This window comes from Gracilinanus agilis, chromosome 1, assembly GCF_016433145.1.
Source record: "Gracilinanus agilis isolate LMUSP501 chromosome 1, AgileGrace, whole genome shotgun sequence".
In the NCBI taxonomy this organism is placed as follows: Eukaryota; Metazoa; Chordata; class Mammalia; order Didelphimorphia; family Didelphidae; genus Gracilinanus; species Gracilinanus agilis.
In genome coordinates this window covers 151,372,967-151,517,145 of record NC_058130.1, presented here as the reverse complement: position 1 = coordinate 151,517,145, position 144,179 = coordinate 151,372,967, and the positions used below count along the sequence as shown (strand labels likewise).

At 36.8% G+C, this 144,179-nt stretch overlaps 1 protein-coding gene across 1 annotated transcript; it reads left to right on the top strand.

The window, feature by feature from the left end:
• The first annotated feature begins 53,722 nt into the window (after positions 1-53,722).
• On the top strand, positions 53,723-130,941 carry STX17 (syntaxin 17). Its single transcript, XM_044658312.1, has 7 exons — positions 53,723-53,845; positions 59,324-59,389; positions 86,498-86,723; positions 115,280-115,401; positions 115,479-115,529; positions 129,652-129,738; positions 130,501-130,941. Exons 1-7 carry the CDS (start codon positions 53,723-53,725, stop codon positions 130,732-130,734), a joined length of 909 nt encoding a protein of 302 aa, XP_044514247.1. The 3' UTR covers positions 130,735-130,941.
• Positions 130,942-144,179: the final 13,238 nt, after the last annotated feature.

Sequence of the window (144,179 nt, the reverse complement as noted above, 5' to 3'; positions counted from 1 at the left end):
ATGTATAAGAAAAACATGGACTGGTCATTTAAAAGATTTGAATCAGTGGAATAGACTTGGAGTAAGTGACGTCAGCAAGACAGTCTATGATAAACCCAAAGAGCCCAACTTTGGGGACAAAAATCCACTATTTGACAAAAACTGTTGGGATAATTGGAAAACAATATGGGAGATATTAGGTTTAGATCAACATCTCACACCCTACACCAAGATAAATTCAGAATGGGTGAATGACTTGAATATAAAGAAGGAAACTATAAGAAAATTAGGTGAACATAGAATAGTTAGTATATCTCTCACATCTATGGGAAAGGGAAAACTTTAAAACCAAGCAAGAGTTAGAAAAAAATTACAAAATGTAAAATAAATAATTTTGATTATATTACATTAAAAAGGTTTTGTACAAACAAAAATAATGCAACCAAAATCAGAAGGGAAACAACAAATTGGGAAAAAATCTTTATAACAAAAAATTCTGACAGAGGTCTAATTACTCAAATATACAAGGAGCTAAATCAATTGTATAAAAAATCAAGCCATTCCCCAATTGATAAATGGGCAAGGGACATGAATAGGCAATTTTCACATAAAGAAATCAAAATTATCAATAAGCACATGAGAAAGTGTTCTAAATCTCTAATAATTAGAGAAATGCAAATCAAAACAACTCTGAGGTACCACCTCACACCTAGCAGATTGGCTAAAATGATAGAAGGGGAAAGTAATGAATGTTGGAGGGGATGTGGCAAAATTGGGATATTAATGCATTGCTGGTGGAGTTGTGAACTGATCCAACCATTCTGGATGGTAATTTGGAACTATGCCCAAAGAGTTCTGAAAAGACTGCCAGCCCTTTGATCCAGCCATACCATTGCTGGGTTTGTACCCCAAAGAGATCATAGATAAACAGACTTGTACAAAAATATTTATAGCCGCGCTTTTTGTGGTGGCAAAAAACTGGAAAATGAGGGTATGCCCTTCAATTGGGGAATGGCTGAACAAATTGTGGTATATGCTGGTGATGGAATACTATTGTGCCCAAAGGAATAATAAACTGGAGGAGTTCCATGTGAACTGGAAAGACCTCCAGGAATTGATGCAGAGCGAAAGGAGCAGAGCCAGAAGAACATTGTACACAGAGACTGATACACTGTGGTAAAATTGAACATAATGGACTTCTGTACTGGCAGCAATGCAATGACCCAAGACAATTCTGAGGGATTTATGCAAAGGAACTCTACCCACATTCAGAGGAAGAACTGCAGGAGTGGAAACACAGAAGTAAAAACAACCGCTTGAACACATGGGTTGATGCAGACATGGTTGGGGATGTAGACACTAAATGACCACACCAATGCAACTATCAATAATATGTAAATAAGTCTTGACTGATCACACAGGTTAAAACCAGTGGAAAGGTGTGTTGGATATGGGGAGAGGGGTTGAAGGGGGATGAAGGAGAAAGTAAAAACAGGAATCATATAACCATGGAAAATTTTTCTAAAAAATAAAATATTTAAATCTAAAAAAAAAAAAAAAAGAAAGAAAAGAAAGAGATTAAAAAAAGATTTGAGAGAATAAAGCCATTTTATGAGCTTAAAGAGTTCACATAAACTGAGATTTGGGAAAGACTTATAAGAGATATGACAGTTTCTTTCAGTTGGTGAATAAAGATTTATTAAGCACCTACTCTGTGAAAGAGCAAATATCCTTAAGCAAGATAAGTCAAAATTACTTTGGAAAGAGTACCCTACATTTGCATGATTAAAATGAATTTATAAGGAAAAATAACAGTGTTCACAGCAGTAAAATCCTGAATGTTTTTTTAAACCCTTATCTTCTTTCCTAGAATCAATACTGTGTATTGGCTCCAAGGTGGAAGAGTGGTAAGGGCTAGGCAAGTGGGGGTTAAGTGACTTGCCCAGCTAAAAAGTGTCTGACATCAGTTTTGAATTCAGGACCTCCCATCTCTAGGCCTGACTCTCAATCCAATCCAATATCACCTACAGCTGCACCCCCCCCCAGAACCTGCTTATTTCTGACAGAACTGTGACTGAATAGACCAATTTCTGAATGACTATCTCAGAAGCAAATATTACTCATAATAATGATAATTTTTGTAAATTTCTGTAGTAGCTATGCCTTACTTTATAGTAACTTTTAAAAACATCTTAACATGTTCTTTCATTTTGAAACTAAAAGATCCAAAGTTTTGACCTGTGTTATCTTTGATTTAATGTATGCATTCCTAAGGTCACTAGGTTATTCAGTCATCCGCAGCAGGAACCACTTAGCACCAGGTGGCAGCAAAACCTGAGGGATGAGGTAAAATTCCTAGATGGGATGTTTATCTTAATTAACTTGAATCTCAGTTATAATAAATAGTGTCTGTCTGTCTGTCTGTCTGTCTGTCTGTCTCTCTCTCTCTCCTCCCAATCTTCTCAACTATATGTGCACCTGCAACAGCAACACTTCAATGTTATGCATAGGCTGGCCAATAATCTGAACATTGGAATCATCAGTTCGACTCCCTGAGGTAGACATGCAATGTAAACACTTGTAAGGTCAAATCTTCCAGGTAGGTAGGGGATGATGGCAGAGTCAAGGAGTGGAGCTATGACAGGAATCTGTAGTCCATAATTTGAATGGTAGTGGCAGGCTTTGTGGCTTTGTGCTAAGTATTGGGGCTTCAAAAAGCAGCAAAAGATAGTCCTTGCCCTCAAGAAATATAATCTGATGGAGGTGGGAGGAATATGCAAACAAATATGTAGAAAGCAAGATGAATATATGATAAATAGGAAATAATTATCAGAAGGAAAGCATTAGAATTAAAAGGGTTTGGGGAAGACTTCCAGTAAAAAATGGGATTTTAGTGAGAACTTAAAGGAAACAGAGGAAGTTGGCAGACAAAGAGGAAGAGGGAAAGCATTACAGACATTGAGGATAGCCAGCAAAAATGCCTAGAATCAAGAAATGGGAATATCATGGTCACGGAACAGCCAGGATCACTGAATTTAAAAGTACATGTCTAAGAATAAGGTATAATAAGACTGGGAAGGTCAGAGAAGGTTAAGTTATGAAGGACTTTGAATGCCACACAGAGCATTTTATATTTGATCCTGGAAGCAACAGGGAACCACTAGCATTTGGGTAGAAGAGTGACATGGCTGGACATGAGATTTAGGAAATCACTGTGGTGAAGATTATATTGTAACGTAAAGAAACTATAAAAAGCTTCAGAGAATACACAGAATTATGTTAATAAAGCTGAGGACAAAAAGGTAAGATGCCCACAATGAGAAAAAGGGAAATATTTCTAAATAAAAAAAATAAAAAAAAATTCTAAATAAATAAAAAATGAGACAACACTAATGACTCATCTTGTACAAATACATCAACTGAGGCAAAAATAAATAACTCATATTTTTATGTTGGCTGATTTCAAATATGAAGAAAAAGATATTCTTACCCAATTCTGTCTTCAAAGTATTGAGGAAGGTCATTTGCCAGGAAATTTGTGAATGCTTTAATCTATATCATGATTCATTTAGAGATAAAGTTGTAATGAATTAACTGTAACTTCAAGTGCTATTCTTTCCTCTGGAAATAAAAAATGAAATTACCTTCTTTGAAAAAAAGATGCAGACAACTCCTGACCCTCTTCTGTGAGGCCTCTCAATTATAAACCACTAAGAAAAATGTAAAGAGAGGAATTAAACATAGGCTGCAACACTTCTGAGTGCAGCCTGAACCAGATTTAAATTGGGAACCATTTGGCAAAACAATTAAAAACACAATATAACAGAGATATGTGGTTTCCTAAGTCAATGTGAGCCCTCAGGGATCCTTATGAATGGTTCAGTAGTTCCCATTTCTATTTGAGTTTGACACCACTGCTGTACAGCATCACTACTAATGGCTGCCACAAGTAGACCCTTACCCTAAAAGTTATGTGCATGTACAAGTTGTATAAGTGAACTTATATAAAATTCAGTTCTGCAAAGTCCTCTGCATGTATTTTAATATACCATAATTACTCTAGCATGACCCATGGCACAATTTCTCAAGGCATTAAAGATAAATCTTTTTTCTGTGTATTGTAACTACAAGAGAGATTCTCCTCCCTACCCCTATTCAGGAACCCTAAATAAGAGAGAGGAATGTCTGAAATTTCTTTGCTTGCTAGACTACTGTCTTCCTCCTGAAATTGTGCTTGGGAAGATGTAATAGATAAGAGGTCTAGCCAGACTAATGTTGCTATTCATGATAAAGGAGAAGTATTTGGGAAAACCATTTGTAAATTTTGGCTGGCCTGGTCATTTGCTTCCTCTAAGATCCTTGAAGCAAAATTCTTGAATTCAAGATGCCAATTATATATCATAAATAAGGTTTTTTTCTATATAAGAGCAAGGTCAAGTCCCAAGGTAAATTGTTGTCCATCTACAAACCTCACACATGCTAGAGTTTATGTTGGCTTGCTGATGGCTGGTGTAAACATTTTACAGAGTCAAACTGAATACACCCCAAAATGGAAAGTCAATGGGTCCCTAAAGCTGACACATTCCCTACTTTTGTGGTTTGTCCAAAATTCAGTTAAGATCAGACTTTGAATATAATCTTGAATAAAAACTCTTTGAATATAAACTTGAATAAAAACATGAGCTGTGCATTGGGTTTATATTTTCATTCTTGATGACATAGCAACAGGCCTTATCATATCATGCGTTGGTTTAAGGGGAAAGAACATTAGAAAAGGCTCATCTCATTGAACTTTCTTGATTCAGGCAGGTAGCAAGTTTCTTATCCTAAAATTACTCTCAAAAGAATTAAAACTTTGCATTATAGGATAATAATATAATCCCCCTGTTGACCAACACACAGATCCCCCAGGGATACATGGTTGATAGTATATGATAAGATAGTATATGAATTAATTGTCAAAAGAAAATCAAAAACATCAAAAAAAAACAAATAAAAGAGAAAAAGTAACTTCTGGATGAAACATAAAATATCAAAGTCTCATGTGTTCAAATTCTAATTAAGGAAAAAGAAACCTATAACAGGTCCTTGAATCAGGGCACAATTAAAATGATTTATGTCCCAGAACCCTGAAGTAGGAATTATAACAATGTAGCACTTACCCATTGGCAGCCAGGACTATAGAAAATTGCCATACCACGAAAGACAGAAAAAGGACTAGATTTTTGAAGAAAATGTGAAAATATTCCCTGGTCTGATTTTACCTTTGCTCTCAGAGACAGGGGAGCCAAAATGGCAGCCAAATTGATGTACTTGGTAGAGGTTTAGATCTGGCATGAAGGAATCCTGTGTCTGACTTTGCAAACAGCCACTTCCTCGAACCCCCAAAATAAGTTCAAGTCCTCTGACTTGGCACAGAAACTCATCAATCCCACCAAGATCGATTGGTCTCCTTGATCTTGTGCTCCTAGGCACTGTGATAATTAGATTAAGTTTACAGTGCCCATCTTTAGATTTAATCACCAAAGGTGAGAACACCTAATTCTGGGAGGTCCATAACCCACCTGTGCTAGAGTGGATGATGAATCAGAATCAACTGACTGCCCCCTAGGCAGTACTATGAGAATCATCTATTGTGATTGGACATGCAAATTAGGAGGTGGATGCAGGAAGTGACAAAAGATGCTCTTTTAAATATGATGGTAACTTCCTGTGGAGGCAGTTGGCATTTGGAACTTGGTGTTGAAGAATCTCTGGTGAGACTTCTGACTACTTCCCTTTGAATTGTCATGTGGGTAAGTTAGGCTGACTCTCTTCCCTTGGCGTTTCTGGAGGCTCTACCCTCATGGAGGCCTTTCTTGCCTCTCTAATTGTAAAAGGCCTTGTGGCTAGAAGCCTTGTTTAATTAACCTCTGTGCCCCTCTGCTGGGGCCTCTAAATTCTTACCTGGTCCGGGTCTCTGGTCTGGTACAGAGTTTCTCTCTCTCAATTTCCCTACCTTAAACCTTCCTAATTGTAAATAAATCACCATAAAAGTCAATTTTGACTTGAGATTATTCTTAATTGAGGGTTGATTATAGTTCAATCCTCTAGTGACCATCTCTTACTATATTGAACCCAAAAAAACCCTTTTTCACCCTTACAGCACTATGCAGGTTAACTTTGTGCTCCTTGGCACTGTGTAGTGGCTCTTTTGTGATCCCTCTCCTGGAATCAGAAAGAATCATTAATTGAAGTCCCATATTATTGAACAATCAATGGTAGGTTTCCATAGTCTAAAGTTTTTGGGTATGCACTGACATTATGGTTAATGGATATTGTAAACTTACCCTAGTACAAAATCAAAAAACCATTAATATTGTTAACATGTTCTTCAAGTACAAAAAATAAGAGAAAAAAGAAAACTCAAATATTCTATTGCACATACAAGCAAAAACAATAATAATTTTTTTAAATGAAAAATATATAGTTCACAATCAGTGACACACTGTGTTACCCAAAGAGAGGCACAATACAAAGGTTTCTCACACAAAAATGAGATCCATTTCCTTTTAAACTTGGCCATGATCCACAGTATGAGTGCATATAATTTTCACTAAGTAACAGCTTTTTAAAAGAGTACTACAATAACCAATGCACATTCAAAGAAGTTCCAAAATCCTCCAAATCACAAGAGCCCATTTAATGACAATAGCAAACAACCCCACTGTCATTAGGATTCACATGAGTCTCTATAGCCACTGAAGCTCATGGATACTTGTCAAAAGTTCTCCAGATCTAATCAATCTTTCAACCTTGGCAGAGATATTTTTAACAAAGTCTATTACTACCATCATTCCAAAATTTGGCAGGAGAGCCCAGGAAAAAACCTATGTACTGCTGATGAAAACTTTTTGGGTCTAAAATGTCACCAAGAATCTAGATCATTCTGGTGGAAGGGTAAGGTAAGTTGAAAAGTTACAAATATAAAAACCCATCCAGAAACCTCCCTCCTCTGGTATGAGATTGTAATAGCTATAAAAGGCATGTTTTTATATGTCCCATCCATTGCAATGGGGAGGTGAGGACTACAATAATGAAAATTACTTCGGATGTCTCATCCATTACATTTGTATAAATGTGGGGGTGGGGAATACAATAGGGCTATTGCACTTCACTTCAACTACTATATCCTTAACTCTTGTTACAAACAACTCAAAGGTATGTAAATGATCAGTCAGAGGTAGTGGTGCTACTAGATATCTGAAAATCATTTCTGAAGACCCCTTAAAATCAATTGAGATTTTTAGTTCATCAAATTCTCCAGAAGTTGTATACAAGTTGTAGCCAGTTCGATGGAGTCCATCCATCATCATCTATGTGACAAATAACAAAGGCAAAAAGGAACAAAAGGCTGTTAAAGCAACATATGACCCTGATGGATCTGGTGACAAACCCAGCATCCATAAGGAACTGTGGTTTTGTCATGGAAAAGGATTTGTCCAAGTTGTTTATGGACTTTTATAATGGTATTTTCTCCAGTCCAGTCATAGGGGAGGTACAAATAAGGACAATGTAACAGAATATATAGCTAAATGGCCAAAACACAAGCTGAAAATGACTTAGTGTAACAGAAGATATTAGATTAGATCAATATGTCAACTTAAAAAACAAAATTAAAACTTAAACAATCAGCAAATACAATATATGTGACAGGATACAGGCACTGAATTCAAAAGTCCTTTTCTCCAATTCTGATAGTTGCGTTATAGAGACTTCTTCACTATTTGGAGGGGAACAAACTGAAACAGTTAACATCGATAAGGCAATGGAATCTAAAATTCACCTGCAGACTCTTTAAGTTTCCTTTCTCTCCCTAGTATCATCATCCATTTAGATTCCTTTGGTCACACTTCTGGGGTTCCCCATATCTGCACTGAGCATAGTGTGGACATACCCCATATTCGATGTGTTACAGAGACTGGGCAGGCCAAAATGGCAATGGGGTGTAGAGAGATTAATCTCACCTCTGAATATTGAGATTACTAAAGCTAACAGCAAGGGCAAGTGCACCCAGGAATGGCAGGAAAAAGAGACATTCTAAGACTTTGGTAATGCACTGCTTTTTCATAGAGTGGGCCATACTTGCAATTCTACTTATTAAACTTGTTGCAAATCTACTTCCTGTCTGTAAGTGGTGCTACTCTAGTTATGTACTGGCTAGGAATAAAGGTAAGAGGTTTAGAAAAGTAAGCTTCCTTCCCCTTCCCCCAGGGGCAAAAAATTCAGGGAAAACAAAAGGGTATTTGAATAGAGAATACAGGTTCCACCTGATGTTTGGGTCAGGAAACCCCAGAGATTAATTACCAAAATTCTGGCTTCAAATCCACTGACCTGCTACCTGGCCCCTCTGTTATGCTGGGCTTTAAGGTATAGAGCAGTGGTTCCCAAACTTTTTTGGCCTACCACCCCCTTTCCAGAAAAAATATTACTTAGCCCCCTGGAAATTAATTATTTTTAAATTTTAATAGCAATTAATAGGAAAGATAAAATGCACCTGTGGCCATCACTGCTGTAATACAGAGTTGCAGCAAAAGCTCTTGCTTTTGCAAACCAACTGTAGCAGGTCGGTCAGTTGAAAAGGTTTAGAATGTTGAACCAGCCAGGAGGGGGGGGGGGGCTGGGCTCACAGGAAAACCATTAGAGCTGGTCTATAAATATCCCAGGAGTACCAACTGAAGGGCCTTTTGCCTTTGGGGCATTTTGGACCTTGCCTGATTTCTCTGGACCTCTCCCTGACCTCTCCATTTACATCCTGCTATTTCCCTGGATTTCCCCATTGGGCCCTGGGAGGAAGGGTGGTTTGGTGAGTGGAAATCATGGGATTTAGCTTCTGTAGGCAGGAAGGACAATCTAAATCGAGACACCCCCTAATCTAGCAATCTGATAAATCCTCATTACCTCAGGGCAGTGAAACTATCCCTGACTGAGGGAGCCGGCCTCCCTCAGTCTGACTCCCTCCTCTGTGACCCTCTCCCAACATTAGCTTCTCCTAGCAGCAGTTACAAAACCCTTAAACCCCTTTCCCTCAGCTTACCCCTGGTATCAATAAATCCCCTTTGATATCTACACAAAAGCCTCTGGTGAATCATTGTACTGAATACTAGGACAAAGGCTGAAGAGGGAAGGAATAACTTTCCTTTTATTTTTTGAGGGCAAATCTAGGCATCCATCTTGGGCAGGAAGTAGCCAGCTGAGACTTCCTGTAGATTTCAGTTTGTCAAAGAAGCTTTTTGACTCCTTCCTCAAAGGACCTTAGAAATTAACATCAAAACCTTTCAGCTAAGCCACTTCCCAGCTGTGTGACCCTGGGCAAGTCACTTGACCCCCATTGCCCACCCTTACCAATCTTCCACCTATGAGACAATACACCGAAGTACAAGGGTTTAAAAAAAAAAAAAGGAAAAAAAAAAAAAAAAACCTTTCAGCTAGTCCCATATCATTTCTGGCTGACTCTATTCTTATATCATAGAGATAGCCTGCCTGCCTGAAGGACCCAGCCTGCTTCCTCCCAGTATGTCTCTAGCCTCTGTGATTAGCCTGATTGAGCAGCCCTTCCTATATTCCCCATTCATCCCTTACCTTCTTATATTCCCCATTTATACCAACATCATCCTATCCCCTTACTTTCTATAACATATCTGCTTTCCAGAACACTGTCCCCCCTGGATTGCTGCAGCACCCACCAGGGGGTGGTAGCACCCACTTTGGGAATCACTGGTACAGAGGGTGGTATGGGAGACCCCCATGCAGGCTAACCCCTCAGTTTCCACCCTTTCATCCAGGAATATGAAAACCCCCAGGTTCAGCTTAAAAATCAGCTTGGAAGTTAGGAGGGGATGTGGAATGGGCAGCTTGTAAAGGACTGCTCTCCTAATTACTGAACTGTTGGTCTAAAAGCCTCCTCAGCTGCAAGCTGGAACTTCAAGCAGCTACCCTGTGCTTGAGATCCATGTGGGGGTGGGGAGAGGTGTAGCAGAGACTGGATGCAGGGGGGGCCAGTGCCAGCCACTCAACTGTTAGTAATGTAAGGAAAAAATATACTTTATCTTTCATGCAAGAGACTTGGGGAATCAGCCATGGGAGGCAGCAGCCAGGGAGCAGCAGCTCTCATAGTGGGCAGGTACCTACCACCAGGAAAACTCCTATCTTTACTCAAAGGCTATCTTTTTTTTTTAAACCCTTGTACTTTGGTGTATTGTCTCATAGGTGGAAGATTGGTAAGGGTGGGCAATGGGGGTCAAGTGACTTGCCCAGGGTCACACAGCTGGGAAGTGGCTGAGGCCGGGTTTGAACCTAGGACCTCCTGTCTCTAGGCCTGACTCTCACTCCACTGAGCTACCCAGCTGCCCTCAAAGGCTATCTTAAAAGAAAATCAAAGATTATGTCTTCTGTAGTGGCTCACCAAAAAATGTAAGATTGAAATTAATATCTAATAACTCCAAGTATTACGTTTTATAAGATTTATTAATAATCACTTGAAGTAGAAAAAAATACAAGAACAAAAGTAAAAACCTGAATAAAAGCAAGCTTACCCAACAACGTTTGTGGGAAAAGAGTGAGGGGTGGGTCACACACAAATTTTATCTCCAAAACGTAAGGATGTAACATGAGAAAGAACATGGGAAGCTAGGATTTAGAGTCCTGACTCTAAATCTAGTTATGTCACCTACCATAGGTTACATGACACTGAACCTGATCCAGACATGACTGTAAACTTGAACTGGATGTGAAAGGAGAGGTTAAAAGATTTGAACAAAGTCAGAGGACTTGTTTTGGGGTTTGAGGAATCAGCTGTTTGGCAAATTCAGATGTTGGACTTCCTTGTGCCAGGTTCTACAAGTACCTTTGTTTGGTTTTCATTTTGGCTCCCATCTCCCTGATAGTGAAGGTAAAATCAGACCAGGGAATCATACTTGCCTTTTGCCTCAGACTTTTGTCTTCTTTTCTCTTTTATAGTATGGCAAATTTCGGTAGTCCTGGCTGCCAATGGCTAAGTGCAATATTGCTGCAATTGTCCTGCATGCTTGTAGGACATAAGCCATTTTAATTGGGCCTTGCTAGTGATTCAAGGATCTGCCATGATTTTATTTTTACTTGTAATTTTATACACATAAGATTTTGATACATATTTTTATCTAGAATTTTTTTTCTCTTCTATTTGGATTTTGGGTTTTTTGTTTTTTGTTTTGTTTTGGTTTTTTTGAGAATTGATTCATATACCTCAGAGTTCTGCCATGCATCCTGGGGTGATTCTAGTGTTGGTCAACATCCTTCTAAGGGAAGACTGTGTAATTATCCTAAAATCCAAGGTTTAAATACTTTTTTTTAAAGTAATTTTAGGAAAAGAAAATTGCCAATACCCTGAATCAATAAAGTGGATATTCTGGAGAAGATGTCATAAGGAAGCCTAAAGAAATCACACACTATGTAGAGATCCAGAGTGAATTTTGTATATAATGAACTGAACTGAAGGGGGTTGAATCTATCATTTATTCTGCATGTAAACTCTTATGCCAAAGGGGAGTGCCCCCTGATTGGCTTTTTGTATGCATCTTATCAATTATTTTTTGTTTTCTTTCTCCTTTTTCTTAATTTCTCTCTTATTCCCCAAACTGTTATAATTCCCTCTATGAAAGGTACAATATTTTATATACCTCTAGTACACATGTGGAATGATTCATTGGGGAGACCTCACACATTAATCTTCTAGAGCAGTGGTTTCCAAACTTTTTTGGCCTACTGCCCCCTTTCCAGAAAAAATATTACTTAGCTCCCTGGAAATTAATTTTTTTTAATTTTAATAGCAATTAATAAGAAAGATAAATGCACCTGTGGCCATCACCGCCTACCTGGATTGCTGCAGCACCCACCAGGAGGCAGTAGCGCCCACTTTGGGAATCATTGTTCTAGAGAAACCAAGTGAGATTTAACATTCTGGTCTCCCAAAGAATCAAAGGGAGGACTGTGTGAAGGGAATCCTCTCTTAGGATCACACTTCGGATGTTGTCCTGCCTGCATCTCTGCATTCCTGGAGCTATGCCACTTACATCACCTAGGCTGCTCACCTAGACTGGTCACCTAGTTATGTCACCTAGCATTGGTTACGTGACTCTGAACCTGATCTGGACATGACTCTGAATTTGAACCATATGTGAAAGGAGAGGTTAAAAATATTTGAACAAGGAAGTGTTCACTCTCTGTTCCTGGAGTCTGGCCAAGAGAGCTGCTGCTAGAGGTCATGTTCAGAGCATGCACATGGGAGCTAGATTTGGCCCATTTACTCTTATCTTTATACCTATTTCTCATCTTTTACCTATCCAAGTGATTCTAATAAACTTTATTAAATTATAAGGATTAGAGTCTTAATTTTACTATTTAGTCTCAAGTAATATGTAGTATTATCTTTGATTTGTTTTTTAAAAACAACTAATTATTCATAAAATAGAGGAATAGAAAAAAAAATGGGGAGGTGGGGTAGATCCACCTCTACCCAAATCCCCTCAAAGAACTATAATCACCCTTGCAATTGCTACAAATTTTTACTAATCTACAGAAAAGGAGGTTACTACAACCAATGTTGTGGTTGCTTGCTCTATCTCTCTCTATTGCCAGCAAAGTGGAAAAGGAAACTAGGCAGGAAAAGCAAATGGGGGGAAAAAAACTATTTTAACCATCAGTGGTTAACCACCACAGCCCTGATCCTATTCAACTGGAAGAATCCAGAGCAGAGTATTCTCTTGCTTACCTTAGTAGTTATATACATGCCACCTGTTGGGTCAAAGTATTGAGGAAGTGCTGAGCTCATTAAGAACTATTTCCTAAGTCCCAGTCAATCAACTCTGACTTAATAAAATTAACCCTTCCCCTCTATGTGAACAGACACAACACACTTAATTTTTCTTGTCATAGCTATTAATAATCATATTTGGTATTTACATAGCCCTATAAGGTTTGCAAATACTATACAAGTTATCTCATTTGATTCTCCCAACAATCCTGGGAGATAGCTGCTATTATTCTCCCCCATTTTACAGTTGAGGAAACTCAGACAGAGGTTTAGTGACTTGCTCATGGCTGTACAGTAATTAAAGTGTTTACAGTGGGATTTAAACTTAGTTCTTCTTAAAGTTCAACACTCCATCCACTGTGCCATCTAGCTGCCCCTATTTTACTAAATAAAATAATAAAACATATCTCAAATATACAATGTATAATAAAACAGCTACCACTCAACTATACCCCTACATTTCCCCAACCCCCATATCCTAGAAGTATCCAGGCATAAGCCACCTCAAACCCAAGTATTCAAGGAAATGCATTGAGTTCATTTCTACATCCTGTGATTCCCACTTGATTTTCAACTCACATTTCCTGAAGGACCAGTTTTTATCTTAAGTTTCAAAAACCAAAAATTTAAGAACTTGACTCCTCCTCCAATACCGGCTAGGGACCCAGAGGATTCTAGAGAAGATAGAGGTTCCCATGATCAGGGCTTTTCTCAGTCTCAGCTAAGGTTGACAGCTCAGTCTAGTTAATAGCAGGGACTTTGGACCTCTTTTTGCTATACCCACTTCAGTGCTTATGGAGCTCAAGGAATAGACCCCAGCTGGATGAAGCTTGTTGCTGTCATCTTACTCTTACATCTTTCACCCAAAGCACCCCTCCCCTGTAGCTTCATCAGACCACTTCCTCTTTTTCTCTAACCAAAGTCTTACAGAAGGGGGGGTGGGAAGGAGAAGTAGATTACATGAGAGGGCTGCTACAAATTTTTAGTAATCTATAAAAGAGGAGGTCACTCCAAACAATGCTGTGGTTGGAACTACATTGTTATGATGTCCTGGAATTTCAGAGTTTGACTGATCTTACCACCACCAACTCTAATACATTATCCCCTTTCACAGTCCATTTAGGGACATTCACCATTCCCTTCAGCCTCTTGCCTGGACTGGCCAGGGGCATCAAGTTGGTGAGGATTCACCCGAGCCATATACCTAGGTATACTTGGCCTAGTGACACTCAGAGAGTGATTACTATAAATGGTGCAGATGCCTGTTTTCTATACTACCGTCTCATCCACCAGAACCTTAAGAAGTCCTTCCATCTCTATCTTCCCCAAACCCAGCACAGGTTAAGGGAAGGTCAGGTTGCTCCAGCCATTTGAAACACCTGGGGATTTGGTGGGTTCTAGGTTCTACTTCCATCCCAGAAATAGAATGTAACTAGTGTGACTTTCTTGTCGGAAGTTTTTATTGGTGTTTGGGGAGTCCCTCTGGGTCTCTTTCTTCAGAAATGAGCTTGGATAAGGGAAATGTCCCTCTACTACTGCTATAGCCAGATGAAATCTAGAACATCATAATAACAGAGAACAACATAATAAAACACATAATCTATCTTGGCAAGATTACCAAAATAAACAAAATTCTCTTTTCCTCCATCTAGTAACAGGGGCACCCCTCCAAAACATTCCTGAACTAAAGCCTTAAAAAACTGCCTATACCAACTGCTAAAGACAAAGGGGATTTCCCTTGCACTCCTCCCACAAGCCCTCAACACTTCTCTACCTCCCCACTCTCCACTATAGAGAGCAGAGGGGAATTTCCTTTGCTCATGTCTAAAGCCCCAGGGGGTTACCTGCTCCTTGCCACTGGAGAGCATATAGTTTATTTCACTTATCAGTCCTAAAGACTTGGAAGTTCCCTTCTTCTGGTAGTCAAAAAAAAAAAAAGGAGAAGAAAAAGAAAAGGAAGAAAAGGAGGAGGAGGAGGAGGAGGAGGAGGAGGAGGAGGAGGAGGAGAGGGGATACACATGCAGGCACACTAAAGTCCCTAGAAATCATATCTCACTCCTAGCACACTCCATCAGCAGCAACAGCAGCAACAGCAGCCCCAGCTCAAGCTAAAATCTTGCCTGCTTCATTTACCAATCTCATTCCCAAATACAATGAGTACATAAGTTCAAAAGAAGTTGACACTATAAAAATGTAATATGTGTGTGGTCATTTAGGTTATGTTTATGTCTACATGTATATATCTCAGTGTAGCTCCCAAGGTGCCCTAAATATCTCTGGAGTCTCTTCTAAACATATTTACCAAAGGAAATAAATTTTGTTTCCTGCCAGGAGGGGAGCAAGAGACTAGAGACAGAAGGAGGCTGCTCTGCTTTCCTCAGAGATGGGATACAAGACTAGAATTATATATTTCTGCCCCTCTAAATATTAGTAGTTTGGGGAAAATAATATTTGGGTTCCAGTTGTGCTTCTAGTCACTATCCCTTTATTTGAAAGAAGTGTCCTGAGATATATTAAAAAGCTTAATTCTCTATCAAATGTCAGTTACACAAAGATCATATTTATCAAATGAAAGGAAGGCAACTAGAAATCAAAGAAGTCATATAAATAGAATATATCATACAGGCATATTCCATTTTATTGAATTTCACTTTATTGTGCTTTACGGATATTGGGCTTTTTTTTTTTGGAATACAAATTTAAGGTTTGTGGTAACCCTACATAGAACACGTCTATCAGCATCATTTTCCCAATAGCATATGCTCATATTGTATCTCTATGTTAACATTTTAGTAATTCTAATATTATTTCAAACATTTTCATTATAATTATATGTGATAATGATCTATGATCAATGATCTTTAATGTTATCATTATTTTGCGGTGCCACAAACCTTGTCCATATAAGAAAATAAACTTAATCAATAAGTATTGCGTGTGTTCTGACTATTCCACCTACTGGCCATTCCCCATGTTCTCCCTTTCCTTTAACCTCCCTATTTCCTGAGACACCATATTGAAATTAGACCAATTTATAATCCTTTAAAAAGCCTTTAAAAAGTTCAAGTGAAAGGAAAAGTCATTGAGGCAATCTTCATTGTCTTATTTTAAGAAATTGGCACAATCACCACAACCTTTAGCATCTACCACCCTGATCAGTCAATAGCCATCCACACTGAGGGAAGATATTCTACCAGCAAAAAGACTGCAACTCAGTGAAGGCTCAGATGACAGCAATTTTAAGCAATAAAGTATTTTTAATTAAGGTATATACATTTTTAAGACATAATATTATTGCACACTTTTTTAAAAAAAAACCTTACCTTATATCTTAGAATCAATATTGTGTATTGGTTCCAGTGCAAAAGAGTGTTAGGACTAGTTATTGAGGTTAAATGATTTATCCAGGGTCATATAACTAGGATGTGCTGAAGGTCATATTTGAACCCAGGATCTCTAATCTTTAGGCCTGGTTCTCAATCCACTAAGCCACCTTGCTGACCTCTACTATTACACAATTAAAAGACAACAGTATGGTATAAACATAACTTTTATATGCACTGGAAAGTCAAAAATTTCATGTGACTTCCTTAATTGGGATGTTTGATTCATTTTGGGTTTCTGAAAGCAAACCCATAATATCTCCAAGATATACCTGTATAATACATGGAGTAGATGAGCTCTCCTCTTCAAAGAAAGATATCATAGTTCAACTATAAGAGATATGAGTACCTCTTCTCACCCAAAAGGAAATTCCCTGAAGTCTCTAGTGTGATAAACTGAGAACAAGGGCATGATCAAGGTACTTGCTCCTCTATATGTTAGCTTCTTCCCAAATTTATCCTCCAAGGACTTCTCCCAGAAGAGAACCTGTATCCAATTATGCCCTCTCCCAAAGTTTGAAGCTAAAAATATCTAGGATCTTTCTTTTCTAATGCTCTAATTTTACCCTTCATACAAACACAGAACATTGAGTAATCATTCTCAATCAAGTAGAGCTTGCTTATGCAAAGAGACTTGAGACAATGGTTACGAAGAAATTCTGTAACATAAAAGACCCAAAAAAAAATATTTCCTCAGAAACACATGTTGAAATCCTGATGGACACCCTTTAAGGAAGGACAATACTCTATCCCTGGTTTCCTGTCCAGATCCTGAAGTTATTATTCACATATTGAAATAACCCTGGCAATGATCTCCAAAGATATTGCAATTCTCACTCCCCTTACCCAGCAGCCATTGCCACTAAAGAAGCAGAAAAAAATGTTCTCACCATCAAAATCTTGGCATTGTTAAATAGTTCATCAGAAATAGGCATGGTTTTATCATTGTAAATGACACCAAAGATGAAATGTCACTGCACCCTAAAGACCATTGGTTCTATCCATCTGCTTTGCAGCTAAAGTCATCCTATATGTATTATGTGTCAGGATCTGTGAGTTCATTGAGGGTAAAGTCTGTTTTGCTTTTCTCTTAGAATCACCTGTGGAAAGCTTGAAGTCACAAGATTAGGGCTCAGGATAAAGTACCTTCTGCAGTGCCACTCACTTGTAGCATGAAATGTGGCAAGTCTAGGAAATACTCTCAAAGATGCAAGTACCATGTGGACAATACTAGCCAACCATAGTTTGCTGCCCCAGATACTTTCCCATGTCTTCTCAAACTGATTCACAATTCTTTCTGAGGATTGTTTCCGAGATTTCTACTTACTATTTGCTCAGAGCTAAAGCTCTAATTCCCAAAATAAATGTATATATGGAACACATTTTCACTATTCCTTTCCTAAATGTGTTAACCCTCACTAAATGTTTTAATTTTATTTCCAATTTTATTTATACTTTTAACTTTCATATTACCTTCACTTCCAAATATAAACCCTTTCTTTCTCCTATACAAGCCATAGTAAAAATTTTAAAAGAAGAAAAAAATCCAATGTAACAAAAATTGCCTTCCTTTCTTAAAATGCATGTTCCTGACTAATATGGAAATAAGTTTTGCATTATATCAAATTGTTTATTGTTTGAGGGAGAGGAGAGGAAACGAAGGAAGGAAGAAAATTTGGAACTCAAAATTTTCAAAAACTGGTATTAAAAATTATATTTATATTCAATTGGGAAAAAATTAAATATTGAAGAAGAAATTTTAAAATGCATGTTCCTTGTCAAGATACAAACTGAGTTCAAATGATTTTAAAGGTTCCCAGACAAGCTGGGATGTCAAAATGACATAGATGTATAGCCCAATATATGATACTTTGAACCTAGTAGTTTGTATGAATTCAGAGTTGAATAGAACACAAGGCATCACAGTAACTATTTCCAATAATGTTTAGCAAAGAGTTAAGATATCACCTCAAGAGGACTATCAGCAATATAGAGAGGAAAAGTCATTCCAAAATTTAGAGCTGGCTCTCTTGTCAGTGCAGTGTTATCACTGTGCCACTAGCTGTGCCAAAAGAAATGATAGTCATTTTGGATGTCATTTTCATTATGCCCACATTTTAAGAAGCAGAGTTTCATCCACTGAAGATTTTATCTGACCAGATACAGTATACTTAAGTTGTCAACACGGAGATAGATGCATATTTTTTTAAACACAAATACAAAACCACTTAAAATCCATTAAACAGATTTTAGTTACAGCATAAGATGAGTACAAACCTTTTTTTCCTGACATTTCCCTACCTAGGCTATAGTTCAAAATAGCATATTTCAATAATTATATTTTCCAAGCATTTTTCTTAACAGGAGCTAACATTGGGGCTTTTAGGTATTTTGAATTCTTTTTCTTATTTTAAAAAGGCAAATAGTATCACAGAGTGCCTGGGAATTATTGGGCCCATCTGGAAATTACATCAGTGCAGCAACAGTGGATAGAGTGGCAGATAATCTCCTATCTCAGATAGAGCAGCTCCTGCATCACACCTAGTTACAAAACAAAAAAGGATTCAGTCAAGCATCAACAAGGTACAGAGCCATGGCATTGTCTAGTAACCCCCTGCACCCCTTTGGTTCATTTTCCAGTGTTGGGCCCAGGTCAGCCTAGCAACAAGGTCCCCTCTACCTCCTGATCCCAAAACCTTTACCAAAATAAGCCAAGGAACTTAGTCTCCTGACAGGTTTCTCATATCTCTGCCTGCTCTTGTCTTTATGAAATGTGTCCACAGGAGCCTCACAGAACACAGCTTCACCTCTTGCCATGAGGTTGGACCTTGAGGGAGGTCCTCAAGTAGTCTAATCATGCACCTTCCTCAGCATCATTGGTTCTCTGCCTTCTCAGTATTCAATGGTTAGTATACTCTCCTACATCCTCCTTATCCCCATGATTCTAAATATTTCACCACAGATAGATAAATATACTGTTTTTCATCCCCAACTGCCCTCTCCCTTTTTGCCTTCTCAACATTTTCCCCCAAATATGTCTCATTCCAAATCAACCCAACTCTTCTACTATGCCCTCTGGAATGCCTGCTACATAATTATCAAACTTCTTTTCTTCTTAAACTATTTTCTTTTTCATTTTTTCCATCTTTTGGCCCTGAGACTTGGCTCCCTCTTAATGATACTACTTGCCATCTTTTTTTTTTTTTAATTCTGGTTGCAATTTCATATCCTCCAACTCAATGGCTGAAGTGGGAAGAGTCAGAATACTCCATTCTCCCCACTGTCACTTCTAGACTCTCTATCATCATTTCTCACTAATCTCTCTTCATTTGATGTTTACAATATCCATAATTATCACCCAGTCCAGATCCTAGAGGCTGTTATCTATCAACTCCAAGGATATTCTCCTTCTGTCCTCAATGTATTCAATGCATGGCTTACAGTCTCTCCACCCCAATTCCTGCCTTTATATTTAGGGCATATTGAGGCTTCCTCAAATGCTCTGACTTCCAAGTTCCTAAATCTACTTAATTCCCAAAGCATACTCCTCCATTCCACCTCAGCTACACACATAGATGGTCACCAGTGGTCTTATCATCACCCACAAATGTTCTAATCCCATGTGCAGGATCTCTAAAATTCCTTTATTGGATCACTTTATTATTCCATCTTCCCCTAAGACTTTTGACCTCTAATTGTTATTTATCCTCATTACAACCTCCATTTCCTCTGTCCTTAAGTTCTTTCCCAGGCCATTACTCCTCCTTTAGAAACTGTCTCTACCCTTCCCTTTCTTGACACCCCTTGGTGAAATAAGTTAATTCTATGCTATCTCCCTGTCCTCATGTCCTTTTGCCTGTTATCTCAAAGCTCCCTCCTTTCCTCTTCTCATTTCACATCAGACATAATTTGACTGTCTCCTCACTAGTTTCAGTCTCTATATTATTAAGGCATGTAATATATATGTATATATGTATATATACCCCTCTACTCTCTCATATTCAAATTCTAAATACTGCTTCCTTCCCTGTTGCATAAGAACGTGATATGCTCACCCCATTCTTTTAAATTCTTAAAAAAAATCTGGATGCCCAGAATTATAAAACTGAATATACCCTTAGACACAGTAATACCATTGTTGGGTCTGTTTCCCAAGGAGATCAAGGGAAAAGGAAAAGAATCTATATGTTCTAAAATATTTATAGCAGCTATCCTTGTGCTGGCAAAGAACTGGATATTGAGGGGATGTCCATCAATTGGGGAATGACTGAACAAATTATGTCATGATTGTTATAAAATACTATATCCATAAGAATGATAAGCAGAGTAATTTAAAAAACATGAAAAAACCTACATGGTATTATGAAAAGCAAAAGAAGCAGAACCAAGAGAACATTATATATAGCTACAGAACTAATGTATAAAGAATAACTTGTGAATATCTACCTCTAGAGAAAGAACTAATAAATAGAAATACAAAAGACATAGTTTAGGGGCAACTAGGTGGCTCAGTGAATAAAGAGCCAGGCCTGGAGATGGGAAGTCCTGTGTTTAAATCTGGTCTCAGGTACTTCCTAGCTATTTGATCCTGGGCAAATCACTTGACCTCAGTTGCCTAGCCCTATTCCTCTGCCAATATTTAGTATCAATTATAAGTCAAAAAGGTAAGAGTTAAAAAAAAAAAAAGCTTATAAATACATTTTATTTTGTCAAGTGATACAATCTCTGGTGCAGGGAGGGGAGGCAGGGAGATACTTGAGAATTTTGAAGTAGCTAACAAACAAATTAATTAATAATAATAAAAGACTGAAAAGTTAGAAACATTTAATGTTTTGTTTATTAATAAGAAAAGAATTGTTGAAAAAAGTTATCTGTTGTCTTATCTTTGAAAATAAACTCTTCTAAATCTCACCATTCAATTGAAATTGCTTCCTACATTTACCAAATTATCCCTTTTTGCCCCAAAATGTTAAATATGATAGCATTTCCTTAATACTCATCCAATTTGAATTCTCTGCAACACTATATACTATTGATCACCTTCTTTTCTTGGATGCTTTCTCCTCGGTAGGTTTTCATGACACTGCTATCTCCTATTTCTGTTATAGCTGAGAGCTCCTCAGAGTCTTTTGCTTTGTTCTTCATGAAATGTCATACCTAGTAACCATAAGTATTCTTCAAAGTTCCCTTTTCTCTATATATTCTTATTTGATGATTTTATTAGATCCTAATTATCATCTTTATGCAAATGATTCCTAAATTTATATAACTACATCCCCACTATCTAAATATATTCTCCTTTGAGTAATATAGTCCCACAACACACTAATTGCTTTTGGAATCTCAAACTGAATGTCCCATAGGCAGCTCAAATTCAGTTATGTTCAAGGGATCTCATTATCTTTTCTCCAAAATCCATCCCATTGTTGAGTTCTTCCCAGAAACTTCATTTTGAGGAAAGACCAGATCAGCCATCCTTCATTCTTCAGAGTTCACTGCCATTCCCCAGCTGCCTTTTCTTTCTACCATCTTTGACTAATGGTCAGTTCTTCCTAGAGTATCCATTCTGAATAAGGACCCGCGCCAGACATTCTTCATTTTCTAGATTTTGCTACCATTTGTGAGCACCTATATCTATACCTTAGCTCCCTTTTTATGTGTTGTTCCTCCCCCCCCCATTAGAATGTAAACTCCTTGAGGGTCAGGATCATTCTTTTTTCTGCTTATATTTGTATCCCTAGGGTTTAATACAGTGGCTAACACAAGCTTGTTGACTTCATTTGACTTTGAAAATTATGTGTAGGAAATTAATTCAAGAGTTTGGTGTAGGACACAGGGAATTTGTAATAGACTTTATATGGAAAGGCAGCAAATGTCAGCAAACGGTTTCCCTCAATTCCAACTATAATTCTGATTCCACTGACCCTGAGTTGCTGAATTATATGCCATGTCTGCTCCAGCCTGAATTTGGTCAGCTGCATTCCCTTACTTATTGCCTAGGGATCTTCATAACTTTCTATAATACATACCTAGAAGAAAGCTAAAAAGGAACTACTCCAATTATTATCTTGGAAACCTCCATCTGGATCAGGCCAAGTGATCCCTCTAAGTTCCCCATATAGGCACCCATTTTATAAGGTCTTCCCTGATGCTAGAAAATTGATTTACCCATTTAATAACATTTATTTTGCTACTACATCATGGTCCTAGTATTAAGATTCAAACTCAAAAAAAACCAACAACAAACAAAAAACAAGCAAAAAAAAAAAAAAAAAAAGGGCACACCTAGGTAGCTCAGTGGATTGACAGCCAGGTCTAGGGACGGGAGGTCCTAGTTCAAATCTGGTCTCAGACACTTACCAACTGTGTGACCCTGGGCAAGTCACTTAACCCCCATTGCCTACCCTTATCACTCTTCTGCCTTGGAACCAATACACAGTATTGACTCCAAGTCGGAAGGTTAAGGTTTAAAAAAAAAAAAAAGATTCAAACTCAGACCCTTTTTGGACCACATTTTAGGAGACAAATATTATTTCCATTTCTTCTAATTAACTTTGGAATAGAAAAGATTGGGGTTTCACTGGCTGTCTAGAAGATTTTTTTAAAGCTACATATAACTTAACACGTTTAGAGCTAAAAGGGACTCTATCATTGGAAACACACAACATATGATGAGGAATGGGTAAAGGAAGTAATAACATTTGGCCTGAAGAACAGAAGGCTTAGGCAGTTACATGTCCATTTTATGCAAGTGATCACTTCCTCCCAAACTCCCACTTTATAGATCAGAATATTGAGGCCTAGAATGGGGAACTGTTTGGCATAAGTAACTGCTAATACATATCAGATACAAGACTTAAATTCTGGTCTTAGGACTCTAATTTTAATTGAGATCAAACCTACAAAAATGTACTATTTCCAGTACTTATTTTTCATATGTAGACTATATATGTAAATATCTATATAAAACACTGATATGTAATGGAAAATTTCAATTATTCCACAAATAAACATAGGAGGGATGTATATGCCTCTGCAAGTTCAGTTATTCATTTGCCTTTCTTTGGCCTTGTTTCAAAATGTGTCTTTCTCACAATCTCCCAACCAATTCCCCATGTCAGTGGACACACATATCAGTTAGTTCAGTGATATGATGATAAAATTCAAATGAAGAACAACAACCTAGTGTTTTACAGCAAACTATTACAAACTACAAAATACATTTTATAATTTTGTGTGGATTTTTAAAAAAATATTATTAGAGAAGCATATCAAGATTTAGAGCTACAGATCACCTAGTCTAACACCTTCACTTTATAGATGAAGTAAAATCCAGTTAAGTATCTTGCCCTAGGTCACACAGATGGCAAATGTTAGGTCAGAATTCAAATTCAAGTTATTAAACTCAAAATCCTGTTTCTACTGTATTGTTACAGATGATATAACTATCCACCAAATGCTGCAAAACCATGAAACTGTATTAAGACAAAAGTTCTCTGCCCAACTCCCTAGGTCAATCTAGGGTTCCCTTCTCATTCTTCCTTGGTCAGAGTCATCTTTTACAGCTGTTGTGTCACCATCCATAACACACTTCAGACTTATGTCACTGTAGCAACTGGTTCCCATTTTGCTTCCACTACTTATGATACCAATGTCCTACCATAAGGAAATTGAATATCTATATTGATGACTTATTTAAGTCCCTGACCTCAACGTTTCTCAGCATCCTCAATTCCAGTGACCTTTAGATCTACCCCACTTGAATCATCCATCACAGAAATCACCTAATATTTTGTTGATTTTCAGCATCCGGCATAATGCTTTGAAAACAGTGCTAGCTCTATTAACATTTATTGATTTGGGGTTTGGATATAGAAGATGCTGAAGTAGAGAAAAACAATTAAAGAACTCACACTAATTGCTTTTGTTTCCTCAGTCAAATAAAGGGGGAAAAATACCTCCTTACAAGTGAACAAAGACGGTAATTTATTTTCTGGTCTCACTCCCTCCTCAACCTTATTTCCAATTACTTCCCCAAACTTTCAAGTTCCTTCATAATTCCACAACTTTACAGTGATCAGTAACTGTTCTTCCTCACCTCTCACATATCCAGTCCACTGTCAGATTTTGTCATCTATCTCTACAACACAATTACTTACATATCATCTTCCTCATTAGAATGAAAGATCCTTGGATTTTGTCTGTTTGTTTTTCTTTCTTTAGGACCCTACTGCTTAGCAGGGTAGGTAGGCCCTTAACAAATGTTTGTTGACTTGACAACACCTTTCATGTATATTCCCTTCTCTCTACTTATAAAGCCACCAACCTAGTTAAGGTCCTCATTACCTGTCATATAGTGTTGCAATAGCCTACTATTTGGTCTCCCTGAATCCAGCCTCTTTCTTCTCCAATTTAATCTTTCAAGCAGCTTTCAAATTTATATTGCCAAAACACAAATCTGACTATGTCACTCTTGGGCTCAAGTGCTTCCATGAAACTTTATCATCTCTAGGATCAAATACAAATTCCTGTTTGGCATTTAGAATTCTTCTCAATCTGGTTTGCAATTTACCTTTCCAAACTGATTTCACATCGCACACTTTCATGTACACTACATTCCAGCCAAAAGCCTATTTGCTGCTCCATTTATGTAATCCCATCTCCTTTTTTTAGTGCTTTTGCACAGATCTGGAATGCTCTCCCTTTTCACTCTTATCAAAGCTCTAGGTTCCCTCTTCAAGCCTCAGATTAAATGCCTTCCCCAAAAGGGACTTTTCTTGATTCTTCCAGCTGTTAGTGCTCCCTTAAAATTACTTATATGTGTCTGTTGTACCTACTACTGTTTCCTGCCAAGAAAATATAAGCTCCTAAAAGGGTTGGACTAGTACTTTTGCCTTTGCATTCCTATATTTCGCCCAGTCTGGCTCATATTAGGCACTTAATAAATATTTATTGAATTGAATCAAATTGAAGCAAATATATATCCTTTCTTTTGGAGAGTTAAATCCCTCAATATTATCTATATACCATGATTATTTCTCTGTCTGTTCATTGTTTCCCTTCTCTACAATGTCTTCCTTATACTCCTGAACTTATCCAAAACTTTCCATACTTTCAGGGCCCCCTTGAGTCCCACCTATAATCTTATAAGGTCAATAGGAAATTAGTATTTAATTTTTTAAATTCCATTTATACACTAGGTTTCAGGTTAGTGTCTCCAGAATGAACAAATGAATGGAAAAAGTATTTATTAAGCATATTACTATGTGCTAAGAACTACTGTGCAAAGTGAAATACCCTCTACTGATAAAAAGAAATCCTGACATTTATGTTGTTTCTATAGAATGTCATTATTTTGTAAAGCTATGGAATTTATTCAATATTTTAAAACTCCTTAAAATCATCTAGTTTTTAAATTTTAAAAATTGAAGACAGATTATGTGTGGAGATAGTAGGCTCCTTGTAGGAGCCAAAAGATATATCATCCTTCCTCATAGACCTGCACTGTAATACATACATTCCAACTATCTTTTATTAATAGAACAAATTACATTCCAGCTTTTAATACAACTTTAATAAAATAATATTTTTGAGCTGAATAAGTAACAGATTTTATCTCTTAATGTAGTAATAGGCTGTAGTTCCTTGCTCTACTATTTGAACTTTCATGGAGTTTTTAAAACACTCAAGAATAAAAACAGATTATATCCTTTTATAAACCCTTTTGAAAACATAATTCACCTTCTAACTCATCTTAACTAATGCAGTCTGAAATGTCTGGGCAAAAGTGTTTTGTTACTAGTTTATATGTTGTAGTAGCAAATTATTTTTAAGAGTTATACTATATATGATTTCAACAATATTTTAAAAGTTATAAGATTAGAACCAGAATCAAATATTTAACTGACTGAAACATTACTGATATTCCATATTCATGCAAATTTCCCCAGAAGGCATTTCAAAATAAGTGTCAATAGTGGCTAATTGAGTAATAAATAAAAAGTGTGAGGATTCAACAAGGTCTCTGAATCTCACTCTAGGTTGAAACTGTGACTTTTTGTCAACTGGATTAACTCTCAGTAATTTACTTTTACCTTGGTCTGTGCATGAGTAGGCTAATTTTACAAAAAGCTGATCTGAGATCTGATGAAAGGAAGGCCCTAACAGCTTGGAGGACAGAAAAGGTCCTTCTTCTTGAAGAAGGTGGCACATAAATTGAGTTTTTTAAGGAAAACAGAGGCAGAGATGAGGGAGACCCAGGCATAAGGGATTACCAGTAAAAAAGCTTGGAGGCAGGTAATGAAGTCTTTTATGAGGATCAGTAAATAGTCCTAGAGCACATGACAGAGGCTCAAGGTAAAGAATGAGCCATAGATTATATATAAAAAATAGTAATGAACAGCTAATATTTACATACTACTTTAAGGTTTGCAAAGAAATATATATATATATAATCCCATTTGATCTTTACAACAATACAATGAGGTTGGTGATATTATTATCTCCATTTTACAGATAAGGAAACAAACTGGGAGAAGTTAAGTGATTTGTCCAATCACTTACCTGGTAAATGTCTAAAGTAGAATTTAAATCAGGTCCTCCTGAATCCAAGTCCAGCAATTTATTCATTAGCATTTTCTCACACAGCCAATAGAGGATTTTTTTTCTCCTTGACTATTCATACATCTTACAAGAGTTTTTGCTTTTCTGTCTTTTTTGCACTTGGGACAGGAGTGAGAGAAAGAATATAGATTGCCCCTTCCAAAAAAACCCACAAAAAACAAATGGTATGGTTGTAATACAATATTGCTGCACTCTATGAAATGATTAATATGATAGATTCAGAGAAACCTGGAAATATATGTATGAAATAATGAGTTAAATGAACAGACCTTACAGAACAATTCTTGAACTGAGTGGCACTCATTTTAATTCTACTTCTTTGATATAGCAAAAGTGTTGCTATAAGTATCTTTCTACAAGTGTTTCTGCATTTTAACTTTAGAGAATATATGTCTAGTTATGCACATTTTACTGTATGCAGTATTAAGGGAGGATTAGCATCTCTAGTGTGAAGACTAGCCAAGCCCATGTCAGGGATGCTCAATTACCTCTGGTGTTCACCTTTCACTCAGTTCTCGATTATGGCTTCAAGAAGCTGCAAGCATGCCCAGCAGCCATACCCTAGAAACCATCCTGGCAAATGGGCCAAGTTAGACCAAGGGTAACTGACAGGTCTCAAATCCCTCAGGGAATTCGGGGGCAAACACATGAAGATTTCCCCTGGCAGAATGGCTGGATGAGAAAAATTTGTTTCAAGGACTATGAAGGAGGCTGAAGCAGGTGCTGTGGAGAGCTTACAGCTTGGTTAGATAATAAAGATGTCAAGGTCATCCACTGCATCTCAGGTATTTCCAGTTGTTTTGACTTACATCTTGCCACTGGACTTCAATGACTCTGGAAAAGAAAGTGAAGCTGATGATTGCAAACTTTGCCTCACCAGTCATCTTTGAAAATTTAGGACAAACAACAAATTCTATATAGCCAGAACAAAAAAAACCTGTGTAAAGGAGCAATGTGTTAGAACAATAGAAAGACAGAAAAACTTTAAACATCAAGACACTGAAAGGAAGGAGGAAGAGGAGACAAGGAGGCATTGGCAGCTTTTGAGCATATGAATCTTTGAATTATGTCCCTGATATTATACCCTTTCATCCTTTCCTATCCTATTGACTGATCCCTCAAATTGGGATATTACTTTATTGATCTATGATCCTAAAAGTAATAGGATAGATTTGGAATTTGTTGAATAGAGGATGAGTCAGATGAGTCAGAAAATCAACTGGATTTCAGCTAAGTGTCAAACACATGGCCCAAAGCATGTGGCTCACAACACTCAAATGTGACAAACTAGAATAAATTGTAGTTCCTATCTGATTTCAACATGTTGATTAATAAAAATAAAATATATAAAAAAGTGGTTTTCTAAGTTCTAGCTTAACAAGCAGTCTACTGGGATATTTATGTATGGTTTAGTGGTTCCATTCAATTTGAGTTTAATACCACTAATGAAGAGAACTGAAGGAGGTAGAAATTTGAAACAGGGAAGATCAATTAGAAAATTACTACAATAGTTCAGAGGAGAGGGTAGAGAAGGGAAGTATACACAGGTTGTTGTGCAGATAGAAACAAAATTTTCATAACAGGACCACTTGCTATTACCCATATTCATTATTCCATCCCCAGCCTCTAGGCTGTATACCCCATGCCTGGAATGCTTTTCTTAGCTTTGACTTTTGGAATATTTCCCTTTCTTCAAGGAACAAATCAAGTTTTATCTCCTACATGATCTTTCCTGATCCCTGAAGTTGTCAGTATTCTGCTCTCATTCTAAAAGATTATTTGTATTTATTTTGCACACATTTCGTATTTACTTACCAGTGTATGTGTTGTCTTCCATCACCACAAAATAGAAAGTAAGCTCTTTTAAGACAAGAGCTATTTTGTTTATACACATCCATTCTTCAAAGACCTGTGATTTTCTGGTTTGGGTACTCCCCACTCCAAAACATATTATAACTTCGTCTTAGAAAAAAATTCTATAAATCATTAATAATTAGAGCAGTGCAAATTAAATAACTCAAGTTCTATCTCACACCCATCAACCAATAAAGATTAAAAAAAACAACAGGAAAATGAAAAGAGGGGCTGCAGAGAATCAGGCACATTAATTCAAATCCTAGGGGAATTGAGTTAGTCCAGAAATTCTGGAAAGTAATAGGGAATTATCATCCCTAAATCATTAACTATCCTTTTTTTTTTTAAATAATTTTTTATTTTTAGAAAAAATTTCCCTGGTTACATAAGTCATGTTTTTACTTATAGCTCACCCCCTAAACCCCCCCCCCCAGTAGCTAATTCGAATTTCTACTGGTGTGGTCAGTCAAAACTTATTTACACATTATTGATAGTTACATGGGTGTGGTCTTTTCAGGTCTACATCCCCAATCATGTTCTCATCAACCCAAATATCCACGCAGTTGTTTTTCTTCTGTGTTTCTACTCCTGCAGTTCTTCCTCTGAATGTGGATAGTGTTCCTTTCCATAAATCCCTCCGAATGGTCTTGGGTCATTACATTGCTGCTAGTACAGATGTCCATTACATTCGATTTTACCATAATATATCAGTCTCTGTGTACAATGTTCTTCTGGCTCTGCTCCTTTCACTCTGCATCAATTCCTGGAGGTCTTTCCAGTTCACATGGAATTCCTCCAGTTTATTATTCCTTTGGGCACAATAGTATTCCATCACCAACATATACCACAATTTGTTCAGCCATTCCCCAATTGAAGGGCATTCATTAACTATCCTTTAGGTTGTGATTGGATCGCGGGCTCCTTAAGGGCAGGGACTGTCTTTTGCTTCTTTTTGTATTCCTAGTGCCTAACATAGGGTTTGTTATACTGGTAACTTAATGTTTATTGACTTTATTGACTTTGACCCAGTGAAACCACTAAAAGGTATACCTCAAGGAGATCAAAGAAAGAAGAAAAAGATCGATATTTTTAAAAAAAATCAAAATTAGTTTTTAATTGGAAAAAGAACTGGGGGCGGGGGGGAAGGAGATGCCTTTCAAATATGGAATGACTGAAAAAATGGAAATATATTAATATAGTAGATTATTGTACCATAAAACTTGCATGAACTGAGCAGTGACATGAACATAACCACAACAACTTATAAAACAATAACAATACTCGCTGTAAAGACAAACAATTTTGAAAGCCTTAAAATTATTGATCAGTGCAATAACCAATTATGATTCCAGAAGATTAAAGATGAAGCACAGAGATGATGGCATCCAATTGTAGAATATTGCCATTTTTTGCCATTCTTGCTTATTTCCAATTTTTCCTCTAGACAGTTTGCTTATACATAATTGTTGGCTTATGTCTTCTGGGCTTATGTCTTTTGCCTTATTGTGCTTAGTACATAATAAAAGTTTATGTTTTATTATATAAAAGACTTCATTAACTATGCATACCTGTTAGAGGGGTTTGGTTTGGTTTTGAACTTGGGGAAGGGGAGCTGGTAAGGGAAGTCCCAAAAAGGAAAAGTCATTGGATCATTTTTTTTAAAACCTTAACTTCTGTGTATTGGCTCCTAGGTGGAAGAGTGATAAAGGTGGGCAATGGGGGTCAAGTGACTTGCCCAGGGTCACACAGCTGGGAAGTGTCTGAGGCCGGATTTGGATCATTTTTTAATGCACAAAACTGAAAGTCAAAACAAAATAAAAGCAGGACAACTCTGGAAGAAGCATAATGAAAAAATTTTTAGTATGCTTATATTGTTATGTTTCTATTATATACTTAAAAGAGGTGCTATATATAATAGAGCCTTGCAGTTTTATGTACAATCCTTTTTCTCTGTTCTACTATACATATGCAAATCCTCATTTTATTTGGTGTTTATAAAGAATTTAAAATTTTGCATTTTGGGGGAAAGGTTCTGTTTGTACAAAAATATTCAAAGTTGCACTTTTTATGTTGTCAAAAAATTGGAAAATGAGTGTCCCTTGATTGGGGAATGATTAAACAATTTGTGGTATATGATGATGATGGAATGCTATTGTGTTATAAAGAATGCTGAACTACTTTATTTCTATATGAACTGTAAAGACCTCCATGAACTGAAGGGTAATGAAATCAGCAGAACCAGGAGAACATTGTGCACAGTAACTGAAACACTGTGGGATATGAAATGTAATAGACTATCCATATATAGAGAAAGAACTGTGGGAGGTTGTGTATGGGTATGTGATTTGGGGTTTCGTTCTTTTAAGATTACTCTATTACAAAAATGAATAATATGGAAATGGGATTTGAATGATAATATATGTATAATCCAGAGAAATTGCTTGTCAAACTCCAGAAGGGGGGGAGGGAAAATGGGAGGGAGACAACAAGAATCATGTAATCATGGAAAAAATGTTTTAATAAAATTTTTTAAAAATATGCATTTTTAAAAGCCAATTTAGTTTTAGAGGGTTGCTTGAGGCTTAGAGTTCAAATGATTTTATTGTGTTCTTACAGATACTACATATCAGAAGCAGGATTTGAAGACTCAGAAATCCCTGATCATACACAATAATGATCATTTGGAAATGAATTTCTATTATATTACCTCTTCCTAATTTTTGTTAGTACTATATGAAAATGGCAATGATTTGTGGACTCTGTATTCTGCTACCTAGTTGAAATTATAAGTGATTTCAATTAGTTTGTAATTCTCTAATGTTTCCTAAATACATTATCATGCAATTTGAAAATGAGCATTTGACCGGTTTTTTTTTTTAAACCCTTATCTTCTATCTTAGAATCCATACTGAGTATCTGAGTGGTAAGGAGTAGTCAATTAGGATTAAATGACTTGCCCAGGGTCACAGAGATAGGAAGTGTCTTAGGTCACATTTGAACCCAGGACCTCTCTTCTCCCAGCTTGGTTCTTTATCCATGGAGTCACCTATCTGCCCCATTTGATCTCCTCTTTGTTCATGTCGTTATTTGGTTCTCTTTCATTGTTAAACTAGCATTTCTAGAATTAATTCAAGTAATAGTAGAAGAAAGTGGGTAGAGAGGTATTCATACTTCATTTCTGTTTGAAATGGTAAATTTTCTATAGAGTTCCACTGCAAACAATGCTAGGTTTTGGCCATTATTAAAAATAATACTTCCATGTCTTTCATTTTAGATTTTTTAGTATAAACAAATGCTATAATTTGTGAAATAAACATGAAGTTTTTGTTTATTATGTAGTTGTCGGTTTTTGTTTTGTTTTCTTATATTAAACAATCCCCACACCCCTGACATGACTGCTTTGAGGCCATAGCAAATTATTGTTCCAATATATTTCCAAATGAATTGAGAGAATTTCATCTAATTTTTATGTGTATCTTTGTTTTTCCTATATTTGGATGGGTCTTCTTCATTCCAAGTCTAGCACTCTTTCCATTATGCCAGACTGTCTTGTCTACATGTTAATATATAGGGATAAAAAATAGACCTGTGATTTCACTGGTACAGGGAACTGCAAGGTTAAAAAATTACTTCTAACATTGTAGGTTGGCACCTTCTTTGCAATTTACAGTCATAGAGAGTGGCCTAGACCAGTGGTGTCAAACTCAAATAGAAACAGTGACCACTATATTATAATAAGGATACTGACTTGGAAAACCACATATCAATACAATCTGTTTTCTATTATCTTTCTACTTATTTTGTCAAATATTTCCCAATTACTTTTTAATCTTATTCCAGGGGCCTCTGGCCTAGAGCACTAAGAGGTGTTATGATTAAAATATTCATGAGACTTATCTGGGAGTAAGAATATAAATTTATTAATTAGGCTAGCATATAACCAATAGATTGCAATGTCAGTGACCCCCTTTATGACCAAAAGACCCCTCAGGGTCCTTTAGGCAAATATATAAATACAGTTATAGGAGCTCATTATTCAGCCCCTACTTTGAACATCCCATGACATCTCTAATTGGTAAAAAGCTAATTAAGAGGTGATCCATTAAACTTTCACCCCTTTCTACCCTTTAGATGATAGGGTTCAAGATGGGAGAAAGAGAATCATTGTCTCCTTTATCTATTAACCAGATTTTATTAAAAGGAAAGTATCCCTTGGAATTCCTAAGAACAAAGAAAATGCTAACGTCCCCAAACTAGCTGGAGCCTATGATAAAAGATTCTGACACAGGAATTCTCTCTAATATGAAGGAATTAATACAGTATATAAGAAATGAATACTCAAAGTTAAGTGAGGTTAAGTGACCAGATCTCCATCAATTTAATGAAACACTACCTCTCACCAACATATAGTATAGCCTGAGACTAATTAGCTCCAAGAAAAGTGAGCAATTTCTTATACAGTGTATATGTATTATACAAATACATCCCCAAGTAAAAGCACAGAAACTGTAAATGACCTCTATTCAGATACATTAGTTGAGTAAAGGTGCTTGAATAAAAAACACTCAAGTGTCCACCAAACAGAAGTGGTTCATCAACCAAAGGGGTGCCAAGATTGAGAATGTTCTCCTTACCTGCCATTATTAGCAGTACTACTCTCATCTGCTGGAATTCTTTGCATATGGCTAACAAATTTTCACCTCCTCTTAAATCTCACTGAATCCTCAACTATCTAAGAGTGGTATTGGTTCATTCCCATTCACTTGAGCCCCAACCCTTTTAATGTTTTCCTACAGATCTGCTTGCTCCTGCCAATATGTCCTCTGGAATTCCGGTTCCATGATAAACAAATTTCCTTTCATTTGAAACTTCTTCCTCTTTTGCTTCTTTTATTTTTTTTTTTAACATTTATTAATAATCATTTTTAACATGGTTACATGATTCATGCTCCTACTTTCCCCTTCACCCCCCGCACTCCCCCCACCCACAGCCGACGCACATTTCCACTGGTTTTGTCATGTGTCCTTGATCAAGACCAATTTCCAAATTGTTGGTGGTTGCAATGGTGTGGTAATTTCGAGTCCACATCCCCAATCATGTCCACCCCGACCCATACGTTCAAACAGTTGCTTTTCTTATATGTTTCCTCTCCTGCAGTCCTTCCTCTGAATGTGGGTAGCATCTTTACCATAAATCCCTCAGAGCTGTCCTGGGTCACTGCATTGTTGCTGGTACAGAGGTCCATTACATTCGATTTTACCACAGTATATCAGTCTCTGTATACAATGTTCTTCTGGCTCTGCTCCTTTCGCTCTGCATCAGTTCCTGGAGGTCTCTCCAGTTCGCCTGGAACTTCTCCAGTTTGTTATTCCTTTTAGCACAATAGTATTCCATTACCCGCATATACCACAGTTTGTTCAGCCATTCCCCAATTGAAGGACATACCCTCCTTTTCCAGTTTTTTGCCACCACAAAAAGCGCAGCTATAAATATTTTCGTACAAGTCTGTTTATCTATGATCTCTTTGGGGTACAAACCCAGCAATGGTATGGTTGGATCAAAGGGCAGGCAGTCTTTTATAGCCCTTTGAGCATGATTCCAAATTGCCAGCCAGAATGGCTGGATCAGTTCACAACTCCACCAGCAATGCATTAATGTCCCAATTTTGCCACATCCCCTCCAACATTCATTACTCTCCCCTTCTTTCATTTTAGCCAATCTGCTAGGTGTGAGGTGATACCTCAGAGTTGCTTTGATTTGCATTTCTCTAATTATTAGAGATTTGGAACACTTTCTCATGTACTTATTGATACTTTTGATTTCTTTACCTGAAAATTGCCTATTCATGTCTCTTGCCCATTTATCAATTGAGGAATGGCTTGATTTTTTATACAATTGCTTTAACTCCTTGTATATTTGAGTAATTAGACCCCTGTCAGAGTTTTTCGTTATAAAGATTTTTTCCCAATTTGTTGTTTCCCTCCTGATTTTGACTACATTATTTTTGTTTGTACAAAAGCTTTTTAGTTTAATATAATCAAAACCATTTAATCTACATTTTGTAATTTTCTCTAACTCTTGCTTGGTTTTAAAGTCTTTCCTTTCCCAGAGATCTAACAAGTATACTATTCTGTGTTCACTTAACTTATTTATAGTTTCCCTCTTTATATTCAAGTCGTTCACCCATTCTGAATTTATCTTGGTGTAGGGTGTGAGATGTTGATCTAGACCTAATCTCTCCCATATTGTTTTCCAAATTTCCCAGCAGTTTTTGTCAAATAGTGGATTATCATACACTGTCTTGCTGATGTCATTTACCCCAAGTCTATTCCATTGATCCTCCTCTCTGTCTCTTAGCCAGTACCACACTGTTTTGATGACTGCTGCTTTATAGTACAGTTTAATATCTGGTACTGCTAGGCCCCCTTCCTTCACATTTTTTTCCATTATTTCCCTTGAAATTCTTGATCTTTTGTTATTCCAAATGAAATTTGTTATAGTTTTTTCTAATTCAGTAAAGAAGTTTTTTGGTAGCTTGATAGGTATGGCGCTAAATAGGTAAATTAATTTGGGTAGAATTGTCATTTTTATTATGTTAGCTCGACCTACCCATGAGCAATCAATGGCTTTCCAATTGTTTAGATCCAGTTTTATTTGTTTGGAAAGTGTTTTGTAGTTGTTTTCATATAATTGCTGTGTTTGTTTTGCTAGATAGATTCCCAAGTATTTTATATTGTCTAGGGTGATTTTAAATGGTGTTTCTCTTTCTACCTCTTGCTGCTCTAGTGTGTTGGAAATGTATAGAAATGCTGATGATTTATGTGCATTTATTTTGTATCCTGCAACTTTGCTAAAGTTGTTGATTATTTCTACAAGCTTCTTAGTTGATTCTCTAGGATTTTTTAAGTATACCATCATATCATCTGCAAAGAGTGATAACTTAGTCTCCTCCTTGCCTATTTTGATACCTTCAATTTCTTTTTCTTCTCTAATTGCAACTGCTAGTGTTTCTAGTACTATGTTGAATAATAGAGGTGATAATGGGCATCCTTGTTTTACTCCTGATCTTATTGGGAAGCCTTCTAATTTATCCCCATTGCATATGATGTTTGTTGATGGTTTTAGGTATATACTGTTTATTATTTTTAGGAAAGGTCCTTCTATTCCTATACTTTTCAGTGTTTTCAATAGGAATGGATGCTGTATTTTGTCAAAGGCTTTTTCAGCATCTATTGAGATGATAATGTGATTTTTGTTTGTTAGACTATTGATATGGTCAATTATGTGAATGGTTTTCCTAATGTTGAACCAACCTTGCATTCCTGGTATAAATCCCACCTGATCATGGTGGATGATCTTCTTAATTACTTGCTGGAGTCTCTTTGCTAGTATTCTATTTAAGATTTTTGCATCTATGTTCATTAGGGAGATTAGTCTGTAGTTTTCTTTCTCTGTTTTTGATCTCCCTGGCTTTGGAATCAGTACCATATTTGTGTCATAAAAGGAATTTGGTAGGACTCCTTCTTTGCTTATCATATCAAATAATTTGTATAGTATTGGGATTAGTTGCTCTTTGAATGTCTGTTAGAATTCACTTGTGAATCCATCAGGCCCTGGCGATTTTTTCTTAGGGAGTTCTTTGATGGCTTGTTCAATTTCTTTTTCTGATATGGGATTATTTAGGTATTCTATTTCTTCTGCTGTTAATCTAGGCAGTTTATATTTTTGTAAATATCCGTCCATATCTCCTAAATTCTTATATTTATTGCCATATAATTGGGCAAAATAGTTTTTAATGATTGCCTTAATTTCCTCTTCATTAGAGGTGAGGTTTCCCTTTTCATCTTTGATACTGTCAATTTGGTTTTCTTCTTTCCTTTTTTTATTAGATTGACTAGTACTTTGTCTATTTTATCTGTTTTTTCAAAGTAGCAGCTTCTAGTCTTATTTATTAATTCAATAGTTCTTTTACTTTTGATTTTATTAATTTCTCCCTTGATTTTTAGTATTTCTAATTTAGTTTCTATCTGGGGATTTTTAATTTGCTCGCTTCCTAATTTTTTGAGTTGCATGCCCAATTCATTAATCTCTGCCCTCCCTAATTTGTTAATATATGCACTCAATGATATAAATTTCCCCCTGAGTACTGCCTTGGCCGCATCCCACAGAGTTTGGTAGGATGTCTCATCATTGTCATTTTCTTCAATGAAATTATTGATTGTTTCTATGATTCCTTCTTTGACAAATTGGTTTTGGAGAATCATATTATTTAATTTCCAATTAGTTTTTGATTTTCCTGTCCAAGTGCCCTCACTAATTATTATTTTTATTGCATTATGATCTGAGAAGGTTACATTTATTATTTCTGCTCTTTTGCATTTGTTTGCAATGATTCTATGCCCTATAACATGGTCAATCTTTGTGAATGTGCCATGTGCAGCTGAGAAGAAGGTGTATTCCTTTTTGTCCCTATTTATTTTTCTCCACATATCAATTAGATCTAATTTTTCTAGGACTTCATTCACCTCTCTTACCTCTTTCTTATTATTTTTCGGTTTGATTTATCTAGATCTGACAGAGGAATATTTAGATCGCCCACTAGTATGGTTTTACTATCTATTTCCTTCTTGAGCTCTGCCAGTTTCTCCTTTATGAATTTGGGTGCTATGCCACTTGGTGCATACATATTGAGCAGTGTTATTTCCTCATTGTTTATACTGCCTTTAATCAGGATGTAATGACCTTCCCTGTCTTTTTTAATCATACCTATTTTTACTTTGGCTTTGTCAGAAATCATAATAGCCACTCCTGCCTTCTTTTTCTCATTTGACGCCCAAAAGATTTTGCTCAAACCCTGAACCTTAAACTTGTGTATGTCCACCCGCCTCATATGTGTTTCTTGTAGACAACATATGGTGGGATTTTGGTTTCTAATCCACTCTGCTATTTGCTTCCGTTTTATGAGCTAGTTCATCCCATTCACATTCAGAGTTATAATCATCAGTTGTGCATTTGTTGACATTTTCAAATCCTCCCCCATTCCTATCCCTTCTCCTTAAACTATTTCCTTTAAAACCAGTGGTTTGCTATTAAGACCCTATCCCTTATCCCCTCCCTTGATTAACTTCCCTTTCTACCCCCTTCCTTATTCCCCCCCCTTTTTGTTTTTAAAGGCCTTATGAATTTCCTCCTCCTTCACCCCTCCCTTTTTTTGACCTCCCCACTCCCCTGCTCCCCTTGGTTTATCCCTTCTAACTTTCTCAGAAGGGTTAGATAAGAGTTTTATTTCCCAATGGATAGTATAGCTACTCTTCTCTCTCCGGGTTGATTACACTGAGAGTAAGGTTTGATTATTACCTCTTTATGCTCTCTTCCTCTCCTTCTTATAATAGTATTTGTCTCCTCTCCCTCCCATGCCCTCTTTGTGTGTAATAGAATATTCTTTTTTCTTATTCACTCAAGTTTCTCTTGGTGTCCCCTGCTATTCACCCCCTCTTTCCCATCCCCTATGCCATCTTAGATTATTTAGTGTTCCACCCTCACCCTGTGAATTATTCTTCTGATTACTATAATAGTGAATTTTATAATAGTGAATAGAGTTCACTACAGAGAATTAAACATAACATTTCTCTACATAGGAATACAGATAATTAGATCTCACTGAGGCCCTTAAAAAGGCAAATTTAAAAATTATAAGTTTTCTTTCTTTCCCCTCTATATCTTATTTACCTTTTCATGTTTCTCTCGATTTTTGTGGCTCGATATCAAACTTTCCATTTAGCCCTGGTCTTTTCTGTGCAAACACCTGGAATTCTTCAATTTTGTTGAATGCCCATACTTTCCCCTGGAAATATATAGTCAATTTTGATGGGTAGTTGATCCGTGGTTGCAGGCCCAGCTCTCTTGCCTTTCTGAATATCGTATTCCAAGCCTTGCGATCTTTTAGCGTGGATGCTGCGAGATCCTGTGTGATCCTGATTGGTGCTCCTTGATATTTGAATTGTTTCTTTCTGGCTTCTTGTACGATTCTTTCCTTTGCTTGGAAACTCTTGAATTTGGCAATTATATTCCTGGGCGTTTTCTTTTTTTGATCGAATGTCGCAGGTGTTCTATGAATCCTTTCAATGTCTATATTGCCTTCTTGTTGTAGGACTTCAGGGCAATTTTGCTGAATTATTTCTGTTAGTATGGAGTCCAGGTTTCTATTAATTTCTGGTTTTTCTGGAAGACCAATTATTCTCAAATTGTCTCTTCTAGACCAGTTTTCTTGGTCTGTCACTCTCTCATTGAGATATTTCATGTTTCCTTCTATTTTTTCAGTCTTTTGACTTTGTTTTATTTGTTCTTGTTGTCTTGAGAGATCATTAGCTTCTACTTGCTCAATTCTAGCCTTTAGGGATTGATGTTTGGCTATAATCTTTCGGTTTTCGGCCATAATCTTCTGGTTTTTGGCCATAATCTGGTATTCCTTTTCAATCTGGTCATCTCTGGTGTTCAATTGCAAGATTCTACCTTTTAAACAGTTATTTTCTTGCCAGATCTCTTCCATTTTCCTCAAAATCTCAGTTTTGAACTCTTCCATAGCTTGTGAGGAGTTTTCCTTATTTGAGGAGGGTCTGGATGCTTGTTTGTTCTCCTCCTCTGTTTGCTCGGTTGTCTGGATTTTCTCTGTGTAAAAATTGTCGAGTGTTAAAGGCTTCTTTTTCTTGTTGTTATTCTTTCTCTTTTGAGCTTCCTGAGACTGGGTAGCCATCATTAGCCCAGCAGATTCTCAGGTTTATCCTCGCGCTCAGTGTCTGTCCACAGTCTATTGGCTCCTGAGGTCTGAGTTCTGGTTTTTTCCAAGGTCCAGCCCCCTGGTGGACCCCCTTGCTTGATCCTCTGTGGGAGGTTCCTTTACACGTCTCAGGGCGCTGCTTCCACAGTCGTATATCCGTCCACGCTGGTTCCCCACTCAGGCTTTAGTTCCTGGCTGTGTCTGCCTTCACCCACGCCTCCGCAGGGCCTGCACTCTCAGCCTGCGCTCTGCGCCCTGCGTCCACTCTCTGCTCCCGCGCTCAGATTTTGCGTGCGTTTTTTGGCTTATTGGGGTCCTAAATCTTGCTGCTCTCAGGAACAGGCCCCGGAGCTGCCAATGACTCGATGGGTGCCCCAAACTTGCTCTATTTCTTTTTAGCTGGCTTCGGCGCTATAGATGTTGTGTGTGGAGGGGGTGGGGGTGGGGTGGTTGCTCAGCCCGCTATTTGGTGAGAGCTGTTTCACCCCTTTATAGCATGGAAATGCCTCGATTCCACGTACCTTCCACGCTGTGCCCTGTTGTGGGGTTCCTCCATTCGTGTGGACTTGTTTTTATGTCCCCTTGAGGAGTTTTGTGTGTTTCGGTCAGGAGAGGTTAAGAGCTGCTTCTTACTCTGCCGCCATCTTAACCCGGAACCTTCTTTTATCTTTTTGTATTCATATAGTCCAGGTTCTCCTAAAAAAAAACAACACATTTCTAAGCATACTTTCTGAAGGAGTTCAATAACTTTTCAGTCTTCCTTCTCACATTTCCTGCCCTCATTTGTAAAAAATTACATGTAGAAACAATTTTTGACAATTGTTTTCTGGCATTTTGCAATTTGGATTCTCTCCCTCTCTAACCTACCCTTACCAGGCAGTAAATAGTCTGTTATAGGTTATGCCAGTACTTTCATTCAATGCCCATTTCCATATTCCCCATGTTATAAACAGAAGATGCATATCATGTAATAAAAAAAAAACTTATAAAGGAAATAAAGTGAAAGATGGAGTGTTTTGATCTGCAATCAGAGTCCAACAGTTCCTTCTTTGGCTGCATTTCCTGCCCTCATGCTAGGGAACTTGGACATACATGTTGATGTTCCCTCAGATACCCCAATACTAAACTCCCATGGTTTACTTCTACACCCCAACTACACAGAGACTGTCACACCCTTGATCCTACTATCATCCCAAACTGTTTCACTTCCATAAGCAAGAAATCTAAAAGTCCTTTATCTAGTCATAACTTCCTTCAATTTCATCTCTCTATCCCCTTCTTCTTCTACTCTCTAGTCTGCATCTTACCATGACCTCCATGCAGACTGCTCTACCCCACAGTACCCTTCTCTAGGGGTCATCACCCTTCTCTGACTTCACTTGCATCTCTTCCCAATGTTTATTTTAGTTAACCAATTCAACTTTACATTTACCTTTACATCTGAATCCCTTGCTCTCCTGGCTTAATGCCAATAATACCTTCCCAAACTCCAACCCAGAAATATTCCATTTGCCTCCAAATTCCTACTCATGTAATTCCTGGAGGAAGCTGGAAAAAAGTCATTCAACTATGCTGATTGGGTCCACTATAAATTTACTATTTAATCTCAACTGGACTCTCAGTGCAGCAAGGCAAAACTTAAAATTCTCTTAATGATTCCCTAACCTATTGTCAGAGCTACTGTTCCATACTTTTACTTCTCTTCCCAAGCCTCTAACAGTAACTCCATCCTGCCCACCTTCACAGCTAAGAACCTCATTTGATACTTTACTAGGGGGAAAAAAGTAAGGCCATTTGCCCCAAGTTCCCTCTTCTCATCTTCTCTACAACTCATATCCCCTTGACATTACTTCCTCTCCTTCTTTATACCAAACCCTAAAGGTGGTTCTTCTCATCAAGACCAATCCCTTTACCCTTTATCCCATCACTTCTGATCTCCAGTAAATTATCCCTACAGTCAACTCCTAACTTAATCTTCAAATTCTAAGTACTAATTCCTTTTCTCCTGGGGCCAAACTCCTGAAAAAAAAAAAAAAAAGAGTTTATACTCTGTCTCCACTTCTCTCAATTTTTTTTCCCAAGTCGTTATGACTTGGCTTCTGACCTCATCATGCTATTAAAAATACTTTGTGTACATATCCTCTTCCCTGGAAGAATGTAAGTTCCTTTAGGACAGGAATAATTTTGCTTTGGTCTTTAGTTTCCCATTGCTTACTTAGCACGGTGCCCTGAACAAAATACATGCATTCCCCGCCATGTTGCTTCCTGTCCTCCAGGCCTGGAATGTCCTCCCTCATCTTTGCTTCTGAAAATCCCCAGCATCTTTCAAGGTTTAATTTGAATACCACTGTTCCAGATCTCCCTAGGAGCTTATGCTTTCTGTCCCTTTACCCTGGTCAGTCAACAATCACTTATCAATTCCTGTGTCTGGCACTGGGCTAAGTGTTAGGGAACTGTATAGAAGGTAAAAACACCACTCCTGCCTTGAAGGAGCGTATTTTTTTTGAATATTTTATTTAATTTTTTAAACCCTTACCTTCCATCTTAGAATCAATACTGTGTAGTGGTTCTAAGGGAGAAGAGTGTTAAGGGCTAGGCAATGGGGGTTAAGTGACTTGCCCGGGGTCACACAGCTAGGAGTGTCTGAGATCATATTTGAACCTAGGACCTTTCATCTCTGGGTCTGACTCTCAATCCACTGAGCCACCCAGCTGCCCCAGGAGCTTATTTTCTAAGTGTGGCTGAACATCATCTAATGAGATCTTAGAAGGAAATCACTAATGTAGGGGGACTGGGGTCAGGCAATGTGGAAAGGTCTACAGGAGCTGGATTTGAGCTGAGTCTTGGAGGAAGTCATCAGGGGCTGAGGAGAGAAATGAGAACATTATAGTTTCTGAAAAGGGGCCAGGCAGGGAAAAGTTAAAGACAAGAATTGAAAGAGGGAATGTTGTGTGAACGAAAAAAATAACTTGCAGCAATGAAGGTGGAAAAGAGTAGAGTGTAAGAATAGAAATAAACCTATATGAATACAAATTGTTTCCTCTCATTAGATCCTAAGGCCCTAAAAGGCAAATATTCCATTTTTGTCTAGCACAGTGCCTGACACACATTAAGTGCTGAAATGATTTTCTTGATTGAAGTCAGAAGCTCTCCTGTGTTCAAATCTAAATCATTTCACAATCCTTAAGGAAAAATATTATCTATCCAAATTGTAAGAATGTGTCAAAAACTGATGAACTGAGTGCAGTTTGAAGAATACTTTTTCATTTTTTGTTTTCTTTTGCAACATGGCCAACATAGGAATGTTTTGCATGACTTCACATGTATCAGTTAATATACTGCTTGCCTTTTGGAGAGGTGTAGGAGAGAGAGAATTTGTAACATTTTATACAATTCTCTTGTCTCTGGGATAATTTTTTCTGTGTGTTTTTTTCCGGTGTAGTTATTTGGATTAAAGGTGTGTATAGGAGAGAGGTGGCTGAACTTTGTTTAAGGTCCCCCTAGATTAAAAAGTGAAAGAAAAAAATGCTTTAAATTGGTGGCTAAAATTCAGTAACATTATACCTTTTGGGGCTTAACTTTCGAGAGCTGCAACTCTGTTTTTCTGATTTAGCAAAAAAAAAATTATTATTATTATTATTTAATTTTCTTTGGCCTTTTTACTTCTGGAAACTTTCGCTAACTCCCAAGTTCCTTGCAGTTTGAAAGTCAGGGCAGCTCCACAAAGTCCCAAGAAAAAGTGAAGTAAAACAAACCTGTTTACTTCGCAGTCCCGCGCCTCCGGGGGAGGGACTAAGGGCGTGGCAAAGAGCAAAAACCACGGGTACTGGAGTAGGCGTCCGTGGGTGCGTCAGGGTGTGTTGTTTACACACCCAGGTCCCAGCAGGTGTGGACCTTGAATTTCAGGACTGACTGCTTAGGCTCCATGGTCAGTCAGACTGGATTCTAAACATCCACAAGCTTCCTAGTGGGCCCCCAAGGCCAAATACTAGGGCTTACTTACGTCACTTGGGAAGGTTGTCAAACTCCAGGGTCAGAACTGAAGTGTGGTGGCGATGGCTGGGTCATCCACGCAGCCAGGAGACTGCAGGGTAGCTACGAGTATGCAAGTGCGCCCCACGCCGATTCCTCCCCCACCCTGGTTGCTGCGCTTTAAAGAGGGAGAGGTCTGTCGGCGTCTAGAGCACGGATCTCACAGTGGTTTTCCCTTCCCCCACGCCATCACCGCGCCTGCGCCACCCCGCGTGCTGCCTCTTCCGGCAGGGGCGGGGTGGGGGTGGGACGCGGGGGTGGCCCCAGTCTCAGCCAGCGTCCGAGGGCGAGGTAAGGGGAACGCCGGGAGAGGGGTTGCCTAGGGACCCGCGCGCGAGCTGCAGCACGGTTAGGAGCACGTAAATGGGAGGAGCAGGAAGGGATCCAAGCCGAGGGATTCGCTTAGGCGGGGCGGGATGGCTGATATCTGCCTTCTCTGCTAGGATCAGAGCCTCCAAATCCCTGGCAGGGACCAAGCTGAAGAAGTAACTAATTTTAGGATTTCAGTTTCCATCTTCAAAGAGATTTGGAGAAGCTTGACAAAAGTCACCGGAAGTGGTTTTGAGGAGCCCCTCCCAGCTTGGGGGCGGGGCGGTTAAACTAGTGACGTGGTGGAGAAACCAGAGATAGACATCCTTCCTTTGACCCCCTCCTTTCCCCTTGTGATGTAATGGAGTGACACGTGGCCTTGCGAACCTGGTCCCTGGACTGGCTTTGGGCGCGTGGGTGGTGAAATCCACGTGCCCTAACATTAGAGAAGTCAATGGAATCATGAGGGAGTAGAAAGAGATCAGTGATAGGAGACTCTGCGTGTGACCCCTGAGGGAAGACCATGATGTGGTGGCTTCGTGTGGCCTGACCTGGAGATGTCTGAAAAAGACACGGGTGGGAAATTCAGACCTGAAAATACACACAGGAAATCTGGTAGACTGCATGTAACAGAAATATGATAAAGGAGGGTGATAATGATGGGGACACTTGTAAAAGACAGCTGTAATATTTTATTCTGTGGATGTTGAGGTACTGTGAAATATAGAGAGCTATGAAAAAATTTTCATTGACTTCAGCATGTTGCTTAGGGGAGAGCGCAGAGACCTCCTGAGCCAGGGAGCTTAGTTATAAATCCCACTTCTCCCTGCTATTTTTGTGTCAGTGGGCAAGGCAGTAACTTTTCTCTGCCTCGGTTTCCTCATCTTTTTCCTCTTGGCATTCAAAGCTCTTCTTAACCTAGCTTCATCCTACCTTCCTTGGTTTCTTACCCGTTTGTCCTTGATACCTACTCTGATCCAATAACACTGGCCTCCTGGCTGAATAGACATATGAACAGACATTTCATTTCTCAGCTCTTATTGAAATGATCAGCCACAATCTAACACACTGTATTGTGACCCCCAACATCAAGAAGTTGACTATGAACAACAACCATTTCTCATCTCCAAGCGTTTTCTCTGGCTGTTCTCCATTTTTAGAACACTTTCTCTTTAGCTCTATTGAACTCCTTCCTTAAGTCCCAACTAAAATATTTTTTTACTAGAAGCCTTTCCCAACTCCTTTTACTTTTAATGCCTTTCCTCTGTTACATATTTTCTATTTTTCCTGTGTTTATGCTTGGAATATATTTGTTTGCATGTTGTCTCCCCTATTAAATTGTAAGCTCTTTAAGGTCAGAGACTCTTACTCCCTCTTTTTATATCTTCAGTACTTAGCGCAGATCCTGACACATAATAGATGCTTAATAAATGTTTATTGATTGATTAGTATTGGAATTGTTAAATCTAATTTTTAGCACAAGATTTTTTTCTTATAGATAATTAGTGGATTCTTTAGATTTAGAACTGTTTTCTGCATTCTTAAGTGTCAGCAAGTTTGGGATACTTGTCTTTTTATTATTTTTTCCATTGTGGTTTTCAGGGTTTTTTAATTTCTATTCTTCTAGAATTGTATTGCTTAGTTTGTCTCCTGCACAGCCTGTCTTCAAAATCAATGTGTTTTGCCTTTGTAGAAATAGAGATTGTATGTGTGAGTTATTAAAATAACATGCCATTTGGCTTCTCTTCTTCCAAATTAATCTTCATTTTTTCATTTATTTTCCCAATTGTTATCTCTTTTGCTTCTTGGAGATAATTGCCACTTTTGGATTCAAGTTATTCTATTATGCTTTGCAAGTCTCAAGTTCTGCTATGTATTTCCTTTTAATGTCAGCCTTCAAGATTCTTATTTCTCTCTTAAACAATTTAGGAACATCCTGCTTTTGGTTCAGTGCTGTCTTGGGAATCCATTGTTTCATTGGGATTCCTCTGTTTCGTCAGGTGTTAGTTCAGTTTCCTTTCTTTTGCAATATTTATTTAGAGATATTTGTACTTGGGTATCTTGGTGGCCATTTTCCCTTCTATTTTAATATCTCCACTGTTGAATTATCAACTTGTACTCTAGTTTTTTAGCTGAATTTTCTTTCTTCTAAGGGCTTTAGTCATTTAAGACCCTCCACCCTCCATTATTTTCTGAGTCCTTCCCCTCTGATGGAGGACTGTACTTTAAAGTTATTTCAGTCTCTTGTGTTGGAGAATTCACTTTTCAACAGTTTCATCCCTTACCCTAAGTGATTTCTTAGAGGGACTGAGCTGACCCAGCTGGATGCCAGTTTCCTCCACTTTGGGCCTATAGTATCCTCATTCACATTTTGACACCTGCCTCAGGAATAGTTTGTTTTACCTATATGCACACATCCACCCACTCCACAAGAGGTTGGGCAGAGTTGAGATCTGTTGTTTACTGCCACCAAATGGTGAGGTGAGGGTAGTGGTAGAGTGCACTGCAGCACCATCCAGGAAATTTCTGAGTGGATCCTAAGAACACAAATTAGTGGGATGGTTTGTACTGCCCCACTAGAACATATGGTTTGGTGGGTTAGAGGATGCTGAGGAATTAGCCTGTTAATTCTTCAGATTATTACTTTGTTAGGTTTCTTAGAGTTTGGCCTGAAAAGCCATCTATAATTCCTAGTTTGGGGAGTTTTTGAGATTTCATTAGGACTGGGGAAAAAATATTGTTTTCCATCTTGTTGGTCATGTCTATATGACACACTATGAAAGAAATACTAAAAATATTTTGCAACAGCATCATTGTAACAGCACCCTACAGTGGCTACTTTGAGACAACATTCTTTTGGATGTATTAGTTCTGATATGTTTATTAAAGTCAATTATGTTACTTTTCCTTTTTTTCTCATATTTTATTACAATACTTTTGGTTATTGTTTGTGTAAAATCATGTTGAAAATAAATAGATGACTACCAGTCCTCTTTTGGGAAGAGGTAGGGAACTCTGGATATAGAACCTACATAGACTATTAGATTTCATTGATGTATTGATTAGTTTTATTGAAATGCTTGTTTACATCTTTTTTTTCTTTGTTACAAGGAATGACTTGATAGAAAAGCAAAGGAATCACATACAGAAATCAATAAGTCATCGAGCATTATTAAGTGACTACTGTGTGCCAGGCCCTGTTCATTAGTAGGGATTGAGAGTCAAAAAATGGAAATAATCTTTTCTCACAGGAAGCTCATATTCTTTTTACAAATGAAGATAATATAAATAAACAATATACATGTAAAATTTTACTTTAATTGGAAGATAACATTTTCCATTTGTATTTCAGTCATTAGCAATATGAAGGCCTGGTGGGGAAAAGCATGATGGAAATAATGACATCAGTTCTGAATTCCCCCTACCTCAGGCCCTCATATCTTTAGCTGGGATATACAAAGAAGTGTACCACATAAACTCTGTAAAGACAAATCTTCTGTACCTGGGGAGATCTAGTTTCAAATGTTACCACCAAAGCATACCAAGTCACTTATCCCTTTAGTGTATTAATGTCCTTATCTATAAGATGCAGAATAGTAATATAATACTTATCAGTTAGGGCTTTTGGAAAGCTAAAATAAGATAATGATACATATATAAAACACTTTACAAATAATAAAATATCACTAAATGTGTTTTTGTTGTTCAGTCATTTCAGTCATGTCCAACTCTTCATGGCCCCATTTGGAGTTGACCCTGGGCTAGTCACTTAATGCTATTTGCTCAGTTTCTTCATCTATAAAGTGAACTGGAGAAGGAAATAGCAGACTACTTTGTTTTCTTTGCCCAGAAAATCCCAAATAGAGTCATGAAGAGTTGGCCACAACTGAACAATAGGAGTTCGTATTACAATTATGAAAATTACATAATCTTTAGTCTCTCCATCTATTTGGAGCCAGTCCAAATTTTTACCAGCCAACAATGGGTCTACCATTTATATTGTTCTACCATATTATATAGATATGAAACTAACTACTACTGCAATATTGCTTTACCTAAAGTTGTGGTGGAGTGGAATAATTTAAAGATAGTAGGTGAAATTTCTGCACTATATTAAGTACTCTTGAACTTGAGCACCTCATAACCTTATTTTTTGGGGAAAATAAATCCAGAATACCAACTTGGTCTACTAGAAACACCTGTTTCATCATTTCATTGTGATTAGGAGTCAACACCTGTACCAGGGTAGGGAGATAGGAGTTAGAATATTCTTGTGAGAGGAACAACAAGAAGGATAGTTTGACTGAAAAGTAGGTTGCATGTAGGGGGAGTAAGGTGAAAGAAGTCCAGAAAGATAAGTTGAGACCAAGTAGTACAGAACTTAAATGCCAAATAGAGGAATTTGAATTTGCCCCTACAGGTAACAGAGAATCACTGGTGTTTATTATGAAGGAAAATAATATGTGCTTTAAAACTATCACTTTGACAGTTATATGTTTCAATATAAGGCATTCTTTAAAAAAGACTGTCAGTGAAAGGAAAGAGCCAAATAAGATGATAGCTACAGAGAGCATCAGGGTCAAATGAAAAGTTTTTATAAGACGGAAGTAAACCTCATAGAATAAGAAGTTTTAGAGTTGGAAGGAATATTAGAGATAATTTAGTCCAAACCTTCACTTTACATATAAGGAAATAGAGGCCTGTAGAGATAAAGTGATATGTTCAGGACTACACAGAGAGTCAGTAGTTGAGCCAAGATTTAAAATCTAGTGTTTTCTTCATAATACTGTAAATATTTGAAGGAAAAGGGATGAGGCACCAAAGAAATATTTGTGCATTTAGAGAAAGAAGGGATAAATGTGGGAACAAGGAATCAGCAAGATGTTGTAGAAAGAACAATGATTTTAGAACAGAAGATCTGAGTTCATATCCCTACTTTGCTATCTGGGATACTGTCCACAAATGACTTTACGAATAGCTAATCAGTTTCCTTTTTAATAAAATGAAGAAATGAATTCAGATATCCAAGAATCCTTCCAATTCTAAATCCTTTGAGTATTCGGTATTCAGAAAAAAGAAGGAAATTAGGTGGAGATGTCAACCCTGAAAAAGGATTAATAACTATTTTGTAACTAAATTTAAGGGTGGGGTTTAATTGTAGCTTTTTGTGGGGGAAATGATAAGGAAATATCTAAAGATTAATGAATAAATTTTCTAGCAGCAGTCAGAGCTGAGATGATATCAGAAATGAGATGAATTTGATGTGATTAGATTTTTTGTAAACAATAGGCATTAAACTTTTCTGATTTCCTAATAACACCTAGCTATTAGAAAATGTAGTGGTAAATAATTTTTGTTTACTTCACCTTCATTTTTTTCAAGTAGGTACCTGCCTATGATGTCTTAGTACTTTCTTGATGACTATGACTAGTTTTCTAAACAGGCATTTGATTTGCTCTCTTAGGACTCGTTTTTATGTGCAAAACATAGTGGTCTTCCACTAAAGTCCTTCCATGTTTTATTGGACTATCATGTGGATTCTGGGTTCTCAAAATCATTTCCAGCACAGTGCATACTATGAATATATTGCCAGGCTCCAAAGTGTAGCCCTAGTGATCGACTGTATATTTGACTTCAGAAAAGTAAGCTAACAAAATTCATTTGAGTCTTACAGACTCAGAATTAGAAGGAATTTTAGAGGTCTTCTAGTCAAACTCAAGAATCCACTCTACAGCATACCAACAATTGGGCACCTAGGCTTTGATTGGAAGATTGCTAATGAAGCAGGACTCATAACCTTCTGAGACAACTAATTCCATTTTTGGATAGCTGTAATTGGGGTAGTGACAGCATAGTAGATTGAGTGCCAGAAAAGAAGACTCATCTTCATGAGTTCAATCTGGCCACAGACAATTAGCTATGTGATTCTGGGGAAGTCACTTAACACTGTTTTCCTCAGTTTTTTCATCTGTCACATGAACTGGAGAAGGAAATGGCAAACCATTCTAGTATCTTTGCCAAGAAAGCCCTAAATGGGATCATGGAGAGTCAGGTGTAATTGAACAACAACAACAACAAATTATTAGGATTTTTTTTCCTTGCATCAAACCTAAAACTTGCCTTTTGACACTTCTACCTATTGATCCTACTCTGCTCTCTATCGCTAAGCAGAACAAATCAAATCTCTCTTCTATATGACAACCAGTTATCTAGAGAAATAGGGAGAGGAAGAGTTATTTAAATAAACTTTGCACCCATTTCTTCCCTCTATTTTTTTTACAAAGCCTATCATGTTGCAAATATGCTGAATTTGTAATCATCTAGCTATTAGCTAATAGAGCACCTGGAAGCTGATCCTATTATGATTAAAATTCTCTGGAGACTGTATATTAATTTATAATTTATTAGTAAAGGTTAGAGAGAAAGATCACATGATCACCTGGCTACCCCATTTCCTAGCTGCTTTACACAAGCTATCTCACCTCATCTGCAAATGGCTGTGAGATAAGCCCAGTATGTGCCAAGAGTTTAACACTCCAGAGAAGGGAGAGAGAGAAAGCTTCCTCTGTCCCCTCTCTTATAAAGCAGATTTTCATCACTCCTCTTGGAATTCTTTGGTCACATAGGCTTAACATCAGTGTGAGTCCAACTCCTGACTTCCAAGCATACCACCAGTCACAAAGGGAATTCTACCAGCCCCCCTGTGCCACATAGTCAAAGGGTGGGGCTGATACTGATCAAAAATGGGTTTTCAAATTAAATAAGGGAGTACAATTTATATTCAATTCACACAATCCCACTACTTAGGTATAGTTTTTACTAAGATTCATTGTCAGGCCAGCTATAGGATGATAAAATTTTCAATCACAATTAAAACAGTCAGAGCTGGACAAGAAAGATGGCCTTAACTCAGAAAGATCTGAGTTCAGACTTTACCTCTGACACTTGTGTTTGACACTGCACAGGTTACATCATCTATATGGACCTCAGTTTATCTGTAAAGTGGAAAGATTGGATTAGGTGACCTTTATGATCTCTTTCAGCTTTAAATCTATGACTCTATCAAAAACCATCTATCACGTCAGAGAAGAATTACAATCTGAATCAGTGAAAATCATATTCATACTGATGAAGTCACAGATTTTTGAAATATTTAAGAATAGTATCCAGTCATTTAATCCATTTATCAAAGGCTTGCTATGTGTCAGACATTATAAATGCTAGGGAGACAAACAGAGGTAGAAGATAGAATTTACTCTCAAAGAGCTCACAATTTAATAAGGAAGACAAGAAGCAAAAAACAAAAATATACGGACAAGCTATATACAAGACAATTAGGAAATAATTAGAAAAAGGAAGGCATTAGAATTAAAAGGAATTGGAAAAGGCTTCTTAAAGAAGTTGGTATTTTAGTTGGGACTTAAAGGGGGCCAGGGAAACCAGTCAACAAAAGTAAGAAGGGAGAACATTCCAAGAATGGGGGACAGCCAGAGAGAATGTCTGCAGCAAAGAAATGAAGTATCTTCTTCATTAAATAGCCAGGAGGCTGATGTCAATGGATTGAAGAGTAAATGTCAGGGAGTAAAACATAATAAGGAGCTGCTGAAATTTATTGAGTAAGGGGTGATGTGGTCAGACCTGACCTTGAGGAAAATCACTTTAGTGACTGAATGGAGGATGGATTGACATGAGGAGAGACTTCAGGAGCAGACACACTAGCAGGCTAATGAAATAGTTAAAGCAAAAGGTTATGAGGGCCTGCACCACAGTGGTGGCAGTTTCAAAGGAGAGAAGAGGGTGAGTTAAAGAAATGTTACAAAGGTAAAATCAATAGGTTTTGGCAACAGCTTAGAAGGATGAAAGACAATATTGAATGAAGGATAACACCTAGATCTGTTAGTCTGGGAGACTGAGGACGATTTTATTCTCTACAGTAAAAGAGTTTGGGGGAGAAGATTAATACATTCAGTTTTAAATGCATTGTATTTAAGATGTCTACTAGATATCCATTCTGAGATCTCTGAAAGGCAGTTGAAGAAATAATTTTGGAGATCAGAAAAGTTAGAACAGGGTGGATATATTTGAGAAACATCAACTAAGAGATGGTAATTCAATTAATGGGAGCTGATGAAGTTGCCAGGTCAGGTAGTATAGAGGAAGAAGACAAGAGACCTAGCCCTAAGTGATGCCTATAGTTATGGGACATGACTTGGATAAGGATTGGTAACTTTGGAAAGAGGAAACATATTTAGGTGGAATGATGAAGTCAGAAGCCAGATTGTAAGGGCTTAAGAAGAGAGAGGAAAGTAGAGGCACCTGTTATAGTCAGCCTTTTCAAGTTTAGCCACAAAGAGCAAAAGAGATATTGAACAATAGTCATTGGCAAAAGAAAGATCAAATGATGTGGTTTTTTTCAGAATAGGAGAGATATAGACACATTTATAAGACGTATCAAAACAGCCACTATAGAGGGAGATATTGAAAATAAATGAAAGAGTGAGAATGACAGAGGGGCAGTCTGTTAGAGGAGAAAGGTTGGAATTTGACCTCTTCTAGGTAGAGAGGGTTATCCTTAATAAGGAATAACGCCACTTCTTCATGTGATACTAGTGAAGAAGGAGATGATAGCAGAAGGCATAATAGTGATAGAAGATGAGAAAGAAGGAAAAAGAGAGAGCTCATGGAAAATGGTCTCAGTTTTTTTTTCCGTAAAATCTGAGACAGGGTTCTCATCTGACAAAGTAGGGGAGTGGAGGAACCATTAGAAGTTTGATAGGGATGAAAAAGTTTGGAAGAGCCTCTAAAGAATGGTATAGTAAATTAATAAGGGAAAATATAGTAGGATTGCCTAGCAGCAGTGAGGCCCCAGGTGAGATTGTTTAAGACAAATTTGTAATGAGCTCAATTATAATTATGGCATGATTTTCTCCACCTTAGTTCAACAGAAGACAGTGGCTTGTAGGGAATAATCCCAATGCTCGGGCTGTCAGGATGCAGTCTTCAATATGATAAAGTGACTAGAGACTCAAGAATTTTAACTGGTCAAGATGAGGAAAAGAGGAGAGAGTAGCCAATTGGGGGGGCCGGGGAATGACCTGAGAACAAACCAAGGGATTAAGGTATTTGAGGTCATGGTATATACAAAGAGTGTGGTTTGGTAAGGGAAGTCAGAAGGAGGAATAGAAAGCTAATAACTTATAATCAGCAGGATTTCAGAATTCTTGAATATGGAGGGTGGTGCATTTGTGGGTAAGATCAAAGGTATGACCATTTTTGAGTATGGCTGAGTTAGAGGAATATGTAGTGAGAATTAAATAGGTTGAAGAACTAAGTGATTGGCATGTATATAATAATTAATGAATACTTATTTAGTGTATGAATAATGGCATTTATTTAGTAGCATAAAGTTTTGTCTTTATTTATGTACCATTTATAGAACAAGTACAGGCTGAGAAAATTAGAAAAAAATGCTTGTTTGTAAATACAAGTGAAATATTAGTAAATTATAGTGAAAAGTATTGTATTGCAGTTGAAGAGAAGAACCACAAAACTATTAGTCACCTTAACAGGAATTTCATTTTTGGAAACTTTTAGCTACAAATAAATTCTAAAGTATTTTTCAGCATATGGTTACATAAATACCTTGTTATTGTTAGAGAGTGAAATGTAATTTTGTTTTCTTTAATTGATCCAAGATACTCTTCCTCAGAAATGTTAAAGGGTAATTTTTACAGAGCTTTATTTACATTTAGTATTATATTTTCAATAAATGCCTTATACTTTGCTTAGAGCACATATAAAGTACAGTAGTTTTTTTTAAAAATTAAGTCATGGAAGTTGATTAGCAAATATGCTTAAATAAATGTTTATTTTTAGGTTTTTCTAAGTAAGTGGAGAAAGCAGTTTGAGCAAGTGGTGACACACCTCCATTTTACAATGTCTGAAGAAGAAGAAAGAGTGAAATTGCGCCGTGTTGAGCCAGCTATCCAGAAATTCATTAAAGTGGTAATCCCTACAGACCTGGAAAGGTTGAGAAAACACCAGATAAATATTGAGAAGGTGAGCCCCTTCATTTTCTATCAATGAGGAAACAGTTACATAGGTCTACTTTTATTTATTGTGGATTTTAACTAAATTTGAAATATTAGATGAGATGCTTTGCTAAAACACCTGGCTCTTGTTGATTTAACAATGGGGTTTATTTTATCTGTTGGTTTTTCTACTCTGCAAACAAGTCACTCATAGAGTATTTCTTTAGGAAAGGATATATGGAAATAGACTGCAGATTTTTTATTAATCAATATTGATTTATTAGACTATTTAGTAATTAAAATACAGAAACTATCCAAACATAGTGTTTACATATTACCTCATACTTTAGTGATAAGAAATGACTATCCTGTTCTCTGAATTCTTTTGGCTTAATTTTTTCCGTATCTCTGCAAGTTTTTATTCTTGAGAGTCTGATAGTTATCTACCCCCTTTTCCTACAGTAAGGATGATAAATATAATTGCTTTTACATTTAAAATCAGATGTCACCTCCTATAGAAGTCTTTTCCTGACACCCCCAATTCAGAGTGTTCTTTCTGTCCTCTTGAAATGCTTTGTATTTATTCTCTTTTTACATATTTAACTGTATGTGTTGCATCCTTCCCCCCTGAGAATATATAGGATGTTTTGTTTTTGTCTTTATATCTGCAGCACCAGGCATACTGCCTGATACATAGAAGACAATACATGAATTTAATTGATTTCTGATCATTGATAAAATGATGTTCAGTGTTACAAAAGTATATCTTAATCTCATCACTTCACTCTGAGGCAGCATTTTAAAGAGGAAAAAGAGGTCTGAGATATATTGCCATACGTTGCCAACCCCTGCTCCAAAACATTCTTTCCCCTCATACAGTACCTTGGTTTGGCTTTCTTACCTGGCTCTGATATCCATAGCTTGCACTGGTTTTTCCTTCTCCCATCTGCTTCTCTTTTGACTGTGGACTCTGGAACCTGTGTTTGTGAGTATATTCTGATAGAGCCTTCACCAAAGTGTCTCTAACACAGGGGTCAGCAACCTTTTTGGCCACGAGAGCCATAAACGCCACATTTTTTAAAATGTAATTTCATGAGATCCATACAGTGCTCACAGTGCGCGCTACTGTAACAGCGCCTGAAAAAAAATTGACTTTATGGTTCCTGCAGAAACAGCCATATGTTGCCGACCCCTGTTCTAAAAGTATTATTGTTGCCCAGTCATAGCTAAATCCTTTCCTTATTATTTTATCTTAAAATCAGTTCCTTTATTAGGCAGATATTAGATACCTGTCTTCCCCAGTACACAGCTAATATACATCTGATTCTTTTCTTAACCCATACCATTGTTCTCTCCACACCTCTCCACCCTCCAGTTGTTTACCACAAGTAACTCTTCATATTTTGAAGATGTTTGCTCAGGAATAACAAAGTAGGGGTTAGAGAGAGCAGAAGTCCTAACATGTTCAGGAGATATTGTCTGGCATTGGGGAAAGAGAACCTCAACTGCTTTAGAAGAAGGGATGGAAAGAGATTCATTTTAGGGAATGTGATTGGGAAAGGTACCAGATCCAAGGCACAGGAGCACTGACCTTATAGAGAGAAAAACCTTTAGAGATGCTCTAGAAAGCAGACTCTGAACAAGAAGGAGAGCCTTTCTCTTTATAGTTAGTTATTTTCCTTCTTTATGTCATTCCCTCTTGTGGTCTCTCAGCCCCTCTTTCTCTCAATTACTTTTGTACTAAATCTTTCAGTCTTTTGTATGAGTTTTGCTTTGCTTTAATATTCTTTTCCAGTATTTGTGAAATTGAAGAAAATATCAAAATAATTATAGTGTATATATACTATGGATGTATAGTTTCAAAGCAAGAACCTAGTTTCAGTGCTGATATATATTACTTGACTCCAATTTACTTCATATTCCTGACCATTCAATCTGTTTCTTGAGCTAGAGGAAGACCAGAGACTAATACAGTACCTTATACATAGTAGGTTTTCAGATGATTATTTAGTTATTTAATAGATTATGACTTTCCATCCATATAGAATTAAGCAGCACATTTTAAAAGATATGTATGTGTATAAGTTTAATTAAGAGTGCAGTTCACTCTGGGCAAAGAGAAAATATTGAGAATCCTGATAGACAATGACTTACTTTCAAAAGAACACATTCTTGGAGAGAGCTTAGTGTAGAAAGATAAAATATTTATTATATTGAACATCAAAGAAATACAGAGATAATTGGAAGAAAGCTTTAATTAAATCACCCCATAGCTGTAGAAAACAATGAAAGCAATGTACTGTGAACACCTGGAGCTCTATGTCATAGGATCATCACTGTTAGCTTATATTATGCACTAAAATATATATTGAAATTGTCTTATCCAGGCAAGAATTTATTAGATAATTTGCTTTCAGCACATAAGTTTATCTTTTATAAATTAAAAGAAAGAATGAGGGAATCTATTACTTTGAACCTAATTTTAACTTATAGAAAAGAAAGACTATATTGGTGAAGTGGAAACAGTTGGAACTTTAGAAAAATTTGACTGTACCATGTTTTAGTAATATCCAAGGATGACAATATAAGTAGGTATACTTTAGACTTAAAAAAAAAAAACTAATTTCAGACAGTTCAAAGAAATATAGGCATAACACTGTAGTCTGAGATACCAAAAAGAAAGATACAGAGAGAGATGGAAGGCTTTCATGTGAAATTCTGACAACAAAATAAAAATATTGTCTCAATAAAAAAAGAAGATACTCTTAAAAGACCCATGTAATTGCTGTGGGAGATCTCTCATGTACTTGGATTTTAAAAGGGCATAGTGGAAGCAGGTGCATATCACCAACAACAATTTAAATATATACAAATTAGTAGAACCTGTAAGGATAAGGTTAGGGAAGCTAAAGCCTGGAATGAGCTAATATTTGACCAAAAAAAGAAAATGAAAATAACAAAATGGGGTAGGGAAACATGACACAATGCTATCTTTAGATATTTGAAGAGCTAACAGGTAAAACAGAAATTCAACATTATATATTATTATGTATTATGTAAAAGAGAGATGGGGAAGAGAGAAAGAAAAAGGAGAACTGAGATTGACAGTTGGAAGAGAAGCAAAATTTTGGTTCAATATAAGAAAGAACTTTCTGGTAATCAATCAGAACTATCCAAGAAAAGGATATATAAACATGAAGGAAGAGTTGGAAGAAGCAGGGATCAGGTGAACTTCCCTTTTATCTGAAACAGTTGTGTGCACGTACACACACATACATACACACAGATTTGGTGTATAAATACATTAAATTGAAGATCTAGACTTCCTAATTATGTTATTTGTTACAAGTTTTTTTTTTTTTTTCTCCTCTTAGTTGAATTGACAAGGGGAAATAAGGAGTGAGGGTTTTTAGCAATAGTGCTGCCTCTTGGAAAGAAGGCCATTGGAACACTTAATGCACAGAAGAGAACAGAATAAAATTTCTGAAAGAAATAAGTAAGACAAGGGAGATTTCAATTATTTTCTCTTTTAAAAATAATCATTTTTAATATTTAAAAATTTTTTGTGTTCCAAATTCTCTCCCTCTAGCCACTCTCCAATCCTTTTAAGAAAACAAGCAATATATCATTTATACATATGAAATCATACAAAACATATTTCTATATTGGCCATGTTGCAAAAAAAAAACCCATACAAACAAGAAAAATAAAATTAAAAAATCTGCTTCAGTTTATACCTCATAATTCCTCTCTCTGCAGATGGATAGCATTTTTCATAATGGATCCTTTGGACTTGGATTATTATATTGATTAGAGGAGAAGAAGCACAGTTTCAAAAACAGAGTATGGAATTTACTGTATACTTTTTTAAAAAATGCAAGCAGTATGAAATAGTCACAATTTCCTATATATAGTCCCTCTTGTTTTTCTGACTATGCATATATAAAATGTACTTTTTAGGGCTTGAGTACATAAACTCTACAAAAAAGTACTTGTTAGAAGTAGTTATAGGGTCTTTACAAGAGAGAAGATGGTTCAATATTAACACTATGATGCATTTGATTGTTCAGTCATTTTTTTAATCATGTCTAACTCTTTGTGACCACATTTAGGGTTTTCTTGGCAAAGGTACTAGAGTGATTTGCCATTTCCTCCTTCATCTCTTTTTACTCATCTGTAAACTGAGATGGAAACTGAGGCAAGCAGGGTTAAGTGACTTGTCCAAAGTCACACACTAGCAAATGTATGGGACCACATTTGAACTCACAAAGATGAGTCTTTCTGGCTTCAGACCCAGTACTCTATTCACTTCATCATCTAGCTGCCAGGCATTTGATAGTGAATCTATAATATGAAAAAAATGCCCCCCACTAACAGGGTTCAGATGAGTTTGGGAAGTATGACTATATAGAACAAATTCTACATCATTTCCTGACTTTGTTCTTCATTTCAGAAGCAAATACCAACATTATTTCTTGTCCCCTTGATTTGTTTTTCTGTCTTATATAATTGCTAGTATTTGCAATGATATTGTTTACTATTTGTCATTGTAAATATGTATTTTTCAGCAACATTGTATATTAAATGGGCTCTTGTGGGCTAGCCTAGGAACCTAAGAACCATTCAGAAGTTTTTTTCTTGGGGAAAAAATTATTCCAGGTTCCTAACTTGAACTTTTGAAACAGAAAGCCAGGTAATTTCCTATTTCTAGGCTCTTAACAGTGAGAACAGATAATTCCTGCAGCTCTCTAGTAGTACAATTTCATTCTCCATTGTGCAGCAGTTTATATTGTATATATCTGTCACAGAAAGACTGTTGGAAAACTTATTGGAAAACTTCATTCAGAGTGGAAATAGGGCCTTGAGAGGACATCTCTGACTAGCAGGAGGTCTGTAAACATTAGGTACTGGGCCTGTATTAAGCATGGAAATAGAAAGGTAGAAGACAATCTCTGTACAGTAGGAGCTCACAATCTGTTGGGTGAAGTGACATATAAACAATTATATACAAACAAGCTAAATGCAAGATTAATTGGAAATAATCAACAGAGGAGAAGCATGAGAATCAAGTGAGATTGAATAAACATCATTGATAAGTTGGAATTCAGGACAATTACACTTCACTAGTTTGTTAGCTACTCTGTTCTGTACCCCTTCCTCAAAGCTCAGACAGATCTCAAGCAGTTAAAAGACTGTGACTTATAGCTGCCTTTTTCATTCTCTGCTTCTAGAGAAATGTATGCTGTCCCAAGAATATTTCTAGTAATTGCAATAACATGAAGAAATAACTGTTTGCTTTTGGGATAGGGTGGAGAATCTCAGGTATAGTTCTGTAATAGCAGAGGTCTAAAGCTGTAACCTAGTTGTTTTTAAAAGAAAAAAAATTCTCAAAGGAGTAAATTATTACTGAAAATTTTAGAACCTGAAGGAATTTCTTGAGTCAAGTTATTCAGTTCCTAAAGATGAAAAATTACATAGTTAAAAAAAATATTTTTTGTGTTTACAGTATCAACGATGCAGACTCTGGGACCGGTTACATGAAGAGCATATCAATGCAGGCCGGACAGTTCAGGTAAAGATATTAAATTGTATGGGTTGAATCTGTAAAAAAAACAATTTGGTGGGGTAGTTATAAGAATCACATAAGTCCATCATTCTATCATAGTTGAAGGCATAAAATGTTGCCTCCATTGTAAGGACAAAGATAAGGCTAATCCTTCTAAATTATACTAATAGTTACCCAAACTATAAAGTAGTTTGTTTTTTAGCTCTTACTGCAGAGGATCATTTTTATGTTTTGCCTTCATTTCTTATTATTTAGGTGCATATAAAAAGTAAGTTATGAAGCTAGTCTTTTCATCAAAATTTTTTCTCACAAAGTCTGTGATTTATAAACTGGGTAATTGTATTATGTCAATTTTTAACAGAGGACTCCCTTTGTCATGCCTTTTTACTGTTTAGAAGATGCTGTTGATATGGCTTAAAATTATGAAGACATAAGAAGCTTTTATTTCTCAACAAAAGTCATTTAATTCAGCTGTTGATCCACATAAAGTCTCAGCATAATTTTCTGTATTTTAAGTTTTAATAGGTTTCCAGTAGAAAACATTTAAAATAAAATATGCTCCTGGATGTAAATACAAATTCATAGCCTGCACTGTGGGTTGGGGCTGGGTTTTTTTTTTGTGTTTTTTTTTTTTTTAATCCAAAATCTTGGAAGGGACCTCAGAAGCCATTTAGCCCAAACCAGACTTGAACAGGAATTCCTTCCATAATACTCATCCAGCATTCATGGAAGATACCTAGCAAGGATGAATTCTGTTTCCCAAGGAATTCTGTTCCTCTTATGGATAGCTCTAATGTTAAGAAATTGTCCCTTCAACTTCCATTTACTGCTCCCAGTTTGCCCTCTGAGATCAAGAACTAATTTTTAAAATTTCATTCTTTTTCAATTCGCAAGCATTTATTTTCTCTCCCTCCACTGAGAAAGAAAAAAGAAAAAAAACTTGTAGCAAATATGCATATTCAAGCAAAACATATCTCATACTAACCATGGCCAGAAATGTGACTCGTAGAATGAATTTTTAAAATAATTTTTGTTGATATCTTATATTTTCTCTCACCTAAATTTCTGCTTGCTTTCCATCTCTCTCACTTCCCAGAAAGCCTTTCTTCATAACAAATTATTCTTTTTAAGAAAAAGTAAAGAGAAAAAAATCCATAAAACTTATATCAGTATACCAAAAAAAAAAATCTGACAACATATGCTATATTCTACACACAAAGAATTACCACCTCCACAAAGAAGTAGAGAAAAATGTTTTCTCATATATCTTCTTTGGGGTCAAGCTTATTCCTAATTGTGCAATATTCATTTTTTGGTTGTCTCATGGTAGTTCTTTTCATTTACATCGTTGAGGTAGCTAACAGAGAAAAGAGTACTTGGAATACGGAAGGCTTGAAATATGAATCCTATCTCAGACATTTATTAGCCATGTGACTCTGGGCAAGTCACCTATTCTCTCTGTGGCTCTATTTCATCATCTGTAAAATAGGGGTGATAATAGTGCAGCAACTTTCCAAGATTCTTGTGAGAATAAAATGAGTTAACATATATATGAAGCGTTTTACAACCTTTAAAGTAGTATAAAAATGCCAGCTATTATCATTGTGTAGTCATTCTGTATATTGTTTTCTTGATTCCAACAAGTAGTGGAATAAATTTAATTCATCTTTTACATGATAGCTCTCAAACATAGTGAAGTCTTTACAAGGCAAAGCATGCACATTTTCTTCAACTAAACCTTTTGTAGCACACTTTTACTACCTCACCACAGATATATATATATATATATATATATATATATATATATATAGAGAGAGAGAGAGAGAGAGAGAGATAGAGAGAGAGAGAGAGAGAGAGAGAGAGAGAGAGAGATAGAGAGAGATAGAGAGAGATAGAGAGAGATATATCTTTCTATCACCTGGATCTTTCTATCACCCACCAGGGTTCCACTTCCATGTCTATGAACTCTTAAATTTCCTTATCTAATCATTCCACTTCTCCCTTTGCTTTACAATCCTAAACCCTGTTCTTTGTCCTTAATACAGTGTCTCATCCCTCAGGTCTTTTCCAGGCCATCACCCCCTGCACTGGATATATACATCTTGACCCCTTAGAGAGCCAGAGTTCTACTATGTACTTTCCTCTTGAGTCTCTTGCCCCCTTATCCTATCACCAATCTTGCCCTTTCAGTCCTCACCTGGTATTACTCCCATTATCCATTGCCTCCATTCCTCCTCATGTGGTACTGAAAAAAGCTGGAGAAAATCATGAAACTGATTGTCATTGGGTCTACTACAAATTTATGTATACATAATTAGAAATGGGTCCTCATTGTGGGGAGACAATTTTTTATGTCTTTCTAATAGATTCATTACCTATTCACCCCAATGCCTTATCCAAACATTTTTATTCCTCCTCCAGCCTTCCACAGCCCAGCTTTTACCCACCCATTTAGCTTAGAACATTACTTCATATTTCACTGAAAAAATTAAGATCATTTTACAAGACCTTCCTCTTAATCCCTCATTATCATCTCATATTCAGTTTTCCACCACTCTTTTTTCCCTTTCTCACATGAAGAGTTGGCCCTTCTCCTAAACCCTCTATATGCACAAGTAATCCCATTCTTTCCCATCTTCTCTTTCAGATTTCCTCCACTAACATTCTCTCACTATAATTCTCTCTGTTTACTGGTTGTTTCCCTACTGCCTACAAACAGGTTTAAGTCTCCTATTTCCTAAAAACAACAACAACTACAATAACAAAAACCCTCACTTTATTCATCTATTTCTATTAGTTCTCACTTCATATCTCTTCTTTTTGTGGCTGATCTCCTTGAAGAGTCTATCTGTAATCTGTGTCTCTACTTCTTTTACCATATCTAATGAGAATTTTCTTGAGTTTTCATCCTTCTAGACCACACAGCAGCCACTGACCCTGTTGAATGACCTTTCCTTGATACTCTTACCTCTGGGTTTTCATGGCATGTAGACTCTCTTGGTTCTCCTACCTGCCTGACCACTTCACTTCAATCTCCTTTTCTGTATCTTCATCCACTAACTGTGAGTGTCCCCTAAGCCTCCATCCACCCTCTTCTCTCTGTATATTGCATCACCTGGTGATTTCATACATACCCATTGCTTCAGATATCTCTGTAGGATGATTCCTAGATCTATTTGTCCTACCCTAGCCTCTCTCTGTCACCAGCCCCAAATTTCCACCAGATGTCATATAAACATTTTAGACTAAACTTATCTGAGTCTGATTTCATTATCTTTCCCCCAAAGCCTTCTCCTCTCTAATTTTTATATTATTATAAATAGCACTATCATTATTCCAGTCACTTAGGTTCTCAATGTAGATGTCTTTCTTGACTTCTCACTCTCTCACCTCCAATGATGTGTAATCTATCATGAAGTCTTGCCAGTTTTACCTTCATAACATCTATCATTTACTCCTTCTTTATTCCTTGACACTGTATTGTTATGGGTCCTCCACTGTACCACCACCCTTATCACCCCATGCCTGGACATCCCCATTGCCTAGCACAATGCCTGACAAATAGTAGGTGCTTAATAAATGCCTCTTGCCTGACTGGTTGACCCTTCTTTGTATCAAATCCATTTTTCTCCAAATGTTTTCAAAACTAAAGATAACTTCTCAGGTTTAGGATATCTTTTTTTTATTATTGCTTAAGATCAACTTTTTTTTTGTCTATGTTATACCATTGATTTCCCTTGAGGTCCACAAAAAAAGAAATCTATATCTTTTATACAAAAATAATTATCTGCCCATTTACCTTTGTTATCTTGGGGTTTAGGATTCCAAAGTCTTGGGATTCTAAAGGCCAGACATGGCCCCTTATGTTCAGGTAAGCAGGCAATAGTTACTGAGTCTGCTAAGTCTTCCAGCTAGAGATTTGGAACAACTGTCTGCTGGAGTTCCATCAGGGGCAAATTTGCAACTGTGTTGCCTAGACCTAAACAAAGGTCTGAAACCTGTAAATATCAAGAGTGTAAGCAATCTGACTCTACCCTTAATCTGACCCCATAGGGCCTACTGAGAGTTTATATCTCTCTAGCACAAGCCAGGATTCCTATGATTAGTGAAAAACATAGCACTAAAGAACACAGATGGCAGCAGGACCCAAAATAAGACAAGCCAGGGTCATACAAAGCCTTAAGAACTTTATTAGAAGAATCCTATTGGAGACTAGTCCCTTTAGTAGACTGGTAGAATAAGTGAAAAAAGATAAAACTGTAATAATGTTATAGATGCTTAACAATCAAATACAAAAGAGGAAAATAATTGAAAAAATCAGAGAAAACCACTATTTGGCCACATTATCTATTAGAATTCCCAAAAGAAAATGACTTTTTAAAAAAACTTTTTAAAAAGTTTAAACAAATAGAATTGAAATTGGGACACTACAGGATTTGGAAAGGAAGTGAGAACTTTGGAAGATTTGAAAAGAAATTTAGCATTTTAGCACGCTTTGTACAAAAGTTTACTCAAGTAATAGAGTCCTATTAGATTAGACCAAAAAGAAGTTGATGCCTTCCTAAGACAACAAGAAATATTTTTTTAAAGATTGAAAAAATAGAAATAAAATTAGATATCCCATAATAAAAACCACTGACCTAAGAAAACAGATCAAGAAAGGATAATTTAAGAATCACTGGTCAACATAGTAATTTAACATTTGATAAACCCAAAGATCCAAGCTTTTGGGACAAGGACTTTTTATTTAACAAAAAATTGCTGGGAAAAGTAGAAAACAGTATGGTAGAAACTGAGTATAGATTAGCATCTCCTGCTGTATACCAAGATATGGTCAAAATGGGTATGTGATATAGACCAAAAAAAGTGATGTCATAAACAAAAATTTAAGTGAGTATGAAATAGTTTACCTCTCAGATTTATGGATAAGGGAGGAATTTATGAACAAATGAGACAGACAGGGATGTAAAATGGATAATTTTGATTATATTGAATTAAAAAACATTTGCACAAATAAAACCAGTGCAGCCAAGATTAGCAGGAAAGGAGCAAACTTGGGGAAATTTTTTTACAAGAAGTATCTGTGATCAAGGTCTCATTTCTCAAATATATGGAGAACTGAGTCAAATTTATAAGAATATAAATCATTCCCCAATTGATAAATGAGCAAAGTATATGAACAGGCATTTTTCAGATGAAGATATCTAGGTTATCTATAACCACATGAAAAAAATGCCCTAAATCATTCTCACAGAAATGTAAATATAAAACTCTTAGCCACCATCTCACCCCTATCAGATTGGCTAATATGATAGAAAAGGGAAATGATAAATGTTGGAAGCAGTATGGGAAAATTGGGGCACTGATTCACTGTTGGTGGATTTGTGAACAGATCTAACCATTCTGGAAAGCAAATTGGAACTATGTCCAAAGAGCTTTAAAATTGCATACCCTTGATCCAATAATACCACTACTAGGTCCCAAAGAGATTTTTTAAAATATGTTGGGGGGGAAGGATCTATTTGTACAAAAAGATTGATAGTAACTTTTTGTGGTAGCAAAGCATTAGAAATTGAGGAGATGTCTATCAACTGGAAAGTGACTGAATAAGTTGTGGCATATTTAAAACCTGGAAGGACTTCTATGAACTGATGCAAAGTGAAATGGACAGAACAAGGAGAAAACATGTACGTAGAAACATCATTGTTTGATGAACAATTGTGAATGACAGGTTTTCTCTGCCAAATGGCGATCTAAGACAATATCCAAAGACTCATGATGAAAAATAACATCCATCTCCAAGGAAAAAACTGATGGAGGCTGAATATAGACTGAAATATACTATATTTTACTTTCTTTATTTTAGGATTTTTTGGTTGGTTTTCTTTGAGTTCTCTTCACGATGACTAATATGGAAAAAATGTTTTCCATGATTGTACATGTAAAATCTATATCAGTTTGTTTATCATTTGAGAAGGAGAAAGAGAATTTGGAATTCAAAAAAAATTTTCAACAAGTGTTAAAAATTGCCTTTAAACATAATGGGGGGGGGAATATTAAAAAAAAGAATCACAGTCAAGGCAGAACCAAGACAGCCAAGTGGCAGAAGCAATGCAGTGAGCTTCCCTCTACAAACTCTGCCAAAAAGATCTAGAAAACACACCAGACTGAATTCTAATGGGAAAATCCAGAAAAGTCACAGTAAGTCATTTGACAGCCCGCATTGGCATAGGGAGACTGGGAGAGGAGCCCACAGATACTGGGAATGGAGTCCAGCCAGGTAAATACCCCTCCCAAGCATGCCCAGGGAGAGGCCATGCACCAAAGCAACAGATCTCAACTATATGAGAGGCAGAGTAATGAGGATAGTTGCAAATTGGCAGCTTTGTCTTCCACTATTCAATTCCAGGTCACAGATTCTAGGCTTACTGAAAAGAAAATCTGTGCAGGGTAGGGAGGGTCTGAGCAATGTGTGGAGAAAGGAAGAATTTCAGAAGAAGCAACAGTGTTGTGGCTCATCCCTCAGACTCAGCACACTGGCTCACTTCCAGCATGTAGTCTAGCCAGCAGAGGAATAACCAAGGCAAGAGTCCCAGACCAAAAGGGAGCCTATAATACTGACACTATAACCAACAGACTTTCCAGTTGGCTGATAGGATCTGAGTCCAAGAGCAGTCTACTGGGCCTAGTCTCTTCTTTTCCTCCAGAAATACTAGACTTTAACCTAAGGCTAAGTGGCTCAGTGAATTGAGAGCTAGGCTTTGAGAAGGGAGAGGTCCTGGATTCAAATCTAAATTTACACACTTCCTAGCTGTGTGACCCAGGGCAAGTCACTTAGTACCCATTGCCTAGCTCTTACCACTCTTCTGTCTTGTAAATAATACATCGTGTTGATTATGAGACAGAAGGTAAGGGTTAAAAAAAAAGGTTCAACCTTAACATCAAATCTTAAAAAATGAGCAAATAAAAAAAATCCCATCATAAAAAGTTATTTTGGTGGCAAAGTGGCCATACAAGACACAAACCCAAGAGAACAAAATTTCCAAAAACACTTACATGTGAAACTTCAGAGAAATACATAGATTGGGCAAAAATTCAACTAAAATTCTTAGAAGAAATGAAGCAAGAGTTTTAAAAAATTTATAAATGAAATGAGAGCACCTAAGGACAAAAAAATAGGAGAGAATTAAAAGTTATGGAAGGAAGAATTGGAAAAGGAATTAACAGTTTGGCACAAGAGGTATAAAAGCTTGCCCAAACAACACAACTCCCTGAAAATTTGAATTGACCAAATAGAAGCCAATGACTGAGAAAACAAGAAATATTTTTTAAAAATCAAGACTGAAAAAAAAGAAATTGCAAGCTATAACCAAAACTAATTGGCATGGAAGACAGATTAAAAAGAAGGGAAAAAAACTCCCTGGAATATTATAGCCAAAATCAAGTGTTGTTATGTTGATATTAGTGCTCTAGAATAAGTATTTAGGTAAAACAGGTAAAACATTTTAATTAAATACTTATGACTCTGGAACTCTCAGTAATAAATTACATGATATCTAGAATGTGTTTGCTCTAAACTGTTTAAACATTTACTGGCAGACTTGTGTTCTGTTTGTTTGCAAAAAAAAAGAAAAAAAAACCAACAGATTAATTATTGATACCAAATGTTCTCTGCTGCACACTTTGCTCTCAAAATTATGTTTTAAAAGTACATTAGGAATCCATAAGTCAATATTGACCCAAGGCAAGCTCTGCAGATTTTATACAAATATATGCACAGCCATTCTACATTTAATCTGTTGGCACATAATTAGCTATTTTACAGAAATTTCAATTAACACGGAATAATTACTTTTTGATTATCATAGAAGTACAGTTTAATTGGGTATAGATATGTGTAAATTCTTATCTTTTATTCTTTATAAGTTAAATGAAATTTAAGAAAACTTATAATACTTTAACACTGTTGGAATGATGCTGACATTTGTCATCCATAATAAGAGAATTTTTTTTTAAAGCCTTGTGATGACAGGAAGAATTTATTCAAATCTGTTCTTAAAACAGACTGGCATTAGAGAATTCTTTCCTGGTCCTGCTTAGTGCTGGTGCATTCCATCTGAGATTTTAATCCTGAATATATTTTGTTTGTACACAATGATTTTTGTTGACTTCCCTATTAAATTATAAGATCCTTGAGGGCAAAGACTGTTGGAAATTTTCATCTTTTGTTGGATCCTCACTGCACAGTGCGTGGCACATAGAAAACACATAATAAATGCCCTATGCCTAAAAATTTATTAGGAAATTGGGACTCCCTAAATTTTAACTAATGTTAACTTGAAGACATTTTGCTTTGTGTAACACTTCCAGATTATAGCTTCTCACTAACTTCTTTCTCAGCTAGCTTGAGAAAGGTATTTAGATAATGGCAAGAGATTAATAAATTAGACACATTTTTAATTCTTGGGTATCTTCATTCACTTAACTATTGAGTACCTTCCCTGTGACTGGTACCATCTTCATATGAGGACTATATAAATCTAGATATAAAGAAAATATAATTTATTTTTTAAATTTTATTTGTTTTTAAATATTTTTCCATGTTTCCATGATTACTTTTCTTTCCCTCTGCTCTTCCCTCCCTGCTCCCAGAACCCGATAAGCAATTCCACTGGGTTGTACAAATGTTGTCATTTGATACCTGTTTCCATATTATTCATTTTTGCTATACAGCAGTTTTTAAAGGCCTAAGCCCCAAATCACATTCCAATATATACCTGTGATAAATGATGTCTTGTTTTGCTTTTGCATTTCTATTCACATCATTCTTTCTCACAATGTGGATAGCATTCTTTTACATAAGTCCTTCAGTAGTGTCCTCTCTTGTTGCATTGCTACTAATAATGAAGTCTATTACATTGGATTGTTCCACAATGTTTTACTTTCTGTGTACAATGTTCTTCTGCTTCTGCTCATTTCACTCTGCATCAGTTCATTGAGGTTCTCCCAGTTCATATGGAAAGCCTCCAGATTATCAGTCCTTACAGCATAATAGTATTCCATCACCATTATATACCACAATTTGTTCAGCCATTCCCCAATCAAAGGACATCCCCTCATTTTCCAATTTTTATGCCACCACAAAGAGCACTGCTATGAATATTTTTGTACATGTATTTTTCCCTATTATCTCTTTGAAGTACAAACTCAACAGTGGTTATTACTGTATCAAAGGGCAGGCAGTCTTTTAAAGCCCTTTGGGCATAATTCCAAAATGCCTTCCAGAATGACTGGATTCATTTACAACTTCACCAGCAATGCATTAGTGTCCTGATTTTGCCACATTGCCTCCAACATTTATTATTTTCCTTTACTGTCATATTGGCCAATTTGCTAGGTGTGAGGTGGTACCTCAGCGTTGTTTTGATTTGCATTTCTCTAATTATGAGAGATGTAGAACACTTTTTTATGTGCTATTGATAGTTTTGATTTCTTTATCTGAAAACTGCTATTCATGTCCCTTGACTATTTGTCAATTGGGGAATGGCTTGATTTTTTGTACAATTGACTTAGCTTCTTATAAATTTGAGAAACGAGACCTTTGTCAGAGATTTTTGTTATAAATTTTTCCCCCAATGTGTTGCTTCCCTTCTAATTTTGGTTGCATTGGTTTTGTTTGTACAGAAACTTTTTAATTTAATAGAATCAAAATTATTCATTTTACATTTTGTAGTGTTTTCTATCTCCTGCTTGGTCTTAAATTCCTTCCTTTCCCATAGATCTGACAGATATACTATTCACCTAATTTGTTTATGGTTTCCCTCTTTATATTTAAGTCATTTACCCACTCTGAATTAATCTTGGTATAGGGTGTAAGATGTTGATCTAAGCCTAATTTCTCCCATACTGTTTTCCAGTTCTCCCAGCAGTTTTTGTCAAATAGTGGGTTCTTGTCCCAAAAGCTGGGCTCTTTGGGTTTATCAAACACTATCTTGTTACTGTCATTTATTCCAAGTCTATTCTATTGATCCACCCTTCTATCATATAGTTTTGGTGATCACACTGCTTTATAGTATAGTTTGAGATCTGGTAAAGCTAGGCCTCCAGCCTTCACATTTTTTTCATTATTTCCCTTAATATTATTAATCTTTTATTTTTCCAGATGAACTTTGTAATAATTTTTTCTAATTCTATAAAACGTGTTTTGGTAGTTTAATAGGTATAGCACTGAATAAGTAAATTAATTTAGGCAAGATTGTCATTTTTACTGTATTAGCTTGTCCTACCCATGAGCAATTGATGTTTTTCCAGTTGTTTAGATCTAGTTTTATTTGTGTGAAGAGTGTTTTGTAGTTATGTTCATATAACTCCTGAATTTGCCTTGGTAAGTATATTCACAGGTATTTTATCTTCTCTAGAGTAATTTTAAATGGGAGTTTCTCTTTCTAACTCTTGCAGCTGGGTTTTGTTGAAAACATATAGGAATGCTGATAGTTTATGTGGGTTTATTTTGTTCCCTGCAACTTTGCTAAAGTTGTTGATTGTTTCTACCAGTTTGTTAGTTGATTTTCTTGAATTCTCTAGATATACCATCATGTCATCTGCAAAGAGTGATAGTTTAGTTTCCTTATTGTCTACTTTGATCCCTTCAATTTCTTTTTCTTCTCTAATTGCTACTGCTAGCATTTCTAGTACAATATTAAATAGTAGTGGTGATAATGGGCATCCCTGATTCATTCCTGATCTTATTGAGAAGGCATCTAACTTATTCCCATTGCAGATGATACTTGATGATGGTTTAAAATAAATACTGTTTATTATTTTGAGGAAAGGCCCTTTTATTCCTATACTTTTTAGTGTTTTCAATAGGAATGGGTGTTGTATTTTGTCAAAGGCTTTTTCTGCATCTATTGAGATAATCATGTGATTTTTATTAGTTTGGTTGTTGATATGGTCATTTATATGAATGGTTTTCCTAATATTAAACTATCCTTGCATTTCTGGTATAAATCTCATCTGGTCGTAGGGAATAATCCTTGTGATAACTTGTTGTAGCGTTTTAGCTAGTATTTTATTTATTATTTTTACATCTATGTTCATTAAGGATATTGTTCTATAGTTTTCCTTCTCTGTTTTTGATCTTCCTAACTTGGGAATCAGTACCATATTTGTATCATAAAAAGAATTTGGTAAGACTTCTTCTTTGTCTATTTTGTCAGGTAATTTGTAGAGTATTGGGATTAATTGATCTTTAAATGTTTGATAGAATTGACTTGAGAATTCGGTTCTGGTGATTTTTTTCTTAGGGAGTTCATTGATGGCTTGTTCAATTTCTTTTTCTCATAAGGGATTATTTAAGTATTCTATTTCCTCTTCTGTTAATCTAGGCAGTTTATATTTTTGTAAATATTCATCCATGTTACCTAGATTGCCATATAATTGGGCAAAATGGTTCTTAATAATTACCTTAATTTCCTCTTCATTAGAGGTGAGGTCATCCTTTTCATCTTTGATAATGTTAATTTTGTTTTCTCCTTTTTTTTTATCAGATTAACCAGTACTTTATTTTATTCGTTTTTTCAAAATACTAGCTCCTAGTCTTATTTATTAGTTAAATAGTTCTTTTACTTTCAATTTTATTAATTTCTCCTTTGATTTTTAGGATTTCCAATTTAGTCTTCATCTGAGGGTTTTTAATTTGTTCTTTTTCTAGTTTTTTTTAGTTGCATGCCCAATTTGTTAATCTCTTGTCTCTCTTTTTTGTTAATATGGGCATTCAGGGATATAAATTTTCCTCTGAGTACTGCTTTTGCATTATCCCAAAACTTTTTATATGTTGTTTACTCTTTGTCATTCTCTTCAATGAAATCATTATTTCTATGATTTGTTCTTTAACCAGCCAGTTTGGGAGTATCATATTTTTAAATTTTTGATTTGATTTGCCTCTCTCTACCTTTATTAATTATAATTTTTATTGCATTATGATCTGAAAAAGTTACATTTATTATTTCTGCTTTTCTGCATTTGTTTGCAATGTTTTTTGCCCTAGTACATGGCCAATCTTTGTGAATGTACCATGTGCTGCTGAAAAGAAGGTGTATTCCTTTTTATCCCTATTTACTTCTTTCCATATAACTATTAACTGATTTTTCTAAGATTTCATTCACATTTCTTCTTTCTTATTTATTTTTTGATTTGATAGAGGAAGGTTGAGATCTCCCACTGGCATAGTTTTACTATCTTATTTCCTCCTAAAGCCATAATAGTTTCTCCTTTAAAAATCTGGATGCTATACCATTTGGTGCATACATGTTGAGTACTGATATTTCTTCATAGTCTGTACTGCCTTTTATCAGGATGTAATTGCCATCCTTATCTCTTTTAATCAGATCTATTTCTTTGGCTTTTTTAGATATCATGATAGCAATTTCTGCCTTCTTTTTCCTCAGTTCATACCCAATAAATTCTGTTCCAGTCTTTTACCTTTACCCTGTGTGTGTCTACTCACCTCGTGTGTGTTTATTGTAGACAACATATGGTAGGATTTTGGTTTTGATCTACTCTATCTGTTTCTGTCTTATGGGTGAGTTCATCCCACTCATATTTAGAGTTATGATTACCACCTGTGTATTCCCTATCATTCTGATTTCCTCTCTTAGTCCTGCCCTTTCTTCTTTCACTATTTACTTCTATACCAGTATCATGCTTTTAATCAGTCCCCTTTTTCCTCACCCTTATTTTACTTTACTTTCCACCCTCTCCCTTCTTATTCCCCTCTTATTTCTCTTTAAGGCCTATTTATTGCCCCCCCCTTTCCCTCCATTTTAATACTCCCTGCCCCACTCACCCCCCTTCATTATTTCCTTTCAACTTTCCCTGTAGGGTAAGATAAAATTCTATCTCCCAATAAATCTGGCTGTCCTTCCCTCTCAAAACGGATTCCACTGAGAGCAAAGTTTAAGTATTACCTATTGCCACTCTCTGCCTCCCATTCTTATAATAGTATTCTTCCCCTCCTCTCCCATGTGCCTCTTTATTGTGGTATAATTTATCCTCTTTTTCTTTTTAAATACTTAAAGATAAATCTAGCCAAATTTGGAAATGTTTTCATAGAATCACAGACTTAGAAGGATGTTAGTGACCATCTATTTGAACCTATACCCCGAAACAAATTCTGATGATAAACATCCTTCAAGTTATCTGCTTTTTGCCTGAAGACCTCCAGTGACAGGGAGCCCATTACTTCCTGAATTCAGTCCTTTCAATTTTTGGATAGCTTTAATTCTTAAGAAATTTCTTTTCTTTATACATAGTCTAAATCTGTCTCTTTGCAATTTCTACCCATTGCTCATAGTTCCTTCAAAGACTGAGTCTAAAGCCTCTCAACATGAGAGCCATTTAAATATTTGAAGCAATTCTTGTCTTCCCTGAGCCTTCTCTTTTCAGGGCCAAAAATATTTTATTAATTCCAGTGCCCTTCATATGATATAGATTTAAAGCATTTAACTGTCCTAGTTGCCTTCCTGCTTATCAGCATCCTTTCTAACATGTGGTGTCCAAATCTGAAATAGTCCAGATGTGGCCCGACCAGGTCAGAACACAGAGATATTATTTCTTTGTTTCTGCAAGCTATGCCTCTCAACACAGCATTAACTTTGGGGATTTTTTTTATCATCCTATTGATTCATATTGAATTCACAATCCACTAAGCCTCTCCAGATTTTTTTAGACAAAATGTGAACTAACCATAATACTCCCTCACCTTGTTATGAAGTCTTTAATTTTAACCCAAATATAAGACTTCAGATTTATCCCAATGAAAACGTCATCTTCTACAAGAAGACTCCTGATCCCCTTTACACTAAATGCTGTTACTCTGTTGGTTATATCCTATATCCCGTTTATCCTGTATATATTTTGTTTGTACATAGTTGTTTTTATGTTGTCTTCCCATTACACTGGGGAATTTTTTAAAAAATACTTACCTTCTGTCCTAGAATAAATTCTAAATATCAGTTCTCAGATGAACTTGTAAGGGCTAGGCAATTGAAGTGACATACCCACAGTCACACAGCTAAGAAATGTCTGCCTTTAGATTCGAACCCAAGACCTTCTGACTCTAGGCTTGACTTTATATCCATTGAACCACCTTGTTGCTACACTATGGGGCTTTGAGAACAGTGACTGTTTTTTGCCTTTATTTAATCCCAAGCACTTAGCACAGGGACCAGGTGTTTAATGCATATGAATTGACTAACTTTTATTTTTTCCTTTAAAACCTTAAATAAGTTATGTTACCTCTCTGGGCTTCAGTTTTCTCATCTGTAAATGAGAGGGTTATAATTAGTGACTTTCAAAGACCCTTCTAGCCCAAAATCTTCTAAGCATATGATCCTATGAAAGCCAATTATCCCTGTCATAACCCTTCTCTACTTATATCCCAGGATTGTTGTGAGAAAAATGCTTTGTAGTCCTTAAAAAGCTTATAAATATGAGTAGCCATTGCTTTTATTGTTAACTTATTACATTATTGAATTCATTTGCAGCATCCATGCCATATGATGGGTGAGAGAACTTGGAGGGTCTCTGAAGAACTAAAGAGGCAGGGTTAGAAAGCAGATCCTGTGGTAAAAGATGCTCAGCAACAAACATTAAACTGAGAATCAGGAGACCATAGTTCTAGTCCTGGTGGTTTTGTAGTTGCCTTGTCTTGTGGCTTAGGTTATATCACTTTAGTCAGTAAATCACTTAGTAAACATCTTAGTATTTACTATATACCAGATATTATGCTAAGCTCTGGGAAGGGAAGAAGAAGGGAGGAACAGGTATTTATTACATGTCTCCTATGTACTAGGCACGTTGGTAAATGCTATACAAATATTATTTCATTATCTCTGAGATGACAAAGAAAGTCAGAAATAGTGCCTGCCCTCAAGGAGCTCATATTCTAATGGGGAAAGCCACATGTAAACGATTCTGTTCATATGAGATAGAGAGTAGATAGAAGGTAATCTCAAAGAGAAGACACTAAGAATAGGTGTGACCAGGAGAGGCCTCCTCAAGAAAGTGGAATTTGAGATGAATTTTGAAGCCAGTGAAAAGGTACAGAGTTGGGAGAATGGAGTAAGTTGTGCTAAGAACATCATTAAACTTGGTATTGCTTGGTTGTAGAGTATGTGAAGTATTGTAAAGTGTATGAAGATAAAAAGCTAAGAAAACAGTTTGTCAAAGGTGGCTTTAAATGACAGAAGATTTTATATTTGATTCTAGAGGTAATAGGGAGCCACTGGAGTTATGGAAGAGAAGGGTAGGGGAAGTGGTGAAATATGTTCAGACCAAGGCTTTAGCCAAATCACTTTGAGAAAATTGAACTAAAGTGGGAAGACATTTGAGGCATAGAGACCAAACAGAAAGCTATTGCAATAGTCTGAGCCTGAGGTGATAAGAATAAATTGTACCAAGAGAATTTGAGAGAGGAAATGTATACAAGAGATATTATGAAAGTACAATCAACAGAACCTAGCAACAGATTGGCTATATGGAGTGTATTTGAGAATGAAGTCAGGGATGACAAATGTTTCAAGCCTGAGTGACTGGGAAAACGGTGGTACCCTTAATAGTAATAAGGAAGCTTAGAAGTAGAAGAAAGTTTTAGGATAAAAGGTAAGTTCTGTTTTGGACATGTTGAGTTTCAGAAAAACAAAAGGCAATAGTTGATAAAGGCCTGATGCTCAAGAGAAAGGATAGCATTAGATAATATGGATTTAGGAATTATTTAAATAGAGATCATAATTGAATTTGTGGGAGCTGATGAGACTACAGAGCAAAGTAGTAGAGGAGCTAGGACAGAACCTTTAGGAAACAAACACCTATGGAGGAAGAGTCATATTAAGTTGGAGGAAAACCAGGAGAGAGCATGTTCCTAAAATCTGAAAAGGAGAAGGTATCCAGAAGAAGGTATCATCAGTAGTGTTAAAGGCTGTAGAGAGGCCAAGAAGGATGAAGATTGAGAAAAGCCCATTAGATTTGGCAATTATAACATCATTGTTGGCCTTGGAGACATTTTTAGTCTCTTTAGGAAGTTGGTTTTCCCCTTTATAAAATGAAGGGATTGGACAGAAGGCAGCAAAGTTTAATGGAAAGACAACTGACTTTGGAGTCAGAAGACCTGGGCTCATTTAAATTCATACTTATGTGACTTTGGTCACGTCAATTAAACCCCCCAGCCTCAGTTTCTCTATATCTAAAATAAGGAGATTGGTGGAAGTTCTTTTCCAGTTTTAATAATTTATAAATTTTCTCCTTTAGGTAGGAGCAGAATTGTGACTTTATGTTTTATGTTATTTTCTGGCCCTCTTAAGGATATAATAGAAAATGGGTTTAAGCAGTTGCAGAAGTCATATAAATAGAATAATTTATTGACTTTTAGACTTATTATTAAGTAAAATAGGTTTCTCATAAGATTATTAAAGTTCCTTTTATTTTGGGACTTAAACATGGTTCACCTTTATGATAGGAAGATATACTAGACTTATCTAGTCCTCTATTCAAAATAATTTTATCTTATCTTTTAAATTTCCCATTTGGAAACTGAGGAAACTTAACATTCCTTAAGCTGTAGATTTTATACTTTAACATTTGTTAAGCACCCACAGTGGACAAGATACTATGTAGAAATATGAAATGAATGATAAACATTTAGTGGAGAAGCACAGGGCAGGATCTGATTATAAAAATTTTTGTTTACCTCCAAAAGCAAGAATTGTCTGGTTTTAAAAGGACATCATCATGTGGCCTATTTATAACTTGGCAGGTAGTCTTCTTTACTTTAGGGTTGTGTCTTTGAAGGGTAAAGAATGTCTCATGATTTAGTACAAAGGATTGAGAGTCTGAATTCTATTCTTGGCTGTGTTGAGGAAGGCTCATAATCTCTTTGTGACTCATTTGCTCCATCTTAAAAATTGACTCAAATAGTACTAGAGTATTGTGAAGACTAATTAATGTATGTAATTCCACCTGAAATTCACTGATGACAAGCACAATGTGAATAATAATAATAAAACTTTTTTGTTACCTATAAAATCATCTACAAATCCCTACAGACTGATTTTTCTACAGGGGAACTACATCTTAATGGTCATGCAGCTAGTTGTGAGGCATAGAGAATATAAGATCTTAATGTATTGTTTATTGGAATAAGAAAGCATTTGACCTAGTATAGATTAATGCAACCTTGACAACTCTTATTAGACTTTATTAGATATTAGTGTCTCTTACCATTGCATCAGAATCATACAAGATTATATGACAGACACAATTGCAGAAGTAACTTAGTTCAGTGATCTCCTGAGTTTTGATCCCAAATGAGTCATTTACCAAAAATGTTGAGTGTTGTGACAGATCTTGTCTACAATCCAAAAGGACTTTTACAATTAATAGTTATTATTATTTTTAAAGCCCTTACCTTCCATCTTGGAGTCAATACTGTGTATTGGCTCCAAGGCAGAAGAGTGGTAAGGGCTAGGCAATGGGGGTCAAGTGACTTGCCCAGGGTCACATAGCTAGAAGTGTCTGAGGCCAGATTTGAACCTATGACCTCCGGTCTCTAGGCCTGACTCTCCTCAATCCACTGAGCTACCCAGCTGCCCCAGTAGTTGTTATTATTAAGGATTGTTGTGTTGCAACATTTGTTTTACGTTATGCATACATTGTTATAAATCCCCAAATCTCCCGTACCCATAATTTTCCTGCAAATTTCTTAGAGTAGTAATAGCTTAGACTAGAAATAGAGTAGAAAGGGACAATTGTTATTTTGGGGGGATTAGTTAGAAATGAAATAGAATTAAAAATGAAAAAATTAAAATTAAAATGTATTTGCTTTATTTTTTAACATTCCTTTAAAAAAATTTCCCTCCATCTTGTCCCCTCACCCACTGAAAAAGAAAGTAATGTATTGTTTATACATGTGAAGTCGTGTAAAATGTTTCCATATTAGCCATGTTGCAAAATAAAAAGGAAGAAAATTAAGAAAAGTGAAAAATTATGCTTCAGTCTGCACTCAGAATTCATTAGTTCTCATGAGATGGATTGCACTTTTTTCACCATGAGTCCTTGGAATTGTCTTGGATCATTGTCTTAATCAGAGTAGCTAAGTCTTTCACAGTTCATTATTGTTACAATATTGCCATTACTGTGTATATTATTTTGGTTCCACTTACTTCAGTTTGCATCAGTTTGTATAGCTCTTACCAATTTTTCTGAAATCCTCCTGCTCATTTTTTGCAACTCAGTAGTGTTCCATCACAGTCAACCACAACTTTTTCAACCATTTCCCAAATGATGGGCATCTCCTCAGTTTCCAATTCTTTGCCACCACAAAAAGAGCTGTTGTAAATATTTTATACATATGTCCTTTCCTCCTTTTTTTGAACTCTTTGAGATATAGGCCTAGTAGCTATATTGCTGAATCAGAGTATTCACAATTTTATAGTCCTTTTGGCAGAGTTCAGTTTTTGATTGTTTAAAAGCTAGTGGGCAGAGTTGTAGGAGGTGCCAAATCCAAAGAAAATGAAGTTGAACTTTGCAATTGATCACTTGATTGCAACCACCCTCCTGGCACCCCTAAGCCATGTTCATTTCTGGTGTAAGTGGAATTACATTTATATCTTTTGTCTTATGTATTTTGTTTTATGTATGTATATATAGGTGTATGTATATGCATGTATGTGTATAGTTTTCTTTAAATACATTCATACCTGTTATAATGGAAAGAAGTAAAAATAAAGTTGTGAAATCCAAAAGTTCAGATGTAACAGATGGTTAACTTTTTAAAATAATAACATTCAACATTTATATAGCACTTGAAGATTTGCAAAGTACTTTAGATACATTATCTCATTGGAGCCTTGTAATGAGATAGAAAATGTTATCTTCACTGATCTGTGTATAACCGTACAGCTAGAAAGTATGAAAAGCAGGATTCTAACTCGGGTCTTTCTGACTCCAAGCCTAGAACTCATTTTAATACCTTCCTGCCTAACATTTGAGATTTCTAAAATTCTAATCTGAATAGGAATTCCTTTTAGATTTTCTTAAATGGTTTAACAGTTGCTCTAAAAAAATAAATATCCAGAGAAACAAATGCCATAACTTCTTGGATTTTTGCATTTTTGTGTCCAGAGTATCTAAAATACTCCCATAAGGAATTTTTACCTAATGCCCCATTCATTCCTTCAGCACTTATTAAGCATCTACTAAGCACAATGTACTTAATTTTTTTTTTTTTTTATCCTGGGACTCCATTCAAGGAGCATAGGGCCACAACCAGTAGGCAATGGGTCACGCAGTCGCTCAGGGTCACCCAGCTGGGAAGTGGCTGAGGTCAAATTTGAACCTAGGACCTCCTGTCTCTAGGCCTGGCTCTCAATCCACTGAGCTAGCCCAGCTACCTCCACTTTAGGTTGCAGTTTCTTTAGCAGATGCAGTTTTTACAGGGTGGGGTTGCTAGCCCCACGCCCAACCCTCCTCCTTTTTCATCAGGGCTAGGGACCGTCCTTGGCCCAGGAGTGGTAAGGGTGGGCAATGGGGGTCAAGTGACTTGCCCAAGGTCACACAGCTGGAAGTGTCCGAGGCCGGACTTGAACCTAGGACCTCCAGTCTCTAGGCCTGACTCTCAATCTACTGAGCCATCCAGCTGCCCCCCTAACCTCACTTAGTTTTAGTAAGATCAAACTAGATATAATTCCAGACTTCAGGGAACTTATGGTCTACTAAAGATGAAAAGACACTTATACTGGTAATCAAATATTTCCAAAGTTTAGATGTGTTCCTTCCTCTGAGGACATAGATAACAGCTCTCTACTGCCACTGTCATAATTTCTTCTAATATAGATATATGGTTATTGCTCAGTTGTGTCCAACTCATCACTGACCCATGGACCACATAGCACCCCAAGACTGTGTGAGGCTTTCTTAGCAAGGATACTGGAATGGTTTGCCATTTCCTTCTCAAGTGAGTTAAGGTAAACAAAGGTTAAGTGACTTGCCCAAAGTCCCACTGCTTGTAAGTTCTGAGGTCAAATTTGAACTCAGATCTTCCCGACTCAAGGCCCAGAGCTCTGGTTCTTCAAGTCTATATCCAAATCAGAGGGATGATGTGCCAAGTCCAAAAATGGCTTCCAAACTTTTCCTTTTGGTACAAAATCCCTTATCTATGTGCTAGGAATGCTTCCTTGATTTTCAGAAATCCTCAGGTGGTAATAGTTGGGTAAAAAAAATTTAAAACCTGCAATCATAGAAACATATATTTGCACATACATGATAGTGTTAATTGTAATATTTGCATTAACTAGGCTTACAGGGTTCTTATATTTTTTATTTTTAAATATTTTTCCATGGTTACATGATTCATGTTCTCTCCCGCCTGTCTTTCCTCCTCCCTCCCAGAGCTGACAAGCAATTCCACTGGGTTATACATGTGTTATCACTTGCTACCAATTTCCATATTATTCATTTTTGTAATAGGGTAATCTTTTAAAGCCAAAACCCCAAGCAAGTGATAAGTCATATGTTTTTCTTCTGCATTTTTACTCCCAGAGTTATTTCTCTTGATATGGATAGCATTCTTTCTCATAAGTTCCTTGAGATTGTCCTAGATCAGTGATGGACAAAATACAGCCAGCAGGCCAGATGCAGCCCCCTGAAATGTACTATCTGGCCATGCAACATTATTCCTAATCTGATGAATACAATGAGTAGGATACAATACAATGAAACTTCAAAGAGTTGCCTTAGAAACAGACTGACAGAAGAACATTTCCTTTCCTTTGGCCCTCTCTTTATTTTTTTTTTAGATTTAAATATTTTATTTTTTTATGCCCCCCCCCTTTAAAATGTTTGCCCATCACTGTCCTAGATCATTGCATTGCTACTGGTAGCAAAGTTGATTATATTTGATCATTCCACAGTGTTTAAGTTTCTGTGTACAATGTTCTCTTGCTTCTGCTCATTAAACTCCACATCAATTCATGGAAGTCTTTCCAATTCATATAAAAATCAAGCAGTTCTTCATTTCTTATAGCATGATAGTATTCCATCACCAGCATATACCACAATTTGTTCAGCCATTCCCCAATCAAGGGACGCCCCCCTCATTTTCCAATTTTTTGCCATCACAAAGAGCTTGACTATGAATATTTTTGTGCAAAAATTTTTCATTATTATCTCTTTGGGGTACAAACCCAGTAGTGGTATTGCTCGATCAAAGGACATACATTTTTATAAAGCCCTTTGGGCATAATTCCAAATTGCCTTCCAGAATGGTCAGATCAATTCACAACTCTACCAGCAATACATCAGTGTTTCAATTTTGCCATATTCCCTCCAACATTTATTATTTTCCTTGTCTGTCATACTAGCCAATCTGCTAGCTATGAGGTGGTACCTCAGAGTTGTTTTGATTTGTATTTCTCTAATCAGGAGGGATTTAGAATACTTTTTCATGTGGTTATTGAAAGTTTTGATTTCTTCATGTGAAAACTGCCTATTCATGTCCCTTGACCATTTGTTGATTGGGGAATGGCTTGATTTCTTATACATTTGACTTAGTTCCTTATAAATTTCAGAAATTAGACCTTTGTCAGAGATTTTTGTTATAAAATTTTTTTCCCAGTTGCTTCCCTTCTAATTTTGGTTGCATTAGTTTTGTTTGTGCAAAACCTTTAAAATTTAATAGAATCAAAATTATTTGTATTACATCTTATAATGTTCTCTATCTCTTGCTTGGTCTTAAAATCTTTCCTTTCCCGTAGATCTGACAGGTATACTATTCTATGTTCTCCTAATTTACTTATAATTTCCCTTTTTTATATTTAAGTCATTCACCCATTCTGAATTTATCTTGGTGTGTAGGGTGTGAGATATTGATCTATACCTAATTTTTCCCATACTGTTTTCCAATTTTCCCAGCATTTTTTGTCAAATAGTGGGTTCTTATCCCAAAAGCTAGGATCCTTGGGTTTATCAAACACTAGCTTCCTGAGGTCATCTTCCCCAAGTCTATTCCATTATCTACCCTTCTGTCTCTTAACCAGTACTATATTGTTTTGATGATCACTGCCTTATAGTACAATTTGAGATCTGGTATTTTTAGGTCTCCAACCTTCACCTTTTTTTTTTTTATTAGTTCCCTTGATATTCTTGATCTTTTGTTCTTCCAGATGAACTTTGTTATAATTTTTTCTAACTTGATAAAAAAGTTTTTTAGTAAGTTGATAGGTATAGCACTAAATAGGTAAATTAATTTAGGTAGGAGCGTCATTTTTATTATATTAGCTTGTCCTACCCATGAGCAATGAATGTTTTTCTAGTTGTTTAGATCTAGTTTTATTTGTGTGAAAAGTGTTTTGTAGTTGTATTCATATAATTTCTGAGTTTGTCTTGGCAGTTAGATTCCCAAATATTTTATATTGTCTTGAGTGATTTTATTTTATTTTTATTAGTTTTAAGTTTATTTAATTAATTTAGAATCTTTTTCCATAGTTACATGAAACATGTTCTTTCCCTCACCTCCTCTCACTCCCCTCCCATAGCCAATGAGCAATTCCACTTAATATTTGCTCTAGGGTGATCATTTAGAGTCTGTATCCCCAATTATATCTCCATCGAACCATGTGATCAAGCAATTGTTTTTCTTCTGTGTTTCTACTCCCACAGTTCTTTTTTTTTTTTTTTTTAATCCTTACCTTCCATCTTGAAATCAATACTATGTATTGGTTCCAAAACAGAAGAGCGGTAAGGGCTAGGAAATGGGGGTCAAGTAACTTGCCTAGGGTCACACAGCTAGGAAACGTCTGAGGCCATATTTGAACCCAGGACCTCCCATCTCTGGGGCTGGCTCTCAATCCACTGAGCTACTCAGCTGCCCCCTCCCACAGTTCTTTCTCTGGATGTGTATAGCATTCTCTCTCATAAGTCCCTCAGAATTGTCCTGGATCATTGCATTGCTGTTAGTAGAGAAGTCTATAATATTCAGTTGTGCCACAGTGTATCCGTCTCTATGTATAATGTTCTCCTGGTTGTACTCCTTTCACTCTGCATCAGTTCCTGGAGGTCATTCCAGTTCACATGGAATTCCTCCAGTTCATTATTCCTTTCAACACAATAGTATTCCATCACCAACAGATACCACAGTTTGTTTAGCCATTCCCCAATTGAAGGACATCCCCTCATTTTCTAATTTTTTGCCACCTGTAGGATTTAAATTAATGCCTAGTACTCCAAGTATTATATTTTATAAAGTTTATTAATAGTCACTAGAAGTAAAAGGAATAAAAGAGTAATTATCTAACAAAATAAAACCATGTGACTTAAGTTTTTCTACCTGCTCAAAAACCCCACATCCATAGCTGCTGCCACAGGAAGAGAAGAGAGAGGTGGGGCTACACCAAATTTATATCTTCCCTACTTCAGCACGTAAGGTGAGGAGTAGGATGCTGGGAATCATAGTTTTTGGGGTAACAGATTCTAATTACACACACCACAAAGAGCATGGCTATAAATGTTTTTGTACAAGTATTTTTTCTTATTTTCTCTTTGGGGTATAAACCCAGCAGTGGTATGGCTGGATCAAAGGGCAGGCAGTCTTTTAAAGCCCTTTGAGCATAGTTCCAAATTGCCATCCAGAATGATAGGATCAATTTACAACTCCACCAGCAATGCATTAATGTCCCAATTTTGCCACATCCCCTCCAGCATTCATTACTCTCCCTTGTTGTCATTTAGCCAATCTGCTAGGTATGAGGTGGTACCTCAGAGTTGTTTTGATTGGCATTTCTCTAATTATTAGAGATTTAGAACACTTTCTCATGTGCTTATTGATAGTTTTGATTTCTTTATCTGAAAATTGCCTATTCATGTCCTTTTCCCATTTATCAATTTGGGAATGGCTTGCTTTTTTGTAGAATTGATTTGTCCTTATGAATTTGAGTAATTAGACTTTTGTCAGAGGTTTTTGTTATAAAGATTTTTTCCCAATTTGTTACTTCCATTCTAATTTTGGTTGCATTGGTTTTGTTTGTACAAAACCTTTTTAATTTAATGTAATCAAAATTATTCATTTTACATTTTGTAATATTTTCTATCTCTTGTTTCTTCTTAAAATCTTTCCTTTCCCAAAGATCTGACAGGTAAACTATTTTATGTTCACCTAATTTACTTATAGTTTCCTTCTTTTTATTTAAGTCATTCACCCATTCTGAATTTATCTTGGTGTGTAGGGTGTAAGATGTTGATCTAAACCTAATCTCTCCCATACTGTTTTTCCAATTTTCTCAGCAGTTTTTGTCAAATAGTGGGGTTTTGTCCCCAAAGCTGGGATCTTTGAGTTTATCATGCTGATTTTTTATTTTTGAGGTCATTTACCCCAAGTCTATTCCACTGAATCTCCCTTCTGTCTCTTAGCCAATGCCATATTGTTTTGATGGCCACTGCTTTATAGTACAGTTTAAGATCTGGTACTTCTATGCTCCCATCCTTCACATTTTTTTTTCATTATTTCCCTTGATATTCTTGATCTTTTTTCTTCCAAATGAACTTTGTAATAATTTTTTCAAATTCAGTAAAAAAGTTTCTTGGTAGTTTAATAGATATGGCACTAAATAAATAAATTAATTTAGGTAGGAGTGTCATTTTTATAATATTAGCTCATCCTACTCATGAGCAATGAATGTTTTTCCAGTCGTTTAGATCTAGTTTTATTTGTGAAAAGTGTTTTGTAGTTGTATTCATATAATTCCTGAGTTTGTCTTGACAGATTCCCAAATATTTTATATTGTCTTGAGTGATTTTAAATGAAGTTTCTCTTTTTAACTCTTGCTGCTGAATTTTGTTGGGAAATATATAAAAATGCTGATGATTTATGTGCATTTATTTTGTATCCTTCAACTTTGCTAAAGTCGTAAATTATTTCCACTAGCTTTTTAGTTTATTTTCTCAGATTCTCTAAGTATACCCCTATCATATCATCTGCAGAGTGATAGTTTAGTTTCCTCATTGCCTACTTTGATCCTTTTCAATTTCTTTTTCTTCTCTAATTGCTACTGCTAGCATTTCTACTACAATATTAAATAGTAATGGTGATAATGGGCATCCTTGCTTCACTCCTGATCTTATTAGGAAAGCTTCTATTTTATCCCCATTGCAGATAATACTTGCTGATGGTTTTTTTGTTTTGTTTTGTTTTGTTTTAACCCTTAACTTCCAACTTACTGTGTATTGGCTCCAAGGCAGAAGAGTGGTAAGGGTAGGCAATGGGGGTCGAGTGACTTGCCCGGGGTCACATGGCTTGGAAATGTCTGAGGCCAGATTTGAACCTAGGACCTCCTCTCTCTAGGCCTGGCTCTCAATCCACCAAGCTACCCAGCTGCCCCCACTTGCTGATGGTTTTAAACAAATACTGCTTATTATTTTGAGGAAAGTCCCATTTATTCCTATACTTTTTAGTGTTTTCAATAGGAATGGGTATTATATTTTGTCCAAGGCCTTTTCTGCATCTATTGAGATAACCATGTGATTTCTATTAGTTTGGTTATTGAGATAGTCAATTATGTGAATGGTTTTCCTAATATTGAACCATCCTTGCATTCCTGGTATGAAATCTGCCCCCCCCATCATAGTGAATAATCCTTGCAATAACTTGCTGTAGTCTTTTAGCTAGTATTTTACTTAATATTTTTGCATCTGTGTCCATTAATGAGATTGATTTATAGTTTTCTTTCTCTATTTATGCTCTTCCTGGCTTGGGTATCAGTACCATATTTGTGTCATAAAAAGAATTTGGTAAGACTCCTTTGCTTATTTTGTTAAATAATTTGTAGAGTATTGGAATTAGTTGTTCTTTTGATAGGATTCACTTGTGAATTCATCTGGCTCTGGGGAGTTCCTTGATAGCTTGTTTTTCTGATTTGGAATTATGTAAGTATTCTATTTCCAGGTCAAGAGCTTTTTTTGTTGTTGTTGTTGTTTTCTTTTTTCCATTCCAGAACTGGGAGTCCAGCAAGTTACTGGTCATTTTTGTCTTAGCCTTCTATCTTGCAAGATTTTGCCCTGAGGCTATCTTCACTCCCTTGTAGGAGGCCTGAGTAAACTGAGTACTATAGAGCTCAGATCCTCACCTTCAGGGCCTGAGATTTCCAGAGTCTGTGGTTTGGCTTTTTTTGTTGTTGGTGGTGGTGATGCTGATGTAGCAGGATTTGCCCTGAGGCTGTCTTTCTCTGTTTCTGCTATCCTTGTTGCAAAGAAGCCACTGAGGCCAGTGCTGATAAGCTTCAAATCTCACTGCCAGGGCCTGGAGCCTCCAAGAGTAGGTCTGTGGGTGCTTTTTGGTTAGCGTAGCCACCTCCTAAAGTCCTGAGGTTGCCCAGGGCCTGGCTCTGCATCTGGTAGGTGGTGGGGGTGGGGTGCTTGGCCTGTGCTTCTCCTTGTACCATTTTGCCCCCTTATATCATGGAAGTCCACTCTTTCTGCCTACCTTTCCCTTTGTGTTTTGTGGAAGAGAGCTCCCCTTGCTCATCCTGATTGACTTTTGTCCTTTTGAGGCGGTTTTTAAAGATTGGTTTGGAAGGATATTTAGAACAATTTCAGGATTTCTCCACTACTACACCACTGTCTTGGCTCCCAGCTCCTCCTTACAGGGTTCTTATGAAGAAATTATTTTGTAAGTTATACTAAATAAACATGGACTGCTTTATTATAAATTATTTCCATTAAAGAAAGTTATCTAGAAGGAATTATGAGCACTGAATTTGTACTCAGTAGAGCTGAGTTCAAATTGCAACTTTTCTTTTTAGCTCCATGTGATCTTGGAGAAATCACTTTATAACTTTGGACCAAAGTTTATCAGATGAAGGGATTTTCCTAAGTGATATTTAGGGCTTCTTATTCTAGATCTATGATCCTGTGACTTCAACTCTATTAGGCATATTTTGAGGTCTTACACTTGAAAAAAATCTTTTATCTCTCCTTGAACATAGTATAGTTGTACATAAGGGATAATGACTCACAAAACTTGAATATTGAAATATTTGTGGTGATTTCATTTTTTTTTATTCATTGTAGCAACTCCGCTCCAACATCCAACAAATGGAGAAGCTCTGTTTGAAAGTCCATAAGGATGACAGGGGTGTTTTGAAAAGAATGATGGACCCTGTTAAAGAAGCAGCATCAGTTGCAATAGCGGAATTTCTCCAACTTCATTTGCAATCTGCAGAAAAACTTAAAAATCAGTTTAATGATGATGGAACCTCACTTCATTCTCCCTTAACAAGGTCAATGACTGTAGGAGGTATGTATTATGCTAAGTATTATTTTAGAACATGTCAGTAGGCCAGTTTGATTGAAGGAATTGTGCATCTTAAGACTAGAGAGTAGACTCAGGGAAGACAATAGCATATTTAAGTATTTAAAAGGCTATTAGATGGAAGAAGAAGGATTAGATTCCCCTAGAAAGGAGGATGAGGAGCAATGGATGGAAGGTACAAAGGCCAATTTAGGCTTTATGTCAAGAAAAACTTCCTAAAAATTGGAGCTGTCCAAAAGTGGAAGTGACTGCCTTGAGAGGTGGTTTGGGGTTTGTTCTCTTTGAAAGTCTTCCTGTAGAGTCAGGACAACCACTTGTTAGGAATCCCATTATAAAATAGAGATTCCTTTTCCATGTGAATTGTGCTGGGTGACCTCTGAGGTCCATTCCAACTCTCAAATTCTATGATTCTGTGAATTCCTTATTTTCTATTTATGCATTCCTGATATTTATTAATACTGAAGGATATCTCCTGTTTCACTTGGCTGAATTTCAGGCCCCTTCTTCTATCTAACTTCTCTTTTGTGGTTGATGATTAGGCCTCTTCTTTTGCCCAAATGTCAGTTCTCAAAGTCCTCCTAAAATTCTCACCACTTTCTCTCAACCAGGTTATTCATTTTTATATTTGTATTAACCATGTTAATATTGCTTTCCCCACATTTAAAAGAAAATCAAATTATTATTGTAAAGAAACAAATAACCTTCATCTAGTTTTATTTTCTAATTCATATTTTATAGACGATTGTATTTTCAAAGGGTCTGAAATCATCCCACTCTGTAACTGGTCAGTGGTGACATTTATGAGGAAAAGCAGTTCTAGCAATGAAAGTTAATTACAGAATCATAGATGCAGACAACTGTATGTCTGTGCTCAATAGACAGTCTCACCCAACCCTGCTTGACTAATCTGTTATTGTCATACAGGTTCATTCTGCTGTCCTGTGATAGTGGATAAAGCTAGATTTCTTTGCATACATAGAGAGAATAACTCTTTTCCAGTTTCTTGATCAGGGGAAGGCTTATACACCCAATATTACAATTGATGTAGTAATATTAGTTATGGCAGACTGGACCAAGTGATTTTGAAATATGAAGGATGTCAAGTCAACTAAGCAATGGAAGCAACAAGTACAAGCTATGGTCATTAGCTCTAGGGACTTCTTTAGCCTCTCTATCATTTAGAGGATTCTATGGGCAACAGGTGAAATCCAGGAGAACCAGAGTGGTATTTGTTAGGCTGGTATAATAGCTCTATAAATGTAGTTATTTGGGAATGAAGGAGAAGTGAGATTTTTTCATGTTATTGTTCAATCTTGTCTGACTTTTCATGACCTCATTTGGGGTTTTCTTGGGAAAGATGCTAAAATAGTTCAACATTCCCTTTTCCAGCTCATTTTACAGATGAGGAAATTGAGACAAATAGAGTTAAGTGACTTGCCGAGGCATAGCTAGTAAGTGTCTGAAGCCAGATTTGAACTCAGGAAGGTGGGTCTTCTTAACTCCAGCTCTATTCTCTAGCCACTATGCCACCTAGCTATCCCCCTTCATAGGGCAGCAATAAAACTCTTAGTGTCTTTTGCTATCGGGTAGATTTTTGTGTGACTATTTTCTCCTATGTTATATGTATCCCTGAGAGAGTCTTGTGTTCCAGAGCATTCTGTAAACCTCCCAAGGTTTTAGACATAGCAGAAATCAAAGAGTTTGGGTAATAATGAGCTCTTCCCTGTTCTCTTAAATGTCCCTATATCAAAGGATTCATCATGGAATTTTCCCTTTCTTTTTCCTTGCATCAACTCCACTTCCTCTCATCCTTAACCCTTGTGAAGAGTGAATTAAACTTTCTTTGTCTATCAATCAGAAATTTTTAAATTAATCAATAAAAAACTTAAACACACCTACTTAACACTAAGTAAGAGAGTTCTGCAAGTCACTAGCTAAAGTGGGTGACAACTGCAAAGGCCACTGCCCTGCCCCAGGCAGTGATAGGCAAATTGAAAGACTGCAATTGATTCCCATAAAGTGGAAGAAGGGACAGGAAGTGATGTGGAAAAAGGACTATAAAAGGTCCTGAACTTCCTGTCCAAGGGCTTTCACCTTGACTTGGGACTTTGGCTCTTGGACTGCTTCTTGGAGGACTACTCCTGGATGTTCTCCTTTGGACTTCAGTTTTGGACTTCACCTTGGGACTTGGCCTTCTGTCTTCTCCTTTGGAGTGGGTGAGTAGCTGGCCTTCCTTCCTTTCCTTCTGGAAAGATTGGTTCCAGAGATTCTTGCCTTGGCTTTAGAGGAGGCTGTGTTGGTGGAATTCTAGCTGAAGACACCATTGGACATGGGGAAACTCCTGCAGGACAGAGCCTCATTTCACTGGAGAAGGGCTAGTAGGCTTGTTAAAACCTGTCTCGTTAGGTACCTTTTTTCATTTTCACTCTACCTCTTTGAAAACAAAGCTACTAAAGTCATTTTTGACTTAAGTTATAATATCTTTAATTCAGCAACCACAATATTACTTTAGAATTCTCATATTAGCATAAAACCTAAATTTTAAATTCTTAAACCCTAGAGCAATGATGGGCAAATTACGGCAGAGGGCCAGATGTGGCCCACTGAAATGTTCTATCCATGTGACATTATTCCTAATCTGATGAATACAATGAAACTTCAAAAGAATTGCCTTAGAAACAGACTGACAGATGTCCTTTGGCCCCCCTCTTTAAAAAGTTTGCCCATCACTGCCCTAGAGGAATCTGATACAGACATATGTAGGCATTGTGAATAGCAGTAGAAACAGCAAGGAGTTGATCATGAAAATTACTACTATACAATCTCCAACTGCAGTAGCATTGGTTGCTAGAAGCCACCAGTGTTTCTACTCTTACATTCCAAAGCCAGTAGAAATAGAAACTGTTAGATCAGTGTCAGCTTCCTCTTAAAACCCAGCCACTTGTTTTAGCAGATTGGAAATGGGTAGAAGAGGCTTTCTGAGTTGTGAAGTTCTCTTGATAGAAGAAGGTGGCTTCTTGCTGGTGATTACCTAACATTATCAGGCCAAGATCCTGCCTATGTTTGGTATCCCCACAGAAAGCAAGATATTATGACTTCTTTTTGGATATGTGATTATGATGAGAAGCAGCATAACTAAATGGACAGAGGGCCAACCTTGGAATCATGATGACTGGGATTCAAGTCTTCCTTCTGACTCATTAGCTGTGTGAAGTTGGGCAACTCACTAAGCCCCTTAATGCTCCCCCAGGCAAGTATCTGAAACTCCAACAGTTTTTCTTGTAGGAGTTTCTTCACTAGAAGCTTCCTTATATCATAGTACCAAATCTTTTCTACAAGAGATTACAAAGGGTCATCTATGAGGTGGCCAGAATTAGTGATCAGTGTAGATTCTGTAAAGAAAGAGCTTTTTTCCCCCCCAACTTTTTTCTGATGGACTGGGGCAGGTAGAAAGGAGAAAAATAGATTTCTACTATTTTTTTCATAAAATAGAGAGGTTGCAAAGTTATACAGATGTGAAATGTTTCATGAACTTTTAGATAAGTTTTTTTTTAAATTATGAATCACTTTATTCAGTTTTACTTAACTCTTTTACTTTGTTACAAGAAACCTTTTGCAAAGTGAGAGTGATCTATAAATATTTGTAATGTAGAAGCAAATGTATTTTAAAAAGGGGGATAGAGAAAGTGTGCACTGTAAAAATGTAGCACCAACAATTAGCAAAACCTGATTTGATAACTAGAATTATACATCAGAAGTTCAGGATTGATCGTGGACCAACAGACAATAAATCACCACACAAATATCCCTAGGAATTTCAACCAATAACCTGTATTAAAATTAGATCATTATTACAAATGGACCTGTTATCCACAATCATCTATATATATAACATTGAGTCATAAAATTCTAGAACAATGTTTTTAATAGATATTATCATAGTGAATACTTTTTATCTTCAGGGCACATGGAACCAAAAGCTTTCAAACCTAGCAGCAGAAGATATTAAAAGCATATGACAAGGACAGCTATGTGGCTTGGTGGATTGAGAGCCAGGCCTTTAGACAAGAGGTCCTGGGTTTAAATTTGACCTCAGGCACTTCCTAGCTATGTGACCCTGGGCAAGCCACTTAATTCCCATGTTCTAGCCCTTATTATGCACAGTATTGATTCTAAGACAGAAGATGAAGGTTGTTTTAAAAAAAAATAGATCAAATAGCAGAAGGATGAGATACATATCATTCTTTTATTTATTCCTAGAGCTATGTTGGAAATACTTTCATTGAGCACCAGAGGGTGAGCTTACATTATAATACTTGGATTCAACTACAAAAGAAGTTATTTTATCAACCTTTGTATATGTCCTTTAGACCCCAGCAGGACTCAGTAATCTTCAGACAGAGGTCCCGATGGTATCTTCAGCCAGAATTCCACCAACACAGCCTCCTCCAAAACCAAGGCAGGGATCTCAGCCACTCACTCCAAATGCCAGGAAGAGAATGAATCTCCAGAACCAATCTCTCCAGAAGCCAGGAAAGGAATGACTCGAGACTGGTGATGGGCAAACTATTCCCTGTGGGCCAGATCCAGGCCGTAGTTTGCCCATCACTGCCTTAAGCAATTCCCTAATCACTATGCCCCCACATCCAGATGGGGGCCTGGATCTGGCCCGCAGAGAATAGTTTGCCCATCACTGCTCTAGACCATGCTAGTTTCTTCTTTTTATGCTCCTGTTTTCCACATCATTTCCTGTCATTCCCTCTTCTTCACAGAAACCAATGGCAGTCTTTCAATTTGCCTAGCACTGCCCAAGGGAGCAGGGAAGTAGCCTTTGGAGGTGTGAGCTTACTCTAGTAAGTGACTACATTAACTCTCCTACTTAATGGTAAAGTACGAGTACTTTAAGTTCTTGATTTGATTAGCTAAAAATAGACAAGGGTAGAGTTAATCCTATCTTCACCCTTAGAAATGTGCTGCCCAGTTAGGGTAACTCCTTTAACTTCTCTGTGTCTGTTTCCATATATATAAGTTGGTCATTAAAATAGTTTCACTAGTTTTGTTGTGAAGAGAGTGTTTTGCAAACCCTAAACCATTTTAGAAATATGGCATCATTATTATTTTCAGAGTTATTATTATCAAGCATATCATAATTTATGCATCTGATCATTTGGTGAGCAGGAAATGGAGGGTAAGTAGAGAGAGCTAGAAAGGCAGGGGAAAGAGTTAAAGTAGGATGAAGTAGAAACCTCAATGCTTTGTATTCTGACTATCCTTTCCCTACTAGTATCTTTGTTTTTGGCATATTGATGGTGGTAGTGATCACATGGTCCTATAATGAAGTCAAAAGGACTTTCATCTTAACTGGAGAATAGAGAAATTGAATTCTTCCTGATTGGACTTAAAGGAATGCCCTTCCTAAGACTACCCTATAGCAAGAGGCACTCAGTTTTGAAATCATCTTTGGGGAAGGACCACAGCATATGAAAATCAAGAGGGGGTAGCATTTGGACTAGAAAGGACAACAAAAATGGCTAATAAATTGATACCCAAGATAAATAGGAGATAGTATGAGAGCACCTAATACCAGTAAAGAATGAAAATCATCTGGCCTAGATTGACTAGACCCTTGGATTTTTGAAAGAACTGGCAGAAGTGATTGCTGAGCTACTGTCAATGTTATCTGAAAGACTTTCAAGAATGGACTCTTATGTAGGATTAGAAAAAGACGAATGGCTCACTCAAAAAAAAAAAAAAAAAAGAGAGAGAGAGAAGATAATAGAACCAGAAGTGGGCCTAACCTCAGTTTCTGGAAAATTTTTGGATATTATTAAATATAAAGTTAGTGAGCATCTAGAAATCTAGAAATTCTTGATTTTTCACTCCTGATATAGGATATGGCTGACCAAACATATTCCTGGTTAAAGTCTTTTTACAGCACTAAAAATCATAATGATGATGATGGCTTATGTTGTCATAGAACTTTACACTTTACAATGGTAATCTTCCACAATAACTTTGACGTAGATAATATATGTGTTAGGAAGCAGGCCCACAGACATTAAGTTTCTTGCCTACAGTCTCACACTTTGAAAGCTGCAGAACAAATACTGAAACCCAGATCTTCTGACTCCTTGATTTTCCATTGTACCATGCTTCCTTGAGTATAGAGATGAGGAAAAACATCTGTTAAGACTTAAAAATTCAAGTCTTTACCCTGAATGGAGAAAACACAGAAAGAGAAGGTGGCAGTTCACATATCTTGAGAGGAACCAGAAAGTACAAAGTTATGTAGAAAATAATTGAAGAGGCTGTTAACAGAAGCCTATCCTATGTGTAAAGGGCAGGAAGGAAAATCTACCCAAAGATTTGGAGTGTAAGATAGACCATGCAGATCTTTACTTATGTTTAATTGCTTGTGAAGGAAAAAGGTAGCTAAACAGTAGTGATTCAGTGTGGCAATTGAAGAGATCTTCAGGAGTGCTGGTTAGTAGCACAAAACTCCATTCTCAATCTCAGGAGGGGCAGAGATGGGCCTTGGGTATAATGTTGTTATTATCCTGAGGGAGTGTGGGCAGCTGAGCTCTAGAGGCAGCAGATAGTACAATTGTTCCAAGGATAAACTCAGCCTTTCTTTTAAGAGCCAAAATATTAGAGTTGTGTTTTGTAGTCTGGTCCAGTGATGGGCAAACTACAGCCCATGGGCCAGATGTGGCCCCCTGAAATGTTCTATCCACCCGCACAACATTATTCCTAATCTGATGAATACAATGAGTAGGATACAATACAATGAAACTTCCAAAGAGCTGCCTTAGAAACAGACTGACAGATGAGCATTTCCTTTCCTTTGGCCCCCTCTTTAAAAAGTTTGCCCATCACTGGTCTGTTCTTTTATTACTGTTCAAAAATCTATGTATTTTTGGAGGAGGAGTTAGCTAGATGATACTTATTCATGACAGAGTGGTGTGGCATTTTTGATAAGTTATTCTTTGCCTAGTGGCATTTAATCCATCACAAGGTCTGCATTACTTCTAACCATACCTATAAGGCCACTTGAGCCTAGCCCTCCCCCATTCTAAATTTATATAATCAGAAGAATTATGTGATCCTAGAACTAGCTAATCAAAATATATTACCTAATTCATTTGACTTCAGTAGTCATTATTGTTATGTGTTCATTCATTCGGTCATGTCTGTCTCTTTGTGACCTGTATGGGGTTTTCTTGGCAAAGATAGATACTGGGTGGTTTGCCATTTACTTCTCTAGTGGATTAGGGAAACAGAGTCATACAGCTAGTGAATGTCTGAGACTGGTTTTGAAATCAAATCTTCCTGACTCCAGACCCAGTACTCCATTCCCTGAGCCATCTAGCTGCCTCAACTATTATTGTAGTGTGTCAAAGTTATTGGTAGAGTATACCACAATTAAATAGCACTTTTAAGTTTTACAAAGTGTTTCCTTACAACAGCCATGTGAAAAAGAACAACAATATCATCTCCATTTTACAGATAAATAATAAAATGAATAAAGAAGTTATTGAGCACTTACGTGCAGAATATCATGCTGGGCCCAGAAGATACAAATGGAAAAGCAAAAATAGCCCCTAACCTCAAAGAGTTCACATTATAATAGGGAAGATAGTACACATGGAAAGTTTCAGTTTCATATCAAATGGAAAGGCCTCATGTCCTTATGGTAGCAGCAAAGCAGATAGATGGTCATGCCCCTATCGAATGGCATTTCCACCAATAAAAATCATCAGTTTCCGATGGTGAACAATTTGGCGGCAACAAGGACTTTGTTAGCAAGAATTTTTTTTCTAGATCTTCAGTATATGTGACTGTAGCACTTGCAGAGCAATTGCAAGGCTGCCTCTCTATGAGAGCCCTGGGCTTGGATGCCTTACTATTCCCAGTGCTGTGGAGAACAGGGTCTTAGGCTATGTCCATAAGGATCTGAGTGGGTTATGGTGATCAAGGTGGTAGAGATGGTTTGACTTGCTTGGCAATGCTGCCTCCTGTCTTTCCCTCAGGGTACCTTTTGCCCTTCAGCTAAGCTGTGTAAGAAAATATAAGTAAGGTAATGGGGTCACCAGGGATATTACAATAAACTAAGTGGTTTGTGGGAACACACACTAGGATTTATGAGAGACTGGACCAGGGTGAAGAGACCAGAGTTTACTGGATTTCCACAGGAATGGCAGTTGATCTTAACTGTCACCCAGCTTCCACTAGACCAGAGTATAGTAACAGGCTAACAAGGGAAAAGGGACTTAACAGCTTTAATTATGTTAGACTAAAAGGTGGGAAAGGATTTCTATACTTAAAATCTAAAGGATAAAACCACAGGGCAATGGAAGGACTTATTCTACTCTTATCTAAGTGATCTAAACTAACAGGGCCCAAGGAGCTGTAAATGGAGTCTCTGGGTTTCTGCCTCAAACCTGGAACCTACCAGGCTTGAGTACAGCTAGGGCTTTGTGGCTTTGGGATTCTCACTGCAATCCACTGATGATCTCTGGATGCCAGGAGTTAAAGTTGTCTCAGGAACCAAGTAGTAAGGGTTTTGCTTGAAGCACTGTCCTCCAGTACTCAAACTTCACCTCTTCTCTTGGCTCTGTAGATCTTGTCCTTTTCTTAGATGCCACACCACACAGGATCCCAGGGGAAATCAGGAAGCAGGGTGTCCTTTGCTCTGAGGTCTCCCAGGCTGGCAACAGTTTTGCCCACCACTAATGGAGTCCACACTCAGGGCACAGACAGACTTCCTCCTCCTTCATTCCAACCTGGAATTCCTAGCTCCAGCTCCTTCCTGCTAGGTACAATTTAATTCCTAATAACTAGCTAATCTCATCTTACTCATAACAGCTGGCTGATCTTCTCTATGTGTATAACTGAGGTAGTGTTATAAATTAAAGGGTATAAATAATATAATAATACATAATAATATAATACTACATTAATTCCAAGAAAGGCAGAAATGTAATAACTAATAAAATAAAAATAATACTATATAATATGACATGTGTTGTAATATCTATAATTCTATAATTATAATACAATATAATTAACTGATCAGTAGAATTTCTAGCATTTATAGTGCCACAATGATAGAGATCATAGTACATTCTCTTGTCAGGATTCAAAAGAGCATTTGAATAAGAAAATGAAAAGGGGAAAGCTAAAATTAGGTGTGGGGAGAGTATCACTTAGAGCAGTGATGTTAGATAGGAATGGGGGCCTAAACCGTAATATCTTTAAGGTTCTCTGCGGACCACATATTGAATGTTCTCTTGTGTTTCTATTTATTTTGTTAAATATTTTCCAAGTATGTTTTAATCTGGCACCAGTCTCACTCAGGAGTGAGAATGAGTAGTGTTTAAAGTGTTGTGAGCCTCAGTGCTAGCTGCTATATGCTACCTGCTACCTCTGCACTAGAACATGAGGAAGAAGAAAGGGGAGTCTTTTTTTCCCCCTTCTATTACTAGTCATCTGTTTTTCACCAGCATGGAGGTCTTTAACAAGGGAAAAAAAACCAGAGATTAACAACTCCACCCAATTGTAACTCTTCAAACAAAGGGAAAAAAATTATCTCAATCTTGTACTGTTTTTCATGAGGCACCGGGGATATGATATATAATTTTATTAAATTTCATGGGGAAATATTCAATTCCTTCTTAAAACCAATTGTAAACAGGACTTCACTTTGACAATGCTCATTGTTAACCTAGAAGATTGCCACCAGGATTCTAGACCATCAGGAATAAGTTTTTTCCAAGCTACCTTAAATCCCAAAATCTCATAAATGAACAACTATGGGAGAAAATTACAGAAATAAAAGAAACGTCTATTGTTGCTGCTGTTGTTACTCTTTATAAAATGCAAGTTACATTTCTCAGCTGCCAGAATTCAAAGATAACTTGACATTTATATGACTAATATTATCATAAAGACTTGAGATTTTTTTTTCCTGGTTAGTTTTGTGAAGATCTGCTACCTTCACATCCATCCATGACTGTGCTAAGGCATTGAATATTAACCTTCTAGGAACCTCCACAACTTGCCCCAGATTCCAGGAAATACCTCTGACAAATGCTCACCCAGTCATTCTTATACCATTATTTTTTTTTTAATTTTTTTTTAAACCCTTGTACTTCGGTGTATTGTCTCATAGGTGGAAGATTGGTAAGGGTGGGCAATGGGGGTCAAGTGACCTGCCCAGGGTCACACAGCTGGGAAGTATACCATTATTAATCATAATGGAAATTACATTCATTGATTATTCATCACAATAATAGCTGACATATCTAATATTTTTTAGTTTCAAAAACATCTTTAGTGCTTTATAATTTTTGACAAATGTTATCTCTTCATTTAAACATGTAAGGCAGGACAGGCAAAAGATTTAGAGCTAGAAGTAATTTTAGGGATAATTTAGTCCAACTCTCTCACTTACAAATGAGAAAATTGTTTGGAGAGGTAAAATGGTTTGCCCAGTTTACAAGTAACCATTGACAGAGCCAAGATTCAGCCAGATCCTCTGCACCTTTACCTTTCTTTTTATACCTTACTATTTCCACTTTACAGATGAAAGAAATGAGGATCCAAGAGACTTGGTGACTTTCCCAGGGTCACATAGCTTAAAAGTTATAGATCTAAAATTCAAACCTTGACTCCAGAATAATTATCCTTTCCACTACATCAAAGTTTGCCCTCAAAGATATAAAGTTATTTAGAACAAAAGTGTCATATATTCCTTATATGGTTTTCTACCATTATTCATACTCTCTTCTTTTTCTCTTGTCTTTTGCTTTGGATCTATAATCATATAACACAAAAATCCTTATTTGTATACTGTTTTTATTCTTTAAACAATTTTCCCTTAACTTAAAAACCTAAAAATATATGTTAGAAACATTCCTAGGGATTAAGAAACAGTTGTTATGTTGCTATAGTCAGAGTTTTAATACAAATTATCTTCTTTTGTCAGTAAAAATTTTTAAAGGAATGAGAATGTTTTATTTTTTCTACAGAATAAAACAAGTTCATGTATTTAAAGGGCATCTACAGTGATTTGGCTGTTTCTTTTGTCCGTAGTCTGAGTTTTCAGTGCAAATTTGGCAATCTTGTTTAATCTGAGAGATAACCCACCTTTGTCACTAGCTTGGTTTTTAGCATATTGCTTCTCATCTAGAGAAATGATATGCTTACATATAAGTGATATGTTTTTGTATTTGGGAAAGTATATCAAAATTATTTAAAGTGACTCAGAGTTCTCCCCTTCTCTAGATCTCTACATTCCCTCCAGCATACAAATTTTGCTAACCCAATGAGAATAAAATTTTATCATTTTAAACAAATAGTAACAAAAGAAAAGAATCCAATCTTAAAACCGCTGGAAACTTGAGACCAAGAATATTGAATTTTGATAGAACATGAGATTTTATCACATTTATAACAAGGTGAAAAACAGTTTTGTGAAGCATGCGGATAGTTTCTGTATTATATCTACTCAGTAGCAGCTCTGGGAAATTTGTATTGGCACTTCCATTTAAAACTTGGATTTTCTGTTGATTTATACTTTTCTCAGAAGTTTTCCTTTTCAACTAAATTAAACCTAAACTCAGGGACTATTTAGAAGATTAGATTATGAGGATATTCCAGACTTAACAAAATGTGGAAAACAATAGGAAGATCAACTCATGCTTAATTTACATATATAAGTAAACTCTTTGTGATATAATAAAAAACTGGCCTGCCCAGTTCCCTCAAGTATATATAAAATGAAGGAAAATGGCCTAGATAACACATAAGGTTCATTCCAGATATAAGTCTCTGATTTTATGAATTCTAGGCAGAATCACTGTTCATGATGAAGTTTGGGGAGGGCAAAGAATAACTTATGAACCATTTTATTAAACATATTTTATTGTCCTAACCAGTATTCTTTCTTCTTTTTTAAAAAAAATTCCCTTACCTTCCACCTTAGATTCAATACTTTGTGTTGGTTCCAAGGCTGAAGAGAGCAGTAAGGACTAGGTATTTGAGTTAAGTGACTTGCCTGGGGTCACACAATTAGAAAGTGTCTGAGGCCAAATTTTAATTCAAGACTTCCCACCTATAGATCTGACTTTCAATCCACTAACTGTTCCCAACAACCAGTATTATTTCAAAGCAAGAATTCCTAACCTCTGGCCCATGAATAGTTTTCAGGAGTCAAGGAGAACTGTGAATTTGGAACTTTGAACATTTTGATAACTATATTTAATACAATTAGTTTCTTTTGTAATCCCATATATTTTATTTTTATATATTTTAAAAACATGATTTTAAAAAGAGTCATTGGACTGCCAAAGGTGGGTCCATGACACCCTAAAATAACCCTGTTGCACATTAACATAGTTAATGCATTTTAATCAGGCCCCATTCTTATTTATCACTATCTTGCTTATAATGGCCACTAATTCCTGGAGGCAAAAATTCTGTCTACCCTCTTTTATTGGAGAACCAAGTGTAACCCACCAGGAAGTTTTGATATTCAGATCAAGCATTAATCAGTTGTGGACTACAGTAATACTAATGAATCAGAAGGCACATCTGCATACCAATCTCCCTATCAGGCTCTTCAGTAATTCTCCCAACTGAACTAAAATAGATATTCCTTATAAGTTCCTAGGAGACTCAGAATGAAGGAATATGGGGGTATGGTAGGCTACAACTGGAAGGTACAACATTTTATGAATGACTAGCATCAAAAGAGCTGCCTTTCCTTATATCACATATCCACTTCTTCCACTTCCCTATTCTCACTGAGGCTCCAGTACTCCCAAGACATGCCAGAGAATTAGAGGGACATTTGTGAAACAACTACCCTTCATTCTACATACTAGGTGAGAAACCTTAAATAACTAGAGAAGAGGAATTTGTATCGAGAAGAGAGTCCATATTATCAGTAGAAAAATTATGTAGCATCCATCACTTCTTTATAGACAAACGTTTTTGGTCTAAGTTTTAACCACCCAGGAATTTATTTCACATTCCATTCCTAAGTGTCCCCTTTAATGTTTTTATGGAGCTAATTAATTTATTAATTAGAATATATTTGTATGTATTCCAGAATAATCATTGTTCCTTTCTTTTGTTAGAAGAAATGTAACTTTAAATGAATCTGAAATTTAAGAAAGAATGATAGGGTTACATATTTTCTTAATCTTTTCTGGTTGTAGTTCAGTTTCTGTCAAATCATACAAAGCAATTGGGAGTTTTATGCCTTGAGTAGTTAAAATGAGAGTTCTTCAGTTTTCTTTTGCTGCACTGATAATCTGTCTATGTGTTTTACCTCATCATTTACGTAAGTCTAAAAAAATTCAAAGTTGGTGGGCCCAATTACTGACATAGTGATTCATAACATAATCTGGAATATATGAATTATGAAGATCACAGCAAATTGGATTGGCTAGACTTAATTTGCCAGTCATGCCTTACATTGATTAACAGTTCAGTGTTTTAAGTTCACAATAGTATTTCTGTGAAAGAGAATGGACCTCTTTGTGCTAAGCCACCTTTTGAACTAAGATGTATACGTAGTTTGGTTTTTAAGTGAGACGTAAATGCCTTAAGTTTTTTGTTTTTTGTTTAATTATTACTGAGAGAACTTTTTGTATTTAAAATGCCAAATATTTCCTGATCCTGCATTTTAAAAGAAATAATTTTATTATGTGGTTAATATCTCCCTACTTATTATTATATATCCTCTTGCAATCTAATCTATTTTTTGTGTCAATGCTCCAGAGGTTTTTGTGGGGGGGAAAAAAAGGCTTGAATAGTTGCAAAGTACTTCATTTGCAGCAAAATAAGTACTCCATGTGTATTTTTTTATAGTGTTAAAGTAAATATATAGTAAAGTCTTCCTCCTAGAAATTATGTAATCCTCTAAAGAAGTTGAAGACCGGGTTTCATATTATATTATTAATTTTAAGTGGCATAAAATTATAGGGTAATTTCTGTATTGAACTGAAGTGAAAATGAAAAATTCTTTGTACTCAGCATACAGTATGAAATTACTGTTTAAAGCAGTTATGAAACCAGCTAGAGATCTTAAAATACCAATGCATTGATACTGTGATATAATGCAAAAGTTAATTTGTGTCAGTAATGTTTTTGCTCAACCTTTTAAACCATAAAATCATATAAAGCATCTTTAAGAAACTCAAGGTTCAAAATTAAAAGAACACTGTCAATTCTGACAAGCCTTCAAGTTATCTTTTCATTAAATTATCCCTTTTTAATCCTAGTAAATTATTGTCATCCTAGCCTTCCTGAGCAATTTTTAGAAATCACTTGTCAGAGTTTTCCTTAAGGGAAAAAAAAATCCATTGATGGATAGTGATATTTTTTAAGGTTCCACATCTCTGTAATGTACTTTCTCCTTTAAGAAATATAGAATACCTATTACCATTTTAACCAACCAAAAGACATAAATTATCCAGGAGAGAACTCCCTCCATTATAAGAACTGTTGGGAAAACTAGAAAGCAGTCTGTAGAAATTAGGCATATAACAGTATCTCACCCCCTATTCCAACAAAAAATAAATCTGGTTCATAATGAATATTTAAGATCAGACCATTAAAAAAATTAGAAGAGAAGCTGACTGTATGTCTTTCAAAGCTATGAGTAGGGAACAAATTCTTAACCAAATGAAATAGATGCAGTTACAAAAGATAAAATAGATTATTTTGATTGCATTAAGTTTCAATTTTTTGCACAACAGAGTTAGTACATTTTGCATAAAGGATAATGGGGTTGGACTGAGAAAAAAAAACTTTTGCATCAAATATATCCAATAAGAATTTTCTATTCAAGATATATAGACAATCAGGAGAAATGTAGTTTAAAGCCACTCCCCAATACTGGCAAAGATGACAAAACTAATCAGTATTGGAGTGTGGCAAGAAGAGCACACAATACATTGTTGGTGGAGTTGTGAATTAGTCAAAGTTCTGAAAAGTAATTTGGAATTATGCAAATAGTATCCATAGATTTTTGTCCCAGAGATTCCATTGTTCAGAATATACCCCAAAGAGGAGGTGACTGACAGAAATCAAGACTATATCCATCACAGTATTTCCAGCAGCACTTTTTGCTGTAGCAAAGAACTAGAAACAAAGTAAATAACTATTTGATAATATCTATACAAATTTTGGCATTTGAAGTAAATTACTGTGCTTTAAAAAAACAGTGAAGTGAATTTGTAGGCAATGTTATCAACAAGATGGAAGAGAGAGCTAGACTTCTTATTATTATTAATTATTACTACTACTACTACTACTACTACTACTACTACAAATGTTTCTAGATCCAAACAAAATAAGCCTTTCCAAATATAAAGAAAAAGAAGATATTACACAAATAAAATCACAAATCTACTATATATTTTACTTTATTCATATCTACATAATAGATCCCATCCACAAATGTCCCAACCCCTTTTAGCCCTCCCCAAATCACATAGGATATTATCAGGGAGGCCAATGGGTTGATATAAATTAAATCTTTCATGTTTTATCTTTCTTTTCACTTTCTGGAGGTAACATTCTCAGTTTATTCTTCTATTATTAGTTCTGTGTATAATGTTCTCTTAGTTCTACTCAACTGTTTATTATCTCATATAATTCTTTCCATGTTTTTAAAAAATCCATCTGTTCATCATTTCTTACGGCATAGTAGAATTCTATCACAATCATATACCACAATTTGTTCAACTATTCCCCAATTGATAGGCATTCCCCCAGTTTCTATTTTTTTGCCACCACAAAGAGAGCTGCTATAAATATTTTGGAATATATAGGTGTAATTCCAAATTGCTCTCCAAAATGGTTGGATCAGTTCACAACTTTTGTAACTCCACCAACAGCGCATTAGTGTCCATTTTCCAAATCCCCTCCAACATTTGTCATGTTGCCCTTTTGTCATTTTAGCAAGTCTGATGGGTATGAGGTGATATCTCAAAGTTGTTTTGATTCTTTTACAAATGAATTTTATTTTTTTTCCTAACTCAGTAAAATAAATTTTTGGTGATTTAATTGAGATGGCATTGAATAAAGAGATTAGTTTAGTTAGGATTGTCATTTTAATTATATAGGCTCTGCCCATCTATGAACAGTGAACTTTTCTTCATTTATTTAAATCTGACTTTATTGATATGAAAAATATTTTATAATTATGTTCATGTAGTTCCTGGGTTTGTTTTGGCAGGTATACTCCCAGGTATTTTATTCTCTCTCTGGTTGTTTTAAGTGATCTCTTTTTATCTCTTAGTGTAGGATTATGTGAGTAATATATAAAAATGCTAATGATTTATGTGAACTTATTTTATATCCTGCTAATTTCCTACAATTATCTATAGTTTCAACTAACTTTTTAGTTTATTTTCTGGGATTTTCTACATATACCATCATGTTATCAGCAAACAGTTTTTTTACCTCTTTGCCCATTCTGAATCCTCCAGTTTCTTTTTCTTCTCTTATTGCTATTACTAGCATTTCTAATGATTTGTTAAATAATATTGAGGATAATGGGCATCCTTTTTTCATTCCTAATCTAATATTAGGAAGGCTTCTAGCTTTTCTCCATTATAGATAATACTTGCTGATAATTTTAAATAAATGCTTCATAACATTTTAAGAAAAACTCCATTTATACCTATGCATTCCAATGATTTTAATAGGAATGAATGTTGCATTTTGTCAAAGGCTTTGTCTGTATCTATTGATATATCCATGTGGATTTTATTACTTTTGTTTAAATTATTGATTATGTTGATAGTTTTCCTTATATTAAACCATCCCTGCATTTCTGGTATAAATCCTATTTGGTCACAATGTATTATCTTTGTAACATATTGTAGTAGTCTCCTAGTGAGTATTTTGTTTAGGATTTTTGCATCTATATTCATTAATGAGATTGGTCTATAATTTCCTTTCTATGTTTTTGCTCTCCTGATTTAAGTATTAGCGCCTTATTTATTTCCTAAAAGGAGTTTCACAAAACTCTCTCTTTACCTCTTATCTCAGATAATTTGTTTAATGTTGGAATTAGTTGGTCCTTAAAATGTTTGGTAGGATTCACTTGTAAAGCCATCTAGTCCTGATGCTTTTTTTTTTTTAAGGAAGTTCACTTATAGCTTGTTTGATTTCTTTTTTAAAAATATTTTTATTTGTGTATTCTAGTTCTTGCTCTTTTAGTCTAGGCCAGTGATAGGAAAACTTTTTAGAGAGGGGGCCAAAGGAAAGGAAATGCTCATCTGTCAGTCTGTTTCTAAGGCATTTCAAAGTTTCATTATATTGTATCCTACTCATTGTATTCGTCAGATTAGGAATAATGTCCTACTGCAGGATAGAACATTTCAGGGGGCCCCTGTAGTTTGCCCATTACTGGTCTAGGCAGTTTGTTTTTCTATAAATATTCTTTTATTTTTCTTTCATTGTTAAATTTGTTTTCATGACATTTTCTTTCATCTTTACAACCTCTCAAACTTCTCCAAAACTAGGATCAGGAATGAAAGATAAACCAAAAGGTCAAACAAATCCATGAACTGAGGTTTATCTTGAGCTTACTTATCACCCTTCCTCTACCACCCATACTACCTTCAGAGGTAAACTCAAACCATACCCCAGCATCCTCTCCCTCTTTCCAGGGCCATGGAAATCCTTGTTCCTGACTTTGGAGTTCTACTTGTCTAACTTTTGTAGCTGCCCAAAGGAAGCTCACTAGCACAACACAGACAGTATTATGTTGGACAGTGTTCTGTGTTGTGAATGTTGTCTACAGAGAACCAGGAACATAGAGAAAGGGGCAGAACATAAGTCTGGTCTTGAACTATATAACTCAATACCACATCCCACCTGCCTCTCCTTCCAGAGCTTCAGAGACCCCAAAATACAAAAATTAATCCTGAAGAACTAGCCTTTGAAAGCTTTCTGAACTTCCAGTTCTGGACCCAGAGATAGATCAGTGGAACAGACTATACAAGATAGAATCAGAAGCAATGAAATTAAATAGCCCTATGTTTGGTAAACTGGAAAAAATAAATTACTCAGAAAAACTCCTGATCTGTTAATTTTTTTCAATCAGCAAAAATCCTCTTTTTCTCCTTCCTATTTTCCCTAATTGAGAAGGAAAAGAGAAAACTCCTGTCATAAATATATATGTAGTCAAATAAAATAAATTTCCACATTATGTCCCCAAAATAGTCCTCTGAAGTAATTAATGTGATATAATGAAGTCATTACATTGATTAGAATTCCTAAGTATTTCTTTTTTTTTTAAACCCTTAACTTCTGTGTATTGGCTCATAGGTGAAAGAGTGAGTGGTAAGGGTGGGCAATGGGGGTCAAGTGACTTGCCCAGGGTCACACAGCTGGGAAGTGTCTGAGGCTGGATTTGAACCTAGGATTTCCCGTCTCTAGGCCTGGCTCTCAATCCACTGAGCTACCCAGCTGCCCCCTTCCTAAGTATTTCAAAGATATTTGACTTTACAAAATTGTTTTCTCTATATAAATAACTCTTTGTGCCTCAGTTCATGCAAATTTTTTTAGCTTTTTCCTGAAACTTATCTTCTTCAAGATTTCTATCACATTATGCAGCATAACTTGTTCAGCCATTCCCCAGTTGATGGGCACTTCCTCAGATTCCAAGTCTTTGCCATTGTCTCTATGCGTCCTTAGAGTTTGTTTTTGCTTAGGACTAATCAATCCCTTAACCCACCTTCCCTTAAAATCCCACTTTCTTATTTCTTTTTCCTTCCTATTTCCATTTTCAGTGAAATGTATTTTTTTTACCCAACTCTTTGTATATTCTTCTACCTTTGATCAGTTTAGATGAGAATGAAGTTTAATTGTTACTTGTCCCACCACTCCTTTATATTTGCACACACCAAATATGTGAAATATTTTTCCCTGACCTTCCTCTCCCTTTTCCTGCCTCTTAGTATTTTAATTTTCTCCTCCTTTTCCATTCTTCCTTTTTAAAAAATTATTATTGTTCCTTATCAAGACATACAAGACTACTCCTAGACCTTCTTTATAATTAGATTCCTTTTACAATCCCTAATGAAAATAAGGGTCAGAGGGGACACATGTGTCATCTGCTCATGTTAGGATGTAGTTTTATCCTTGTTTAATTTGTTGTAATTGTTTATTCGTGCTTGCATTTTTATATTTCTCATAAGTCTTGTGTTTGCACAAATTTCATAGTTTCTTCTTATCCCTGGTCTTTTCATTGGGAATGCTTAGAAGTCCTTTATTTCATTAAAAGTTTATTTTTTTTTCTCTATAGAATTATACTCAGTTTTGTTGGGTAAATTATTCTTGACTATAAACCTCTATCCATTGTCTCCTGGGAATATTTTATTCCAAGTTCTTGGCCTCTTTATGTTGATGGCTGCTAAATCATGTGTGATTTTTACTGTGCCTCCTTGAGATTTTAATTTTCTTTAAGGCTGCTTGAAATTTTTTTCTTTGATCCTGAAGCTCTGGATTTTTAGCTATTGGGAATTTTCATTTTGGGATTTCATAACTAGCAGATTCTTTCAATTTTAACTTTACCCTCTGGTTCTAAGAGATCTAGCCAGTTTTATGATTTCTTGAAATATGATACTCAGTCTCATTTTTTAGTCATGGCTTTCGTGTAGTCCAATAATCTTGAAATTTCCTCTCTTTGACCTGTTTTCTGGGCCAGTTATTTTTGCTCTGAGATACTCTACATTTTATTCTATTTTTTTCAGTGTTTTGACTTTGTTTAATATTTCTAGTTGTCTCATCAAATCATTGGTTTCTGTTTGGCTCACTCTGGCTTTGAGAGTTGTTTATTAGGCTAGATTTTATACCTCTTATTGCAAACTATTAATTCATTCTTCCAGTTCTTTTCTCTATAGCTTTAATTTCTTTATTGATTTTTTCCTCTTGTGATTTTATTCTATTTACAAAAATATTTCAAACTCCTTTTTAAATTTTCATCTTTTCTTGAAATTGTAGTTGAATTTGCACACAGACTTTGCTTTACTTTGAGACTCTGTAGATATTTTATAGCCATTTTTTCTAGGTTTATATTTCCCTGTCACTCTAATAGCTTTTTGTGGTGAGATCTTTTTTTTTGTTTGTTTCATTTGCTAATTCTTCCAACTTACTTCCTAATATAAAAATGTTAGGGCCAACCTCTGCACACTTCTTTTTTTTTTTTAAACCCTTACCTTCTATCTTAGAGTCAATACTGTGTATTGGCTCCAAGGCAGAAGAGTGGTAAGGGTAGGCATTGGGGGTCAAGTGACTTGCCCAGGGTCACACAGCTGGGAAGTATCTGAGGCCAGATTTGAACCCAGGGCCCTCCTTCTCTAGGTCTGGCTTTCAATCCACTGAGCTACCCAGCTGCCTGCCCCCCTCTGCACACTTCTGAAGGAGAGGGCTAGGCTGATCCTGCTGTTGCTTTCTTGGGGTATCAAATGTTGTGTTATTCCTGGATCTCCAGAATAGCTTATATTGGATACCTGCAAGCTTTTAGTGCTCCCAAAATGTTGGGGTAAAGTCTAATTACTGATACCCCTGTTCTAAGCTCTCTTTATTATTAAAGTTCCTGACCTGGGTTTAGGACTGAGTGACAGGTCCTTGAGATTTCCTGCTTTGGAGTTTCAGTAGACTGCTTCTGAACTCAACCACTATCAGTCAGATGAAAAGTCTTGCTGGTTCAGTGTGACAGAACTATAGGTTTCCCTTTTGTGCTGTTGTATTCCTCTGCTTCAAACTGGGCTGGAAGTTAGAACTAAAATGCTGTTCTACTCCCAGGATCCAAATTACAGAACAATTGTTTGCTTCTCAACTTGTTCCTTCCTTTAGGCTTTGGCTACTATTTACTCCAAAATGGCACCCATGAGTGCAGGTCTTCTCCTCGGTCCTCCATATATCTATGACCAGTAACTAAGTAATGAGCCACAAAGATGCCAATTGGCACCTATTCCGAAACCTAATGAATGAGATTGTAATGCCCTGGGTCTGGGACTTTGCTTTATCCCAGTACATAGTCTTAGTCTTCTTTAAGTCTCTTGGTATTAGAATGTTCCTAGAACATTCCTATTAGGCTTCATGCTGGTATCCACAAACCTTTTGTGTTTGTTTCCCCATCCTGACCCAGAGTGGAAAAAAATTATTCATTATGGTTTTTCTTAGATGTTTTAATTAGGATTTTGTCCAGTGCATTTTCTAGTTTTGTTTGAAGGAGTTTGAAGTTTGTTTCTTTAAAGGGATAGGGGAAGGAAATTGTTCATCTTCTTTTGCATACTTGTATTCCACCATATTGATTCTATACACACACACACACACAGAGTCACTTTTGCATTTGTGTAAAATCTTACACATAGGTGGAACCAAGATGGAGGAGTAACTAGAGCACTAGCTCCGTGTCACCACAAGAATCCTCTCCAACCAAGATTAAAATATTGCCACAAAAGGAATATAAGTGTGAAAGAACCAACAAGGAGACAGAGTAAAAAAAAACTTTCAGGAAAAGAAAAACCCAAAAGGTAGACAGACAACATCTAGGGTACTGGAGCGAGAAGAGAGCAGAGCCAACAAGAGGCTTATAGCAAGGAGTGAAGAGCAAGCCAAGAGCAAACCATATGCCCCATTCCACATCTGCTGTCACAGGTTCTGAACTTAAGCTCAAGCTAAAATGCAGATCCTGAGATCCTGCCTGGGCAAATAGTGGTCCAAGCCAACCCATACCCCTTGAAATTTCATACCTGTGGAAAAGTCCAGAGGACCAGCCCACAGCAATCCATGTGGGCCCAGAGTAAAGCCAAGAATCCCAGTCTGGGCTTGGATTGAGGACATAATCCACAGTTTGGGGTGAGGTTCCAGAAAGGAGTGTTCCACAGTTAGAGGTCCTATGCTTACCATGCGAGGAGAAAGTTTTGGGACCTTTTGAGGTGTTCCTGATAAACCTACTACATTTAGAGAGCCAATAGAGTTACAGTTTTCATGCGGTTTACTCACCAGTATTGATCTTGAAGCCCCAGTGTCCAACAAATAATTGTAATATGAATTTCCCCCTTTTAGGGTTACATGAGGTTCCTTATTATGTGTGGGGGATGTATGGGGATGATTGGCATCAAAACATCAGGGTCTGGAAAATCAAAGATTCCCTTTTTTGATTCCAAGGCCCTTGCCTCCCTCCCCATTGCACCTTCATAAAGATGTTTGGGCTCCTTGGGTCCCCCCGCAAGGGGCATTAGCACCCTGGGTAGTTTGGGGGCAAGCTCCACTTAAGATATACTGTTGCAGGGTCATTTGGTATGAGTTATCATCTTCCTGATTTTTACCACTCCTAAAGTTGCTATTCCTGGAATCATTGTTATTATTATTCCTGTCATTATTTCTATAGTTATCCTTAGACTGGGTATTATTTCTGATTACTCGTAACAAATTCCTACAGTTCATCATTGTGTGGCCCTTCTTCTCACAGAAGTGGCAGATAATGGATTGATAGTTAGATTCTTTGAGAGGGGCTATAGTCTCTCCTTTATTTTTCAGTTTTTCTTTTAGCATTTTAATGCTTTTAAAGCATCCATTGAGTCAGTGTCTTCCTCATGTCTTTATCCATGGCCCTTAAAAACATAAGATGCTACTTTCCTTAATTCCTCAAGATTCATAGATTCCCAGTTTGGGCAGTTAGTTATAAAATAGTCTGACTACTTTGCAAGAATTTTCAATGAATTGCCTATGTACATGTCTAATATCCCATTCCCTGGTCAAATCAAGGTCCATATATATGTCTCCCACCTCAATCAGCCTGTCCATAAAATGGGAGGGAGTTTCATTGGTATATTGTTTGGTTTCCTTGAATTTTAACCAATTGTCAGGCGTATCAGCACAAGCTTTCATGGCTGACAATAATGCATCTCTGCCATTGCATAATTTGTTGTGATCTGGGACAGAATTGTAATTCCAGTTCGGATCCTAGAGGGGCCATGTAGGTCCTCCATTACCTTTCTTGTGATTTGCCAGAGAAATGATTCTATCTTTTTTACTGGTTGTCAGAAACTCATCTAATATATTTTCAACATCCTGCCAACTGGGGTCATAAGTCCAGAATATATTCTCTAATATTTTTACAATTAAGTAGGCATATTTTCTTTGAATCTAGCTAAATCTTGAGGGTCGAAGGGTATATAGTGTCTTATAGGAACCAAGACCCCATCTTTATTGAAGATAGGTACTTCCCGTAAGGGAAATAGGCTTTGGGCTGCATCATTTTGCATTCCTGCCTCTAGGATCCCTGCCTGGTGATCAGTGGGGTAGGTAGGTAAGAGGAGGGTAAGGAGTAGGTAAACTAAGGGGAAGGGGTTGGGGGTAGGGAGGGTTAAAAGGATGAGAGGTAGAAGGGGCAGGATGAGAGGGGTCAGGGACTGGGACAAGGGAGGAAGGGTTGAATTGAGGAGGGGATGGAGCAATGGAGGAAGGATTGGATTGGGGAGGGGCTGGAGCATCAGTAGGGACTGGTTGTGGGATGGGTTGAGTGTGGCAGAAGCAGAGTCGGACAGAGACTCGGATGATGAGGAAGTATGTATGGAGAAAGAAGTCTCTCTTATGCAGGAGTTTTCTCGTTTTCCGTTTTCTTCTTTTTAAATGCTTTACAAGGATTTTTATAGAAGCCATCATTTGCTCTATACTCTCCTCCACATTATCCAATCTTGAGTTATAATTAAGCTGAGCTTGTGATATCCTGGGTGGTTCTATATTAGAAGTGGCATTTATTTGGGTTGGACAGGAAGTGTGTTGTGATTGGAGAGGCTAAGATAAATCTTTTACTTGCTTCTCTAGTATATCTAGGGTATTTCTCAAGTCTCTCTGGGAGAAGTAAAGATAGACCACTCCCCCTACAACTATTACCATCACACCCAAATATAGCGCAAGATATATCCCTTGTAATACATTCTGTGGGATTACTAACCAGCAAAAAAAAAGTCATTTCTACAAGTTTGATTATGTAATCGAAAGTCTGGATCCAGGTATCCACTAAGGCAGGGGTCAGCAAACTTTTTGGCTGCGAGAGCCATACAGTGCTCACAGTGTGCACTCCTGTAACAGTGTGCACTTCTGTAACAGAGCCTGAAAAAAAATTGACTTTATGGCTCCTGCAGAAAGAGCCATACATTGCCAACCCCTAAACTAAGGCACTCAATGGTTCGAACCACATTTTCATTTAGTTAATTGTTAAGTTGCCTGTAATTTTACTTTTTGTCAGTAGATGTCACTATTAGTTAGGTTTTGCTAAGGGCTAGGTGTGGTACCTACTGTTTTTCAAATTAAGAAAAACAAAGGAGGCTGAGTTCTAGAGATTAGGCTTTGGAGGGTTAGACAAAGCCTCTAGCCCCAGGCAGGTTGAGTCTCTTTCAGAGACTAAGTTTGGGAGGGGTAAGAAGGTGGTGTAGCTGAAACTCTTTTCAGCTTCAAAAGTTCAATTTTAAAAGTCTGAGGGAGCTTTTTCTTTTCTCCTTCCCCCTGAGGCTGAAACTGCTAAAAGCATGTGCTTCCCTCTTTGGGCAAAAGGGCAGCTCAATTCTAGCGGGCCCCACCATGCTTTTGCTTCTCACTTACTTTTAAAACTAGAGACACGTGGGGTTTGGAAAAGAAAGTAGACTCCCAGGAGTAAAACCAAGACTAAGACCTAATTTCAGCCTAAAAATTTACTCTCCCTAAAAGACCCTACTAATATGCTGAGTCTAATACCTTCCACTTTGGTTGTAGAGCAGAGCTGCTTCTAAGCTTTTTCAGGTGTGTCCCTGGGCTAGCTAAGAGACAAATCAGTCTGCTAGTCCCCAGAAAGGCAACTGAAAAATAGGATTCCTTCCCAGGTGAAACTGAGGGTCAGCTAATTGGGTTATTTGTTCCCTGAGGCAAGGGGGGGTGGAAACAGCCTCCCCAGCTGAGGTCTCAGGGCCCTGCAGCTAAGATTAAAACTGGCTGCTTTTCTAATGTATTTTAAAGGATAAAAGAAAGAAAATGTTTGATCTCACCTGTCTGGCAGCTTTATGTAAATCACAGATCCAAAAAAAAAAAGGCTGACTTGGGAATAGTAACGAAAGTAAAGGAAAAGGCAAGAAAATATAGGAAGACTGAGGGTATCCAAGACTGACGTGGTCAGCCAACTGTAAGAGTTAAAACTAGATATTTAAGGGTATGGTCACCAGAAATCAGATTAACACGATTTGAAATTAAAAATAGACCCAAGTCAGGATGACTTTTATGGAAGTTTATTTACCATTAGGAAGGTTGAAGGTAGGGAAATTGAGAGAGAGAGAGAGAGAGAGGGACTCTGGGCTGGACCAGAGGTCCAGATCAGGTAAAAATTTAGAGGCCCAGTAAAAGAGCACAGAGGTTAAACAAGACTTCTAGCCACAAGGCCTTTTACAATTAGAGAGACAAGAGAGGCCTCCCTGAGGGTAGAGCAGCCTCCAGAAACGCCAAGGGAGGAGAAAGGAAGTCTACCTAACTTACCCACATGACAATTCAGAGGGAACCAGTCTGAGGTCTCACCAGAGATCCTTCATCACCAAGTTCAAAATGCCAACTACCCCCACAGGAAGTTACCATCATATTTAAAAGATAGCATCTTTCATCACTTCCTGCATCCACCTCCAAGTGGACAAATGGCAGCCTCAACACTGTTTTGGACTGCCCCTGGTTTTTTATTTGTTACTTATTGTTACATGTAGGTAACAGACCTTCCCCTCCCCACTTAATTCTAAGTTGGGTGGGGTGACATTATTTATGATGGCTAGAGTCTAAACAATGAATGAGGATGAGCTAATTCCCTTTACACAAATGGAATAGACTAGGCCAGTGATGGGCAAACTTTTTAAAGAGGGGGCCAAAGGAAAGGAAATGCTCATCTGTTAGTCTGTTTCTAAGGCAACTCTTTGGAAGTTTCATTGTATTGTATCCTACTCATTGTATTCGTCAGATTAGGAATAATGTCATGTGTCTGGATAAAACATTTCAGGGGGCCATATCTGGCCTGCGGGCCGGAGTTTGCCCATCACTGGACTAGTCATAAATGACCTCAGCAAGCTAGTGTTTGATAAACTCAAAGACCCAGCTTTTGGGACAAGAACTCGCTATTTGACAAAAACTGCTGGGAATATTAGAAAACAGTATGGGGAAAATTGGGTTTAGATCAACATCTCACACCCCTATACTAAGATAAATTCAAAATGGGTAAAGGACTTAAATATAAAGAGTGAAATCATAAATTAGGTGAACATAGAATTGTATACCTGTCAGATCTGTGGGAAAGGAAGCAATTTACGACCAAGCAAAAGAGATAGCGAATATTGCAAAATGTAAAATGAATAGCTTTGATCATATCAAATTAAAAAGGTTTTGTACAAACAAAACTAATGCAACCAAAATTAGAAGGAAAGCAACAAACTGGGAGAATAATTTTATATCAAAACTCTGTCAAAGTTTTAATTTCCCAAACATATAAGGAACTAAGTCAGATTTACAAAAAATCAAGCCATTCCCCAATCAACAAATAGTCAAGGGACATGAATAGACAGTTTTCACATGAAGGAATCAAAACTTTCAATAAGCACATGAAAAAGTGTTCCAAATCCCTCCTGATTAGAGAAATGCAAATTAAAACAACTCTGAGGTACCACCTCACACACCTACGAGACTCACCAATGTGGCAGCAAAGGAAAGTAATAAATGTTGGAAGGAATGTGGCAAAATTAGGACACTAATACACTACTGGTGGAGTTGTGAATTGGTCCAACCATTCTGGAGGGCAATTTGGAATTATGCCCAAAGGACTTTAAAAGAACGCCTGCCCTTTGATCCAGCCATACCACTGCTGGGTTTGTACCCCAAAGAGATAGTAAGGGAAAAGACTTGTCCAAAAATATTTATAGCTGTGCTCTTTGTGGTGTCAAAAAATTGGAAAATGAGGAGGTGTCCATCAATTGGGGAATGGCTGAATGAATTGTGGTATTTTATGGTGATGGAATACTATTGCGCTGAAAATAATGATGAACTGGAGGAATTCCATGTGAACTTGAATGACCTCTAGGAATTGATGCAGAGTGAAAGGAGCAGAGCCAGAACATTGTACACAGAGACATATACACTGTGGCACAAGTGAACATAATGAACTTCTCTACTAGCAACAATGCAAGGATCCAGGACAACCCAAAGGAACTTAGGAGAAAGAACACTATCCACATCCAAAGAAAGAATTATGGGAACGGAAATGCAGAAGGAAAACATAGGATTGGTCACATCATTCAATGGGAATATGATTAGGGTTTTGATGTTATTATGCTACTGCAAATATGAATAACATTGAAATAGGCTTTGAACAATGATACCTGTATAACCCAGTGGAATTGCTTGTTGGCTTTGGGAGAGGAGAGTATAGAGAGGGGGCAAGATCATGAATCATGTAACCATGGGAAAATATTCTAAATACATTTTGAAAAACGAAAAAAAAAAGATCTTACACATAGTAAGCACCTGATATTTGTTGAGTTAAACAATTAAACTCAATAATTTAAAGTGCCTACATCAATAAATGGCACATATGATAAAAGATTCATTGTCCTCTGATGTGATTGATTTAACTTTTCTTGTGCAGCAGCTCCCAAATTTTAATCTCTTTGTGGGCTAGATTAGTATTAACCAAAATAGCCAAAGAAATGACTGTAACCTTACGAAGCAATGTGGATAAAGGATAAATGTTCATTTCCTCCCAAGTCCTATGTAAACCCTGGCATGAATCATAGATTCTATGAGTTGGAAAGTACCTCAGAAGTCATCTAATACAACTCAATCTCTAAGTACATATCCCTTCTACAATATCCCCAGTTATTGATTGTCCATCTTCCATAAAAAGACCTCTACAGATAGGGAAGTCACTTCCCCTAAAGGCCATATTCAAAGTACTTCTAATCATTATGAGGTGTTGTTTTTTACCCCTTAGGTCTTGCTGAGATTTACCTCTCTTTCACTTATCCTTATTGGTCCTAGTTCTGCCCACTAGGGCTAAAAAAAAAAAAATATGCTTCACCTATCTGAAAACTGTATCATTCCTTCCTTCTCCCACCAGTCTTCTCTTCTCCAGGTTTAATATCCTCAAATGTCTTGACATGATCTATAAATACCGAGTTACTGGAGTGGTTCTCTTTTTTTCTGTTCTCTACAGGTTTAGAATATAGTTCAGTATAGTTTCTCCTCCACAGCTACTTCTGGCTGATGAGTGTAGACAGCCACCATTCAGTCTTCTTTTATATATTGATTTTGTAACATTTTCTTTTCATAACCAACCTAGATAGCAAAATACTGTCCAAAAAGGCTCTTTTATAATAATTACTTTAAAATAAATCTGAACCCAAATTGGAAAATATATTTTAGAATTATAGAAAAATTTTTTCTCACTGCCTTTTCCTTAATAAAGTAAATAAACTTGTACATATGATAATGTTTTCACTCAGAAGCATTTCGTACTGCCAAAGCTGAAGCTGGTCCCCAGAGTTTGAATGTCCAGGTATATTCATCACTGCCTGAAATTCCTCAAGATCAAAATGCTGCAGAATCCTGGGAAACTTTAGAAGCGGTATGTTAAGAAGCATTCCCCCTTTTTATTTACCATAATTCTGACAATAAAATAATACTCTTTTTCTTCTTTTTTAGGATTTGATTGGACTCAACCAACTAATTACTGATTTCTCTCTGTTAGTGAATGTGAGTATAACAATCCATTTCTTTAACCTCAGGGTTAGTAGGATGACATGTATTATATTGAAACTCTGGGAGCTGGGAGTTCGCACTATTGATTGACAGGTGGAGACCGTTGGAACCTAGAATGTTCCCAGAGGCCATAAGGACAGGGGAGAAAGTGGTTGGCCAGGGGGGTATAAATACCCTGGCAGCCCTGGCTTTTGGTTCCTTTCACTTCCCTTGGACCTGAGATCTGTGGATCCTGGTCTTTTCGGGATTGGTGAATTGCTTGGCTCAACCTTGCAAGAACCTCCTGTCTTGTACCTGAATAACATTGCCAACCTGTACCCAGACCATCAATCTTCTTATTCTACTGTCCCCTAGATATTTAGGAATTCAAATCATCTGTAGTTATCTAGGTATCCCAGGGCCCGGGAGGGATCCGGGAAGTGGGCAGGAGAAGAAGAAGAGGGTGGGAAAGGGGTGGATCCTGAAGGCTATATAGGCATAACATCTAGCAATAAGAAGAAGCTGAAAGACATCAAACAGCAGCTTGCTTTCTCTGGTTTGGCTGTGGCCAGGCTGAGCCAGAGGAGCTAACTAACCAGAATCAATTACCTGCCTACAGCTCTGAGGGTTTATTATTATCAATTAGTTAGGGTTTCCCAATTCCTCTATCCATTTCCCAATACTCCATCTTTGCTGAAATATAGATAAACTATTCAAGTACCTTCCTGGAGTGGTTGTTTCATAACTTCTCTGGGAAGGGAGTCACGCAGTCAGATAAACCATTTCCAAGGCTAATAGAGCCCAATATCCATCATTAATCAACCCCAGGCGGGACCTGAAGGGATACCATCCATTGACCTGAAGGATCCTGCCTGGGCACTGTTATAAAGGAGGGAGGTGTTACATCATCTAGCTAGGTGGCAAGCTTCAGTTGATCTTGCACTAGTCACCTATCTGAACTATCACTGCTGTTACAGTTAGCAGTGGTGGTACCCAGTTTACCCTCTCCCTCTCTAACAGCCCATTTATTTTATAACACATGGGAGTCTTTCATCTCTAGGCCTTTGATATTAACCAGACCTACATGGAAGAATACAAATTTGGAAACTTTGTTGATATTCTATAGAAAAGGGATGTTTAGCCTGAAGACAAATTTGCCTTAGAGCAGGAAGATTGGAAAGATGATCTTTGTCTTCAGATATTATCTTATGATCTACATAACCATGATAAACTCATGGGTCTTTCCCACCAATTAAAAAAAAATTTTCTTTTGTTTAACTGGGGAAAACTAAAACCAATAAGTAAACATCATAGGGAAATAGATTTGGGTTTCAAAATAAAAAAGGACTTCTTAATATTTGTTATCCAAACATGTAATAGACTGACCTAGAATATTGCAAGGTATCTATCAGGAGATCTTCCAGCAGAGCTGAATCACCACTTGTTAGAAGCTTAAGTGACCTACTAAAGGTTATGTAACTATTTAGTGACTGAGATGAGATTTGAAAGTGGGACTCCTGATTCATAGTATGGGTTCTTGCCATGAAAATGTATTAAACCTAGCATTCTTCCTGTATTCCTTCAGCAGGGGGTATAAGAGATGGCAAACCTTTCTAGAAAAGAATTATTTTGGTACAGCCAAAATGGACAGACAGGGAAAGATACAGTAAATTTTAAGGGTGCTTGAAGGTACTGGGGTAGAGGGAAGGAGTGTCCAATTTGAATTTTTCAACAGAGAGTTAGTGAATAGTAACAGATGGCATATAGTACTGGTAGTTGAGTTTTCTGGAAGGTACACTAAGGTCAGTGATTATATAGAAAGAGCTAGACTTTGTTCTCCATGGAAAATGGTAGCTAATTTTTTTTTTCTTAAGAGACAGACTAATGTAGCATGGGTGTTTGTTGGTTTATCATTTCAAGTATAAATGATAAGAAGTTTAGGTACAGAGTCTGAAAAAGTTTGGGAAAATGGTACAATAGAGAGATGTGAGAGCCAGACCTCTTGCTCTCCGGAGATCCTAGAGGCAAAAAGTCCCTTGTTTCAGTGGCTGCTTCCTTTATCTCCTCACTGACCAACTGTCGTTTTACAACCTTCCTGGTCTCTGGTAACAGAATCTTCAGCTCTGGCTCACTGCTCACTGAACCTGTCAGTTCTCTGATCCACTGAGAAACCACCCTGCTCTCTCCCCTCTTAAGCTAGACAGAGGGAGATTAAGAAGATCCCTTAAACATTCTAAGTGTGAATGTGAAATATTATTGCCAGCAGATTCAGAAGCCCTGGATGAGGGTGTCATGTTGTTGGTGCTTTAGGGAGCCAAGGATATATTCATTTTGTCTGAGCTTTCTTTCCTAGACGGGAACCCACAGACAGTCCTTCTATCAGGGAGGTTCTGAAAAAAAAAAAAAAGGAAGAAATCTGAACCTCAGTCAGAAAGGACATATTGGGCAAACTAGTGCCACTGAAAACAAATAAAATAGGTATCAGCAAGGGTTGTGCAGTGTGAACTTTTATGGTGGGAAGATTTCCCCATCATCAGAAAACTGACTAAGATCAGGAATAATGTGAGTATAATTGTCCTCCAGGGGTTCTTTCTTCCTCAGAAGAAAATGTGTGTATTTTGCCATTTTGTAAGCTGGAACAATTTATAATTCTATAAGTAAAGGCACAAGCTTTGTCCCACAGCAAAAGATGAGAAAGGTACCTTACTTCTGTTGTTTTTAAAATGATGAGGGCCGAGATTAAAAGGGAGAATGGTATTTTAATAAAAGCCATTGCTGATAAAATAAATCGACCACGCACCTGTAAGAAACCTATTCAAACCTCGCCTCAGCCATTTTACCTTTCCTATCTCCGTGCGCCCAGGTAGCTAAAAAGAGCACCCCTCTCTTACATCATCACACTTCCTGTCTGCCATGAGGAATCATGAGAAATATAGTTCCAAGGTCCCCCACAGGTCCACAGAAGTTTGTCAAACACTATATTGATACATATATTGAGGCTCAATCCTTCCAAATAGAACCCCAGGTGATTTTAACTAACACATTACCCCCCTGTGATCCTTTGGGAGACAAGTATCCCCAATGGATCATGAAAACATAATCAAATTAAAGTTTACAATAATTCAGAGATAAAAGGGAAATAAAAGGGAGAAAGAACAAAACCAATGTTCAGTGCATTGACAATAAGCCATTCAGGGGCAGTCCCCTTTTTCTGGCATAAAGTGTCCATTCAAAATAAATGCATTCAACTCATTCAACTCCCCATAGTTCAAATCAACTGCACCCCAAAGTTCAAATTTGGTCTTCATGGTCCAGTGAAGGGTCTTTAGGCATCTTTTGGTGCCTCCACCAAACAGGTTCATCGTCTGGATTCTGGGGAGATGGTACAATCCTTATCCTGAAATTACTCTCAAAGAATTTAAACTTTACACTTCTCTTCATTATGGAGATGGAGGACAATGAGTTTGGAACATTGCACACACATGCTGTCAGAGTTGGTCGACATGTTGATTTGATTTGCTGAATGCTTTTTTTGGTCCTCTTTCTTTTCTTGCAGTTATAGAAGGGTGAGGTATATGTTTATAAATAAAGATTATATTAAACATGAAAAGTTGAAATATTTTCCTTTTTAAATAAAAGTCTCACTAGGTCACATCAAATCAGAGTTACTTTGTAAAATGAACAACCTCTAATTCTAATAGTATATGTTGGCTGACCTGGGATATAATGAAGTCTGGCTAATATATCCCTTGCACAGGTCCTTATAAGGGACTTGTACTATAAAACTGTTTTCTTAGGAGAAAAATAGCCTAGGTATACAGCAGTTGCTTAGAGAGAAGGAATATTCAGATTGAAGAACCCCAATAGAGTCGTTTTTCTGCTTTAGCAGCGAATTGTTATTGAGGAGTAGGGTTAAAAAAGGATAAGTGCCACCTCAAGCTGCTCAGAGACATTCTGGACTGCCAGGGTAAATTTAGATAAGTCTGTGAAGATCCTATGATCTGGAAGAAGCTTTGAATGAAGCTTCAGTGGCAGCTAGCAAAAGTTACCTAGAATGTTAGTCAGTGAGAACCTACAGCAGAAACATTAAGGGATCTGTTGGTTGTGTCTGAGGTATATAATCTCTGGACCTGTGCTCTTTAAGGAGTTGATAAAGTTAGCAGAAGCCTTCAACTCTTTCATAGAATATGTGAAAATGTTTTCTTTCTTTTTGGATCTCTAGGTAGAGATGAGAACAAAGGTGGGAGTTTTTTAGATTAAACCTAATCACATTCCTTTACAGGGTCAGGATGAGGCATTTTCTGGAGATGGAGACTTATCCCCATGTGATATCAGGTGTAGATCCCTACAGCATAAGTAGTATTTTAACTTTTGAAATTTATATCAGTTATATGTTGTCATGTCATTTTTGTATTCTCCCTCAGAATTAGATTACCCTTTTAGCAAATATCTCACTCCAAGAATTTTGTAAATTCATCATTTTCTAGCATTGGCAAATGTGGCAAATTATATCCAACAAATCATGCACAATTTTCCTCAAAAAATAACATATGTTTATTGAACACATGAGATTAAAACAGGCTTTTGTCATGGGGGGAGTGAATATTAGTTCACAGTTAAATATGACAATGTTTCAGATTTTTTTTTGCTTTGAAAGTTTACCTCTAATTAAAAGTACTAATAAAACATTCACACAAAGAAAGCATACAGGTAGAAAAACCATAGAAAGGGCTTCAATTCCAGGGTATTGCTAGAGTTTGGGCCAAACTTCTAAGGGACCTAGAATCTTTTAGCTTCAGAAGGAGAGGAAGCTCCATCTCATGTTTTGTATGTATGTCACAGGTATGTAAGCACAATTAAGGATTGAAGGTAGGCAAGAATAAGCAGGTGGATAATAGTGTTTAACACAGAAGACAAAACTAGACTAAACTAAAGTTTAACCTAATAACTAAAAAGAGCACCTTAAGATACAAAAGAGGCAATTGGTTTCATAAAACAGTGCAGCTGCAGGAATGATTGTCCAGCTTGTTTTTTAAATAGATGTCCTGGTATGGGTCATTAAAAGCCAATACATGGCTCCCCAAAGTAGGATTTTTGTACTTGCTTATGATTGTAACAGTTATAACTGCTCTAACATTTAATCATTTACAGCCCTAGTTTTGTTTTATGATTTTCTGAGATATCTCCAGTTATTTCCAAGGTGTTCTATAAAATACTTAAAATTAATTCAGTATATTTATGTTTTAAGGTAACTATAATTCATTCAACAAGTATTCATAAGGAACATATGCAAAGCCAAGGCACTGTGCTCTCTCCATATATCCAGTTTTTGGGGAAAAGTTAATTTATATTTCCCTGAACCTTTGAGATAACAATAATTAGTAGTAATCTTGTAAAGATCTTAAGTGGGGAAGGAGACATGGAATTGCCTTTTTTGTTGAAAATTCCCTTCACTGCTTTCCTAAAGTCGAGTAGCTTCGGCTTCATGATTGACCAGACATTTGTGAGTGAATAGTAAAGGACCTTTACTATAAGATGTTTTAGAAGTGGACTTGAAAGTGTGGAATCACTGGCCCAGGACCTTACTCTCAAAAGGATTTGAAAGGGGAAGACTTCAATCAGAGGATTAGCATCTGGGAAAGATAAAACTAGTATTATAAAAGATGGTGCATAGGACATCACCAAGCTATAATCAGACACCAAATAGGGAAGAATAACTCTGAATGGAAGCAGGGTCAGTAAGTAAAGATTTATGGACTGTGAAAGGAATGGTGGCTTTTTTAAGAAGTTGAACTTGAGTTTTCCCATATGGAAAATTGATCATGCACCTCTAGCTATGTCATCAGAGAGATCTAGGTAGAAATGTAGATTGCAAGATTAAAGAAATATGAAGATGGAGGAGTAACTAGGGCAGCAGCTCACTGTTTCACCACAAAAATCCTCTCCAACCAAGAATAAAATATCACCACAAAACGAATACAGAAGTGAAAGAACCAACAGAGACAGAGGGAAACAACCTTCAAAAAAAAAAGAAAAACCCAAAAGGTAGGCAGAAACTGGGGAACTGGGGAACTGAGGTGAGAGGGGAGGGGAGCAGGGGGCATAGCAACAAGTGAAGAGGAAGCCAAGAGCAAAACCCCACCACCCCACAAATCTGCTCTCACAGGTTCCGAACTTAAACCTAAGCCAAGTCATACCCTGAGGATCCTGCTGGGCAAGAAGAGGTCCAAGCCAGCTAATACCCCTTGAAATTGTAAACCTGTGGAGAAGTCCAGAGTCCCAGCCCAAGGCAATCTGGACTGAAGGGGGCCAATCCACAGGAATCCCAGTCTGGGTTTGGGGTGAGGACACAATTCTCAGGGAAAGCCTCCCCAGGATCTTTTTGCCCAAAATAAGGGTGGAGCTCCAGAACAGGGCTATCAAGAGTGTGCCTGGTTGAATCAAGAAGACCTTAACCCTAAGCCTGGGGCTAGAATCTGATTAGCACCTGACCTGATCAAGTTCAGACTGAGATCAAAAGCTGACACCCAAGCTTGAGGAAAGTTTTTAAGCTTTCATCATCTCAAGCTCTCAGCCCTCAGACCATCTGGTAAATTAGTAACAACCCAGAAAATAAGCTGAGAATAACATCAAGGAAGGACTGAAGTTTAAGAGGGTACCCCAACTTCCCAGGAAACAGACTCTACCTATAATTAGATAGGAAAAATGAGCAATCAAAAAAGCACCTAACTCAAAGACTTTTTATAGAGACAAAGAATAAGATGCAGACATAGAAAGGGACAGCAGAAGCAAAGGAAACACACCCAAAGTCCAAAAGAAAAATATGGATTGGACACAGATTCTGGAAGAGTTCAAAAAAGACTTCAAAACCCAATTATTAGAGGTACAGAAAAAGTGGAGAAGAGAAATGAAAGTGACACAAGAAGAAATGGACCAAAAAAGGAGAACCAAAAACTGACAGAGGAAAACCAGATCTTAAAAATCAGAATTGATTATCTAGAAACCAGTGATTTCATGAGAAATTAAGAAACAATAAAGCAGAATCAAAGGAATGAAAAAAAAGAAAGAAAACAGAAAAACATGAAATATCTTACTGAAAAAAACCACAGACCTAGAAAATAGATCTAGGAGAGACAATATGAGAATTATTGAATTACCTGAAGGCCATGATGAAGAAAAAACCTTGGATATCATATTACAAGATATTATCAAAGATAACTGCCCAGAGATCCTTGAACAAGAAAATGAAATTGAAAGAATTCACAGATCACCTCCAGAAAGAAATCTTCAGTTGACAACTTTCAGGAATTTGTAATAACCAAATTCAAGAGCTACTAAGCCAAGGAGAAAGTACTTCAAACAGCCAGAAAGAAAGTATTTAAGTGCTATGGAGCTACAATCAGGTTCACTCAGGACATAGAGGCTTCTACATTAAAAGATCAGAAGGCATGGAATATGATATTTGGGAAGGCAAAAGATTTGGATTTACAACCTAGAGTCACCCATCCAGCAAAACTGAGTATACTCTCTCAGGGGGAAAAAATGGTCATCCCATAAGATAGAAGATTTCCAAGCATTCCTGAGGAATAAGCCAGACCTAAACAAAAAAATTTGAAGACCAAATACAAGACACAAGAGAAGGCCAGAAAGGTAAATAAGAAAGAGAAAATTTAAGGGACTCTTTAAGGTAATAATGTCTATATGTCTACATGGAAAGAGGATTTCTATAATTCTCAAAAATTACTCTCAGTAGTGGAGAAGATAGAAAGAATTTACTCAGAAAGAGGGTGGAAAAATATGCTCATTAGGATAATATGATGTATGTGATGTATATGTAAAAGTGATGATATGGAATGATGTGTATGTATGATATGATATGTATGCATATAAATGGCATGTAAAAAATCAATCAAGGGCTGAAAGAGAGAGGGTTACACTGAGAGAAAAGGGAAGGGAAAGAAAGAATTTGGTAAATTATATAATATAAAGAGGTTAAAAAATCAGTGGAGAGAGGGGAGGATAAGGATGGTGACAGGCAATGCTTAAACTTTACTCTCTTTGTAATTAGCGCAGAGGGAAAAATGAATATACTCGGTGTGGCATAGAATTCTATCTTACACTAGAATGAAGTAGAAGGGAAAGAAGACAAGGGAAGTGGGGGAGAGGGGTAATTGAAGGGAGGGAGAACAGGAGAGGTAACAAAAAGCAAAATACTGGTGAGGAGGAATAGAGTGAAAGGAAATAGAGCAGGATCCAAAGAGAATAATACAATGGAGGACAATAGACAGTAATTATAATGCTTAATGTAAATGGGATGAACTCACCCATTACATGGAAGTGAATAGCAGAGTGGATTGAAAAACAGAATCCTGCTAGATGTTGTTTACAAGAAACAATTTGAGGCAAGATGACACACACAGATTCAAGGTAAAAGACTGGAACAGAATACATTAGGCATCTTCTAAAGTAATAAAAGCAGGGGTAGCAATCATGATACCAAAAAAAGCCAAAGTAGAAATTGATCTGATTAAAAGAGACAAGTAAGGAAATTATATTTTGTGAAAAGGTACTATTGTAAGCAATAAAGTAATATCATTATTAAACACTTATGTACCAAATGGCATCTAAATTTCTAAAAGAAAAATTGGAAGGAGCTCAAGGAGGAAATAGATAGTAAGATTATACTAGTCGGGGATCTTAACCTTCCCCTTTCAGAACTAGACAAATCGAACCAAAAAATAAGAAAGAAGTAAAGGAATTAAATGAAATGCTAGAAAAATTAGTTAAATACATATCTGGAGAAAATGAACAAGGATAAAAAGGAATATAGTTTCTTCTCAGCAGTACAGGATACATATACAAAGATTAACCAATGTACTAAGGCATAGAAATATTGCAAACAAATGCAGAAAAACAATAAGTCCAACTTTTTCATATCATAATGTGATAAAAATTATAATTAACAGGAGTCCATGGAAAGGCAAATTTAAAATTAATTGGAAACTAAATAATCTAATTCTCCAAAACAGGTCAGTCAAAGAAGAAATCATAGAAACAATTACAGACTTCATTAAAGAGAATGACAATGAGGATACATCATACCAAAACCTATGGGATTATGCCAAAGCAGTACTAAGGGGAAAATTTATATAGCTGAGTGCCTATGCCAAGAAACTTGAGAAGGGTGGAAATTAATGAATTGGACTTGCAACTTAAAAAATAAGAGAATGAACAAATCAAAAATCCCTAGATAAAAACTAAACTGGAAATCCTAAAAATTAAGGGAGAAATTAATCAAATTGAAAGTAAAAGAACTACTGAACTAATAAATAAGACTAGGAGCTGGCACTTTGAAAAAACAAAATTGATAAAGTACTGGTTAACCTAATAAAAATACAGGTGATATGATGGTATAGTTTAAAAACCCCAGAAAATCAACTAAAAGGCTAGTGGAAATAATTGACAACTTTAGTAAAGTTGCAGAGTATAAAATAAACCCACATAAATCATCAGCATTTCTATATATTTCCAACAAAACTCAGCAACAGGAGTTAGAAAGAGAAACTCCATTTAAAATCACTCTAGACAACATAAAATATTTAGGGATCTATCTGCCAAGACAAACACAGGAATTATATGAACACAATTACACAACATGTTTTACACAGAACTAAAAAACAATTGGAAAAACATTAATTGCTCCTGCATAGGATGAGCTAATATAATAAAAATGACAATCCTACTCAAATTAATCTACTTACTCAGTGCCATACTTATCAAACTACCAAAAAACTTTTTTTTATAGAATTAGAAAAAATTATAACAAAATTCACCTGGCAGAACAAAAGATCAAGAATTATCAAGTGAAATAATGAAAAAAAATTAAGGATGGGGGCCTAATAGTACCAGATCTCAAACTGTACTATTGTTACAAAAAGAATTTTATTTAGTTTCATTAAGAGCAGGTTTTAGGTCAGAAAAAGGTTTTGTGACTTTTATACTGTCCCCTTTAAGAGAGAGAACAGAGATAGCTGGCTATTGCATAAAAGCCCAGGAAAGAAAGAATTCTGGACTTCATGTTCTCTGGTAGACAAAGGAAACAGGAGTGGCTGGTTTGAGCTCTGACTCTGACAGTGACAGTTGGAGTTACAGAAGATAATTAAGGAGGTTGAAGAAAAAAACTTCCGATTTGTGATCAAAAGTCTAGTGACTGGAGATTTTTTCCTCAGCACTCTGGGGTAAGAGGTCTAGCTTTGAGGTCTACTCTTGACAGGAACTTGGGGGGGAGCCAGAGAGCTGACTGTGGAAACTGTTGTAGCTAGGGGGATCTTTGGAGTTGAGGGAAAGAGAGGTGGTGCATTCAGTTTCTGTACAAAGAGAAACTGATATTTTGAGTTTCATAAATTGTTGTAAGAATGATAGAGATTCAATCTTATCTTGGAATAATAGAAATTTTCTTCTTTAATCAGTAAGTATAGTTAAGTCAGGTCTGCTCTACAGTCAAGAAGAAACTCCGTGAGAAGTTAGATTTGGGAGGTTTATTTAGGTGTTAGAAAATAAGATTAATAAATTTCATATGCTATCCCTAACTCCTAGTTTCTATCCTCCTCGCTTTCCCTATCCCAACCAGATATAAAGTTGGATTAAACTGCCTCCATCTGTCCATCTACCACCTGAAATTCAGTTTAACTTTGACAGCTTTAGCTGGTTATTAGCTGATTATAATAACTGGCCATTACCAATTTGTTATTAATATTCAATACTAGTCCAGGTTAATTATACTTAAAAACAGCCGGGCATTACCAACCAGCTATTAATAGCACCATTCAGATCAATAATAATTATAACACTGTAAAGCAGTAGTCATCAAAATGATATGATACTGACTAAGAGACAGAAAGGTGGATCACTGGAATAGACTAGGGGTAAATGACCTCAGCAAGCTAGTGTTCAATAAACCCAAAGACCCCAGCTTTGGGGACAAGAACTCACTATTTGGCAAAAACTGCTGGAAATATTAGAAAACAGTATGGGGAAAATTAGATTTAGATCAACATCTCACACCCCTATACTAAGATAAATTCAAAATGGGTAAAGGACTTTAAATATAAAGAGTGAAATCATAAATTAGGTGAACATAGAATTGTATACCTGTCAGATCTGTGGGAAAGGAAGCAATTTAAGACCAAGCAAGAGATAGAGAATATTGCAAAATGTAAAATGAGTAGCTTTGATCATATCAAATTAAAAAGGTTTTGTACAAACAAAACTAATGCAACCAAAATTAGAAGGAAAGCAACAAACTGGGAGAATAATTTTATATCAAAACTCTGTCAAAGTTTTAATTTCCCAAACATATAAGGAACTAAGTCAGATTTACAAAAAATCAAGCCATTCCCCAATCAACAAATAGTCAAGGGACATGAATAGACAGTTTTCACATGAAGGAATCAAAACTTTCAATAAGCACATGAAAAAGTATTCCAAATCCCTCCTGATTAGAGAAATGCAAATTAAAACAACTCTGAGGTACCACCTCACACACCTACAAGACTCACCAATATGGCAGCAAAGGAAAGTGATAAATGTTGGAAGGAATGCGGCAAAATTAGGACACTAATACACTGCTGGTGGAGTTGTGAATTGGTCCAACCATTCTGGAGGGCAATTTGGGATTATGCCCAAAGGGCTTTAAAAGAACGCCTGCCCTTTGATCCAGCCATACCACTGCTGGGTTTGTACCCCAAAGAGATAGGGAAAAGACTTGTCCAAAAATATTTATAGCTATGCTCTTTGTGGTGGCAAAAAAATTGGAAAATGAGGGGGTGTCCGTTAGTTGGGGAATGGCTGAATGAATTGTGGTGTTTTATGGTGATGGAATACTATTGTGCTGAAAATAATGATGAACTGGAGGAATTCCATGTGAACTGGAACGATCTCCATGAATTGATGCAGAGTGAAAGGAGCTGAACCAGGAGAACATTATACACAATGACTGATACACTGTGGCACAAGTGAACATAATGGACTTCTCTACTAGCAACAATGCAAGGATCCAGGACAACCCAGAAGAACTTAGGAGAAAGAACTGTAAGGAATTAAATTTAGGCCTTTGACTAAAATATGAGAATTCTAAAGTAATATTGTGGTTGCCAATTAAAAAATATTATAGCTCAAGTCAAATGACTTTTAGTAGCTTTTATTTACAAAGAGGTAGAAAGAGTGAAAGTAGAGAAATGTAAGAAGAAAGTAGAGAAAATGTCTAGCCTCTTAAATTAAATGTTGCTCCAGTGTCTGACTCAGCCTGGCAGGACTCGTTAACCCTCAGTCCAAGGACCCAGTGATGTCTTATACAAAGGTTCCAGCAACTCAGCCTCCTCCAGGAGAAGGAGGCCTCTCCGGAACTAATCTCTCCAGAAGCCAGGGAGGGAAGGCCAGCTACTCACTTACCCAAGACAAAGTCCAAAGGGGAAGATCTAGGAGCAGTCCTTCAAGAAACAGTCCAAGTGCCCAGGTCTCAAGTTGAAGTCGAGATCCAAGTCCAAAGCTATCTCCAAAAGGCAACTCACCAGCTGAAGCTCCAAGCCGAAGACCTCATGGACAGGAAGTTCAGGACTTTTTGTAGTCCTTTTTCCATGTCCCTTCCTGTCCCTTCCTCCACTTTACAGGAACCATTTGAAGTCTTTAAATTTGCCTAGCACTGCCCAAGGGCAGGACCATGGCCTCTGGAGTTGTCACCCACTTTTAGTAAGTGATTTGGGAATTCCTTTACTTAGTGTTAAGTAGGGGTGTTTAAGTTTTTGGTTGATTAATTTAAAAGTTGCTGATTGATAGACAAAGAAAGTTTGATTCATTCTGTACAGAAGGCTATCCATATCCAGAGAAAGAACTGTGAAACCAGAAATGGTTCAGAAAAATATATGCTCGATCACATAGTGTGATAGGGATATGATTAGGGTTTTGATGTTAAAGAATCACTCTACTGCAAATATGAATAACATAGAAATATGTTTTGAACAATGATACATGTGTAACCCAGTGGAACTGCTTGTAGGCTTTGGGATTGGGGAAGGAATAACTGGGGGAGGGGAATCATGAATCATGTAACCTTGGGAAAATATTCTAAATAAACATTTAAAAATTTAAAAATATATATTAAAGAAATACCAGGAAAGGGTTAAGTAGCACATTGTCTGAAGAGGAAACATAACATAACAAAAAACAACATAACACATGACTGCTATGGGAAAGAATCACCTGTGAAATTTCAGTCCTTTTTTTTCCATGATGGAATGGCAGTTGGGAACATAATTGCGTTCTCTGGTTACAGCATCAATGTAAGATGCTATTCACATAAGGTATTAAAACAGTATTTAAGACAGACCTAAGGTTGAATTATTTACAAAGTTTAAATCAATTGGCTCCAAAGAGATATTCTTTCCTGGTTAGTTTTAACAGCACAATTCCTATTGTGCCGGGTAGTTACTAGCTTCTTTTAACTGTTAAATTTCATTAAATTAACATTGACTTGTCAGTTTGCTATTTTTTCTCTTTTCTCCAAATTCAAAATATTTTAATTTATTTTCTGATGTATTAAACTATTATCTAAGGCCACTAAGTTCATTCATTGCATTCTATTGCAGGTTAGAAGGGGAAATGCCTTTTGTGGGAATTAAAATAAGCATATCACATTCAGAAAGATCAGAAGTACCAATTTGTATTCTTGACTCAGTGGCATTTTAATTGTAATGTAACCTGTCCCTGTTTTAAACCTAGTCTTCACAAAAAAGGAATTGCTTTTTGCTGCAAACACAACATGCCACCTAGATACTTGTTTGGCTTGGAATTCTGTTCATTTATTCAGATAATAGCACATTAATTAATAAAAAAACAATTTAATATGAGATTATTTGGCTATAAAGGTACTACCCTTTTATTACTTAGTAGTTAAAGTTCCCTTTAAAAAAAAGTAAATTCGTACTTTTCAGTATGCTTTATCAGATGCGCCTAATGAACTACCATTAAGACTGCATGGCTACAGTACATGAGGGCCCTGATTACAGGAATTAAAATAGTGTGTATTGGCTTACTGCTGGTTCCCAGCAGGAAAGCTCCCTCATAATTCCTTTGCATCTAGTCTCAGCAGGAGAAGATTGACAGCATTGAAGACCATGTCAACAGTGCTGCTGTGAATGTTGAAGAGGGAACCAAAAACTTGGGGAAGGTAAGGCTCTGCTCCTGCTGACAAATCAATGGTCCTCTGCCTCCCAGGAATCTTCAGTATTAACCCCATTGATCTGCCCTCTTTAATGTTGAGGGAACCAGCAATTAAGGAAATAAGGAAGAAATGGCACATAGGTAGTAAAAGAAATCAATGGTTGTTGTAATATTCTACCCCAAGAGTCATTCTGTCAGGAAGGATTATTTTTTTTTTTTGCAAAAAGAGATTTAAACAGAAACCTTCTGATGTTATATGGCTCAGTGGAGTTTTCAAAAGGGGGAAGGGCCCCAGGTAGTTTGCAGGGTCCAAGGAAAGGCAAAATGAAGCAACTCGCCAGATGCCATATATCCCTGGGACCACCTGTGCCCACCCCCAGGTGGCTTTGAATCTCAGGTTCACAACCCATAGTAATTTTTTTGTGATACAGAGTCTCTAGTCTAGAGGCATTTAATGGCTGTTGCCATTCATTTAAATAAACTCATCAGTTAAATAGTGAATTAATTGTTCTGTAAGTCAGCTGGAGGCAACTTAAATGATCCACTTTTTCTTATCCATCTGAGTCTCTGAGTCTTGAACAGTTGTAGGACCTCGTCTTCTTATCTGTGAAATATTCCACTTTTTTTATAAGTATAATTCTGAGAGCTAACTATATACGAAGAGTTAAAGAGGCAGTGCCAGCAGTAATGAAAGGAAAATGTGCCTCACCACAAGCAAATATCCTCATTCCATTTCTAAATTGAATTTTTTTCTCTCATTTTTTTGTAGGCTGCAAAATACAAGCTGGCAGCTCTGCCTGTGACAGGTGCAATCATTGGAGGAGTAGTAGGGGGTCCACTTGGCCTCTTTGCAGGCTTCAAGGCAGGAATTGCAGCTGCAGTTGGTGGTGGGTTGTTGGGCTTCACAGGTGGAAAATTGATACAAAGAAAGAAACAGGAAATGATTGCGATCACTTCCAGCTGTCCAGATCTTCCTAGGCAAAGTGACAAAAAATCCAGCTGAAACCAGATCTGTTTCATTAGGATACCAATAGCTGTGTTGATGATGTCCTCTGCCAACAATAATGGACACACAGTCAGCTCATGGAAGACAAGTTTACTGATATAGGGAATGTAGATGATCACATGGAACGGAACTAGGATCAGAAGAAATATTTCATCATTTGCCCAGGGCATTAATTGAGATGTTAGTGTTTCAGGAGCCCAGATGAGTTGTGTACCACCTTTCAGATGAAGTTCAAAGACTGCCAAGTTGCAGATTTTCTATCTGACTGTGATAGATGAACTTATGACCTTAACAAGGACTAGGATCATATGCCAATGCACTTGTTGATGTTTTCCTCAAGGTAGAGAAAAAAATGGATATTAGAGAAATGCTTTCCTCATTTACTCTGACTCAAAGACCTTAAGAATTGGCAAGTTTATAGGAAATTATTTCAACCTAGAGAAAGAAAATGAAGATTGCTCCACAAGTTTTTCTCATCAGGGAACAGGAATTTAGCTTCTGCTTGGAGGCACAATTGAGATTTCATCATGTTCGGCATGTGTCTCAGTAGATGAGACTGCTACAATCTGGCACAGTCCCAGATTGGTGAAGTGAATGAAACCCAGCACAGCCCAGTCCTGCCCTACCCAGAACAGTAAAAACAATGCAAAGACTATCGATACTCTTCATATCCTGTTTTCTTTTTTTTCTTCTTCTTTTTCTTTCTATCAAAAACCTCTCTTCCAAGTTCTCTAATTTATTACTTTGACTCTGCCTTCTTTCTTCCTTTTTTTCTTCTGCTTCTTTTTAAATAAACCAAATGGTAGGAAGTTTATTTTGCCATCACATAGATATTCCTACTAATCTCTTTCCCTGTATTTTCTAGGATCCTTTGCTTCTTTCTTGCTATGGAAAGATCTCTGCTTTAAAGGATTAATTCAACTGGCAGTGAGATTTAATTTGCAACATTCACTTTGTAGCTCCTTCTCTCCTCACTTTCCTGAACCTCCAAGACAAAAAAGATACCCACTCAATTGATCTGTTTTAGTATTTCAGTCAGAGTGGGGTTGGAGCCAGGGTGACATCTTACTTTGACATCTGTCAATCTCAGGACATCATTGTGCTCTTTGGAGGTAAACTTTGAGGCAGCAGGCCTTGTCTGAAAGGTCTTCCCCTAGGTAACATTTTAAGAGAACAGAGAACTTATCTCTTGTTCTTATCTCATCAGATTGATATAAAAAGGACCTAGAAGTTTTAGTAGACTTCAAGATCAATATGTCAGCGGTGTTCCATGACAGCCAAAATAACTAATGCATTCTTTAGGCTTCATTGATAGAAGTATAGTGGATTGATTAAGGGAAGTCGGTATAAGTGAACTTTGTTAAAGGCCTACTATGTGCCAAGTACTTTGCCAAGCAAAGGATACAAGGAAAGGCAAAAAAACAGTCCCCGCTTTCAATCTCAAAACAAAATACAGTAAAAACATAACATTACATTTTAAAACTCACATGGCCCATGGGGATCCTTGTGTACAGACTAGTGGTCCTTGTTTCTATTTGAGCTTGATACCACTGATCTAAGGCATGCCATATGAGAATCAGTTGAAGAAACTAAGGATGTATAACCTAGAAGAAAGTAAATTTGGAAGTGTATAATAGTTGTCATAAAATATTTGAAAGGCTATCATATGAAAAAGCAAATAGCCTTTTTTTTTTTTAAATCTCAGAGGACTTTGGGACAAAATGCACTCACCTGTAGTTTCTCCTTAAGTAAAAACAATGACTTGACTGCTTTTCTGCTCTTACCACATACATGCCAATAAAGCAATTTAATGTCCAAAAACTCCACAAGGGTTTAGCCTACATTTGCTGGTAACCTCTCTCCCGTCACTTCCCTATACCTTCCCCCCTTTCTCACACACAAAAATATGCTTGTCTATAACATTTATTTTTCCTACTTTAGCATCATCTTGAGCAGGTCCCTACTCACTCTGACAGGCAAAACATCTGATACAGTCATCAGATTTGATTATGCAATGTCTAAGGCAGCTAATGTGAATGTCCTTGGTCAGGGGTTGTCATATTGAGCTGGGGGGACCTATGATTCCTCTAATATTGAATTTACTTCTATGAATTTTTGTTTATCACTACTTTTTGCCTTTAGTATTAGATCTAGAGAACCATGATTTAATATTATTTATTCATTTTCACCATTACACGAAGTCTAATGAAAGAGAGTGCTATTTCCCATTACTTACACTGCTTCCTTAGTATTTGGTTTTTGATTTTATATCTGCTGGCTCCTGTCTAATATTTCCCAGCCAAGTTTTAATCCAAAATTGTGTTCCTTTCTGTATCTGGGAAAGCTCATACCGCTCCTGGGAGTACTATACTGGGTTTTCTTTTTCCTAGTCTTTCCCTGTCACAAGACTTTATCTGTCACAAAAACTTGGGAGAAGCATATTTAAACTAAGACACATTCAATCAATCCTTCATTCAACCAGCTTTTTATTAATTACCTACAATGTGGCTTCCAGACATTGTGCTGGGCATTGAGGATAATAAAGATATTACCCCTGAAATTAGCTGAGCTTTTCATTCTTCTGCAGCAAAAATAATAAATGTTCTGTAGGCAGTTAAGTGGCTCACTGGATAGAGCCCTGGGCCTGACATCAGGAAGACCTAAGTTCAAATCCAGCCTCTGACTTTTACTATGTGGCTCTGAATAAACCACTGCCCTGTCTCATTTGTCTTCATCTGTAATACAGGAATAATAATAGCACAGACCTCCCAAAGATACCGTGAAAATCAAATGAGATGATATTTGTAAAGAGATTTGCAAACCGTAAAATGCTACAATGAATGCAAACTGTTGATGATGATATATGCTAATTGTGGAATGGCTTAAATTTCCAACACATGTCCTATGCCTGAGGGCATATATATTCTTTCACTATTGGTAAATTCAATGTTATCCCCCATCATTTTTCTTTCCACAGGGTCCTCTGCTTATTCTCATGTTATTCTTCTCCCAGTCATCTATCTTAACACTTCAGACATTCTCCATGCCTTGACTCTTACATGGCACACTTTGAGCCATTGCTGTTGGGATATATAAAACTAGGCAGCTAGGTAGCTCAGTGGATTGAGAGCCAGTTCTAGAGACAAAAGGGATATATAAAACTAATGGAAGTGTAGGGGTGTTTTTTTCAGTGACTCAGAAATGAAATGAGCCTGACTAACCAAACTTTTGAATTAGCACCTTTAGAATTTATTTTTACCAGTGGGACTAAGCATAAAAATACCTCATATTTACATTACTCCCAAAGTACATTTTGTCTAAACAATAGACTATAAACCCAGAAGTTTAGTCCCAGTCTGAAAATAAAGTAGGAGGTCCATAGTGGCAGTTCCTCCCTACTTTAGCCTTACTTTATATGTACACACATAAGATTAAAAGAAGCCTCCACCTTCACTTGGCCAATATCAAGCTTTACTTTCTTCCCAGCTCTGTTCCTGGCTCTGGGTTTCTTTATCTTGGCCCTGCAGCATTCTCACCCTGGAAGATCCCTCTACCTCTAACTTCCTCTTTTGGTTGATGTTACTTCTTGAAATCTCCATTTGTAGAAGTATCCAACCCAGCCAAGTTCCTTCCTTCTTTTCCTCCTCCCCCACCCCTTATGTTGTGAGTTTTATTCCTCCTTAGAATATATTTCCTAAGGGAAGGGACTATTTTTGCTTGTATTTGTGCTCTCAGCACTTAGCAGAGTGGCTGGTTCATAGTAAGCATTATATAAATGCTTTATCTGCCTATCATAGACCCATAGATTTAGAAATTCAAGAGATCCTAGAGGTCCATTTGCCCAAGAGCACATAAGTGGTAAGTACAGTGTTTAGGGGATTCAGTCTGAGATCCTCTAAGTGGGTAGGGGGAAAAGTCCTTTATGTACTCAGCACTGATTTGGGGGACTCACTACCTTTCTGAGCTGAATTCTATATAGGCAGTCATTACACACGAGATATATTTCTGGAAGAGTTGTTTTAAAATACATATCTGGAAAATTGATGTAAATTACAACTGATTTCCCCATAGAAATAATGGTTACAATAGAGGTTATATTCCTGTCCTAAGTAAGCTTGGGAACAAATTTTTTGCAAAAATGTTGTCCAACATTGTAATTCTTCAGTTATAAATTCTATATCCATAGGTATAGAGTAGCTGTTCTTTAGCTGGGGTCAGATTTATTTTAAAAAATGCATTTCAATATTCATTTTCTTTGTAATCCTATGTATTTTATGAATTTAAAGACAAAGAAAGGGTCCATCGAACTAACAAAGGGGCACATGGCACAAAAGAGTTAAGAATCCCTGCTATAAAATATAAAAGCTTTCTAATTCTATATACTTAAACACAGTCTAGTAAATCAAATCCCTTTAGTTGTTCTTTTGTATTCACTCATCAAATATGTCTATTTATTCATCTACTTTAAATGTTGTTTTCTACCACTAAGAATATCATCTTTTAGGGTAGAGACTGTTCTGTTTGGATCTTTTTATCCCCAGCAATTAGTATGGGGACTTGCACTTAGTAGGTGCTTCATAAATGCTGGAAAATTGTGAAGTCTGGAGAGTCAAAAGTAGGGCCTAGAGAGGGATGAAGGAGTTTTTAATTCTCTTGAGTCAACTTTAAAAACAGACAAATGCGGAAAGGGTAAATTAACACAAGGGTAAATTAACACAATGAGAATGGACCTGAATTCATCTGTGGATGTGGAATGTTTTCCTTCCCTTGGATCATGCTTTGTTCTTCCCAGGGCTGTAAGGTGAGCTGGAAATATTTAATAAGATTGGGGAAGCTACACACAGACCAAGGAATGAGACACTTCAGTTATCCACCTGATAGAGTAGATATGGTAGAGTAGATATGGACGTGAGATTTCTGGTTAAGAGAAATGACGCCTCCCTAAATAAAGAGATGTTTTAATAAAAGGAAATAGAATAAATTGAACTGAATAGTTCAGGACTGAGAGCGAGTGTAGTGTAATGACAAGTGGGCGTTTTCCTGAACAGAGATTCCCAGTGAGAAAGATTTTACATAATTTGCATAAACAGTCTAAAGGGAAATGTACTCAGTGAAATACCCCCCCAAAATAATCACTAGCATTTACATAGCACTTGAAGTTTTGTGAAGCACTTTTCATATGCCATCTTATGATGATACTAAACTCAGGTAATCAAAGGAAACCAATCTAAAGGGAAGAAACTGCAAAAAGATGATGTGATGGGTGGGCAAAAAAAAAAAGTGAGAAATAGGTCTCAGTGTGGACAGATATAAAGTAGTAAACAGGAGAAATCTAACCCAAACTACATTTTAATAGGCATACCCTACATAACCTATATATATCTTGGCTGCTCCTTCCGTTAGTGAATTTAACATCCCAAATTAGAAACTTGGAGTAATTTTTCACCTTGTCTTTTCCCTACTAAATTGTTTTTTCCGTCATATTCCCAGTAGGGGCTATTCCAAACCTCCTTCAGTGCCCATGCTGAGGTTCATCCTCACTCCAAGCAGATGATGACACTCTGCTTTCTAAGAAAGATAGTGGAGGACAAACACTGTGGCTATCTTCAGTTTCACTTCTTCAAGCTAGTATACATCTCCATTTTTCTCTCCGCACTTTTTATCTTATTTCAGGGTTCAGCTTTTTGAGTGGAGAGATTCAGATGGAAAGTCCTCTGAGTGCAGTTAATTAAGAACAATTAAAGTAGAAGGAATGATATTGGACTGTATTAGCCTTGCAGGGAGTTCATAATTCACATACCCCTAGAAATAAAATCATGAGCTGGTAAGAATAAAAGACTGCTAGTGCCATGAAGGCAAGCATGAATCCTTCCAGTTTTTCCAAAGAATAACCCTTTGGCCCCTGGGTTTGAAAAGAAAGCCAGACTTCCAAGAAGTGAGGGGAAGGAAAAGGATAAACGAGCAATTAAGGAAACTCCACCTACCTGAAGGCAAGAGGAATGAGTAAGCATCCTTCCCACTGCTGCTACTTCTGTCATAATCAAGGGACAGAGCACTTAGTAGTTACTTAATAAATATTTGTGGCTTGATTGAAGTATTTGCCATCTGACTATACCTCTCATTACTCATGTGACTTCCTAGAAGTTCTTAAATATGATTCTGGTATCCAGTTCATGTGATTTCCAATTTCTTTTATTATTATCCTCAGAATTTTTGATATCTATACTGATGTCCCTTCTATCAATGACAAATTACATTATAGAATTCATCTACATATCCCAAACCTCCTCCCTCCCCATATCACAAAAAGTATTATCCAGAGGACAGACAGGTTCATACAAACTAAGTCTTTCATGTTTCCACCTTTCAGTTCATTCTCTGGAGATAAAATTCACTATTTATTATTCCATTATTCTGTAGCTGTGTATGATATTCTCTCGGTTGTATTCAATTTATTTTATTTTCCCATTTAGTGTTTTCCAAGCATTTATAAAATTAACTTGCTTATTGTTTCTTATGGCATAGTAGTATTCCATCACAATCATATACCTCAGTTTGTTTAGCCATTCCTCAATTGATGGGCATAACTTTACGTTTATATAGTCCTTAAAGGTTTAATAAACACAACTTCATGAAGTAACTAATGCAAGTATCACTGTGCCCATTTTACAGATGAGGAAACAGAGGCTCAGAAAGGGAATTACAATATTCAACTTGAAGCTTTCTGATTCTTAAGACCAGTGCTTTTTTTCTGTTATGTTACATTACCTCTTATTTCCACAGTTCTTCACACTTGAGTCTAGGATTTCCATCTTTATTTCATTTCAGTCACTCAGCAGAGTGGTCATTACTCAGCTTATAATCACTTACAACTTTCACCTCCAATAAGCCAAACTCTGAAATTACGCTTCTGACCTATCCTAACCCATCCCATTATTCTAATGGCATATTTTTATTACATATCCTCTGATCTTTCTGGAGCAGATGACACTGTTAATCATTTCTTTCTTTTGGCTTGCATGACATAGGAGATAGCATTCTAGCATGAGTGTAAAGAACTGAATAAAAAGACTTAGTTTTTAGTCCTTGCCAAACTTACATTTGCTCCCTGTCTGACCTTAAACAAGTCATTAACCCTTTAGGGTCTCTATGAAATGAGGGGGTTAGATTCCCTGCCATCACCTCACCATGCCTTCTGCTGTCAGCCAATGATTCTCCTCAAATCTGATTTGTGAGTTTCTTACCTTAGCTTGCCAGGGTCTAGGACTTCATACCACTTATCTACCATCACTTCACTATGCCATTGTTCATATCTCTCCACCCCAACCCTTTGGTTGTTTGTCTTCCCCTACTGGAATGCAGGCTCTCTGAGAGCAGGGACTGTTGTGCTCGCTTGTGTTCGTATTCTCGGTGCTTTTTTTTCTATCTAAATTAATTGATTCCCAAGATTACTTCCAAACTTAATTCTAGCCAAATCAAATTACCTGCATTGCTATGAACTTGCCCTGACTCTTTTTCTAACCTTTTACCTTTTCTTACACTCTCCTTTATGCTCAGAAAGGATTCTCATATCTTAACCTGTTGAAATCTGTCCCTCTTCTCAAGGTCCAATGCAAATTCCATCCTTGTCCATAACATGTTTAGGGGATGAGATTTAGCCTCTTTTAGAAATGGTTTTCAGTATTTTGAGTTACTGAACGCTAAATGTCATTTGTGCTTCTTCCCCTTTCATCTCATTTCTTTTTTTTTTTCAGTGCTCAACATGAGAAGGTCCTGGAAGAGTTGGTCCATCTTTTGTCCTTCTCCCACATTTGTACTAGGGGAACACAATTTCCAATGTTTCTTTTTTTTTAATTTTATTTTTGTTTTTAATATTTTCCCACAGTTACATGTTTCATGTTTTTTCCCTCTGCCCAAACCCTCCTAAGCTGAGGCACAATTCCACTGGGTTTTACATGTATCATTGATTAAGACCTAATTCCCTATTGTTGATAGTTGGACCAGAGTTATCATTTAGTGTCTTCATCCCAACAATATCCTCATCAGCCCATGTATTCAAGCAGTTGTTTTTCTTCTGTGTTTCTCCTCCCACAGTTCTTCCTCTGAATGTGGCTAGTTTTCTTTCTCATAAGTCCCCCAGCCTTGCTCTGGATCCTTGCATTGCTGCTAGTAGAGAAGTCCATTATGTTCAATTGTACCACAGTGTATCAGTCTCTGTGTATAATGTTCTCCTGGATCTGCTCCTTTCACTCTGCATCAATTCCTGGAGGTCATTCCAGTTTACATGGAATTCCTACAGTTCTTTATTCCTTTGGGCACAGTAGTATTCCATCACCAACAGATGCCACAATTCGTTCAGCCATTCCCCAATTGAAGGAAATTCTCTCATTTTCCAATTTTTTGCAACCACAAAGACTGTGGCTATAAATATTTTTGTACAAGTCTTTTTCCTTATTATCTCTTTGGGGTATAAACCAAGCAGTGCTATGGCTGGATCAAAAGGTGGATAGTCTTTTAAAGCTCCTTGGGCATAGTTCCAAATTGCAATCCAGAATGGTTGGATCAATTCATAACTCCACCAGCAATGCATTAATGTCCCAATTTTGCCACATCCCCTCCAACATTTGTTACTCTCCCCTGCTGTCATTTTAGCCAATCTGCTATTCATCTCATTTCTCATACCTGAAATGTCCTTTCTCTTGCTCTACCTATTCAAATCTTAGCCATCCTTCAAGGCCCAGCTCAAGTCTTAGAATGTTCGTGAAACTTCCTCTAACTACTACTGCCTACACTGATCTCTCCTCAATTCATGTAATGAAGTACTAAACTATTATTTTCTGGTTATTTTAAGTGGCTAGTTAAGGCTCCTCAACTAGATTATAAGGTCCTGGAGAGCAGGGATAATGTGGGCTTAGATTTCTTTGTGGAATTAACCCTGCAGAGAAGGAAAAGAAAAGAAGCCCTCCTGGCACTATACAACAGTTATGTGGCTCTTCCCATCAGGGATAAATTTAGGCTTTCTGAAAAAGCAAGTATCACATTCTTGTAGGAACAGGTAGAATTTAAAAGCAGGTTTAAGAAACCTTATCCCAAGAGGAAGAGACACATAATGGTAATTGGTACAAAGATAAACCCTGGGCAGGGGGGTGTAGAGCTAATAAAACTTTTTTGGAAGTATGCCATCTTCCTAGAACAACACATACATGCAATGGGACAGATAGACGACATTTATAAAACCTACTAAACACTATCCCTTTGTGCTGATTCACATAGGATACAAAAATATCACCACAGTATTAAAATCATAGGAAACTTAAAACACTTGAAGGCACAGATGACATTTTCATTTCTTTTTCCATGTGCAATTGGAGATTTTGGGGGGAAAAGTGAATAGCCAGATATGTTATATTTGGCCAGAGACCCAGTAACCTGATTAACTGTGAAATAAGACTATGGAACACAACAGATATATGTTCTATAACATTTTCCATCTACTCAGCTTTATTGAAAACTGCCTCTCTACTCTCCCTGCAAAGTAGCATCCTATATCTCTCTTTTCAGCCAAACTCCTTGAAAAAGCTGTCTCCCTTCACATCTTTCACTTCCCTTTCTCTCATTGCCCAGCCCTTTGCATTTTGTCTTCTGACTATATCACTTAACTGAAAATGTTTTTTTCAAAATTACAAGTAATCTCTTAATTGCAAAATCTGATGATTTTTTTCATTCCTGATCCTTCTTAAATTCTCTTGACCCTGCTGATCCACCCTCTATTGTATATTCTTTTCTCCTCTGGGTCTTCATGACACCACTCTATTGGTTCTTCTACATATCTGTTCATTTGCCTTTCAGAGATCCTTACATCCCATAATCATGGATCTCCTCCAAGACTCTGTCCTCTGCTTTCTTCTCTCCCTACATTCTTTGTGGCTTCATCAGTTCCCATCTCCATGAACCTAACTCACTGATCTATACATTGTTGAGAGGATTTATTTAGCAATTAATTTAGTAATAGTGTTGGACCTAGCAGGAAGGGCTGGAGTATTCCAAGATGGAATGAAGGAGCAGGAAGTGGGCTTGTGCTCTGAGAGAGACTCCATTAGTGGTTGGACATAACTGTTGCTAACCCTGGGAGATCTCAGAGTTAGGGAAAAACTGCATCCAGATTCCCTGGGATCCTGAGAGGTGAAGGCTTTCAGCAAGTGGACAACTGACCTGTAGAGCTGCTCCAAGTGGGGAAGTGGTTTGGGACCTGGTGGACAGCATTTCAAACTCACTCTCCCTACCTGGGTACCTTGGATCACCTGGCGGAGTTGGCTCTTGGCATCCAGTGACCATCCTTGGATTACCATGAGACCCCAAAGCCATCCTCAGGCCCTTTAGCTGTGCTGACCAAACCTGACTGGAACCATGTTTGAAGGAGCCTTCCCTGTGACTCCAGTACTGCTCCTTTGGACCCTGCCTGGCTTAGGTCAATTAGAATAGTGTAGTTAAGTCTTTCCCTGCCCCCTGTGGTTTGCCCATAGGGTTTCAAGTGTAGAATTCCCTATCCCATCCTTTATTTAGTTACCCTCAATTAAACTGTATAACTTTTACCTTTGCCTGCTGGTTCCATAGGCCCTGGCCTGGGTGAGTTGGGTGACCGTTGGGCCAACTGCCATTCCTGTGTCAGTTAAAACAGTGAATTCTGGTCTCCCTATCCTGGTTGGTCCTGTCTCTCCTTCAACCCAGTGTGGACCCACAAACATTTAGGGTACATTTTAATAATAATAACAACATCCCTGTTGCCTCACAATTACAACATCCAGCCCCAGGCTCTTCCCTAAGCTAAAGTCTTGCATCATCTTTGGTTTATTGGATGTTCAAACTGAATGTTCCAAGTATCTCAAAAATAATATGTCCAAAACTGAATTCATTATCTTTCCCCTAAATTCTCCCCTCTTCCAAAATCCTATATCTGTTGAAAATATTACCATCATCCCAGCTTCATCAAATTGGCATTATCCTTGATGATTTCTCTTTCCACATATGCAATCAGTTACCTACTCCTAGTGTTTGTAAGAGGCAGCTAGATAGTGCTGTGGATAGAGCATTGGACCTGGAGTCAGGAAGAATTGAGTCCAAATCCAACTCAAACACTTACTGCTTTCTGATCCTGGGCAAGTAAGTCCTTTATCATCTCTTTGCTTCAGTTCCTTCCACTGTAAAATAAGGATGATAATAATAGCACCTACATTGGTTGTTGTGAAGATCAAATGAGATATTTGTAAAGCACTTAGCACAATGTCTAGCACTTAGTAGGCACCATGTTTTTGTTAATATAAAAATGTTTAAATATTTCCCAATTTCGTGTACAATTTTTTAACATTCATTTTTTTAAAATTTTGAATTCCAAAGTATTTTCCTCCCTCTTGCTCTCCCTTACCCCCTGAGAAGACAAGCTATATGATATCAATTATACATGTGAAATCATGCAAAACATTTCCATATTAGCAATATTACAAAATAAAACATACATACAAAATGAAGTATGCCTCAGTGTGTATTCCAAGTTCAATTCTCTCTAGAGGTGGATATCATTTTCCATCCTGGATCCTTTGGAATTGTCTTGGATCATTAACTTGATCAGAGTAGCAAAGTCTTTTACAGTTAATCATTTTTGCAATATTGCTGTTAACTGTTGTAAGGTTGAAAAAGGGTTTTATAGGTTCAATATATTAAAAGATGGTCGCCAGAGGGTTGAACTATTATCAATCCTCAAAAATAATCTCAAGTCAAAATTGACTTTTCTGGAAGTTTATTTACAATTAGGAAGGTTGAAGGTAGGGAAATTGAGAGAGAGAAACTCTGGCCCAGACCAGAAGCCCGGACCAGGTAAGAATTTAGAGGCCCCAGCAGAGGGGCACAGAGGTTAATTAAACAAGGCTTCTAGCCACAAGGCCTTTACAATTAGAGAGGCAAGAGAGGCCTCCTTGAGGGTAGAGCCTCCAGAAATGCCAAGGGAGGAGAAAGGAAGTCAGCCTAACTTACCCGACAATTCAAAGGGAAGCAGTCAGAGGTCCTGAGATCCTTCTACACCAAATTCAAAACACCAACTCCCTCCATAGGAAGTTACCATCATATTTAAAAGATAGCATCTTTTGTCACTTCCTGCATCCACCTCCTAATTTGTATATCCAATCTCAATAACCCATTCTCATAGTACTGCCTAGAGGGCATTCAGTTGATTCTGATTGTCACCCACTCTAGCACACTGGGTTATGGACCTCCTAGAATTAGAGGTATTCTTACCTTTGGTGATTAAATCTAAAGATGAGCAGTGAAGACTTAATCTAATTATAACACTATGTATGGTGTTCTTCTGGTTCTACTCATTTCACTTTGCATCAGTTCATATAAGTTTTTCTGAAACCATGTTTTTTCTGAAACTATCCTGCTCATCATTTCTTATAGCACAATAGTACCACCTCCAGTCCTGAAATAAATGAAAGGTAATATTGTAGGTAAGATTTAGGTTTTCTAGACACTTGATGAAATAGTCCTTAGGGCCAGTTATCAGAAGTCCAAGGTTTGGGAAGGCTTCCAGGGAGAAACTGACAAGTTACCACTATGTTGTAAAACAGGGTTTTATTATAAACTAGGACAGGTAGGGGAAGGAGAGTGGGATGATCTTACTGGGTCTTAAAACTAATTCCTCCCACCAAAGTCAAATAGGATTTTAATAGATGTAACTACACTAAATCTCTATCTACAGATCCCCAGATACCTGTACTATATCCTAACCAGGATCCCCACCTTCCCCTTTGCTAATATTCAGAATAAGGGAAAGCTGTAAGGCCCACAGGTCCACTAGGTCAGCAAGGGAGATATCTCACTACCAGTTGTCCTCTAGGGTTGGCAGTAGTCCAGTAGAATCACAGCAGTAGCAGGTATAAATCCAAAAGGAAGGAGAGTAAGGATTTTATACACATAGTCCACCTGTGGAGTTTAAACCAAAATTCAACCACTTCCTAGAAGGTGAAAGGCTTGAAGGATAAATCCACACAGACAGGGTCTTCCTTCAGAGAGAGCAAGTCCATAAAACCAACTATCCACTCAGAGTCATTGTCTCTAGAGTTCTGGAACTCTCTCTTTACCTCTGCTTTGGTACTTCCTGCTTTTTCCCTGATTTCCCTATAATAGTCCCCCCCCCCCTTTGCACAAAGCCAAAATAGTGTTATAAACACTATTTTGGTATTTGTGCACTAACAAACTTATATTTCCCCTAACTAAAATTTTTACCCTAAATAATAAACAACCTACACTCATTTATCTTATCCTTCTAATACTACCTTACTCTAGGGATTTAATCAAGGAAAGGAAAAAGGAAAATTATACAATGATCAGTTACAAAGTTCAAAGTACAAATCAAACATATGTAACATGAATATTAGCAAAATTAACAT

Bases quoted from the DNA above. Each gene is read 5' to 3' on its own strand.
- STX17 (XM_044658312.1), top strand. From the start codon at position 53,723: ATGTCTGAAGAAGAAGAAAGAGTGAAATTGCGCCGTGTTGAGCCAGCT. The intron at 59,390-86,497 runs GTAAAGATATTA...TATTCATTGTAG, and splicing joins ATGCAGGCCGGACAGTTCAG to CAACTCCGCTCCAACATCCA. The intron at 115,402-115,478 runs GTATGTTAAGAA...CTTCTTTTTTAG, and splicing joins CCTGGGAAACTTTAGAAGCG to GATTTGATTGGACTCAACCA.